The sequence below is a fragment of the Sander lucioperca genome, chromosome 16, assembly GCF_008315115.2.
Source record: "Sander lucioperca isolate FBNREF2018 chromosome 16, SLUC_FBN_1.2, whole genome shotgun sequence".
NCBI classification, from domain to species: Eukaryota; Metazoa; Chordata; class Actinopteri; order Perciformes; family Percidae; genus Sander; species Sander lucioperca.
The window spans coordinates 2,399,735-2,543,113 of NC_050188.1; the positions used below are offsets into that span (position 1 = coordinate 2,399,735).

The following is a 143,379-nucleotide window of genomic DNA, read 5'->3' on the forward strand; positions in this document are numbered from 1 at the left end:
TAATGCGCACTGACATGCCAGAACCAGATAATCTGTCTGCTGCTGTGAGCGTAGTGTTTGTAGATGGTGTTTCCCTGGCTGTCTGCCAGATTAATCCCCTTAATACCACACAGCATCCAATGTAGAAACCACAGAAACTTATCTGGACTCACATAGCTGCCTACACCTTGCCATATGAAACATGTTCATCATATTATAGAGAGAGGTAGAGAGAGAAATCAGGTGGCAGTGATTTTTCTGTGGGTATACAATTTGATTCCAGCATGTGCCTCGGCTCACACATGACATCCTCTTTCTGACACACTATCCTCAGTGGTCCATTCACTTTTTGAATCGCACATGACAACCTTGTCACCTGCATCGTGCGTGTGTGTGTGTGTGTGTGTGTGTGTGTGTGTGTGTGTGTGTGTGTGTGCGTGTGGGTCACTCACTTAGGTACAGTATAAGCTCATCTGGTCTGATCTGATTTCCTCCCAGCTGACTGATGTGAAACAGTAGCCCAGATGTTGCAGAGATTACAACTCCCTGCAGTGTTTGGAGGGAAGCTTCGAGACCGTTCAGGAAAATAATCACAATGGGAGAATTTGTCCTGCACACAGGCCCAATCTGCTCCTCCATAGCGATAATCCCTCTTTTTTTCTGTTTACACATCACAGATGACTGACATTGGCAGGAGGATGGTATATCACTTTACTGATAACACAACATAGGCACTAAAGTGACCTCTGCCTTCATCTCTGGCACTTTATACCCTATAGTATGTACATTATGCTGGTAGCTAGCAATTATGTGTTAGACTAAATTGAAGGGTCAAATTATGCTCAATTGAGGTCCGACAGTTTTGAGGGCAAAATTCACAAAAAGTAAGCAAAACATATTTTACGTACAAAAAAACGTTTTAAAATACGAGGCATTACCTTCCCTGTGTGTAGATGAAGTAAAGGTGCTGCACAGCAAACAGTCTAAGGAGATGAAAAACATTTTTTCACTGTAAGATTTTCTATTTTATTTTGAAGGGTTACTGGTGGGTTTAAAAAAAAAGAATGGTCAGAATTGAAGCAGCAGAGGAACATACATCCTGACTTTTAACCCCTGGTACAGGTCAAGTTTGGGAAAATGATGGATCCTACATTTCCCACAGGTCAATAGTGCCTCTTCTTATACCCTCGTGAATCTAAATTCCCAACAGCAGAGCCACATCCATCGGAGACATGCACTAGCCGCCAACTAAACCGTAATAGTTTCAGAGTATTCAAAACAATCAAACTGATCAAATATATGTTTATATATTTCAATATTATCTCCCAAAATGTTGTTTGTAAGCTGTCTCCACACTGCCAGGTATGTAATACTAAATCTTTTTTTCGTGCCACATTTTAAGATTCAGGATCAGTCCTACAAAACCTTATGTAATCGTTTCATTTCTTATATACTCAAATTCCTATAGATATTAACTCAGACATGACCTCAGTGTCCTCAATAGTCCCTATGCAGCAATGTAGTAAATGTTCATTTACTCTCCCAAAAAGACAGATATTTGTAGGCCTGTCACGATAACAAATTTTGCTGGACGATAAATTGTCCCAGAAATTATCGCGATAAACGATAATATTGTCGTTCTGAGACCATTTTCATCTAATATGATAATGACATAATAATGCAGGTACACCTTTTCAAAGATCAATAAACATTTACTTCTAAAGAATATTTAACACTGGAACTGGAAGACATTTTAAATATCCACAATAAATAAACAAAATCAAAAACAATAAATAAAATGGACTCTCAGTCTCCGTTAACAAAAATGCACTGGAATAAAAACCAAAAACAATCAAAAACAATAAATAAAATGGATTTTTTTCCCGGCCGCGATAATTTCCATTTAAAAATGATCAAGCTCATTTTTGTTTATCATGCGATTAATTGATTTATTGAATATTGCGACAGGCCTAGATATTTGTTAAAATAAATCACTCCGATTGGCTCATATTTATTAACTCTGGCAATATGGCTTCACAACAGATTTCATTTTAGTTTTCATTAAATACCTCACCCTACTGTCCCAAAACCTATGAGAGGTGGATTGGTAAAAGAAAATGAAGTTGCGCTTTCACAACTTTCACTCAACAAAAGTCAAGAAACAGACTCCTTTCACATCATTTTATTTTAATAGATCTCTATCATATACATACAGTACAATATGCTCAAGACAGATTTATGGCACATCCATTTTTGTTGTACATTTTGCAGTCGCTGGTATTGCTGTGAGGCTACAGTAAAGTGACCATTTGAATGTTACTCAGGTAGATACAGCAGGTGGGTTGACCTCAGTGAGTAAGAATAAGGTTGCTACAGCAAAACACATGCACTGTCAAGTTATATATTCCACTAGGGGTGGGTCACACATCCAGTTACACAGACCGATACTTGAAGGGGCAGTGGTATGTTCAATTGAAACCCCTTTGTTGTTTTTGTCCTGGAATACGCTACAACAGTGGCTATTGTGATCCTGGACAGCTACGGGATGTACATGGTTTCGGTTACACCTAGAAGTCAGTCTCTTTGAATTTAAAGAGCTGCCTTTACTTGTACAATAATTTAGTTTCATTTTAATGTTCTTATCCTGCCATCGAACACTTTCTAGCTCTGGGTTCAACCAAAAACCTTGAATATCCAGTAGGCGTGACGAATAATGGTGTGTAAGGATTTAGTATTCAGGGTTCTACTGCAATACAACTTTACTGTCAATACTACAGGTACAGAGTACTTTTAGGAGGTTATTCACATATGTACAAACTCTGCCATGTAACCGCGCAGAGACTTGACTAGTGAGTGTGCCTTTTCTTTCAGAGTCTGTGGAGACATGTTAGAGATAGAAAAATAAAACAGTGATAGACTACAAAATACTGTGTGCCACCATCATACTTATGTGCTGCTGTCCATTTTCACCCCGTTCTTTGTCCTTACTGGAATGAAAACACAGGCATTAACTCTTTCAGTCAGAATTTTAAAAAAAACAGTACAAATTTAAATCTTTAAAAATAATGGTATTAAAAAAAACAGCATCAAGTACAACAAAAGACGATATGTAACATGATACTAAAACTCATTAGCTTTCCCTTTTATCGGCTTATCAGAGTGATATAGGTGTGCCTGTGGATGTGCACAAAATGTGTACATACAGTGTATATAAGTGTCTAAGAGCTGGGATGTGAGCACCTCCTGTGTCCATTTCCATACTCAATGTCTCTTATTTAAACACACCAGCGGGTTAAAATGTTCCGTTAGTGTCCCGTTTAATCTGCTGAAAGTGCTTCACATACTTGGCATGGCACCCAGTCTCCCATGGAGACTTTTTGCGTCTGTAAATGTGCAAAGTAGGCATTTGGACTTTCTCCCAGTTATCCACCGTTAAGTGCTGAATAATAGGAAACGGCATTAAATGCAAAACATAATGTGAACTCATGAACCAGTGGTGACATGACTTAAAAACAAAAGCAAGATGATAAGGGATGTATTAGATGAGCACCGAGGAGTGTGGAGGGGCTCTAGATGACCTGGCAGCAGCTGTGTGGGGTGGGAGTACAGAGCAGACCCTCCTTGGGGCTCCGGTGGATGTTGACGGACAGAGTCTTGTCGCTCAGAGGCATCTGCAGAACGCGGTTCTTCATGTTCCTGTGGTTCTCCCTGGCCAGGTCCAGCTCTCCCAGCCTCAGCGTGGCCGTGCAGGGGCCCTCCAGCAGCGGGTCTGCCAGCGCGTCTCCCAGCGAGGGGTGGTGGTGGTACAGGTTCCCCCTGGGTGAGGGGCCACCCAGTAGCGAGACCTTATCCAGGCTGCCGGTGGAGCCGCCCATGCACATCCTCCACATGGGATGGTCCTGGGTGTCCCCCGCAACAACGGCACCGCTGCTGCCGCCGCCTCCCCCTCCTCCTCCACCCCCCGTCAGGTTGTGGAACTGAGAGCTCAGGCACAGGCTCATCAGCTTTAAGCTTTCCACCAGGCCGCTGGCAGCTTTGGCTGTGCCCTTGCCTTGGCACGAACCTGATCCAGGACTGGCACAGCTGGAGGGACTGCCCTGCCCTGACCCCCTTTTCTCTCCATCCTCTTTCCTCCCTTCTCTCTCATTCCCTTGTCCACCTACAGTTGCCGTATCTGAATTATGGTGACTTTCTGTCTCATCGTCACTAGTCTCTGAGCTGGGGGTGAAAGCGGCAACCGGTGCTGTTACACCAACAGTGCTAGGTGATGGTATGAGTGTTGGCGGTGATGGTATTCTAGAGTTCAGATTGAGGCTGAGGCTGGGTTTGGGTGGGCCGAATCCATGCAGCTCCCTCCTCTCCTCCTCTTCCTCATCCTCTTTATCCTCCTCGTGAATCTGATTAAGAACTGGAGCGCTCATACGGGACGTCAGCCGATTACCAGAAGAAGACGTAGATGATGAGGAAGAGGCTTTGCAACGAAGCACCACCTGAGCAGGTAGTGCAGAAGCGGATAAACCTGTGTCTTCCTCCCCCTCTTCTTCCTCATCCTCCTCCACACTGAAAAGACTGGGACTACGAGTTTTGCAAGGGCCCACTGAGGTCAGAGAGCCCAGCCTGTGGGGGTTGGAGTGGGGCTTTACCAGGGGCCTGAGCCCCCTCTCCTGGTTCTGTCGTGCAGACTGCTGCTGGCTGGATGCTGGGGTGTGGTGCTCCTGCCGCTGGCTGAGGTCCAGCAGAGCTGTTTTGGGCCTGGGGCCTTTATGGAGGCTCTCAGCACTGCGGGCAGGTGACTGTGGCCCCCCGGGGTGGGAGATAGTCGGTCCCCCCAAGCCATCACTGACATCCTGGTTAACATCCACTCTGGTGGGCCAGGACTGCCTGTGAAGGATTAAACACACAAAGAAAACAAGGTTTAGTGGGTTGAATAGAATTAACAATACTGGTATGTATGTATTTACATTATTTCTTGCAAAAGAAAACAAAAAAGAAAAAGTACAACAATTTGGGAAATATGCTTATTTGCTTTCTTTCCAAGAGTTATATTGAAACCACTCTTGTATCGTCAGGAGTGAGGCCGAGCCTAGCTTAGCATACAGACAGGGGACACCTGCTTCTGTACTAAATTAAAAACACAGCTACACCACTACAGCTCACCAATGAACACATTGTATTGGCAAAAAATATTTACAGCACGTAGTGTAACTCCACCAAATGGAACAAATTGTCAATTGTACATTTCTAATTTAAATATACTATATACATAATATATTAATATACTATACACATATTTAAGATCCATCCCACAATCAACTTCAGAATAATGAATGGCCATATTACACTGTTCCATAAAACGTGTTCCATTTTACATGAAATACATACTGTACATTCAGTTGTCTAAAAGCTGGAACCAATGAATTTGCATGATGCAAACACACGAGATAGGCAAAATAATAGCAACTGATTGGCTAATTATAGATCACATATGGGCAGTCTTGCTTGGTGTATGAGACATGAACCAAAAGAAAGGTAGCATGGTCAGTGTTGCAGACTACAGAGCAGAAAGTTAATATCCTATTATCATATTTTTAAATGTTGCCATTTAGTTTCTATGAATAGGTGCAAAACACTAACCAGATATCTAGCTGCTAATGCTAAAGAGCCAACACAACTAACCTGTTTTATAAATATTCTTGAATCTCTAACAATTTCTTTAAATTCCACTTTGCAAGGAAAATATCAGCTGTTTGTCCTTTACTTCAAGATATTTTTTGGCAGTACATCCCTGATAATGTTGCTGATATGCAACCGCTCTTCTATTATCAGTCATTCTCTGCTGAAAAAAACAGGCTCCTTCTCTCCATCTGCTGTCAAACTTGTCTTTTAGAAACTGACAGGACACGGCACTGCAGAGGCAGCACACTGTCCATCTTGAGGAATGTATGTGTGTGTGTGTGTGTGTGTGTGTGTGTGTGTGTGTACCTGAACTGGGCCTTGCTGGGGCTGGGTGATCGCGTCTGGCTGTGCTGCTCCTTCTCTTGCCTCTCCCTTAGCATCCTCTCAGCCAGCAGGTAGTATGTAGCTGTGATGTGGTTGTACTGATTTGACTCCAGAGCCCTGAGAAGATGGAGGGACAAATCAATTTGAATTACAAAACACACCCACATTTCAACAACGCAGATCAGCACCAAACCCAGCTGCATGTTCGTGTGTGTGTGTGTGTGTGTGTGTGTGTATATGAGATTGAGGGAAACATACTCTGTTATGGTGTCTCGGTCTGTGATGGCCCCCAGCACCATACGCTGGATGATGGAGCCGTGCTCCTCCTCCGACAGGCTGCGATGGGACACCAGAGGGGTGGACAGCTTGGTGGCTGGGGAGGGGTCGACACCTTGAAGCCATTCGTGGGCCCCTATCTCCTCTAGGGTCGCTCGTTTCTTGGGGTCCCGCTGCAGCATACGGGCTATAAGGCTGGAAGGAGGCACAGAGGGGATCAGTATCATGGAGGAACAACAGAAACATCTGGTCCCTACTCCAGCTGTGTTTGGATACACACCAATATTCCCATAGTATTTGGGATAATTATGTTTATGAGTTGGACCGTTTTAAATAAACACCAAGGTTAGCCAAACTTATCTGGAAGAGGAAATAAAGGTTAATGGTAAAATGATTACCCAAACTGTCCGCTGTAAACATCCATCACAGTTTACAGACCGACTTCTGTGGGAACTTTGACTCACTGTATTTGCCGTAGTAAGTTTAAGAATACAGTTTTCCTGTGAAATGTACAACATTTTGATATGCTCACTTTCGTTCCACCTCCAAATAAAATGGATTTGATAAACTGGCCCAACTGTTGGCTTGTTTACCACCTGTCCGATCATCTGAATGCTCATGTTTCTTGCCCCATTGTTGAAGACAATGTTATTATAACTGATAGAAATAGCGGCCGCAAAATTCCTTCGAAAAAGGATACAAGACCCAAGTTTCAACAAACCAGAAATGATTACAATGGACATGCTGTACCTACACAGCATGTACTGTATATGATTGGATGTTAATAAAGTTAGCTGGTAGCCACACAGCTGATAACTGAACCAGTGATTGTGACGCATGAAGGAAGCAGCTGATGCCAATCAAAAATCTATTAATGGTTATTCAGTGCCTTCTACCTCCAACAAAAGGGATACGATGCACTTTATTCAATAACATGCTCTTGGTGTAATTCACCAATAACTCCGCTGGCATGGCAAATGGTTAAATACAAAGATATTAGATATCAGTACAAAACATCACCTCTGCAGCTGATATCCTACAGCACTGTTATCAGTGTTTGCCTTTAAAACCCAGATCAGTCAAACCCTACCTGGGATAATCCTGTAAACAAGCTATCCACCTTTACTATTTGTTTTTGCAGTCCAGCAAGGAGTAGCGTAACTAACTTCACTGGCTGAATCACGCTCACCATATAGGATGAGGTGCTGTTTCTTGAAGACCACATGCATGAGCAACTTGTTTAAGTATCAAACAAACAAACACATGAATCAGGACGTGTGCCAATTGTGAAATAATATTTAAATAATTAATAAACTAATAAAGTAATGTCCAAAAACAATGTGGTTTCAAAGCTACAGCCATTGAAAATGTATTCAGCACCTATTTTGCCTTGCTCTGCTCTGACGTGTCGTTAAACCCTCACAACGTTAAAAATAGAGGGCCGATTTTAAAGGGTGCATTAGATACACTTAACGCAGCATCTCTGGTGGAGCAGACAGACTGCAGCGCCGAGTGAAAGCAGGACAACGAGGAGCAGCAGAAGCGAGGCCTCTCTTTTCGTTCACACATCTATAAACATGAAATATGCAGCGCCTGCAGAGTACTCCGTCCATCTGCGCGGGTATGTGCGCGTGCGTGTTACTCACTCTCGGCATGCATGGGAGATGTGTGGAGGCACTGTGTATTTGCAGTCCATGATCATGGTGAGCGTCTCGCTGTCGTTGGTCTCCTGGAAGGGGGGCTGACCGCAGACCAGCATGAAGAGGATCACCCCCAGACTCCAGATATCTGCAGAGACACAGAGAGAATGGTGTACGTTCATACCAATGACCCTTTTGTGCACATAATATGCAAACTAAGTGTGATTTTTTTTTTTTTTTTTTTTTTTTTAAAGTAGATGGCCTCAGAAACTAAAAAAGAATAAGGATGACAGACCAAAAAAACGTCCTTTCTGCTTAGTGACCTAGATATAAAATAACAAGATTTGCCCCCCCCATCTCAAATAAAGCATGAATCATATTCGATCAGAGCCATTTCCATAAATATGTACTGACTTAGGACACATCTGTCTAACCAAGGATGAGGCTCTGCACTGCTGCCAGTGTCATGCTCACACACACATGCATGCACCCCCGCACAAACGTGCAGTCCTGGGAAAATGGGTTAACGTGTTCATCCCTCAAAGCTTCAAACAAATGCTTATTTCATGGAACAGTTCTCTTGGTCCGATTATCCGTTTATTTGTTGAAAGGAGCAACTTTTGGCTCCGGGCGTTTGCTGGCGCTCTGGTCAGCGGGATGGTCCACTGACACACATTCTGCAGTGGTACACTGACTACGAGCAGAGAGACAGTGACATAAAAGCATTCAGTGTGCTGACCCCTTTTTTCACAAAGACTTTAAAAAAAAATGTTGCAGGATTGCAAGATTTTGGGCTTTAAAGCTACATTGTGTAAGAATTTCTCCCATCTAGCGGTGAAATTGTATATGACAACCAACTGAATATTACTTTCTAGCCCCCTCCCATTCCGAGCGAGTTTTAACTCCTACGGTGGCCGAACCCGAAATTAGCTCCAATATTAACTTTGGTCTTGTTGCTTTGCTTGTCGCGTTGTCGTTTTAATTTTCTTTTTCACTTCCCTGGCGAGTAATCTCCTCATGGCATTCGTCTCGGTGCCACTGAGTGTAAAAGGCGGAGGTATGTCCCTCTTTGGCTAATGTATTTTAAAGATGGAGGCGCTACATGGCTGCCATCATTCGAGCGAGTCGCTCGTATGTATTCTGAATGATTCTGAATGTCAGATTCTACGCTTACGAGAATACTTTGATTAGTTGGTGGAAGTAATTACACCAACCAAGGAGCACATATTTTTGAAAGAACAAAAGGGTTTTTGCTAAGAATCAACTCAAAAAATTACACAATGTAGGTTTAAGTGAAGTAATGCAGTCTGTAAGTAAAAAAAGTAGCAGTTAAAGCCTTTCTTCTTCTTTGCGAGCAGCATGAGTATCAGCAAACGTCAGTTGATTTACAGTATCTTTCTTCATTTTTAAAGCTGCATTTATTGATCTTTTTTTGGCCACTTTGGGGCAGCGGTACAAGCTGGAAACACAACACCGACATATGACCTTATAAACTAGACACATTCAGCAGACGAAGCAACAAAAGCATTAATTAGGAGATGTGATTCTGGCCAGCTAGTTGCTAATTTTGCTGCTGTCTGCCATTTGGTTCTGGGCAGTAAACGTATGGCGTATGGGTTTATCAAAATCTTAAAGCAGCCATATTATGCTCATTTTCAGGTTCATAATTGTATTTTAAGGTTGTACCAGAATAGGTTTACATGGTTTTATTTTCAAAAAACACCATATTTGTGTTGTACTGCACCGCTCTCTCTCACTGCTGCAGATCCTCTTTTCAGCTGGTCTCTGTTTTAGCTACAGAGTGAGACCTCTTTTCTTCTTCTTCTGTACTATCTTTGATTGCACTGCACATGCCCAGTAGCTCAGATGTAGATCATGTCAGCTAGCTAGCTCCATAGACAGTAAAAGAAAGGCTGTTTCTACAACTTTGGTCAGTTACAAGGCAGGATTAGCTGGGAGACTTCAAAATGAGGGCGCACATGTAAGTAGTTCTTTTGTAGATTATGGTGAACTTGTGTGTGTTGTAGCAGTGCTTTGCTATTGAGAACGAGGTAGCATGCTAGCGTTAGCATGCTAGCGTTAGCATGCTAGCGTTAGCCATAGCGTTAGCATGCCAACGCTACGAGCTAATGGTTGCGGTTAGCCTGCTCGTTTCGGCTTGTGACGTCATAAGCCGTGCCGATTTTGAACAGCTCACCCAGAGACTGAAGGCAGGACACATTCAGAAACCGTATCTCACTCTAAACAGCTTGGATGGATTTTTTTCAAAGTTTGTATGTGTGTGGAAGCACCAGAGACACAACATAACACCCCAAATCCCAGAAAAAGTGATTTTTTTCATAATATGGGCACTTTAACTACCAGCTGCCAACTGCAACAGTAAAGTTGCAGCCGTAAAACCAAAACAATGAGCTCAAAGATGCTACAATGCTTCGTAAAGGTGAGGTGAGCTGCAGAGTTGAGTGATAATTCTCTGTGGCGTTGTCACCATGAGCCACCACTTTAACATTACACATAATCATTTGACTATATAATATTAGTGATTGCAGTGATCACTATTCGATCAAACAAAATAACTGTGTGACTTTTTCCTCTTAAATACATTCTGTTGATGAAGCCTTCTGTGCCAAATATCAGTTCTTCATCTGACTATTAAAACCAGAAATGTGAAATACTTCACTTCCAGCGAAGCAGATAACTTATCGTATCTATTACTATCTTGAACAGACCCTGCAATTATGTAGAGTAGCTTGCATCAGTTTGATATATTATTATTATATTTGATATAAGACTTATTCTGCACAAAAAGAAGGTGGTAAACTGAGTAAACTAAGTGGGGTTATCCTCCCCAACATCCCCAGTGATACGTCTTCAAATCACTGCAGTTTGCCAGGATATGCTGGAGATTGCAATCTGGTAAATGTGCCCGTTTACTGTGGGTGGTGAGTATTTATTGCTCTGAGGCTGCGGAGGAGCGTCTCGTACTGCTGATGAAGGGAGCGAACGCTGCTGCAGTCCCCACCACCATCCCCCTAGCCAACGTATCCTAGCAACCGTGACCCCGCTCCCTCACTGCTTGCGTCAGCTGTCCACCAAACTTCCTTCCTCGATAACTTAACCAGATGGCTGACACATCTCTTGATGACGACACCTTTCGCGTCACTGCACGTTAGCATCACTGGAGCTAACGATGCCGGCTACTTATTGGCGACAGCAGGGAGTGTAAACATCCCTTTGTGCTGCCCCGTGTCGCATTTTAACACCTATGGTTTGCTTCCCTGAGATAACCAACAAGCACTTCCTTGTGTCTTAACCCCGAGGCTGAGGGGGGCAAGGTCAGCATCCTGTCCTGCTGATCTTTATGCTACAAGACTTTTTCTACAAAGTCCTCCCACTTGTGCATATTCATTTGGCACAGATATGCATGTGCCCAGGATATGTTCTTTGTAATTGCTATCAGGTAAGTTAATGTTTTTTGAAGTGCAGCTTGTGCTTCTTGAAGAGGAAGCAGAAATCTATATTTAGCCCACACACTGCATAACATCAGAGGGCAAAATGAGGCAGACATCTTTTCATTGCTCTTATTAGTGTTAAACCTGTGATTTCCTTCAAAAACATTTTTGCACAAGAATACATTTCACATATTCTATCCTCAAACTTCCTTTTATTCACACACTGTTTCACACTTTGGGAACTATGGCAAGTCTACCCAAGCATGTGAGAGAATGATTTGTTGGTAGAAGCACTTAAGAAAAAATGTTCTGCTTTTTTTTTTGCAGTTTGTGCCTGCTAATTGGCTCCATCTGTAGGACTGACTACTGGTGCAACCCCCCCCCCCCCCACCCCTTATCACTTTCCATCTTATATTATTTTCAGCACTTCCTTAAAAGAGCAACAAACTCCAAACAGGCTCGACCTGAGAGAGGGACGAGCGAGGACAGCCTCTTTATCTCTGCAACAAACCGGGCTGGCCGCCACCTGGCACGCCACCTGCAAAACTCAGCACCCTACCGGCTGTCGACAGGTACCTTGGCAGCGGTGTAAATCCAGGCCAGGTTACCTCAAAGCCCTGTAAGTCAGGACTTCTGGCCTCCATTCAGCCTGTTCCACATCAAACTGCACCGACGATAGAATCACGCAATATTACATCCCGGCTGGGTGGATAATCCCCGCAATCAAAACATCATCATCAACTCAGCTGAATGAACAAAAGCGCACAGGCAGTATGAACACTCCAGAGGACAGAACACACACTCAGTGGTGCAGTCTACATGATACGCAGGTACTTTATACGCCATATACCCACTAGGAAAGGTCAAGAATTTCCATATACCCCGTCTGTGTTGCGAGTCACCTAGGAACAACAACACAGTTGCTTGACGGTCATTCTCTGTGCAAACATGAAATTAAGTAATGTGAATCACTAAAGTAGATATGAAATGAAAGCCAACTCAAACTACACTCTCATTATTTTCTTAAGCCTGCCCCTGAAGCTACTGCAGCTTCGGGTGACACTGCAGCAGACCGTTACGTTACAGAAACTACAGAACATGAGCCAGATGAGGCTGATGCTTTATGCTGTAACGTTACAAAAAATGTATGGGGTTGTCGCTCTGGGACACGGGCGAGAATGAGGCTAGGAGAGGGGGAAAAAAATCACAGTATACTCACTACAAAATACTACACTACACCACTACAGAGACAGAGACAGACAGACAGACAGACAGACAGACAGACACACACACACAATCTGATATGCCATCTGAGTCTCAGACAGGCTTTTACAGGACGGTTGACCACACATATCCAGCTACTCGCACGATCATCCCAAAAAAAAACAACATTTAAATTACTACACTTTCAATATTTGGGAGCAGCTCATCTGCTTGGCCGCAAAAGAGACAGAGCGAAGGCAGACCGAAGAAAATAGCCACTGCGAAATCCACTCAGTCAGAAAAATTGAAAATGCTTCCGTCTTGCTCTGACGCAGTGGCCTCTGGGTAAACAGAAAGACTACTGATGCTTTTTCTCACCCTGTCTCTTTTGCTCTTGTTTCTCTCCGTCCTTTTTTTTTTTTTCCCCTCAACGCTTCTTTCACCCCTCTGAATCTGCACGCCTCTGTTTCATTTCTTTTCCATTACATTTTTGATTGAATATCTTAGCTGTGGCTCAGCAAGAATTGGTACCACTATCGATAGGAGAGGCGGAGGGGGTGGTGGTGGCAGCGGCGGTCGGGGTGAGGCTGCTTGACAGTGCTGAGGAAACCAATTTCAGCCTGATTTGATATCAGATTTTATTATACACAGACAATGAACGTCAACCGCAGACAAAAATAAACTGCAGGTGAAGGTCTGCAATTCTGTGGATAAAGTTGTAGTCTAATTTGCAAGCTGCCTGGTACACTAACAAGATCTGATCTTTGAGCAGATCTCGTCCTTCTATAAGCTGGCTGATAACGCTGCCTAAGTTGTCTGCAGGGCCCATCCAAAGTACTGTAGGCCATTTACAATATATTCAAGGTGTATTCATAGCTATCAGTAGGTCAAATCTGCACAGTGTGTGTGAATGTGAAAGCATCGGTTAACCAGGCTGATAGGCAGTGTGTACCATGTCCTGTTGCTGGCAACGCACGCTGGACTACGGACTGAGACAGTAAAAGCTGTAATAACTATCTAACTTTTGATAAATCAGCATAGATACAGTAGCTACGTAGAACTCACTATCTGCTAGCTCTTTAGACTCACCCACAGCAGGAGCGTCATACTCGTCCCCCAGCAGTATTTCAGGAGCAGAGTAGGCCAATGAGCCACAGGAGGTGTTCAGTGTTTTCCCGGGCTGAAACCGGTTGCTGAAGCCGAAGTCGGTGAGCTTGACGACCCCCTGCTTCTCGAAGAACACCACGTTCTCTGGCTTCAGGTCCCTGTGCACCACGTGCAGCCGGTGGCAGTAGGAGATGGCGTGGACAATTTGGGCAAAGTAACACTTGGCCACCTTGGAGAGGAGAGACAGGAATGGTAGCAAGCAATAGTAATGCATCTCGGCAATGCCTTTGTGGACTCTTTAAAGCAATAGTTTAACATTTTGTATTTGCTTTCTTGGTGAGAGATGAGAAGATAACTCTGTACATGAAAGCTATTTAAGCGTGCCTCCTTAAAAGGTGTAGTAGGTAAGACTTATAAAACTAACTTTCAGTCATATTTGCTGGAACTGACCCTATGTTCCAGTAGAACTACATGAAGCAGGTAATTAAAAAAAAAAAAAAATCCAGCTCCTCTGGCACCACATACAGCATGTAGTGCGATTTGCAAAAATCCACAGCTCCCTGTTCAGATGCACCAATCAGGGCCAGGGGGGGTGTCTAACTGCGTGTCAATCACTGCTTGTGCACAAGCATTCATTCTCCCTTGTGGGGGGAGGGGCTTAGGAGACCGTTTTGGGCTTTAGCAGAAAGGGGGGGAGGGACTGAGAAGTTGTCGATGTTCAAATTTTTTAGCTAAGTCCTGGATCTTCACAATCCTACCTACGGCACCTTTAAATGTTATCTTTGTTTAAGTTGGAGAAAAAAAAATGAAAGAATTTCCTATTTCTGAACTACTTCTCTGCAGTATAACATGCACAAATCTTAACTAGATCACTAAATCTTAACAACTCTTATTTCAACTTATTTTACCGCAAAACCAACTTCAACCTGCTGATTGACTACCGCATCAAAGCCACAGCTACCACTGCAGAGTTTGAGAACGCCTCATCCCTTTTTCCCTGCTGAACTTATACTGTTACAGCTTTCAATGTCACACAGTTGTCTCCTGGAGTGTGTAATTGATTAACTTGAAAGAATTGGTATGCGCAATGCATTGGTGAGCTTCTAACTACCTTTGAAGTGCCCTTCACTGCATTCCCACAAAATAGTCTCAACTAAAATGAAAAAGAGCTACATCTATTCATTCATCAATTCTGCCCCTAGAGACTTGAACTTCAGTTATTCTTATTCTTTCACAGGAGAATAAATATGGATATGATACTTTATTGATCTCCTTTCTCTTGCTTTATCTCGAGCAACCCCTGGAGATGGTAGCGAGTCCCCATGTCAGGTAGGACGAACTCACCTCTTCAGTGAGGCCTCCGTCGTGCTTCATGATGCAGTCGTACATGTCTCCTCCGTCTCCCAGCTCTAGGATGAGGTAGAGCTTGGTGGCCGTGTCGATGACCTCGTAGAGGCGCACCACGTTGGGGTGCTGCACCATCTTCATGCAGCGCACCTCCTGGAAAAGGTGGCCCCGCGCCACCGGGTCCAGCTTAGTCTTATCTATCACCTTCACTGCTACCTAGAGGAGCAACATAATGTCAAATACAGAATTGATGACATCCATCTGTCCCAATCTACAATTATCAGCAGCAGCTTTTGCATACTGTGGAGGTTGTCGACACTTTCCGACTGAATCAGTTAATTGCTGATGTGTAGAGCCGATACTAAAGATGTTGCAATGGTTATCAAACAGAAACATCACAAGTATTTAGTGTTTTGGTCTTCGTCAGGTGGGTAACGCCTCTAGGAACACTATTGAGACCTTCATGTGATGCTAAAACATTCACAAAAGCCAAGATCAACACAATAAGTTGGCAAATCTATCCACGCATCTCACGTATGAGACATTACTCAAATATCTACAAGTGTTACTCATCACCCTTCTTTGGTATGTCTGTCTCTAAGGGTGAGGCAAATCACTGGCACTTACGCTTTGCACTTGCATGTACAGAAATGGGCAAGCGTACCTTTTCCCCAGTGAACACGTGCCGGGCCAGTTTGACTACAGCAAAGTGTCCACGGCCCAGCGTCTTGTCCAGGTCATACAGCCCGGCGATCTTCCCATCGTGATGACGTTTGAGCCCCGCCATCGCTGCTGGTGGACGCGGACGGAGGAGCTGCCTTCTGGTCTCCGGTCAGTTCTCCATCTCCTCCTGCGTAGGTTGAAGTTAGGTGGAATTTGGTTGGGTGGATTTTACACCAGCTGCAGGTCTCTCGAGGTAGTTTCAGGGATTTGATGATAAGATCCCCTGCTGGGTGGGACCGGCAAATATTCACAGAGCTTTGTCCTGTTGCGCTGCCAGTGCTCACTTCAATCCCATCTTCTTTTGATCTTAGGGTGAAAATGGTTCAAGAGAGAGAGGGAATCAAAATTCACCCATTCATATTGACAATATAACCCTTCAATGAATCTCTACAATGAACGGAGTCACTGCTTTGGAGGAAATCCTGCGTCATGAACCTGTCTGATGAACTGGGATCCTCAAGGCCACATTCTCTGCATGTTAGTGTCTATTTAATAATTGGATGAGTTATAATAGTGGAATCAAAGAGGTCCCTATAATTCATTTGCAACCAAATCTACAAAACAAAATTAAACTAAGACTCTACAGCTATGCTGTCAGCGTGCTAACATGCTCACAATGACACATAACATTTGTTATAATTGTGAAATCAAAAAAAGTTTCCAATCTTCATTTACTACAAAACCAAAAAGCTAAATTAAAACTTAAACTAGTAGTCCCAGAAGTGTACCACCCAACACATGGCCTGCATCATCAAATATACTGATGACTCAATTTTCTATATGGATAACTGGGGACAATCACTGGCATTGGATAAGAGTCAAGTTTGACTCAGAGTCCTCTTGCATATATACAATTAACTCATGTGTTGACGAGACATTTCCTACTTTAATTAATCCACTAACCCTTACAAGGGGTCAGTAACACAGCTTTGATAAAGGGAAAATACAAGAAAAGGTAGGTTCAACTAACCAATAGTTGTATTATGATTAATTTGTTTTTATTATTTCATTAGTAAATTAAAAAAAGAGTAATAAACAAGTTCTTAAAACCCCAAGGTGACGCCTTTAAATGTTTTGTTTTGTTAGAGGAACAGTCCAAAACCCCAAAATATTCAATTAACAAAGAAATCAAACAGAGAAAAGCAGAACATCCTTACATTTGAGAAGCTGGAACCAGAAAATATTTATTTTTTCTTGATTAAATGACTCAAATAATTAATGTATTCATTAAAACTATTGCTGACTAATATTCCATTAATCTACTTATCAGTTATTGACTATTTATTGGACTATATTTAGAATTTCTTCATAATGAATGGGTCATTTGATATGTTCTGCCCCTCAAGGATGACAAAACGCTACTATTCTACACTAATTCACCTCACATAACGCCGCGCTCACATTTCTGACCCTCCGCTCTGTTCACCACAATACAGCGTGTTGCTTCACAGCCTTGATTATGAAACAACGCCTCCAGGGGAGGCACGGCATTCCTCCTCCAGGAATCTACCTGCGTGCCAAGAGCACAGAGACGGCAAAAAACACACAATGTACAGGCAAAGAAGAACATTCCTGGGTGGTGATCCTTGTCAAGGTGTGTCCCACTCACCTGGGTCCACAGAGATAACTGGCAATTAATCAGGCATAACTGTTGCCAGGGAACACGCCTATCAACATAACTAGAGTATACAGTAAGATGAAAAAATGAAAACGTCTCTAACCCACCGGCAATCTGTGGTTGCTTAAAGGAAACTTAGAAAGACTAAAACGCTCTTTGGGCTTTTTATGTGATCCTCAGTTTGAGGATTGTACCTGTGAGAAAAGAGTCAGTGAGTCATTGTTCTTATAATAGGAGGATGACATCTCTATCTGTCTCTACTCCGTGGACAGGGACAGGTTAGGTGAGATCAACGTGGGCTGCCGGGTGGTGGTGAGCTGTTATGTTGGCCTGGGTCAAACCAGGATCTGCTAGTCTAAATCCAGACCTCTTACCTCAAGAGTGTGTTTTTAATCACTTGATTGGTTTAAAGATGCACTTGATATCCGTGTAAACATACAGTACAGCAGTGTACCAGTCGTGTACGCCTTGTGGTCGGTTATGTAACTGTTCAAGATGCCAAAATCTATTGATTTACAAGGTAGTAGTGTGCATGTGTGCACCCAAACACACACACACATATGAGGTCAAGGACCTGTTATATAAGAGCTGCTCCACTCTCATTTCCCAGATTCAAGATATAAATTGGGGGTTATCAAGTCTCTGGTTAACTGGAATCAGTTTCCTGGTCCAAAATACAACCTTGATTAAGATATTAATGTGTCGAAGTTGTTAAAGTCTGTTTACAAGCAAAGATTTTGACACACTGCAGATGGTAAGCAATTCAAGATATAATACTGGTACAAAGATCTGGTAGATGTTAAGGACAATAATACAGTGGTACCTAACTGTTTTGGCAAAACACCACTAATACTAATTGTTACCAGTTCAACCGAAGACTTATAGATTTTCTTTTATATATAAGCCTTAAATTACAGAGTAAAAACTAAAGATTAGCTTAGAAAAAAGTTATCATTTTAAGTAGCAGAAATGTGTTTTTTTCCTGCTGTCCTATCCTAATAATCTCATGGCCCCTCAGAATGTACTTGCAAACCCTTGGTTGGGAACCACTTCTACTCATATACAATATGACAGAAATATACATCACTGGAGGGAATATTATAGGGACACCACAAGAGTGGTTGTGACATTAGGTGCTATATAAATATGGTTAAGTCCCTATAGAAATAATACAGGAACAATGTAGTGTTTTACTCTGTTGGACTTTCATTTTCACACACTGAATATAGGCAGCCTTTAAGAATGTCATATGCATAGAACATACCATTTATTTAGTACTGAAAAATACACTACATTATCTTGTCTGTATGGGGTTATTGTAGGACTATAATAAAGATACCTATGAGAGGTCACTGTAAACTACACAGTACCCCTTCAAGTCCCTATAGTTGGATATAATAGAATTATAGTAGCATCATATGTGTGATAAATATTTCACTAATGTCAACTAAGTGGAATATCAAAGGGTCGTTGTGTTCAAGCTGTGCTGACCATTCTACACAGATCAGTTATTATCACTGCATAGGTGCTACTGTCCATATGGGACCCTTCCAACCCCCCTCTACTGTCAACATGCCTGTTGGCAGCATCCACAATAACATAACAGCGCAGACCAGCCTGCGCCAATAGCACACATAAGAGAGCTGTGAAGACACGGACAGCATGCTAACACGCGCTTCGAAGGATGCGCATTAAAGAACAAAGTCCTCTAATATCCAACGGGGCCAAGCTAAACTTGACACATACTACTACAGGGGGCCCACACCATCAGTCTGCATGCGCTTCACCAGTACTACTTACCACTGAGGAATCTGAAGCAGCGCCAGCCGTCCTATCTGTTCTCTTTAAAACTGCGGATGTGTGCGGGGCGACGCGCGGTGAGCTGCGTGGTTTAACCGGGCTGAAATCCTCCGGCAGTTTAACACTCGGTACCGACTAACAGAAGACCGGCCAACAATTATTCCAGTGAATCCCTGTGTAAAGTCTGTCTCACTGTCTTCAACTCAACCTCTGTCTTTCTCTCCCCCTCTCTTCACTCGCTCTTAATTCAGCTGCGTCAAAAACACTGGTGACAGGATACTACAGGATGTTTGGCTTTCAAAATAAAAGCATGTCCTTTATTAGTTCTAGTTGAATAGTTAAGCTATGAAATACATCTTTTAGTAACGTTTTGAGATGTAAAAACGTGATTTTTAATTTGATAGGCATGTGACCTTTTGCTTTGGCTTTCAGCTTCTTTCCTCACTTATTCATACCTTTTGGGAGTTTTAAATAACTTCCTTAACAGAAAATGAACCACTAGGCAGTATGTTTAAATCATGTTGATCTTCAAATACAAAAGCTTTCAACAACAAATCACATTTGATTGGATAAATACACTGTCGAGTTTTATGCTAAATCACAACTTTCTTACAGGAAGAAAAAAGAGAGATATATGATATGAAATAAGAACAAAAAAGAACTAACGCAGGAACACAGAAGTCGAACTTGGAATATATTTAGCAATAAGTGAGAACTGCTAAGATAAAGATATAACTCTAAAACTGTGAATAACAGGCAATGTCCTCAAAGCCTAGGTATTGTTTTTTTTCAAAAATATTTGAAAACATTGACATCGGCTCCAATTTTTATGCTGCCCTACAGGACATAAAATAGGCACTCTTTATGTATTATGATTTTATTTTGAAGGACAATTGGCCTGTTTTCCGGTGTCATTACTACTGAATGACAGCTCACTCACTGCGCATCCGTAGCTACCATTCATCTCTGACGTCAGAACTACGCTCAGAGAAAAGCGTGTTTGACAGGCCTCATGATAATAACACAAAATGTACTTTATTTATCTTTACCTGAATCATGTTCACATAATTTAAGCAATTTAAACTCAACATAAACTGTGAAATAGATATTATGATATGGCTCAGTTAGGATACAGAAGAATAATATAGGTAATTATCAGCTGTTATCTTACCTATTGAGTCGGCCCTCCTCGGGCCTCCTTCAACACTCCCCCGCCACATGTCTTGGGCTGTCAGGGAGGAATCCAACGCTTGGTGTGTGGTGGTGGTGGTGGTGGTGAGAGGGAAGGTGTGTTGGCATTAACTCTGTTATGTGTCCCTGTTCTCTAATCTGAACTAGCTGGACAATGTTCCAGTGTGTTGTTATGTAATATTTGCAAGCTCCTCCTTGCAAGGATTTGAAGTAGAGCCTGTTTAGCTGGGGACAGGATCTCCTACCATGCTAATTCATCTCAGCCAGGACTGGGCTGCAGGCTGCATATGCTCTGTAATAAGATATTTTTTTAATGATCATATGTTACAAGCATAGACTGGTTACAAGTCAAAGCCATTGATGAGTGGTGAGCGACACCAATTCAATTAGAAAAGTATTCATTTTCAATTCATATTCAAGATTTGTTTCTTTTAAGTGAATAAAAAGATAGACAAAGGGGTCAAAATCCACCATTAGCTGTGACTGCCATCTAGTGGATGTTTGAGAAAAGGGTTCTAACATAACAACAATAGAATATGATTTTGTCCAACGTTTTGCTTTATATGAATTCCCCATCCTATTTCAAATCAAACGATTTACACTCATAATTCTACCAGGGCTGTACTGAAGCAATTCAGATCAAATTAAGTCCTAGGCCAAGACTAGATTAGGAAGAGCAAAGGTCCTAAACACGTCAGTATTTAGGTAAATACAGTTGTGTTCAAAATAATAGCAGTCCCACATCTCTAACCTCATAAATCAATTTTTTTTTGGTAAAAGTGATATTTCTACATGGCAAATAATTTACTAGTAAGTGTTGTAGAGTCATAGAAAACCAACAGACCCAACAGTCATGACATGCATGCTGCTCATTCTGTGTAATTGAATCTGTAATTGAAAGGGGCATGTTCAAAATAATAGCAGTGTTGTGTTCAATTAGTGAGGTGATTGATTCTGTGAAGAAACAGGTGTCAGTTATGGCCCATATTTAAGGAAGGAAGGAAGCAAATGTTGTGCATGCTGGTTATAGTGTATTTCACACTGAAATACTCAGCAAAATGGGTCGTTCCAGACATTGCTCTGAGGAACAGCGGACGTTGATTAAAAAGTTGATTGGAGAAGGGAAAACATATAAAGAAGTGCAGAAAATTATAGGCTGCTCAGCCCAAATGATTTCAAATGCCTTGAAATGGCATCCAAAGCCTGAACAATGTGGGAAAAAACAGTCAACTACCATTTGAATAGATCAAAGAATAGCGAAAATGGCAAAGGCTCAACCAATGATCAGCTCCAGGAAAATCACAGAAGACTTAAAGTTACCTGTGAGTACTGTTACGATCAGAAGAAGGCTATGTGAAGCAAAACTATCAGCTAGAAGCCCCCGCAAAGTCCCATTGCTGAAAAAAAGACACGTACTGAATAGGTCGAAATTTGCCAAAGGACACATTGACTGGCCAAAGGAGAAATGGGGCAACATTCTGTGGACAGATAAGAGCAAAATTGTTCTTTTGGGGTCTAGGGGCCGCAGACAGTTTGTCCGACGACCCCCATGCACTGAATTCAAGCCACAGTACACTGTGAAGACAGTAAAGCATGGTGGTGCAAAAATCATGTTATGGGGATGTTTCTCATACTGTGGTGTTGGGCCTATTTATCGCATACCAGGGATCATGGATCAGTTTCAATACATCAAAATACTTGAAGAGGTCATGTTGCCTTATGCTGAAGAGGAAATGCCTTTGAAATGGGTCTTTCAACAAGACAATGACCCAAAACACACCAGTAAGCGAGCAAAGATTGATGTTATGGAGTGGCCAGCCCAATCCCCAGACCTCAATCCCATAGAAAACTTGTGGGGTGACATCAAAAATGCTGTTTCTGAGGCAAAACCCAGTAATGCAGAGGAATTGTGGAATGTAGTTCAATGGTCCTGGGCTGGAATACCTGTTCACAGGTGCCAGAAGTTGGTCGACTCCATGCAACACAGATGTGAAGCAGTTTTCAGAAATAATGGTTATGCAACTAAATATTAGTGCAGTGATTCAAAGTAAAGCAAACCCTTGAGACATTTTTCAGTTTATACAGTAAATGTTTGAGTTTGTAAAGAAAAATGCAAATACTATTTTTTTGAACAGCCTAATATTTCTTTTTCTTCACTTTCTGTAAAGGTATAACACAAACTTGATCAATTTTGGTCATGTTTTGATTTGGAATTGAATGTGCAGTGTTCCCAATGCATTGATATTATGGAATAAAAAGCTATTTTGATTTTCGATTTTGAGCATTATTCACTTTTTTTAAACACTATTATTCTGAACACAACTGTATATTGCCTAAAGGTCAAATATCAAGTAGATCTTTCTACTTATTTTTAACCGAGTAAATCTGAACCAGTGATAAACAGGTCATCAGCTTAGAAACTCGTTTCTATTCCCTCAACAAAGCAAAAACAAATGGCAACACTAACACAGGGGAAAACTGTCCCAAACATTAAAATATGTAACAAAACCGATAGAATTTGGCAGTTCTGAATAAGAAAACCACACCTCTATAAAATCTCATACTATATAAATGTGTGAAAACATAGGGAAGTTGGGTGGGTTAAGATTATAACTCCTTTGCCCATTTCTAAACTACTGTTCCTGTTTTTAAGTGACTGAATGTCAAGTGGATGCTTTTATAACATCCTTTGGTTTCATGACTGCTGAACCGTGCAACTGAATCAGTGTTGTCTATATGAGAAGCATGCTACCTCATAAAAACATGTTTGAACAAGAACCTCTACAGATATGCACTACACTGCTGGACAAAACAAAGCTGACTACATTCAGTCTTCTGCAAACAAGTGGATACATCAATTCTTATACAAATTTTAAATAGGCAGAGGCCACTTCATGGGACCTTTTAGTTTGGCCTGAAATGGCTTGTACTATAGTGTTAACTGACACGGTGTGCTACAAAATACAGCCTCCCGTCAAGAAATCTTTAGTGCAAATTGCATCATGTGTTCAGCTCAAGAGTACATTCTCCAGCACCCTACACATTATGGTAAGTTGTATGTTTCCATAAAATGTAACACATTGGAAGTTGACATTTACCAGCTCATAGTTTACGCATAATAAAAAGGACACCAGAAGTGGAAACATCTCTAACTGAGCCCTTGCATGTTTTCCCGAGTGGGCAAAGAAGAGAAGACACGGATGAACAATTGAACAGGGGATTTATTTTGTGAGAACTGTTCACTTCTTTGCTGCCTCCTTCTGGAGCTTCTTCACCTCATGCTTGATGATCTTGTTCCTCTGCAGAGACAGAAATTATAAGTGCATTAATTAAAAATACTTGCTGTAGGATTGCTACATTTTAAACTAATTAAACCTTTAAACTGAAGTGGCATTATTATTGTTAAGGCACTGGCACAATTAAATCAAACTGACATTAATTTTAATTTAGTCAACCATTTGTGAAAAGACTGACACTGATTACATTTGACGGAGCTGTATCCAATGGCAGTACAAGGCCAGCCTCACACAGCAAGGTGGACAATAGTCAGGGTATATTTATAACCAAGGTATATATACTAAACCAACTATGCTCACCCATCTCATACAAGTGGAAACCTTATAATTAATAAAAATTATATGAACATCATCAATAAGGAATGAATGAATGAATGAATGAATGAATGAGGCATAGAAATGTACAAAGGACATGTGTGCTCAAAATCAAAATGTTTTCCCCTCATTTGTTTGTACTCAACATCCAGGATTAAACATATGTTGTTCTGCTGGCCTACTGGTCTTGCATGAATCAACCCTGTCTAAATGCAGTGATTTGACTGTTGCACTTACCATCCTCTTGGCCTTCATCACCTTGTAGCGGTCAAAGTCAGACATTTGGGCCCTCTGCAAAGATTACCAAGAAGAAAAGGTCAGGGATACAACCTTAGTTTCCTTAAGAATCGCCTTAGCACACCAGAATTCAGATTTAGGAAGGATGGACATGTTCATTGGTGGAGTGGAGTATGTGGGCTATCTCCTCAATACAAGTACTGCCCCATCAATAGAAACCGATTTATGAAATACAACCTTAATGTTCAGAAGAAAGGCAGACTGCATTTCACACAGGATGGGTCATATGTTTACACCATCAATTACTATCTAAACGATCACAAACAAGACAACATCCGGATCGGTCAGGCTCAACTCAGTCGTTAACAGTGATCTATCAAACATTCTTTATGGTAAATTGACGAATGAGCAGCATGTGCAGTATTGCATGTTGGTTGACGTGGCAATGAAATGAATCCATTAGGCACTAGCCACCACTGCACTGGTCAGGTTTTGGATTGTCCTAACCGGCACACCATCTAAACATCTTCGTATCCTGAATACCACCCAGCTGCTCAGACAACTCCCTCAGGTGAGATGGGAGCCCATGTCTTCATTTACCCATTAGCAACTACCTAGGCTATAAGAGTCATGGATGGTATGTAAATTAAACATTTCAAGTGTAAAGCAACTTAAAAAAAACTTTAAATGTATACCCATGTCTCCCAAGTAATAAACTGGCAAAATTATACCTACAGTTTACAAAGTTTAACTGCATTCACATCCAAATTAAAACAATAAAACCCAATATGGATAAAAAAAAAAACAACTATACTGCCACATTTTAGAAATGTTAACACCTCTTTAACACAATAATCTATGCTATAGAAGCCAAGCCAAGAAATCCGACAGCAGGACAATTAAACTGCTACTCCTGAGATTATGTGACCGTAATGTATATATTTATCAAACATTGTAAGATCTCCAGAAACTGAAATATAGCCTTTACCTTCTGTCTTGCCTCGATCTTCTTGGCCCAGCTGCTTTGTGCCCACTTCTGATTGACCTCGGCCTTTTCCCAGGCTCTCCTCACAAACTTCTGGCGGGCACTGTAAACCATTACATACAGTCAGTACTCATTCTAGAGGAATCATTAAATGTAACCATAAAGTATAAAAATAAAAAATAAAAAAAATAAATAAAAAATACACCAGAATCATGTTGATGTTGGCCTTATAAGGCCCTTCAAAGTTGGCCATGTGTAAGGTGATGTGATGACAGTTAACTGGACAGTTGTTAATACAAGACGTATTGAATTCCAGGTGGTCACACTGGATGCACTTACGTGCATATTTGCAGTACAGCGTGGACACAAATATGTACCTGACTACAATGATAGACCACCTTGTGAAATTTTGTGACTGTACTTTTAATTTTGGTAAGCTGGGTTGTCCGTATTAATGACAGAAAATATCAAAAAATATGTTTTTAAAACAGATTAACGTATGTAGCCTGGTAGAACTTGGTAAGTACACCATGGGTGGTTGTCTTTAAAAAAAGAAGAGACAAATCTTTACTGCAATATGCATCTGTTCCACTTTATAAAAGCACTAAATGTCTGAGTAAAACACAGACATATTTGCAATTAAACATCCTTAGGTATGTTCATTTGGACTTGAATCATGACTGCAATCAAATCTTCCACAGTCATTTTACTATAAAGAATCTGACCAGTGTTTCCATTTACCTGTGAGGGACTTTGATGACGTAGTCTGTAAGCTGCATGCACTTGAAGGGCATGGATTGCCTCTTCACGCCTGTGCAGGGACCATCAACAAGAGCCTAAAAAGCACAGAGCAAGTGAAACAATTTAGATCAACAAGGCGAAAGGTGAGGCCAAAACACTGATCAATCCACTTTCCTACAGAAAGCTCACCCTGTTTTGGTCGATGACATCTACGATGGCCACCAGCTTGCCAGCATGGGGTCCGAAAGAGATGTAGGCAACACGGCCGATCTCAACGAAGCGTTTAAACACCTGAGAAGACACCAGAGAGCTGCACATCAGAAAGGCCTAACGTTGAAAAGGAGGCTGTCTGTATTGTACGTGGACAGTTGGGTACAGTACAGTTTTAGCCAACTAAATATAAGCGTACACACAATAAACTATTTCTGCGACAACCCAACAGGTAAGTTTGGGGGCTGAGGAACTAACGTTAACTTTACCCGACTTAAAGCATTGCACTGTACAGCAGCAGCTGATAACATTCGACTAGCTAATGTTTCCGCTACGTGTGCCGTAGGACTATATTGAGCAGAATGTATAAAGCGTTTTTAAATTGAAAAACGCCGTAAGCGCAGGGTAAAAGCCTTTGTTCTGCGGACAAAACAAGTGAAATGTGTTCGCTTAACCGAGCAGTTCTCGGCCTTCTTAGCCTGATGGACCACGTTGTAGTGCGGGCAGTAGCCGACATCTTACAAAGCGTTAAAACTTAAAATAAACCTGCATGCCCATATCAAACACTTAACAAATATGCGTATGAGTGTGTTAGAAATACACATGACTCTTGTTGTTCCAGAACAATGACATATATAACAAGAAATTCGACATTGAAATGCTAAAACTCTCATGGCGAGCTCACCATGATGGCAGTCCGGGAGCAGAAAGGACGTTACAGCTTCCGCTTGGCGCACATACGGCTTCCGCTTATACAGTACGCATGCGCAGTCAGTCTTGGGTTTATATTGTTACATGGGCATCCTAATAAAGCTATTCATTGTTAAAATTATCTAATATCTCAAAGCGTTCGAGAAAGTAAGCTTAATATGACGCAAAACTGTAAAATATGCACTGGGCAGCCAGGTCAGAACGTCTGCGTCACATTATTTGTTGCCTTCACAGACACTATGCAATATCGATATTATTCTAGTAGAATCAACCCAACACATAAACAGCTTAAGTGGTGGTTGTAAACACAACAACAAGAAAGCCACGATTTACACAAAAGTGTTGTTTTGGAAATGGAGGGTGATATTTAGGCTTTGCATTTAAATTAGTGAAATGGGGGACGTACGACTTCTTTCTTTTGCTCCTCAATCTTTGCATGTTTATAATGCTGATTTTGTAAAAAAAACATACCGAAAATTATCGGTACGACAGAGCTCCTGTTTGTAATATACCCGGTACTGCCCATAGTTCCTGTCCAAGGGAATTTGAGGCCAACGTATTACTTGCGTTGCTATTATGTGTGCAACATTTGATGCGCACTTGAATGCAGCACATGACTAGGGAGTGAACGTTGCCGTTGTTGTCATATTTCCGTGAGGAGAGCAAAGGTTTCAGTCGACTTCCTAGCTAAGGTAACTAGCCTACTATTATTTTAGTTTGTTTGATGTGGATTGTTCTCACGCTTTCGATATATCTATTTCAGTGCTAAGTAGGCTATTGCGATTAAAACAGTTTGCAACAATAACGTTGATTATGGAAAACAACAAGGGCTAGTCTAATACTGTGTTGTGCCTTTTGCGTAGTTTACTAAACATTGTTTTCAAATTTAACATTCTAAAATGTGATTATTGTTATAGTTTCACGTTTGGGATGAAAGATAAAAGAAGAAATGCAAGGGCAATTATGTTTCTGCTGATTCCTTGTGACGCAGGCAGCATTATACGCACTGTGTATCTTAGCGTAGGCTATGTTTTATGATGATGATAATAAGGCTTATATAATAATAATAATGTTATGTTTGTATATCACGAAATATTCCTATTATTCCTATCATACCTATTTATACAACTTTTATTAAATTTGTGAAAACATAAACAATGGGATTATAGGCTACGGAAATCCAGAAATATATTATTTTACAAATATTCACACAAAAAAATGGCCTAATCATTTATTTGCGCAAATATTTTGCGTGTAAGTCCGTATATTTTGCAAATATTTTGCGTTTATAAATATATAAGTGTATATTATATACGGTTTTATATATATATATAAGTGTTTTGTCTTTTGTTAATAACATAAAAAGAGTCCAGAATCTGTGCTATTATTCCATTTTAGTATTAGTACATTCAGTTCTTGAGTAAGGGTTACTCAGGGATTTTTCTACCACTACTTTTAACAAAACTAATTTTGTTTTCTAGGTGACAGAGAGCCAGAATGGCGGATGTTTCAGTGATCCCCATGTAAGAACCAGTTTTCTGTTCTGGGAGGTTTAAAAGAGCAATGAATGACATAAGGGAGACAAGTACATCTTAATAATTGTATAGCCTTTGTTGGAAAAAAAAGTACAGACAGGAGGCAGGAAGGGGAGAGAATAATAGACATAATAGATAAGCTAACAAGATGGCCGATGGATTCAGTGAAGAGGAACATCCCTAAAAAAAAAAGAGAGAGTAAGAGAGACAGAGGCATACAAACGGAAAGTGTGGTGCTGTGATTTTCAGAAAGTCAAGGAGAATTCTTGTGATGTGAAATGTAATTTACTCTGGCAAAAAGTGCTGTACATTGACTGAGACCGACTCACTGGGAGGTTAATGTTAAGGTACAGGAGTGCTGAGTCACCATATGAATAAATAACAAACTTGGGGTGAAAAGATGAGTTTTAGATATAAAGTTTTTAACTGCGTCAGACTGTCTGATGTCAGCGGGGGGATTATCCTGAGCCAAGGCACCAGTTTGCTTTTTTTATATGTAGGCTATATTTTTTCCTATGGTCATCATCACTACAGTATATTCTTCCTAAAGTGCTTCAGTGAATACTGCTGTCAATATCAGCTCTTCTTTCAGCTCTGTTGTTGTAAACTCACTCGAGGTACAAACTGTGGGGTGATTGCGCTTTTTGGAACAGGTTTCCTGACATTCGCACTATTACAGACGTATCTTATTTTTTTAATCTAACCTCAAAACGTATTTATTTAGAATGGATTTAATACATAGTGGGTTAGGGTTAGGGTTAGTGCTGTGACATTTTCCTTCCTTCCTCCAGCTTTTATGTATTATTTTCAGATTTGATCTGTATGTTATGTTTTTATTCTTGGTCATTGATGTAAAGCACTTTGGATACCTGCTGGTTGCTGTAAAGGGCTATTAAAAATAAATGTTGATTGATTGACTTTTCTACCTTTTCAGGCCAGCAGACGATCTGCAGTTGTCTATGCTTGAGCGAATCAGCAGAGAAAGAGGTAGACTACACACATGACTGCCTCACACATCATAAAACTTTGCTGATAAATATTCTCCATTTTTAATCCTGTCTGGTATGTGTTGCAGGTGCAGACCCCCAAAAAATGGCGTCAGACTTTGTGTCCGAGAATAAACACAAGACGGTATCCTTAATCAATCCAAGTGGTGCCAAATTCATGATAGGAGACCTGGAAGACACCATGTACAGAGGGAAATATAACGAGGTGAACGGGTGGGGAAATTTCTACCTTCCTGAGAAAGTACGCATGCAGGTTATAGGTGTAGTGGAGGGAACCTCGTGCCCGTGTGACGAGCTCGTTCTGATGATCTGCTGCGAGGACGCACAAGTGTATGCCTACGATGGAGAGGAAGAGGAGCTGCATTTGGTGGCTTCAAGTCTGGAACAGCTACTTCACGTGGGAATAGAGTATCCAGCATCTAAGAGCTATTACAAAGGAGAGGCCTTCAAAGATGTGGTGAGCAGTTACAGTTAAGCTTGTGGGAACAAAGAAGGCTTTGTGATTGTTGACCCTGATGATTGATCACCTGTGAGCACTGATAACATGTTTGATATTGTCTGTTGTGTGTAGACCGAGGAGGACTGGGCAGAGGTGAGGAACAGCGATGTGGGGAGGAGGCTGGACGAAGAGCATCATAAACTGGTGATGTCAAAAAAGTCTGAACTCCTGAAGAATCTCAAATCCACCAAACACACCACAGGTTGGTCTCTTAGTCTTTGCTGCAGGGTAAAGATTAAGGTCACACCTTTAATTTCTTTGTCACACTCATTTATTTCTTTAGCAATCTAATATGCCATCTAATTTCTCTCCCCATCTCTCTCTCTCTCTCTTCGTCCCCTCTTAGGAGTCTACAGCTGATGCTTTTTGGTTTTTGTACTGTTTGCTGCCTCATATGTGCAAAAAAACCCACAAGTACATACATACACTATATAATTTGTTCTGTGGTTCTTTTAATAATAGCCTGATCTAGTGTATCTGTTTTAATCAAATAATGACTCAGTGGTATTCAGTCTAAGCACGATTGATGATGAATCATACAGACTGATGACCGGTTGAAGGTAAAAACCTGAATGAATTAGTGTTGAATGCAGTTTATTTAATGCACGCAATAAGGGGTCAAGGTCAAAGGTTTTCATTTTGAAAATGATGCGAGTTATGTTATGCTTTGGCCTTCACAGGCACCAGATCTCAATCCAATATTTACCATGCAATATTTAACAGATTGCTTGCGAGACAAATATTTGTTATTGTGATACATTCTCTTGTGTTACTAGGGGTGTAAGAAAAAAATCGATACACTTGAGTATCGCAATATTTTATTTAGCATACTATATTGATTTTCAAAAACGCAATATAGATTTATTTTTTTAGTTTATGTGCAAACATATTCATGTAAGACAGTGGTTCACGTTTATGTTGTGTTTAAACCCCCTACCGCTAGATGGCTATGCTGAGACGCACCACTAGAAGTACAGAGTACAGAGTTTGGTCTAGACCGACTCTATCTGTAAAGTGTCTCGAGATAACTCTTGTTATGATTTGATACTATAAATAAAATTGAATTGAATTGAATAGAGTCCTTGCCTAGCAGTGCCTGACTTTTTTTGCTAGAAGCTAACAATGTAGCTATGGCTGAACTTTAGCATATAAAAATTTGCTCACTAAGAACCACAATCCCAAACTGGCAGTTTGATTTTCTGTGTACTGAATTGTTTTACCTAAAGTAAACTTCTTTGACTTTTATGCACATCATGTCTTTTTTTAAATATTGGTTTTTCTAAATTATAATCCCAATATATCGCCTTACGCACAGTATCGAAATATATTGAATCATGACCCATGTATCGTGATACGTATCGTATCACCAGATTCTTGCCAATACACAGCCCTGTGTGTTACGTAGTGTTTTGTTATATTACTTTCGTTTGTTTGGCACAACCTTCAAGTCCCATCCTCCTCCACCTTTTGAGAACCTTTTGCTTATGTTAAAAATAAACACTGACTCTATTAATAATTGTTGATTTTCCCCGGTAGCATCAAAGGGCACATGACACTGACACGTCAGGTGCCAGGCGTTTAACCTCTTTGAAAAAAGAGAAAAGGCCCCCTTGTAGATCATGCAGGAATTAGTTTGGTTTGAAAACAAATGAACATCAGGAATTTCCCTATGGCAACTGTGCAGAAGCTGAAAGTGTGAGCAACTTGCTTACAAATGTTGAAGAAGTTCGAGAGCAAGCAGCCCCATCATCTGAGACGTGCACAGAGGAGAACAGACAGAAGGCTGCTGAGTGTGTCAGGAAAGAGCTTGAAGGTTTTGTGCGCACGGAGAGATTTAAATGGAAACGTCAATTCTACACCCCAAGGAATTTGATCTCAAAAAAGGGAAACAATTGAATATGAAATATTAATGAGTACAATAAAATGGGATAATAAACTTTCAAATCAAACTGACGTCACTGCAAACCTCTGGGATCGGAAATCCCTACTTTTGTGTGGCCGTGGAATTTATGTGATCAGAGCTGTCGATATATCATGCTTTAGCATTGCAAATTATTAATGCTCCAGCTACTACTGTAACAATAAAGATACCAATGCATTCATGGCAAAAATTGTAAACCACGTGTGTCAGCTGTTTGAACAAATAAAAGATGCTAAAGTCGATCAATCAATCAATTTTATTTGTCACATGAATAGGATATACTGTACAATATGATGTATTGATCATGTCATTCACAATAAAATTACAGTGATGTGACGTTACATTCATAATTTGCCAGTATATAGAGAGGGGATAATTAAATTAACCAGGAAGTATCTTAAACAGGAGAAGCCTGATGGAAAGGGTTCACCTTTAACAATAAGCTTCAGGACACCATCAAAAAAATATACTTCATACATTAATGACCACAGTACGAACAGTTTTTAAGTTTTAAGAACAAGGTATTGAGATGTAAGTGTGGACCAATCATGCAAGTTTTAAACCAATCTATCACCTTATCTAGTGATGTAGATCTGCGCCTATTTCTAACTTTTCGAGCTGCTTGAGGTTCATCGAAAAAGTACCCAAATCTCTTTCCCAAACACATTTAAGGGTTGCAGTAGTTTAATATCATATTTAATATATTTAGATACTCCATGTCCGTCACTAGCCTAATACTGGAGGCTTCATGTATTTAAAATGGTTCTCCATGTACTATGAAGGTGAGACATAGGGGAAACATGTTTAGATGACCTACAGGCAGTGTAACAGAGGGAGAGGAGCTGAGACTGACTGCTCTGTATTGTACGATGGAGTGAGAGAAAAAGTCATCATTACAATATTTGAACATTTTAGTTCAAAAATCCAGCCAGTTCTAGTTAAACCACCATTTTCTCATCACACTCTGAATTAAATCCGACTTTACTCAAATGAGTGTGCAGTGAGAAGAGATATATTACAAAAGAGAGAGTAACACAAAGGACAATAACTATAATAGGATAGGATAATAAGAGTTAAATATCATATCACAGCTCTAGTTTATGACACATGACTCTTTTCAAAAAGACTCTAAGAAAATGCTTTTCCTTTGTTGAAACTTGAAATGAATCTACAGTATATATTTTGTTCCACCTTTGCTTTCAACAATAAAAGTATGAATCGCTGAACTGCAAAATATGTTTATTCTCTTCAGGGAGGCTGAAATGAACACTGACAAACCACACGATGTGAGGACGTTGGTTTTAGACTGAATTGTGTGACCAACTTGAACGCTTGAAAGGAGTTCACGTGGAAAAGATGCATCAGGACACCACACATAATAGCAAAACTGGGACCAACAAAGCCTATTTTGGCACGTCTACATATTTAGTTTGTTTCCAAAACAGAAAAACATGTTTTCGAGAAAGGTCAAGCTGCCATACTGAGTTCCAATCAGTAAAGATGTACAGTAAAGCAGAACTCATAAGTTTCTTTCATAGTATCATGGTTGAGTTAGGTCTTACTGCATAGGCAGGGTGTTACATTTTTGCTTTCAGTTTAGTTCAGCAATAGTGGTCGCACTTAACACAAAAACATCCTGTCTCCCGCATAAGACAATCTTATCTAGCCGTCCGACATAATGTTCCTGTGGTTTTCTCTGGCACTCTCTCTACAGTTACATAATTACAATGGCTTCCGTCTCTGTCCAGTAACAAAGCAGTACTCTGATATTCCAGTAGAACAAACTGACCTTCAATCTCTCACTATTAGTGGATCGCTCTTTGGTTATACATTACATCATAGGAGTAACTAAGGAGTGGTAGTTTGAATCAGGGGGCAGGGCTTCATTTCATTCTTTCGGTTTTATTTTCTTGTGATCTACAATGGTGAGTAGCTGCTTTTAAGTGCTTTCCTTTGCCTATGTTTTATATAATTACGATTATATTCTACATTCATAACTTCATTGGTGTTGTCAGTGAAATGTGTAATTATTGTAATGTGTTGTGTTTTATTTCGGATGGCATCAGGCTGCTGCACAGCAGAGGTGAGTCAGCTGATTTACTCAACCACAGCTTGTTATTGCTGCTTTCTGCTTTTGAATCTCTAAAACTCTTGATGTTTATTATTTTAGAGAAGAATTTCTGGAGCAAGAGCCATTCAGAAGGAATGCTTTTCTGATCATCGATAAAATGGTGAAGCTGAATTCAGAACATGCTAACATAATGTTAGTGGATGAGGTACTGTATGTCTGATGGGGACTGTTATAACTTTTGAAATGTTCCAGTTTTGGACACAATGCATTGCACGGCCCTGTCATAGTGTGCTTGGTACACCTGATTCTTCGCAGTTACACATAACACAGAAAATAATATCTGTTTGAATGTATTTTTAATTTGTATTTTGACAGATTCTTCACAGCATCTTCTTTTTGGGAAAGATCAACAAGATACCATATTCCCCAGAAGATATTCTGAGTGGTGATGAAGACTTGCTTAATGCGTTGAAGGGCCGCTACCCTCAGCCTTTTAAACTCTATTCCTCTCAACTACCCAGGCGGAGTCCATTTTCATGTGTGCTAGACATGGTAAGATTGTAGTTTGGCAAAAGATAAGACAATTCATCTTGGTGTTGTTACTATTTATTGATAACCTTAAACATAATACCTAAAAAATAATAACATAACATTTGTGATTGCTTGCAGATTGTCGACCTGACAAGACAGACTCATCAAGGGAAAAGACAAGAACAAGAGATTGAAAAAGAAATAAAAGAAAAGCTGCGCCGGCTCATCAGGGAACTAGAGCTTGGTAAAAACGAGCCTCTGGTCTCCTCCACTATCTGTGTCTCTCACAGCCCCAAGACCCCAAATGCATTCAGGTACTACGGAGTCTCCATGTCCACTTCTGGCCGTAATCCCGGGAAAATCCTGATTGCTGCATCCTGTTTTAGCAGCTGGGACAGTTATGTAGCTGGTGCAGTGATGACCTATTATCCAAATAAGGTCAAGAGGGAATATTTTGATGGAACCATCATACTTCCAAAGCAGCATGTCAGGTGCCAGGCATTTAACCTCTTTGAAGAAAGAGACAAGCTCCCTTGCAGATCATGCGGGAATTTGTTTGGTTTGACAACAGATGAAAAAAAGGAATGGCCCTATGGTAACTGTGCAGAAGCTGAAAGTGTGAGCAACTTGCTTGCAAATGTGGTAGAAATTAGAGAGCAAGCCCGACCAAAAGCTGAGACATGCACAGAGGAGAACAGGAAGAGAGCTGAAGGGAGTGTCAGGAAAGAGCTTGAAGGTTTTGTGCGCACGGAGAGATTTAAATGGAGTGGTCAATTCTACACCCCACAAAGAGTTTGACCTTAAAAAGGGGAAACATTAACTGGTATTAAATATTAATAAGTACAATTCTCATGGTCCTTTATTATAAAGTGACTAGATCTCTTTTGATATGATTCTTTATCAGTAAAAACTTAAAAAAAGAAACTGACTTCACTGTTTACCTCTGGGAACTGAAATTACTTCTTATTTGGACATGTAAATCATGTGATCAGAGCTGTCGGATATCACGCTTTATCATGGCAAATTGTTAATGCTCCAGCTTCTACTGTAACAATAAAGATATCAGCGCATTCATGGCACGAATTGTAAACAAACTGTTTAAATAAACCATGCAGAAGATGCAAAGTTGCTAAATGTATCGTTAACAATAAAATGATGGTGATGAAAAATTAGGTTCATTCATTTGTTTTGATTTTTCCTGAAGCATTTTCCTGAAATTTCTCTTACAATCTCTTACAATGTTACTTTATATAAGGAGATGACCCCCATTGCAACCTCAGTTTGAATCCTGCAGCCTAGTTGCGAAGCTTGGTAACTTTGTATGCACAGTTACATTTGTAATTTATTTTCATGTGGTATAATGTGTGTTATTAGGTTTTGGAAGATGCTGCAAATAATGTAGGGACAGATGCACCTACAGTCAGACTCAGAACAAGAGGTCTTCTCTCCACTAGCTCCTCAACCACCATGTGTGCTGTAGGAGGGCAAAATATTAGAAACACCACTCAGTATATTGCAGACCGGTTCAATTCCCAATGCTAACTGTGACCTCAATAGACCTCTTTGTATCCTAGCGGCACAGGACTGGCCCACGGCAGTCAGTGTGGAGGCAGAAATGTAGAAATATTTGAGTAACGAACATCTACTCCATTGCCCAGAGATGATGAATCCTCCTTTGTTTTCATGGACCCACCTGGTGATTTCTCATGGAGTGAGCCATTGAAATGTTTGCAAGAGTCACCGCAGGAGTTTCAGTCTGACCTCAAGTAACACTTAGTGATATGACTGAATAATATTTTTAGAGAGGTCAAAGGTCACAAGCAGCACCGGGTCTGAAGTGCAGCATAGTTTCTAAAAAGAGAAAATGCAATTACAACAGCCAGCCTGAACAAAACTACCAACATCAAGATACATTCCCCCCCCCCCGAATGATGTCGAATAAATGATTTGTTCCTTCTGGACACAGCTCCTTCCGCACCCAATTAGCAACCTAAAAAGTGGAACATCTTTATTGTACTTATAAGACCTGCATCCATGAACACAGCACTCCTGCATTTCTCTGCTGTGAATATCCACCTCTGGTGGGAGAGAACATGGAGAAGCACTGCATTTTATTTTCTTAGTACCTGTAATTTAATCGAATCTAATGGAACAAGGAGTGTCTGGAACCAGGTACAACATAAGTCTACCGTGTGGGACTGAAAAAGATCAGACGTCTTCAGTGCACTGGTGCTTGTTTTATTTTGGTTTCAACGATAAAATGCTCGGGTGGTAAATGTTCAATCATGCTTTATCAGTGTACGTAATGTAAGTTCTAGTAACATGTTAAGGATGTATTAATGTCATATACAATTGTTCATTGTAGCCCCTTCAATGCTGCAAACACAAAAAATGTATAAATAGATATTCAAAATATTTAAATCAGAACATAATTCAAAAAATGACATAGGCAATAAAAAAGAACAAACTATAAAAATTGCACTAAAGGAAGAAATTAAAAGAAAAACTAAATTACATTTACAAGTAAAATATAGTTATGTATGCAGTATACAAATACAAAAATATATGCAATATGTGTATTATCAGTAAAAAGTGTTTGAAACTATATTGTAAATAGAAAACTTTTGTGAAAGTGGGAATAAGGGAAGTGCAAAAGTTAGTGGTATGTTAAAGGTGCAGTAGGTAAGCCTTATAAAACTAACTTTCTGTCATATTTGCTAAAACTGACCCTATGTTCCAGTAGAACTACATAAAGCAGGTCAGTTAACCACCTACAGCTTGTAGTGCGATTTGCAAAAATCCACAGCTCCCTGTTCAGATGCACCAATCAGGGCTAGGGGGGGTGTCTAATTGCGTGTCAATCACTGCTCATGCACACACATTTATTCTCCCTTGTAGGGGGAGGGGCTTAGGAGACTGTTTTGGGCTTTAGCAGAAAGGGAGGAGGGACTGAGAAGTTGTTGATGTTCAAATTTTTTGGCTAAGTCCTGGATCTTTACAATCCTACCTACAGCACCTTTAATGTGCAAACCAGCATAACAGAAAGTTCCATATGTAATTTATATTATGGTGTGTGAAGTTGCTCTGTAGTCTGGTGGCAGAGCAGCGGACATCAGACTAAAACTTTCAACCTTCTCACTGGTGGTATTTCACTCCCTCATCCTCCTCTTTCCATCCTCCTTCTTTGGGATGTACATGTACAGCACGTAAATGTGATGATGAAACAATAAGTATGACTAAAATTATTGCAGTCCAACACATCAGCCCAAACATAATTGATATAAATTGTGGGGAGAGGGGGAAGGAAGATACACCTCTCACTATTCCATCCATCTTTTTTCTTCTGCTTATCTAGGGCTTGGTCGCAGTGGCAGCCGACTAGGCAAGGTATTGCAGATGTGACCATAAAGTTTAATCATCCCCTCTAAAACAGTTCAAACTAAAAAAAAAAAACATGTGGTATCAGAAGAAATTAGTTTTAGCTTCAACTAGGAAGCAAGTATTTATTATTCTGTTCTGTCAATGGCTAATATCACTCTTTAACCACAGGGTGGCAGCATTGCTTTACTCTCAGTATAAATAAACAACTTCAACTCCATAATCCGTTTTTTTCTACAGGCTTGGCTTCTTTTAGTAGTCCACTCTATCAAAGAGTTGACATCACACAGTTAGCAGTTTTAATCAGTGCCTAAATGGACTATTATGGGTGTCAGTGCATGAGATATCCATAAAACATCCCTCAATGTGATCAAAACAATCTTTCCCTTCCCCAGCATGCATCTGCCCTCATGAAGTCTCTGAGAGAGAGAGAGAGAGAGAGAGAGAGAGAGAGAGAGAGAGGAGGGGGGGCTACTTCAGGTCACTGAAGACCTCACCTCACCTGCCCCCTTTTCCTGTCAGAAGATCACCAAGGATGATATTCTCAAAAATAATTGTTTTTTTTCTCAGAAGCCCTGAACCTTTTTGACCAGCTTTACTGTCTTTCAGAGGCTGTAGCGGGCTCCATTTTAAAGCTAAATATATTCAATGTTAAAGATTATGGTAAATATATTGGTAACATATTAAACTAAAATACCTAAGAATCCAGTAGTACCAACCATAAAACTGCCAGTACAGAGTTCCTGTTTGTAATTTCCCCGTTCATGCATGAAACAAGTAGTATAAAGGATCTTAAACGCATCATGCAACAACCTCTGGTCCGCAGCGTGTGGGGGATGGTCTGGCAAAGCGAGACTATTTGCAACATGTGACGACGAGAGCACTGGAAGGCAGCACAAAAACAGGGATTGGCGACTCGCGAGCGCATGCGCGTTAGTCGCAATACAACCAAACTGTAAATGCGAACGCCATCTTTTCATTGAAGACATGATTGAAGGCAGAAAAAGCTCCACTCTAACTCTTCAGCTGAGGTAACTAAGGTTTTCTCATTTGAGTTCATGTCATAAGGCGTTTTCTCACATAGGACTAGCTAGGCTACTAAAACTAGCTATGTATCTCAGTAGCTTAATTTAGCTCTCTGTTAAACAATTCAGTAACTAACATTAACGGTAAAAATGGACAACAAGGCTGTTTTGTGCCTCTTACTAAACATTGTTTTCAGATTTAACATTCCGAAGTGTCATTAGTTTTCACCATTTGAGATGATTAGCACACTAAAAACACAGGCTGTCGCCCGTAGCTTCCGCCTCTATCTTTAGAGGAAATGAAAGGGCGAATGTCTTTCTGCTGATCTTTGTGACGCACTTTACTTAGCTATATTATGCGTTAATTTGTATTTTATTTTATTTATTTATTTATTATTTGAAAACTTGACAAATATGTTATACAGTGTTTGAACAATTCGACATCGTACTTACAAAACATATCAAAAACGATATTAATGTCCATCCAAAGAACATTAAAACCTTACTTAATGATAAAATAAATAAATAAACTCACTTCAGGTACATTAGGCACTTCAGGCCTAACGTTAATTACGCACGGAAAGCCGAAATACTTAGTCAATTTTTTTTAACGATTACGGATTTATACAACTTCTGTTCTATTTGGGAAAACATAAAAGTGTGCATCTCCAGTAAATGTAGCATTCTTAAAATATGGCCTAATAAGTGCGCACAACTATTTTGTATGCACACTATTTTTAAATAAATAAAGTAATACATCATTCAGGACTTTGGGGATTTTATAGCAAATCGGCAGTTGCCACGAAAGTGAATGTAGGCTGGAGTGTTGCATTTGAATAATTATCAAATTTTCATAAACAAAAGTTCCATGTTTAATACAACTTCTACTACAAACTCGATTAACATTGAAATTAAGGCATTCGAAAAGTACTTTTAATGAAAGCATTTGAAAATTATCTTTTTAAATTAGATTTTGTTGATCAAATTATGATGGCCTACAATCATAAAGAAACCATTATTAATGTGTAAGGTGATTATCATCACTTTAAAAAGTGCTTTTAAAATTATACTTTTTGTTAACTGTCTCACAGCTCAGTTGTCTTTTTAAAGTTTGCAGTTTTTGTGTCTTTAACTATTGAATTACATTTTTTTCTGTTTTAGACATCAAAAGAGACTAAAAATGGCAGAAGATCCAATCTACGGAAAAGTAAGTAACACCTGTTGGTCAGCTTTTATTTTATTTTCAGTGGCATGAGCTAAATAAAAATTCTAAATTCATTAATTTCTTTTTCAGTTAAATACTAAATAATGAAACAGAATATTTAATTGTCTCATTTGTTGACCATGTTAACATTTAATTCTTCAGAATTTTTCAAGATTATTTTTTGGGCATTTTTAGGCCTTTTATTGACAAGACAGCTGAAGAAATGAAAGGGGAGAGAGAGGGGGGAATGACACGCAGCAAAGGGCCGCAGGTCGGAGTCGAACCTGGGCTCGCTGCGTCAAGGAGTAAACCTCTATATATGGGCGCCCGCTCTACCAACTGAGCTATCTGGGCACCCAAATGGAAGTACAGTTTAAACATTCTGACACATAGTAGAGACGGACAAAGATGGAAAAGGGTATGACATGCAGTAAAGATCCCTATATGGGACCTATAAAGGGCTTTGTTGCCCACATTTAAACCATAGACCAACAGCAGCACACCCCTGTAATACACTTTTCTTCTTTTTTTTTAATTGTACTTAAATGTATTTAACCAATTGACTGTTATTGACACTAGTATATTGCCTAGCCAAAATTGCCCAGCTTCTGTGACAATATTATTCCATTGTAGTATCAGTACATTCAGTGCTTGAGTAAAGGTTTTGAGTATTTTACTGCCACTACTTTTAACCATTCACACTTTGTTTTCTTGGTGACAGAGATGCAGAACGGATGACGGTCCAGTGAAAGACAGCCAGTAAGAACCAGTTTTTTATTTCTGTTCACTGAGGTTTAAATGAGCAATAACCTACAACAAGAAAGATGAGGTGCATTTAGTAACTATTTTGAATACATGAAAGGAGTTTAAATTTAAAGCAATTAAGATATGCTTTTAACGTTACAATGAATAGCTAAATGTATACAAAGAAACTCTAAACAATCGCAGGGCTGCTCAGTTATGGAGCCGATGGTTGGCATGGATATGCAGGGGCGCACGGTTGTGGAGATGATGTTGGTGATAAACGGGACTGTTAAAAGGCTGCTTGTCTCCCTGTTCACTAGCCTCTGTTCCCAAAAGTAAAAATGTTTTGTGTCTGCTTAATCTTTAATTTCAGTATAATGTTTATTTGATACTCATTTGATGTCATTTGACATAGGCCTGTTTAGGAAAGTTTGTCGTTCATAGTATTTTTGCTATGGTTCTCCCTGTTATGTAAGGGGGAAATGCTAATTTATGGTCCTGCGGAGGCTCCACACAGAGCTTTCGCCGTAGCCTACTTGAGTGGCCTGAAATGTATACTTGTGCATTAGTGTTTGTCGACCTCTTTAAGAGAATAGCATGAATAGCATGATGTTACAGCGCAGACCTTACTACTTGCCCAGGGAGTTAACATCGGTCTTTATAACAGCTGTTTATGTACCACCTCACTCCATTAGCCAGCAGCTGGTGGCACAACCAGACAGTATTGGTATAGCAGCAGGGGACTTCAATCATGGCAACTTGAAGTCAGTTCTGCCAAGATTCCACAGATATGTAAACTTCCAGACAAGAGAAAAGAACACTTTAGATCAGGTCTACAAAGCCAGCACTCTGCCACATATGGGACTCTCAGATCACCTGTCTCTGTCCCTGATCCCTGCATCCAAACCACTCAGCTGTAAACAGAGACCATCCATGACGTATGGACTGAAGAAGCCACTGCAGCCCTGCAGGACTGCTTCGGAGACACAGACTGGCAAGTTTTTGCTGCAGGGGCAGACCTGGAGGGACAAACACCAGCTGTTCATATATATAAACTTTTGCGCTGAGTGTTTCGGAGGAAAAAACTGTTAAAGTGTTTCCTAACCAAAAACCATGGTTCAACAGCAAGGTGAGGACCGTGCTGAGAACAAGAGACACTTCGTTGAAGTCTGGGGACCTGCAGGCCTACAGAGAGAGAGAGCCTGAGGAGGGGCATCAGTGAGGCCAAACGCAGGTACGGGCAGCGCATAGAGCAATAACTCCAGATGCATGTGGCTGGGGATAAAGACTCCCACTGGCCGTGAGGACAGCCGCAAACCCCGCCGACAGCACACTGCCAGGCAGTTTTATATTTTTATATATTTAACAATTTTTTACTATTTCAATTTTCAAAATCATATTAAGAGCTGGTAAACTGTGTTTCGTTGTTGTGAAACAATGACAATGAAGATATATTCTATTCCATTCACTGCGGGAGGCGATCGGATGAGGACCGTACCGGTGAGAGTTGTTGCTGATCGAGGAAATGCGCTGCCGGACAAATGCCCGTGATAACTCCTGCTTCATTGGATGGGGAAAGGGAAAGCACACAAAGAACACTTGCTGTCCCAAAATGCTTAAGAACAAGCCAAAAGAATTTGACAGCTAATGGGGCAGATTCCACCAAACAGGAGCAAGGATCTGGGCAGCACTCTCAAATGACTATCTCCTGAAGAATAGTGAGTAAACATAAACGTCACCAAATCAGCCATAGTTAAGTGTGTGGGGGCAGTCTACAGTTTTTGACCGTGAGTCAGTTTAGAGTTAGTGTGTTTTATTATGAGAGATGTACTTTACTTTTGTTATAATGTAAAAATTAACAGATTGACATATTTAACTTTAAGTTTTGGCTTTTGGACAATTATTTAGGGACAACAAAGGATCCCAAGAGCCTTTGAAGCACGCCATCTACACTGGAGCCACATGTACTTTAATGACCAAGGCAAAGGTTTGTCAGCAGTGGGCATCTTAATGTTTCAAGTTTACTTCCTAAACAGGATGAAATAAAAACACTGCTAGTGGATTCAAATATACACTTTTTGTGCCTCCAGTGAAACTGCTCCATTGCAGGATAATTTAATTGGTGTTGCTGGGTACAAATGCTATGGAAAAGACAGAAAAAGGGAGGAGGGGTCTTAATTTACATTAAAAAATTCCATTAAATGTACAGAAATTGTGTTGGAAAGAGGACAGACTACCTTCCACACAGGAGAGAGAAGTCATTCAAGGTTGAACTACATGTTTCCTCGGAATGGTGTGCAACAGGCTTTGAGTTATGATTTCTCTTGTTTGGTGGGTGTGTCCCTAGTTTAAAGGCAGACGCACAACAGGGTGTTCAACGCACCCGTTTCCATTTAAAAAAACAAACAAAAGAACATGTTTCTACATTTTTGCGGGACTGAACGTGGCTCAGTTCACAACATATGATGTAAGAACATGTGACCGTCTCCTGGAGAATGAAGACCTGAATCAGAGATGTGTGGAGTACAGACAGGAGCCAGGAACCAAACCAACACACGGCCCTTGGGGAAAGGAGAGGAAATAAAGAAAGTGATAAGATCCCAAGATGGGTGACGGTTTAGTGCAGAACATTGGTACTGAAAAAGAGAAATTAGGAGAGACCGTGGCATACCGTTTTTAGGTTCACAACGGGAAATAAGGGACTGAAGCACACTGATTGGCTAGCAGCCTTTAATTGCGCAAACGTTTATCTTTTCTATCTTTCAGGTCGGCGGGTCAGATGCTTAATCGACTTAATTTCCTGCAGTGCAACGGCAAAACAGGTAAGATAATAATATTATTATATTATTCCTAAGAGACATTGTTGTGCAGTAGTTGCAGTACAAAGTAAAAATGTGCCAATTTATAGAGAAGACTACACACATCTTTGCCTTGAATCATAAAACTTTGCTGTAAGTATTTTCCATATTCAAACAAACTTCTCTTGTCCGGCATATGCTGTAGGTGCAGAGTACCTGACATGGGTATCAGGCCTTGTGTCCAAGAATAGACACAACATGGTACCCTTAAAGAATCCAGCTGGCGCCACATGGACGATAGGAAACCTGGAGGACACCATTTACTCAGGGGAAGATGACGAGGTGAATGGGTGGAGCAAATCCTACCTTCCTAAGCCAGTACACATGCAGGTTATAGGTATAGTGGAGGGAACTTCGTGCCCGTGTGAGCAGCTGGTTTTGATGACCTGTGAGGACAGACAGGTGTATGCCTACGATGGAGAAGGGGTGGAGCTGCATTTGGTGGCTTCAAATCTGGATCAGCTACGTCACGCGGGAATAGAATATCCAGCATCCAAGACCTATTACGATGGGGAGGCCTTCAAAAATATGGTGAGCAGTTAGTTACGCTTGTGGGGACAAAGAAGGCTATGTGGTTGTTGACCCTGATGATTGATCACCTGTGAGCACTGATAACATGTTTGATAATGTCTGTTGTGTGTAGACCGAGGAGGACTGGGCAGAGGTGAGGAAGAGCGCTGTGTGGAAGAAGCTGGACGAACAGCATCATCAACTGGTGATGTCAAAAAAGTCCAGATTGCTGGACAATCTCAAATTCCCCATCCCCATCATGTAGTGTATCTTTCAGTGGTGGTGTATATTGCAGTGGTAATCTTCAATAAGATATGCTTGAAAATGGAGTAAAACCTGCCAACTTGGAAAGTTTGGAAAGCGTGTACATGCACGTTTGTGGCTGCAGTCAAAAACATTTCAAATTTGAACTCTCTTTGCAAGTTTGTACATTCAGTCCCAGGTGTTAGTTCACTTTTTAAAGATGTGTTGGAATACAACATTGTGGTAAGGGTTTGCTCAAAGAGCTTCATAAAGAAGATGGTAGATCTGAAAAAGTGAGGGGACGGGACATCCTAATTGAAGTTGGTCTGGCACGGTGTGGTTTTTCCGAGTGGTCATCTGTAATGCTGGGCCCAAAACAGCACCGAGATCCAACAGGACAGCTCCAGGAAGTCGGAACGGGCTCTGAGGATACTTGTGCTCACTTGCCCTTAAGCAAGGCACAGAACCCATTACTGCTTGGGGTGCTGTGCACACAAACATTGTGTATGTATAAATAAACAATTGTTTCTACCCTGGTTGTTTTTTCTACATTTTTTATTTTAACCAAGAGGATTTAATTTATGTGTTTTTGATTCATTAACTAATGACTCAGCAGTTCAGAAAACAGCCCAAGTTTGTATACCTCTTGATTTTTTTTTTTCACATTACATTAACAGATCATGAGATCATTGCCGCGGTTATGTAAGATACTCTCCTCATTTGAAGTTAATTAAATGATGTATCTAAACCCCTGTATTGTGTAAACCAGTGGTTCCCCTAGATTGATCCACATTAGGTCACATAACCTGATTTGATAATGTTTCACTTCCATCCATCCTCCATCTGAAAAGATTTTAGTTGTTAAAACTGATTAAGACCAGAATTCTATAGTTGTCAACTACAGTTGTGGAAATAACCGGGGAGGAAGTGACACCTACAAACGCATGATCAGAATAGGCATTCTTATGACTCTTACTCACATTTGGCTCACTTTGTGTGTGTGTGTGTGTGTGTGTGTTCTCATTTATGAATCAGAAGCCTTGAAAACCACACAGTATTCTTTGGAAAAGCTTACACAGCTTTTATCATACACCTTGCTGAGTTACTATATGAACCTGAATTATAATCATTACATTTGACCCATAGTTAAATTAGGTTTTCCATTTCTGCTTTCATTTAAGTTCAGAAACGTTAAAGCTATGTAAGCACCACACCCGAGTGTACATCCTGTGTGCACATCCTGTCACTTGCGCGAGAGGAAAGTCTATTGCTAATAAAGTGTTGCTACAGCTTTGTTGTTCCATTGCTTAAACATTTCACATTTTCTGCTTTCAGCACAAATGTTCCAAAGTAGATGATGTGCTCGTGCTAATTAATTAATCCTAAACCTGAACTAAATTATAACTCTTTTGAAAGCCTTGTTCTTAATCTTCAACATCCAACATGGAAAACAGTACAGCCAATTATATTTGTTGTGGTCTACTGAGCACCAGGTCCATATTCAGAATTTTTATTGGAATTCTCAGAGTTTTTATCATGTGTAGTCCTTAAATCAGACAAAGTACTTATTGTAGGTGATTTTAATATCCATGTGGACGTTGACAGCAATAGCCTTAGTACTGCTTTCAACTCACTACTAGATTCAATTGGTTTCAGTCAGAGTGTGAGAACCTGTTGAGTGTGCATGAGGCCACGCACTGTTTTAACCACACCCTCGACCTTGTGCTAGAATATGGCATCAAAATTGAAAATGTAATAGTATTCCCGCAAAATCCTTTATTATCAGACCACTTCTTAATAACTTTTGAATTCTTAATACCCAATTATACGAAATTAGATAAAAGCTTCTACACTAGATGCCTATCTGACAGTGCTATAGCTAAATTTAAGGAAGATATTCCAACAGCACTAAACTCATTACCGTGCTTTAATAAAACAGAGGACCTTTATGTAAACTTTAGTCCTTCTCAAATTGATAATTGTGTAGATGGTGCTACGGCCTGCCTACGGACGACTTTAGACTCTGTTGCTCCCCTTAAAAAGAAGACGATGAAGCAAAGGAAACTAGCACCTTGGTATAACTCCCAAACTCGTAAATTAAAGCAAATCTCGCGAAAAATTGAAAGTAAATGGCGTTCCACCAAACTGGAAGAATCTCGTTTAGATTGGCAAGACAGTCTGAAAACCTATAGGAACAACACTATTCAACACTGATAGAAGAAAATAAGAACAACCCAAGGTTTCTTTTCAGCACTGTAGCCAGGCTGACAGATAGCCACAGCTCTACTGAGCCATCTATTCCGATAGCTCTGAGTAGTGATGACTTCATGAGCTTCTTCAATGATAAAATTAAAACAATTAGAGATACTATTCATCACCTCTTGCCCCCAACCTCTAACGGTTCACCTTTAAACACAGGACTGCTAGAAAGAACGACTAGACCTGACGTATACTTAAACTGTTTTTATCCTATAGACCTTCAACAACTAATGTTAAAGGTCTCTTCAGCTAAGTCATCTACCTGTCTCTTAGACCCCATCCCAACAAGGCTACTTAAAGAAGCGTTACCCGTGGTTAACACTTCATTACTAGATATGATCAATATGTCTCTATTAACAGGTTATGTACCGCAGTCATTTTAAGTAGCTATGATAAAACCTCTACTGAAAAAACCCACCCTCGATCCTGAGGTCTTAGCCAACTATAGACCTATATCTAACCTTCCCTTTCTCTCCAAGATCCTTCAGAAGGTAGTCGCCAATCAGTTATGCGATTTTCTACATAGCAATTGTTTATTTGAGGACTTTCAGTCAGGATTTAGAAAGCATCATAGCACAGAGACGGCACTGGTGAAAATTACTAACGACCTTCTAACTGCTGCTGACAAAGGACTTGTCTCCGCACTTGTTTTACTAAATCCTAGTGCTGCATTCGACACTATTTACCATACCATCCTGTTACAGAGATTGGAACATTTAGTTGGCATTAAAGGAATTGCACTAAGCTGGTTTAAGTCTTATTTCTCTGACCGATCTCAATTTGTTAATGTTAACGATAAATCCTCGAGGTACGCTAAAGTTAGCCATGGCGTTCCACAAGGCTCAGTGCTTAGACCAATTCTGTTCTCCTTATATATGCTTCCTCTAGGCAATATCATTAGGAATCACTCAATTAACTTTCACTGTTATGCGGATGACACCCAATTATACTTATCAATCAAGCCAGACGAAACCAGTCAGTTAGCTAAACTTCAAGTATGCATTAAAGATATAAAATCCTGGATGACTTACAATTTTCTGATGTTAAACTCAAACAAAACTGAAGTTATTGTGCTAGGCCCTAAACACCTCCGAACCTCATTAACCGAAGATATAATTACTCTGGATGGTATTGCCCTGGCCTCCAGCACTACTGTCAGAAATCTAGGAGTTATTTTTGATCAGGATATATCCTTTAGTGCCCACTTAAAACAAACCTCTAGAACAGCCTTTTTTCACCTTCGTAACATTGCCAAAATTAAGAACATCCTGTCTCAAAACGATGCAGAAAAACTAGTCCATGCATTCGTTACTTCCAGGCTGGACTACTGTAATTCCCTACTATCAGGATGCCCAAATAAAACCCTGAAGACTCTCCAGCTGATCCAGAATGCTGCAGCGCGTGTTCTGACAAAAACTAAGAAAAGAGATCATATTTCTCCCGTATTAGCATCTCTGCATTGGCTTCCTGTAAAATCCAGGATTGAATTTAAAATCCTCCTCCTGTCCTACAAAGCTCTAAATGGTCAAGCACCATCATATCTATTAGAGCTCTTAGTACCTTATTGTCCCACTAGAGCACTACGCTCCCAGAATGCAGAGCTACTAGTGGTTCCTAGAGTCTCTAAAAGTAGAATGGGAGCCAGAGCCTTCAGCTATCAGGCTCCTCTCCTGTGGAACCAGCTCCCAGTCTGGGTTCGGGCGGCAGACACCATCACCACATTTAAGAATAAACTGAAAACCATCCTCTTTGATAAAGCTTATAGTTAGGGAGTGAGGAGTTGCAGTGAACGCCTAACCCGGCCCACCTGCTTCTCTTCATAGTCGTCAGATTAATAATATAACAAAAGTAGAGGGAGGCAGGCCAGTACAGCCAGATCCGGCAGAGGAGAGTTCCAAGCCCGAACAGGCTCCTCTCCTTAAACTGCCTGTCTCTCTTAGTTATGCTCTTAGTTATGCTGTTATAAGTTTTAGACTGCCGGGGGACTTCCTTCCTTCCTTCCTTCCTTTGACTGCTCTCTCCTCTCCTCTCTTTCCTTTGACTGCTCTCTCCTCTCACTTTCCATTTGGGTGCATCCCATCCCACGGGATGCTTGTTACTAACCTGGCTCTGAGGAGTTTATTCCCCAGAGTCCTTGTGTTTTGATTTTTTCTCACCCAGCTTATTTCCTTGGAGTATGTTGGCACCAAGATCTTGGTTGCAACTGTCGCCGTGGTTCTGCTGCACTCCCTACCCAGCTCTGCAGTGCCCTGCAATGTCACGCTGCATCCTGCTGAACCCTGCAGCTTCCTGCTACGTCCATCCATGCTCTGCTGTGCTGCGCTACATCCTGTAACGCCCTGCAGCGCCCTGATATGACATGAACTACTACGACTATCATTTGAAGTCACTATTCCATTATCTTTAAAGTGACTATTATTGCCACTGTTCATCACACCCCCAACCGGCACCGTCAGACACCGCCTACCAAGAGCCTGGGTCTGTCCGAGGTTTCTTCCTAATAGGGAGTTTTTCCTCGCCACTGTCGCTCTGCTTGCTTTTGGGGAATTATTAGAATTGTTGGGGCTTTGTAAATTATAGAGTGTGGTCTAGACCTACTCTATCTGTAAAGTGTCTCAAGATAACTCTTGTTATGATTTGATACTATAAATAAAATTGAATTGAATTGAATAGTGCTCCTTGACCTTGGAATTCTACAAGTTGCTATTTCCCCCCCCATCCTTCACCCTCATACAGCTTTGTAGAAACTTAATAAGGATGCTGCCCTCCCAAACGTCTTTGTGCATTTCTCTGTTGTGAAAGTTTTCTTTTGCAGCAGGAGTGGATTTAGAAAGTTAAAGAGTTAAACAAATAAAGACAGTTGAGAATTAAACCAAGTTTGTTTTTTGTCATTTATATTTGCAAATATAGGAGTAAACAATTTCACAAAAGGCACGATAGCTCCTGTGTGGAAAAGTCTCTACCTCGAATGAGAAAAAGCACACAGCTTATATGCTGCTTCAGTGAGATAGAAAGACATGCCCCTGTCTAAACATGACTCGGCATTCCTGACAATAAAAAAACACAGCAGACAATCTAAAACACAGAGACATCCTGGAGCTTAATCCCCTTTACGACACTTTCACCCCGAGGTTTATATCCCGTTTATCTCAACTCACCTGGGAGGACAGAAAATGTCAAAAGAGATAGTTTAGGGTGACCCTGTACCTTATCTGTTTCCCAGACTGTGTGGCTCCCACTTATTGAGAATCAGAATCAACATGTGAGAATGAGATAAACTCACTTTCAGCATTGTGAGAGAAACTAAAACAGAAATAAGACAAGAATATAAAGAATTATGCTTAAATGTAATTTTGCCATCACATCTCTTAGACCCTCCTGATGAACTGAACCTTCTTTGCGCAAAGAATAAATACTTGAAACTCTTTGTTGACTGAAGCTTTATTTCAGATTTCACCCTATGAATTAGAATTTCCACCACATGATGTAAACAGGTTTTAATACAACTTTAGAGTTCAGCATCTGACATTTGTGCCTGTGCCCTTCATGTGTTTGTACTGGCACTCCTATACAGGTACTATACAGACTTTTCTGTACCATGACATTCTACTAGAACAATAGATGTAATAGATGCCGTGTAGTATTCATATCTTCGTATAACTATCATGCCAATCACATTGTGGAAGTTTCTAAGGTGTGGTAGTTGTGGTGAATCAGGGGGCAGGGCTTCATTTCCTTCTTTCTGTTTCATTTACTTGTGATCTACAATGGTAGGTGACTACTTTTAGGTGCTTTTCTTTGCCTATGCTTGATATCATTACGATTACATTTTGACATAACATTTATTTGTGTTATCAGAGAAATGTGTAATTGTTGTAATGTGTTGTCTTTTTTTCCTGATGGCTTCAGGCTGCTGCACAGCAGAGGTACGTCTGCTGATTTACCTAACCACAACTTGTTACTGGCACTCTGCCTTTTAATTCCCTAAAAACAATCATTTATCATGAATTCATGCATGATTACATGATTACGTAATTCAGTTTCTTTGACCTGTCGCTTTAACTACAGATTTACCTATGAAGAAGATATGAACAGCATTAATAAATCAGAAATGATGATGATTGAAAAACCTTAATTACCTTATTGATGCATTAATTAATGTAATTGCATTAAGTCATGCATGAGATAGTATTAATCCTTGTACATGCTTTTCCGTACATGAAGTCATGCATTAATTCATGATAATACATGTACCATTATTATAAAGTGTTACCAAACAATTCATGTTTATTATTTTAGGGAAGAACCTCCGATAAAGGAAGACCCTTTCAGAAGCAATGCTTTCACGCTTATCGAGGAAATGTTGGACCTGAGTTACCCCCCTTCAAAATATACTGCAGGGTTAATGGATGAGGTATGTCTGATGAGAACTGTTATAAACTTTTAAAATGTTCTGTTTTGGGACACAATGCATGGCCCTGGCATAGAGTGTTTTGGTTTCTCAAAAGTTTGAATGTGTTTTGACTTTACAGTTTCTTCACAGCATCTTCTTTTTGGGAAAGATCAACAAGCCACCATTTTCCCCAGAAGATATTCTGAGTGATGACGAGATGCTTAATGCGTTGAAGGGCCGCTACCCTCAGCCTTTTGAACTCTATTCCTCTCAACTACCCAGGCGGAGTCCATTTTCATGTGTGCTAGACATGGTAAGATTATAGTTTGTCAACAGATAACACAATTCATCTTTGTAAAGTTATATTGATACTTTACCTAAACATCCTTAAATACGTTTGTGATTAATGTACATTAACAAACACAAAGCTTGACTCAGTAAATTATTTGATGCATCTGTGGGAATAACAGCAGCTTGATAATATTTGTGATTGTTTGCAGATTGTCCACCGGACAAGATCGAGAGATCAACAAGGGAAAATACAAGAAGAAGAGATTGAAACAGAAATAATAAAGAGGCTGCAAGATCTCATCTGTCCACTGAAGGAGGGTAAAAGAAAGAATAAAAAAAAGCCTCTGGTCCCATCCTCCATCTGTGTCTCTCACAGCATCAAGACCCCAAATGCAGTCAGGTACTACGGAGTCTCCATGTCCACTATTGGCCCTAATCCTGGGAAAATCCTGATTGCTGCATCCTGTTTAAGCAGCTGGGACAGTTCTGTAGCTGGTGCAGTGATGACCTATTATCCAAATAAGGTCAAGAGGGAATATTTTGATGGAACCATCATACTTCCAGAGCAGCATGTCAGGTGCCAGGCATTTAACCTCTTTGAAAAAAGAGAAAAACCCCCTTGTAGATCATGTGGGAATTTGTTTGGTTTGACAACAAAGGAAAATATTGAATGGCCCTATGGCAACTGTGCAGAAGCTGAAAGTGTGAGCAACTTGCTTAGAAATGTTGAAGAAGTTAGAAAGCAAGCAGCCCCATCATCTGAGACGTGCACAGAGGAGAAAAGGCAGAAGGCTGCAGAGTGTGTCAGGAAAGAGCTTGAAGGTTTTGTGCGCACGGAGAGATTTAAATGGAAAGGTCAATTCTACACCCCACAAGGAATTTCATCTTAAAAAGGGGAAACAATTGAATGAATTGAAGGGAACACTGGGTTAGGGTTAGGGTTAGGTTTGATTGATTAAAGTTGATCAATCAATCAATTTTGTTTGTCACATGAATCGGAGATACAATATGATGTATTGATCATGTCATTCACAATAAAATTACAGTGATGTAAAGTCATGTTCATAATTTGTTTTGATTTTTTTCTCCTGCAACCTTTGCCAGTACATAGAGAGGGAATCATTAATTTGGGGGGGACATGTTTAGATGACCTACAGGCAGTGTAACAGAGGGAGAGGAGCTGAGACTGACTGCTCTGTATTGTACGATGGTGTGAGAGAAAAGGTCATCATTACAATATTTGAACATTTTAGTTCAAAAATCCAGCCAGTTCTAGCTAAACCACCATTTTCTCATCACACTCTGAATTAAATCAGACTTTAATCAAATGAGTGTGCAGTGAGAAGTGATATATTACAAAAGAGAGAGTAACACAAAGGAAAATCACAAGAGTGGTAAACATCATATTACAGCACTAGTCTATTTATGCTAATACAGATGTGTGGGAGCTGTGAATGAATTGTGTGTATCAGAGTAGATGCAATGAATGAGACAATTATAAAAAAATGTAATGTAGCTGTGGGAGGAACCGCTGGGGTCGGGTGCGCTGCCACATGGGTGGCAGTGAAGGTCAGGGGCCTCGACGGACCAGACCCGGGCAGCAGACGCTGGCTCTGGGGACGTGGAACGCCACCTCTCTGTGGGGGAAGGAGCCGGAACTTGTGTGGGAGGTGGAGCGCTACCAGTTGGATCTGGTGGGGCTTACCTCTACGCACAGTCTCGGTTCTGGAACCATACTCCTGGATAGGGGTTGGACTCTTTTCTTCTCCGGAGTTGCCCAGGGTGTGAGGCGCCGGGCGGGTGTGGGGATACTCACAAGCCCCCGGCTGAGCGCCGCTACGTTGGAGTTTACCCCGGTGGACGAGAGGGTCGCCTCCCTACGCCTGCGGGTTGTGGGGGGGAAAACTCTGACTGTTGTTTGTGCGTATGCACCAAACAAGAGCTCGGAGTATTCAGCCTTCTTGGAGACCTTGAATGGAGTCCTGTATGGGGCTCCAGTGGGGGACTCCATAGTTCTGCTGGGGGACTTCAACGCGCACGTGGGAAATGATGGAGACACATGGAGAGGCGTGATTGGGAGGAACGGCCTCCCTGATCTAAACCAGAGTGGTTGTTTGTTGTTGTACTTCTGTGCTAGTCATGGTTTGTCTATAACGAACACCATGTTCGAACATAGCACCCTAGGCCAAAGGTCAATGATCGATTTTATAATCGTTTCATCTGATCTGAGGCCGTATGTTTTGGACACTCGGGTGAAGAGAGGGGCAGAGCTGTCAACTGATCACCATCTGGTGGTGAGTTGGGTCAGAGGGTGTGGGAAGACTCTGGACAGACCTGGTAAGCCCAAACGGGTAGTGCGGGTAAATTGGGAACGTCTGGAGGAGGCCCCTGTCCGACAGACTTTCAACTCACACCTCCGGCGTAGCTTTTCGTGCATCCCTGTGGAGGCTGGGGGCATTGAACCCGAGTGGACAATGTTCAAAGTTTCCATTGCTGAAGCTGCGGCGGGGAGCTGTGGTCTTAGGGTCTTAGGTGCCTCAAGGGGCGGTAACCCACGAACACCGTGGTGGACACCGGTGGTCAGGGAAGCCGTCCGACTGAAGAAGGAGTCTTTCCGGGATATGTTATCCCAGAGGACTCCGGAGGCAGTTGCAAGGTACCGAAGGGCCCGAAGGGCTGCAGCCTCTGCCGTGAAAGAGCAACGCAACGGGTGTGGGAGAAGTTCGGAGAAGACATGGAGGACTTTCGGTCGGCACCAAGTTGCTTCTGGAAAACCGTTCGCCACCTCAGGAGGGGGAAGCGGGGAACCATCCAAGCTGTGTACAGTAAGGATGGGACGCTGTTGACCTCAACTGAGGAGGTAATAGGGCGGTGGAAGGAGCACTTTGAGGAACTCCTAAATCCGACTAATACGCCCTCTATGGTAGAGGCAGAGCTGGAGGATGATGGGGGATTGTCGTCAATTTCCCTGGTGGAAGTTGCTGAGGTAGTTAAACAACTCCACAGTGGCAAAGCCCCAGGGATTGATGAGATCCGTCCAGAAATGCTTAAAGCTCTGGGTGTGGAGGGGTTGTCTTGGTTGACACGCCTCTTCAACATTGCGTGGAAGTCGGGGACGGTGCCTAAGGAGTGGCAGACCGGGGTGGTGGTTCCCCTTTTCAAAAAGGGGGACCAGAGGGTGTGTGCCAATTACAGGGGTATCACACTTCTCAGCCTCCCCGGTAAAGTCTACTCCAAGGTGCTGATTGCGGATTCCGTCCTGGTCGTGGAACAACGGACCAGATCTTTACTCTCGCAAGGATCCTGGAGGGAGCCTGGGAGTATGCCCAACCGGTCTACATGTGCTTTGTGGATCTGGAGAAGGCGTATGACCGGGTCCCCCGGGAGATACTGTGGGAGGTGCTGCGGGAGTATGGGGTGAGGGGGTCCCTTCTCAGGGCCATCCAATCTCTGTACGACCAAAGCGAAAGCTGTGTCCGGGTTCTCGGCAGTAAGTCGGACTCGTTTCAGGTGAGAGTTGGCCTCCGCCAGGGCTGCACTTTGTCACCAATCCTGTTTGTAGTATTTATGGACAGGATATCGAGGCGTAGTCGGGGTGGAGAGGGGTTGCAGTTTGGTGAGCTGGGGATCTCATCGCTGCTTTTTGCGGATGATGTGGTCCTGATGGCATCGTCGGCCTGTGACCTTCAGCACTCACTGGATCGGTTCGCAGCCGAGTGTGAAGCGGCTGGGATGAGGATCAGCACCTCTAAATCTGAGGCCATGGTTCTCAGCAGGAAACCGATGGAGTGCCTTCTCCAGGTAGGGAATGAGTCCTTACCCCAAGTGAAGGAGTTCAAGTACCTTGGGGTATTGTTCGCGAGTGAGGGGACAATGGAGAGGGAGATTGGTCGGAGAATCGGCGCAGCGGGTGCGGTATTACACTCAATTTATCGCACCGTTGTGACGAAAAGAGAGCTGAGCCAGAAGGCAAAGCTCTCAATCTACCGGTCAGTTTTCGTTCCTACCCTCACCTATGGTCATGAAGGCTGGGTCATGACCGAAAGAACGAGATCCAGGGTACAAGCGGCCGAAATGGGTTTCCTCAGGAGGGTGGCTGGCGTCTCCCTTAGAGATAGGGTGAGAAGCTCAGTCATCCGTGAGGAGCTCGGAGTAGAGCCGCTGCTCCTTCGCGTCGAAAGGAGCCAGTTGAGGTGGTTCGGGCATCTGGTAAGGATGCCCCCTGGGCGCCTCCCTAGGGAGGTGTTCCAGGCACGTCCAGCTGAGAGGAGGCCTCGGGGAAGACCCAGGACTAGGTGGAGGGATTATATCTCCAACCTGGCCTGGGAACGCCTCGGGATCCCCCAGTCGGAGCTGGTTAATGTGGCTCGGGAAAGGGAAGTTTGGGGTCCCCTGCTGGAGCTGCTACCCCCGCGACCCGTTACCGGATAAGCGGAAGAAGATGGATGGATGGATGTAATGTAGCAAACAGCGTGTGGCAGTTATTGTTTTCATCTTACATCATACAATATGCTTAACTGCAACTTTGGAAAGCTACGGCTTATTTAACTTAAAAAAAAAATATGCATTAAAATGTGTTTCTTAAGATTTAACACTTTTTTTTGTTTTTGTGGAGCTGTTTCATCACCACCCATAATGTATTACATTCATAAAAAAAATTCAGATGGGAGCTGTTCCTCTTTTTCCTTTGTGCATGGCATTGTGGGCGAAAAGTGTGCATCAATATTTTTGGCCAACCTGTTGCACACTCCTTTCACACAACTCACAGCAAGAGCCTGCTCAGACATGCTAACAATATCTCTTCTGACTCCTCGCATGTTTTAAACGGAGAATCCCTCCTAATTCCAACAGTCCATTTAGAATCCCTCCATTTAAAGAGAGAAATCTTTTATACATCAGTCCATCCTGTTGCTAAGCCCAAATCAGCATGCTAAGCTAACTGAACTCTGAATCCAGGGGATATAGTGTGATAATTGTCATGACTGTTTGATGTGTTTTTGTACTTCTATGGAATGGAATGTCTAAGGATTCAAAATGAATTTCATTGTAAACTTACGATAAAGTTATATCTTATCATATCGTATCAACAGCACACACAACAAGTTACCATTTTTAGTGTGCATGGTGTCTGGTCTGAGTTAGTCTTGCATAGCCAGACCTTCCTCCACAGCGCTGCGAAGGAGGGTCTGGCTTATCCACACAGCATTCTGGGATGGGAGAAAAACGTGCTCTGGTTTATTGGCATGTCTTTAAACCAATCACAGTCGTCTTGGGTGGCGCTAAGCGCCAGGCAGAGCCACGGTGCCGCTGCAAAATAGCCTCGGGAAGGAACTTGTTTTGGTGGAACGTGTACGTTCAAAAGTTGTTTTAGTCGTGCAACAGAAAACTCAGATTGGACAGATAGTCTAGCTAGCTGTCTGGATTTACCCTGCAGAGATCTGAGGAGCAGTTAAACGTTGTGGATATAGACCATAGACTAGGTTTAAGTAAACCCTATTTTGTCACTTTTCCAGTGTAAACAAACTGTATGTAAATAGTTTATTTTAATACATTATTTTCACTTTTGCTTCGAACCATGTGTTCTTCCCCCTTTGTCTGGACCTTGAACCAGCTCATCAGGGTTGAGTTTGTTGTGCCAAATACTGCATTTAGCAATGTACTTGCTGCTGTTCAGTGGCATCATTTGTGTAGCTACACACTAAATCATACAGCTACACTGTCATTTCCACAAGAGAACGATCAATCTGTAACCATACAGCTTTTATATTCAGAGAGCCACACTGGTTGACTCAGCAGTTAAGCATCTCATATTTCCTTTGTCCATTGTCTGGACTTGTTTAGCATTGGCATACCTGAAATAATTGCTTTCAAGACAAAGCTGTGCACCTCACCCTATGCCCAAGAACAAATTACAACGTTGCCTAAGAACAAAACAAGATAAAATGGTAAACACCTACAGTTAATGGGTTAACCTGTTAAGATTGATTCAAATAAAGTGCATATAGAATAGTCAAACGTCAAAAGCCCTGTAATCATAAAGTAACACTTCCAGTGTATATATACTGCATGGTGCAGCATAGAGAAACATATTGTAAGTTATCTATACTCAATTAGTAAACAAAATCACACTTAAAATAATATATGTAATAATATGTACTTTGTTGATCCTCAGTGGGCAAATCAGGTATTGCAGCAGCACAAAGAGAAATAAGTATAGATAAATAATTTTGCCATCACATCTCTTAGATCATCTCTTTAGAGTTCAGCATCTGACATTTGTGCCTGTGCCCTTCATGTGTTTGTACTGGCACTCCTATACAGGTACTATACAGACTTTTCTGTACCATGACATTCTACTAGAACAATAGATGTAATAGATGCCGTGTAGTATTCATATCTTCGTATAACTATCATGCCAATCACATTACGGAAGTTTCTAAGGTGTGGTAGTTGTGGTGAATCAGGGGGCAGGGCTTCATTTCCTTCTTTCTGTTTCATTTACTTGTGATCTACAATGGTAAGTGACTACTTTTAGGTGCTTTTCTTTGCCTATGCTTGATATCATTACGATTACATTTTGACATAACATTTATTTGTGTTATCAGAGAAATGTGTAATTGTTGTAATGTGTTGTCTTTTTTTCCTGATGGCTTCAGGCTGCTGCACAGCAGAGGTACGTCTGCTGATTTACCTAACCACAACTTGTTACTGGCACTCTGCCTTTTAATTCCCTAAAAACAATCATTTATCATGAATTCATGCATGATTACATGCATGAAAAAGCATGAACCAATCAATCAATCAATAATTGTTGACTAAACATTACTTCTTCATGACTCCATCATGTTTGTGTCCCTTCAAATAAAGTGCTGACCTGGTCCATCTTTAACCTTGATAAATAAGATATGATTAATGTACAGCCACAAACATGAAGTAATGAAGAAGTAATGTTACTTATTTAATCATGATTACAACACTATAATTCAGTTTCTTCTGAAGAAGATATGAACAGCATTAATAAATCAGAAATGATGATGATTGAAAAACCTTAATTACCTTATTGATGCATTAATTAATGTAATTGCATTAAGTCATGCATGAGATAGTATTAATCCTTGTACATGCTTTTCCGTACATGAAGTCATGCATTAATTCATGATAATACATGTACCATTATTATAAAGTGTTACCAAACAATTCATGTTTATTATTTTAGGGAAGAACCTCCGATAAAGGAAGACCCTTTCAGAAGCAATGCTTTCACGCTTATCGAGGAAATGTTGGACCTGAGTTACCCCCCTTCAAAATATACTGCAGGGTTAATGGATGAGGTATGTCTGATGAGAACTGTTATAAACTTTTAAAATGTTCTGTTTTGGGACACAATGCATGGCCCTGGCATAGAGTGTTTTGGTTTCTCAAAACAGAAAATAATACCTGTTTGAATGTGTTTTCACTTTACAGATTCTTCACAGCATCTTCTTTTTGGGAAAGATCAACAAGCCACCATTTTCCCCAGAAGATATTCTGAGTGATGACGAGATGCTTAATGCGTTGAAGGGCCGCTACCCTCAGCCTTTTGAACTCTATTCCTCTCAACTACCCAGGCGGAGTCCATTTTCATGTGTGCTAGACATGGTAAGATTATAGTTTGTCAAACGATAACACAATTCTTCTTTTTCAGTTGTATAGTATTGATACTTCACCTAAACGTCCTCAAATACTACAGCTTGTGATAAACGTACATTCACAAACACAAAGCTTGACTCAGTAATTGATTGGATGCGTCTGTGGAAATAACAGCAGCTTGATAATATTTTTGGTTGCTTGCAGATTGTCCACCTGACTAGAGAAACTCGTCAAGGGGAAAGACAAGAAGAAGAGATTGAAAGAGAAATAATAAAGTGGCTGCAAGATCTCATCCGTCCACTGAAGGAGAGTAAAAAAAGAAATAAAAAAAAGCCTCTGGTCTCCTCCACTATCTGTGTCTCTCACAGCACCGAGACCCAAAATGCAGTCAGGTACTACGGAGTCTCCATGTCCACTATTGGCCCTAATCCTGGGAAAATCCTGATTGCTGCATCCTGTTTTAGCAGCTGGGACAGTTCTGTAGCTGGTGCAGTGATGACCTATTATCCAAATAAGGTCAAGAGGGAATATTTTGATGGAACCATCATACTTCCAGAGCATGTCAGGTGCCAGGCATTTAACCTCTTTGAAAATAGAGTAATGCCCCCTTGTAGATCATGCAGGAATTTGTTTGGTTTGACAACAAATGAAAATAATGAATGGCCCTATGGCAACTGTGCAGAAGCTGAAAGTGTGAGCAACTTGCTTAGACATGTTGAAGAAGTTAGAGAGCAAGCAGCCCCATCATCTGAGACGTGCACAGAGGAGAACAGACAGAAGGCTGCTGAGTGTGTCAGGAAAGAGCTTGAAGGTTTTGTGCGCACGGAGAGATTTAAATGGAAAGGTCAATTCTACACCCCAAGGAATTTGATCTTAAAAAGGGGAAACAATTGAATGAATTGAAGCGATTGCTGGTTTAGGGTTAGGTTTGATCAATTAAGGTTTGATTGATTAAAGTTGATCAATCAATCAATTTTGTTTGTCACATGAATAGGAGATACAATATGATGTATTGATCATGTCATTCACAATAAAATTACAGTGATGTAAAGTCATGTTCATAATCATGTTTTGAATTTTTTTCTCCTGCAACCTTTGCCAGTACATAGAGAGGGGATAATTCAAATCAACATGATTGGGTGAAACATGTTTAGATGACCTACAGGCAGTGTAACAGAGGGAGAGGAGCTGAGACTGACTGCTCTGTATTGTACGATGGGGTGAGAGAAAAAGTCATCATTACAATATTTGAACACTTTAGTTCAAAAATCCAGCCAGTTCTAGCTAAACCACCATTTTCTCATCACACTCTGAATGAAATCAGACTTTAATCAAATGAGTGTGCAGTGAGAAGTGATATATTACAAAAGAGAGAGTAACACAAAGGAAAATCACATGAGTGGTAAATATATTACAGCACTAGTCTATTTATGCTAATACAGATGTGTGGGAGCTGTGAAGGAATTGTGTGTATCAAAGTAGATGCAATGAATGAGACAATTATAAAAAAATGTAACGTAGCATCTTGTGTGTGTGTGTGTGTGTGTGTGTGTGTGTGTGTGTGTGTGTGTGTGTGTGTCAAAATGAAGGTGGCCGTGGAACGACCTGCCCGAGGGGATAAGGCTCGAAATAACTCGCTTTAAATCGCTTCTTAAAACCCATTTTATAGTAATAAAATAACTATATGCTTATTTTGTCTTCTTGTTTTTATGAACCCAATTTTGTCTTGCTATTGTTTGGCCCCACTGTTTAGCTCTCTGTTGTTTTACTGACCTCTGGATATCCTGCTTTCGCCTTGCTTTGTCTTTCAAAGCACTTTGTAAACTCTGATTTTAAAGGTGCTATAAATAAAGTTATTATGTTACTATTAGTATCATCATAAATACTGTACTTAATGTTAACAGGAAATCTTACAATATGTACAGTATAACTGTAGCTTTGGAAAGCTACTGCTTATTTAACTTCACAAAATACGCATCAAAATGTGTTTCTTTTTTTAACACTTTTTTTGTTTTTGTGGAGCTGTTTCATCACCACCCATAATGTATTATGTTTATAAAAAAATTCAGCTGGGAGCTGTTCCTCATTTTCCTTTGTGCATTGCACTGTGGGAGAATAGTGTGCATCAATATTTTTGGCCAACCTGTTGCACACTACTTTCATGCAACTCACAGCAAGAGCCTGCTCAGACATGCTAACAATATCTCTTCTGACTCCTCGCATGTTTTAAACGGAGAATCCCTCCTAATTCCAACAGCCGATTTAGAATCCCTCCATTTAAAGAGAGAAATCTTTTATACATCAGTCCATCCTGTTGCTAAGCCCAAATCAGCATGCTAAGCTAACTGAACTCTGAATCCAGGGGATATAGTGTGATAATTGTCATGACTGTTTGATGTGTTTTTGTACTTCTATGGAATGGAATGTCTAAGGATTCAAAATGAATTTCATTGTAAACTTACGATAAAGTTATATCTTATCATATCGTATCAACAGCACACACAACAAGTTACCATTTTTAGTGTGCATGGTGTCTGGTCTGAGTTAGTCTTGCATAGCCAGACCTTCCTCCACAGCGCTGCGAAGGAGGGTCTGGCTTATCCACACAGCATTCTGGGATGGGAGAAAAACGTGCTCTGGTTTATTGGCATGTCTTCAAACCAATCACAATCATCTTGGGTGGCGCTAAGCGCCAGGCAGAGCCACGGTGCCGCTGCAAAATAGCCTCGGGAAGGAACTTGTTTTGGTGGAACGTGTACGTTCAAAAGTTGTTTTAGTCGTGCAACAGAAAACTCAGATTGGACAGATAGTCTAGCTAGCTGTCTGGATTTACCCTGCAGAGATCTGAGGAGCAGTTAAACGTCATGGATATAGACCATAGACTAGGTTTAAGTAAACCCTATTTTGTCACTTTTCCAGTGTAAACAAACTGTATGTAAATAGTTTATTTTAATACATTATTTTCACTTTTGCTTCGAACCATGTGTTCTTCCCCCTTTGTCTGGACCTTGAACCAGCTCATCAGGGTTGAGTTTGTTGTGCCAAATACTGCATTTAGCAACGTACTTGCTGCTGTTCAGTGGCATCATTTGTGTAGCTACACACTAAATCATACAGCTACACTGTCATTTCCACAAGAGAACGATCAATCTGTAACCATACAGCTTTTATATTCAGAGAGCCACACCGGTTGACTCAGCAGTTAAGCATCTCACATTTCCTTTGTCCATTGTCTGGACTTATTTAGCATTGGCACACCTGAAATAATTGCTTTCAAGACAAAGCTGTGCACCTCACCCTATGCCCAAGAACAAATTACAACGTTGCCTAAGAACAAAACAAGATAAAATGGTAAACACCTACAGTTAATGGGTTAACCTGAGAGCAACAGATCTAAGTTTGATTCAAATAAAGTGCATATAGCATAGTCAAACGTCAAAAGCCCTGTAATCATAAAGTAACACTTCCAGTGTATATATACTGCATGGTGCAGCATAGAGAAACATATTGTAAGTTATCTATACTCAATTAGTAAACAAAATCACACTTAAAATAATATATGTAATAATATGTACTTTGTTGATCTTCAGTGGGCAAATCAGGTATTGTGGCAGCACAAAGAGAAATAAGTACAGATAAATAGAGAAGTACAAATAAAAATGGAAATAAGATGTATATTCAGCTAGTATAGTTGCCAAAGTAATAAGAAAGAAATGAACTATAAAAGAGCAACTTAAGACAAAGTTAAAGTGACACAGTATGATAGATCGATAAATAAATAAATAGTATAACAGCGTACACCAGAGTAGTATATAAGTATAAGGTATAAGATATAGTATAAGGTGCAATGTACTAGTAGTAGTAGTAGTAGTAATAGCAATAGTAATAGTATTAATATAATACTATAATAATACAATATATAATATAGTATCCAGTGAGTATGAAGAAAAAATCCAAGGCACTTATTTTCAGAAAAAGGGGAAATGCTTTTAATACTTTGTACATCTGGCACATTCTAACTAGAATAAGGTTTAAAAACACCACTTAGGGTGCCTGGGTAGATCACCTGGTAGTGAGTGCGCCCATATACACAGACTCAATCCTTGCCGCAGCGGCCGTGTGTTCAGTTCCAACCTGTGGCCCTTTTCTGTATGTCATTCCCCCTCTCTCTCCTCTTTTGTGTCTAAGCTGTCCTATCGAATAAAGGCCTATAAATGCCAAAAAATAATCTTAAAAATAAATAAAAGTAAATAAACTTCAACACGTTTCAGTGTTCAGCATTTATATTGTATACTGTACATATATATATATATATATATATATATATATATATATATATATATATATATATATATATATATATATATATATATATATATATATTGTATATAGATAATATAGTACAGTACAGCAGTATAAAATAGAATTTTAAATGCAATATGGTATACTGTATATCATGTACTGGTATATAATATAATACAATGTAGCATATAGTATTAATATTGATATTAATAATAATAAAGTATAGTATAGTATGAAATAAATAGTATATACAGTCCAACAGAGAGTTAGTGGGAGATGGAGAGTGATGAGAGTCCTGACTGTAGCAGATATAAGAATTCAAAAAACATGGTGTTGAATGTGAGGTGTGAGCTGGAGCAAAGTATCTTCATTAGCACAATGTGACCAAATATGTCCAGAGACAGCAAAATGACTTCAAGCTTTTCATGCACATGAAATATAGTCATAATAAACTTCACACTTCTCCTTTATAACATAACCTTAACATTAAACATGACCCGAAGATTAACACTGAAACTCAGTGTGTCAGGTGATTTCATATTGTCTTTTTCCTCCTGACGGGCTGTCTCAATGGCAGAGAAGCACCGCTAGATGGCAGCACAACCATGTTCTTTTAAAATCTGCTTTGCGCTCATAATAAAATCATCATTTCACTATATCTTATAGATTAGATTTTATTTTAAATGTTTAATATAACAGTAGAATACAGAGACTTGAAGCCAGTAGCAGAATAATCACATTTTCTCTGGTACAGACTTTACTGTAATTTGTAAATGGAGTAAGCTATGACTACACTGTCCTGGCTGTTTTGTTTTGATCCTCCGTCTTCTTCTATCACCTTCACCTCTAACATGCCAGACTGCTGCTTTCAAACCAAACAATGACAGGAAGCATGCTATGGTCCGCATAGTCATTTCCCATCTTTTAAAGGAAAGACAGGGATCAAAGTGCAACGGGAAGAACAAATAATTCACATTCACCTGTCATCAGGTATTACCTTAGGCCTATTCAGTACAAGGATAATTACACTTCAAATTAATTCATTCACCCAAAGCACTGCTGCAGTGCAAACAAAATAAAATACTGTTGCAGATGTATACAGATTGTTTTGATTGTAATCAGGGAAATCCAACTCTGGACACATTCGTATTTTATTGACTTGCCTTATTTATGCCAAATATCGTCAAACTAATTTGATATTACTTGTTATTACTTGTGTGTTCATTTTTGCCATTTCTGAATCAGAAGTCTTGAGAACCAAACAAAATGTCATTCTTCAGGAAATGTTTGATGAGTGATGGGGAATTTGGGTTTTATTTCCAACTGCTACGTCACAGATGCTTTGTCTGGCTTTTCCTGTGGCCCTCTCTCCAATAACATGTTTGTTTTCAGATCTATATTTGTGTTGCCAACTGCTACCGGTGAGGGAAATCCTGTATGACCTCTCAGACGGTTCTGATGAAAACACTGGCACTTGGTGACGTCCAAGAGACGGAATGTTAATTTTTCTTTAAACCTTACATAATTCACTGCTCTAATCTTTGTTTGAACAGGCAATCCTCTGAGCTAACCTGGAACCGAATGCCTTGGTAGGACTCTCAAATGTTCTTCACTATGAGAGCGCCCACATTGAGCATGCACACAGACGATGAATGCTGCATCACACTTGCGTGCACACACACATAAACACACACAGATGGCTGCAGTTAGACTGTAATATTTTCACTGAAGTTGCCCTTGGTGTTTCATGTCAGGAAAATCTGAGTCATGTTTGTTTGACAGATCATCTCTGATGATCTACGTTTTGTTGAACCACCCTACAATGCATTAAAGCATGTTTTTAAGTAAAACAGATGCTCAGATAGTTAACACACATCGTCATCACTCCACTATAAGAGGTTGCACTTGCAGTATGATTAACTGTCCAGTACCCACTCATTCTCAAACAAACAAACAAACAAACAAACGATTTTCTCTTGAGTTCGGTTATTTATTTACCCAGCACAACATCTGTGGTTGCTATTTTAGCATGCCTACACGTGCACACCCTTTAAATGTACCATCACAACACACAGTAGCCTAACTGATCCATGGAAGTTTTGGTGTTTGGCTGGAAAGGCTCACTTGAAGATATACACATGCTAACAAGATAAGCAGCGACAAAGTACCTTTATTAGCGGCCATATTTGCAACTTTTACTGTAGCACAAAGAATGACAGGTCTTTATTATATCGGGACCACAAGCGTAAGGAAACAGGAACATTTACCCAGTAGCCAGCTGCTCTTTTTTCTATTAGCTAGTTGGTTTTCTCTGGTTTATCTGTGAGCGAGCAGCGCTGCTAGCATTAGACATAGCACCAGAAGAACAGTCAGAGATCACATTGAATGCAGTCTGTATCCACCACGGGTAGATGCTAGATCGGATCGGCTAGACGTGTCAACGTCAAAGGATGTGCCTTGTGGCTGCCTCTGATTGGCTTACCTAACCCTAACCAATCCGCACTCCTCAAGCCTAAACCTAACTACGTCGATCATTCTAGCAGATCCGAATTAGGATTTACCATATCCACGACCTTCCACTTCCGGAATTGCTCCATTGCCGCCGGAAATTCCACTGTATGTCCTTTCTAGCCGGATGTCCGTCACTTTCTGCTTTCTTTGTGTTGGAATTTTAATTTCCGGTGGATTTATGAGGACTATGGTTAACTGCTCCTCAGATCTCTGCAGGGTAAATCCAGACAGCTAGCTAGACTATCTGTCCGATCTGAGTTTTCTGTTGCACGACTAAAACAACTTTTGAACGTACACGTTCCACCAAATCAAGTTCCTTTCCGAGGCTGCAGCAGAACCGGGGCTCCGTGCGACGCTTGACACCGCCCAAGATGATTTTGATTGTTTTAAAGACATGCTAATAAACCAGAGCACGTTTCTCTCCCATCACGGAATGCTTTGTGGACTAGCCAGACCCTCTTCCGCTGCCGTGGAAGGCCTGGTAATGTAAGACTACATTGAATGTCATAGGTAAAGAAAACACATAACTGAGCTTTTGTTAGGCAATTCTGTAATGTTATACTGGGAATGTACATAGGCATGGCCAATAAAGAAGATCCAGATCATGTTAAAAAATGTTGCAAACAGTAGCTACAGCTAGCAAAGCCAATATTGTTTTGCTGCACGCTTCCCAACCACACAAAGAATAACACTTTAGATATTGAGGAGAGGGGTATCGATCTTCTCATCTAACTCTTGGCATGAAAGCATATAAGTGCATTTCCCAAAATTAATATATTTTGTTGTTTATTCATCTTATAAGAGTTATGCATATATTACAAACCGTAAGCACTGTGGGCTTGTTTCTGAGATGTTTTTAAAATCAAATAAAGCCTAACTTTAAAAGGATTTGTGTAGACCTGCTGAAAAAGGAAGCCATTGCATCAGATCCTGTCCACTCAGAAATGTACTGTATGTGGGTGGGTGCAGACTCAATAGTCTGCTACTTTTTACTTTTACTTTTGTAGCTCTAATGCTAAGCTCTTCCTGGTATGTACCAATCCCTCTGATCAGTCTGACCCAATCACCAGTATGTTTGTTTGAGTGTTAACAGTGTAGAGGACAACCTGAGGACTGTGTTTTGTGTGTGTGACAAAAATAGCAGCAAAGTAAGTTATTTTGTTGTTGGGACACGCTGAAACAGGCCAGTGCTCAGTACACATATCCAGCGTGGTTAACAATAGCTTTTGTGAATGAATAGTTGTGTATGTGTTGTTGCGTCTGTCTGCAACCACTGATCCAGACTGCCAGGCAGTCCAAGGCTAGGCAGCAGCACAGCAGGGGGTTTGAGGGATTTGGATGAGGCCGCTGCCTTTCTACCATCACTTCCCATCATGCCGTTAAGTATGGCCACTTTTGAATGTGTGACTCAGCAATCCCTTGGTGGACGTTTTCATGTCGCTGCTCTGTAACAAAGAAGAAAGTAACACAATGTTCCCATGGTGTGTGTGTGTGTGTGTGTGTGTGTGTGTGTGTGTGTGTGTGTGTGTGTGTGTGTGTGTGTGTGTGAGAGAGAGAAAGAGAGAGGGAGAGGGAGAGAGAGAAAGAGAAGACGCCAGGCTTTCCCCACCAATCAGAGTCCAGCTGTTGCTTTTACAGTCTAATGAAGACTGAGTTTGTCTTTGGTATTTAACTGTGATCTTTTTTTTCTGCACTCATGCATTTTTATTTATACAACCACATGCATGCCATTCTCACGCTCATTCACTTTGACATCACAGAGACGCTGATGGAGTACTGTTTTTTTTCAGCCTTCCCTTTTAGGGCTAACTCCATTCTTGATAAACACAAATAAAAAGAACAATGTGAGACCAGAGTGTGTTGTAACACAAAGTGGGAGGATGTATTCTTCGTTGGCCCATAAAACCTGACATGAAATCATTTATAAAGTGTTGCTGCTGGAAAATACAGTGAACTAACCAGCTTCAGTGCATGTCTTATATAACAGGCCATATACAGAGCAAGTGGGCCCCAGCCCTTGTGAAGCTGTCATCTGCTGGAGTAGTAAAACAATGGGAGTGAAGGGTGAGAGATAACAGTGCACTACCCCTGCTGTGATAATAACACTGTGCGATGGCTATATTTAGGGGCTCACTTTGACAAAATTGCTTCGTGTGTATATGTGTGTGTGTGTACGTGGCAGTGTACACTGGGCTGCCCAGAGCTATGTAGCGCCACAAAAGCTCATAATTTAACTTTGCCAGTAAATCACTTTCAAATGCACTAATGTAATGTGGGTCATTTTATTTCACAGCAAGGAATTAATTTGTGTGTTTGCCCCTTTTAAAACCATCCTCATTTACTATATAATATGATGTTTACTAGGAGTTCTCCTCGTAACAATTCATGTCAAATAAAGGGTGGGTACTCTGATTCGAGGTTTGGTTGTGTTCACTTTCAGGCACACATACATACACTCACAGTTATAAATTTGACCTTTTCCTGAAGGGACATTGTGGCCTTTCCCCTGCATTCTCAGGCCAAAACACACCACTCATTAAACCAGCACCAGAGCTTGCACCATGACCTTACCTCCAATAAAAACAGCTCAGGCCTGGACAGCAGAATAATGACTTTTCACAATATATTTTTACTCAAGTTTGAGGCCAGCTGATGCATTTACAGGATGTGCAATAAGGCTCCCCTGCTGCCCTCTCGCCTCCTGTGCTCTCAAGTAACCCACACTACTGTTGGCTATGTTTACACACAGACCTATCTCCACAGTGCTGTCTCAGACTAACCTGAGAATTAGATTTTTCTTTTATTTCATTAGATCTATGATGGGTACATAGCTACGTAGAGCAAGGACAGTTTATACCATGATGGAGATTTTAAGCCCACAATAACAGATTTTTTTATTTGGCCATTTGAGGCAGCAGAATTGGCAACATTATTTGCTTGATTGACATCTCCGTCAATCTCCTGGAAGCTTTGTTCCACCTAATAAGGTGGGACAACTTACACCTTTATTAGTGGCTGTGCCTAATATCACCACACATTGTGGCAATTTTTGATGGCAGTAATTCACACGTAATTCTGCGCGGTTTTCTTTACCCTTGCGGTATTTGTTTCTTTTCTGTAGCATATTTTTATTTTCCAATATTATTACCTCACCAGGTAAGTGGTGTGCATTCTTGTTGAGGTTAAGTTAAGTCACACTCACTCATTTTTAATATAAGACACCAGACTACCTAAAGGATTACTGACTTGCTGGTTAACTATTTCAAACCATTTCTGATGATTTTTATCCCAACATTTGAGTATCACAGCTAAAATAGGAAAACTACGAGGTCTAGCAAGTACTGACTTGTTTCCTTGCCATTGATTGGGACAGTGTGTTCCCTACTCTGTTTCTGTTGGCTGGCAGCCAGGGTTTTTTGAAGCCATCATGAAGAGATAAGCCAATCCCAATGGCCAGGTTAACCTCAGGGTTATCAACGCTACTGTTTACCTAACCTGTTCACCACAGATACTCAACACTTGTGGATGTGAGTGCACGTTAGCAGCCCCAGCTTGCATTGTAAGCTGTGGATAGTACCATGTTTTATTGTTATTATATGAAACAAACCATCACAGGAGCAGAGGTATATTGTCCTAAGCTATTAGAAACTTATTTATCTAGACCTACACACACACAGACACACACAGTCTTTTTTTGCACACTCTTTCCCCTCCTCCCTCTCTTTTTGTCTTCCGATTCTGGACAGATGTGTCAGGGTTTGGGCGAATGCCAGTTCCAGAGATACTAGAAGTTCAGACACGGCCCTGCAGAACAGACACTCTCACACAACACACACACACACACACACACACACACACACACACACACACACACACACACACACACGCGCACACACACTCACATACACACACACACACACACACACACACACACACACACACACACACACACACACACACACACACACACACACACACCTCTTCCTGTTGGATTTTGTTCCCAGTGTTATGAGAAAAATGAGGCTTGACTTTTAAAAGGGAATGTTCTGTTCAGGGTTTGGTATTGGTCATCCAGTCACAGTCGACCGGTCCAAACTCACAGTCTTACATGTTACATCATGCGCTCCATGTTTCACCTTTTCCTGCCACCTAAGACGGAAAGTCCCGCTGGGCACGGACAAAGTAATAATCTGGACCTCTCTGAAATTACTCTGTTGCAATCAAACTGTTCGGCTGCATTGCGAAGGTTGCAACTGGAGTTGTATTACTTCTATGTGCAGTATGAGATGATGGATGCAGCAAAAATAATTAAATATGAAAAGAATTGTTTATTTGTCATGTCTGCTGAGTCCTGTGCACTAGATGTCACTGTTTTACATAGAGACACCCTTGCTGTGCATTACCCATAGGCATTATCCCACTAACTGTGTTTGTTTTATAGTCCTGAAGCTCACAGCAACACCACAGCTCTTTCAGCATAAACACAGTTGGCTCACGCAATACATGAAGAGTAACATGTACACTTACTTTTGGCAACATGTTGCATATAGATTGCTAACTGACATAAAAAGCTGTAACATCTAATCTAGTACAAAATGATAAGTTGTCTCTGATTTAAAGTGGTCGTCGAGAGTTAAATGGCATCTTGGTTTTACAGTTGATCTTCGAGCTGCAACCCTCACTCCTGCTTGGCTGGCGTTCAGCTGCGAGGTTCCAAGTTGCTGGCTGACGCATGTGCAGCGCACTCACCGTCACCCGAGTTTAAATGATTAACCTTTCCAATCGACTTTTCCATCTGAAGCAGTTAGAACATCAGATATGTGTTTAGTTTATCTCTCATTCCTCTTCTTTACGCTGCCAGAGTTGCTTGAGTTTCTCTGTATTGTTTAATGGAGGCTGAGCTCAGCCTTGACCTAAACAAATGTGGTTTAGAATCTGGGAGTGTTGCTATTAATATCCAGTCAGTCTTTTGGCAGCAGATAGCTGATACTTAAAGAGGGAGACAGGACATGATGGGAGGGAACTGCCGGCCTGCCTGGTGCACAGGGGAAAATCTGTTAATCTACAGAATGTTTCACAGCCAACATCTTAATATACCACAAATCTGCAATTACGCAGCAGCATTTCCAGTAGTATTATGTGTTTTTTTTAGCCACAGTTGGAGTTGATAAGCCTTGACTAGAGTGCAGTGTCTTCTTGGTGCTCTAGGTCGGCAGTTTAAAGTGATAAATGATTATGCAGTCTTATGTAACCTCTGAAAAATTGTTGAATTTGATCCATTGTCAGTGCTTATTTAGCAGCATTTATGTAATCCAGACTATTGAGATATGATTGTTGTCTAGGTTGTAATCCAGATAGATGTCCATTGTCTAAGAATGTGCGCCCTTAATGACAAGATAAAAGATTAATATAGAAAAAAGTTTTTTTTAATCACACCTAAAATCTCATCTACATTCCTCACAAAGTGTTGGTTTGTTGTATTTTACTCAACAAGACAGATTTTTCACTCAGCTTCACTCTCCCTGTTCATTGGCCCTGCTCATAATGAAAATCCCTGGTGGCAGGACTGACTCCGTTTCTGAGGCGCAGTGCTAACATTCCAAGTGATTTAGCCAAGGCAAAATTAAATTCCTCAAATGATTATTGCTCCAAGTCTTTTTTTTGCTCTGGTGCTCTCATAAAAGAAAAGACTTGCAGGTGCAGGAAGAACATTTCTCTATCATGCTATTGAAAGGGGAGTTGTGTTCCCTGCTTTCTCAGTACTTTCTACAGTATTCCTGTAGCCTACAGAGCCTGAGCCAAATGGAAGGGTGGCGTTCCACCGCACATCGTTCCAACCCAAACATCTGCCTGGCAACGGCTGAGGCCTTCTCTCTGAGACAAAACACAGGCCTGCTCTGTGCGTTACCATTAAAAATGATTTCTCTGTTTGATCGGGAATAGCTGCTGCACACTGCTTCCGGCAGGGAGATATTAGGCTGAAAATACGTGGGTTTCAAAGTGGTTAAAGTAGGAGCTTCTGTGTCCTCAACCACAGGTTTCTCAACATTTTGAAGACTCAAGTAATGATTCTGTTTACTTTGGACTTGACAGAATTAATAAAGACTTGAAACTTGGCTTCGACCTTTGATACCAGTGGCTTGTGATTTCACTTGGACTTTGGGCTTATTAATAATGACTTGATAGATACCCTCCAATATTTTATATTAACAATGGATCAGATGACTATGTGTAATGTTAAAGTCTTGGTTAAGCAAAATCAATGATTTCTTTCTAAACACATTATACATGTTAGAAAATACTTTTTGAAAACATGTGAAAAGACTGAAAACTGTGTAGTACTGAATTGTGTAGTTAGACCGTTTGAAACTGCTTTTCACCATTGCTGTGTCCAGGTTTTTTGGGCACACTGAAATCATAGCTTGATGACAACGCACAGGAGTCCTCTTTAACATAACCCCTCCCCTACTATTACATTACATTACATGTCATTTAGCTGATGCTTTTATCCAAAGCGACTTCCAATTAAGTGCTTTCAACCCTGAAGTTGCAAACTCCAGATAACAAGTAGTAAGTGCAAGTACATTAGCTTTATATAAGCAAAACTACAAAGAGCCATATGAAAGTACAGCTTCAAGAAATATATATATATATATATATGTTGTTTTTTGTTTTCTTTTGTTTATCTGAGGTGTAGTCGGAGTGTTTTTAGCCTTCGGCAGAAGATGCGTAGGCTTTCTGCCATCCTGATGTCAATAGGGAGCTCATTCCACCATTTAGGTGCCAGGACAGCAAACAGTCGGGATTTCGTTGAATGATTAGTTGTCCCTCGCTGTGAGGGGGCAGCAAGCAGGTTGGCTGATGCAGAGCGGAGTGGGGGTATAGGGTTTGACCATGTCCTGGATGTATGCTGGGGCTGATCCGTTCGTGGCCCTGTATGCAAGTACTAGTGTCTTGAAGCGGATGCGGGCAGCAATTGGTAACCAGTGAAGAGAATGGAGGAGCGGTGTAGTGTGAGAGAACTTGGGGAGGTTGAAGACAAGTCAAGCTGCTGCGTTCTGAATGAGCTGCAGGGGCCGGATGGCACATGCAGGCAGGCCAATCAGGAGAGAGTTGCAGTAGTCTAGACATGAGATGACTAGAGCCTGAACCAGAACCTGAGCCGCCTTCTACGTTAGAAGGGGACGTATCCTTCTGATGTTATGCAGCATGTATCTACAGGATTGGGCGGTTGCAGCAATGTTGGCAGTGAAGGAGAGTTGGTCGTTAAGTGTCACACCCAGGTTTCTAGCAGTCTGGGTGGGGACTACCACAGAGTTGTCAATTGTTATAGTCAAGTCTTGGGTAGGAGAGCCCTTCCCTGTAAGGAAAAGGAGCTCAGTCTTGTCAAGGTTGAGTTTCAGATAGTGTGTGGACATCCAAGAAGAAATGTCAGTCAGACAGGCTGAGATACGTGCTGCTACTTGTGTTTCAGACTAGAGCCCTGCGCGGGACTGTTTTCTTCATCCCACTCCCGCCCGCTCCCGGCAAATTTCTGACCATTACCGCCCGCACCCACAACGTGTGTGTTACACTCCCGCCCGCTCCCGCAATGTGTACGTCCACTCCCGCCCGCACCCGCAAAACTCTGAGAATTTATACCTGCACAATAATAGAGATGCATTGATGTTATGTCTTCTCCCGTCCCGCATGAGAAAACACGTCATTTTATAGGTTAATAGGGAGAAGATGAAGGCAAAGAAGGCAGGTGCTTGCTGCTGTTAGACGGGGAGGAAGGAGCAGAAGGAGAGGGAGAGAGGGGGAGGAAGGAGCCGAGGATGAGGGTGGACGGAGCCTTGGCTCAGAGCTCCCCCGTCCTGGGAGGCTCAGACACGCTGGTGTCTACTCATAGATGGCCTATACAGTATATACTTAGTCAGTATATATGTATATCTATGGTTTCTGCTGGCGTGGGGGGGGTTCCAGGCTACATCCCGATCCCGCAGTGTTTTTTTTAGCCGCCTGCTCCCACCTGCAGCAAAGTTAAAACCGCCCGCTCCCGCGAGATTTGCGTTGGGTCCTGCGGGACCTGGCAGGACCCAATCCCAATGCAGCCCTCTATTTCAGACTCCGGAAAGGAGAGAATTAGTTGGGTGTCATCTGCGTAGCTGTGATAAGAAAAGCCGTGCGAGTGAATGAGTTGGTGTACAGAGAGAAGAGGAGGGGACCCAGGACTGATCCCTGAGGAACCCCAGTTTTGAGTGGACAAGGTTCTGAGGTAGATCCTCTCCAAGTTACCCGGTAGGTTCGGTCTGTCAGGTAAGATGTGAGCAAAGAGAGCGCAGAGCCTGAGACACCCAGATCCTGGAGTGTCGAAATGAGGATCTGGTGGTTCACTGTGTCAAAGGCAGCAGAAAGGTCCAGAAGCATGACGACGGAAGAGAGAGAGGTTGCTCTAGTGATGTGAAGCTGCTCATTGACAGCAAGGAGGGCAGTTTCTGTTGAGTAGCCAGCCTTCAAGCCAGACTGGTGGGGATAAAGAAGGTTGTTCTGGTGGGGATAGGTAGAGAGTTGATTATAAATGGCATGCTCAAGAAAGTTTTGGATAGAAATGGAAGAAGGGAGACGGGTCTGTAGTTATTTACCTCAGACGAGTCGAGTGTTGGTTTTTTGAGTAGTGGGGTCACTTTTGCCTCTTTGAGGGTGTCGGGGAAACAGCCAGTTGACAAGGAGATGTTGATGAGAAGGGTGAGAAAAGGAAGGTCAGGAGCAATAGACTGGAGAAGGTGAGAAGGGATAGGATCAAAGGGGCAGGTGGTTGGGCAGGCGGAGGTAATCAAAGTAAGAATTTGATTTGGAGATAGAGGCGTGAAAGAGGAAAGAGTACTGGATTTCAGGAAGTGTGGTGGAGAATGAAGAGCGTATGTCATCTATCTTTTTTACAAAGAAGTTGACAAAGTGGGTTGGTAGGAGGGAGGAGGTGGACTAAGGGAATCTAGGAGGTTAGAGAAGATGGAGAAGAGTTTTTTGGGGTTGAAGAAAGAGGATTCAATTTTGGTTTGATAAAAAGAGCTTTTTGTTGCAGAAATAGAGGCAGCGAAGGAGGAAAGAAGAGACTGATAGGTAAGCAGATCATCTGGGTGTTTAGATTTCCGCCATTTCCTTTCCGCTGCCCGTATAGTTGATCTTTCAGCACGGACTGTGTCAGATAACCACGGAGCTGGGGAGGACTTGCGAGCCTGCCGTGAAGTAAGAGGGCAGAGAGAGTCAAGAGAGGATAGAGTAGAGAGGAGAGTGTCTGTGGCAGCATTGGGAGGCATGAGTAAGAAAGAGTCAGATGGAGGGAGGGTTGATAAAGTACATAACGCCAGAGAAGAAGGAGAGAGTGAACGAATGTTACGGCGGACAGGTATAGTGTCTCTTGAGATGGGGTTGTGAGCTTGGGAGAGTGGGAGAGAGTAAGAGATGAAGAAATGGTCTGAGGTATGGAGTGGAGTAACAGTGAGGTTGGATATAGAGCAGTTTCTGGTGAATATGAGCTCTAAGTACCCAGAAGTACCAGCGGAGGGCCAGTTTCAGGGATGTTTGAAAGAAGGACATCCAGCTCCTCCAAAAACTCTCCCAGAGGGTGGGCGGTAGATAACAACAACGAGGAGACTTGGCATTGTCAATCTGTGTGGTAGTTCCCTTAGCCGCGCTAGCAGGCCCGACCGGGATCCTTGCTTCTGCTTTCTCTCCGCCTTCGTTGCCTCCCGCTCCCGAAAACAATCTAGTGAACGCCCGGTGGTCTGGCTATGTCCTCCAGAGGACAGGTCATGCCTTCGTGACAAAAACTTGAAGTTTATTCCCCCTCAAAAATAGGTAATTCAATTCAATTCAATTCAATTCAATTCAATTCAATTCAATTCAATTTTATTTATAGTATCAAATCATAACAAGAGTTATCTCGAGACACTTTACAGATAGAGTAGGTCTAGACCACACTCTATAAAGCCCCAACAATTCCAATAGTTCCCCCAAGAGCAAGCATTAGCAGTGGCTATTGCGACAGTGGCGAGGAAAAACTCCCTTTTAGGAAGAAACCTCGGCAGACCCAGACTCTTGGTGGGCGGTGTCTGACGGTTGGGGTTTATGACGGTACAGGATGTAGCGTGGCACAGCAGAGCATGGGTGGACGCGGTGGACGCAGCAGGACGTAGTCGGGCATTGCAGGGAATCGCAGAGCGTAGCAGGGTGTAGCAGGTCCATAGCCACAGCTGCACCCAAGACCCAGGTCTTGGTGTCGCCCTAATCCGAGGCGATGTTCTGGGTGAAGAAGAAACATAAGGACTCCGGGGAGTAAACTCCCCAGAGCTAGGTGAGTAACAAGCACTTCTGAGACATGATGTGCATAAAAGGAAACAAAAGAAAAGAGCGTGTCATAAGAAGGAACTTCCTCGGCAGTCTAGAATTATAACAGCATAACTAGGAGAGGCACTATATTATTGATTATACGATAGGTAAATCTGATGACTGTAAAGAGAAGCAGAGAAAAGCAGGGGTGCTGTGTCTGCAGCTATACACCCTGCCCCGCCGGTCTAGGCGTTCACTGCAACTCCTCACTCCCTAACTATAAGCTTTATCAAAGAGGAGAGTTTTCAGTTTAGTCTTAAATGTAGCGACGGTGTCTGCCCCCCGAACCCAGATTGGGAGCTGGTTCCACAGGAGAGGAGCCTGATAGCTGAAGGCTCTGCCTCCCATTCTACTTTTAGAGACTCTAGGAACCACAAGTAACTCTGCATTCTGGGAGCGTAGTGCTCTAGTGGGACAATAAGGTACTAAGAGGTCCTCAAGATATGAAGGTGCTTGACCATTTAGAGCTTTATAGGTCAGAAGAAGGATTTTAAATTCAATCCTGGATTTTACAGGAAGCCAATGGAGAGAAGCTAATACAGGAGAAATATATTATTCTTAGTTCTTGTCAGAACACGCGCTGCAGCATTCTGGATCAGCTGGAGAGTCCTAACGGACTTATTTGAGCATCCTGATAATAAGGAATTACAGTAGTCCAGCCTGGAAGTAACGAATGCATGGACTAGTTTTTCTGCATCGTTTTGAGACAGGATGTTCCTAATTTTAGCAATGTTACGAAGGTGAAAAAAGGCTGTTCTAGAGGTGTGTTTTAGATGGGCGTTAAAGGATAGATCCTGATCAAAAATAACTCCTAGATTTCTGACAGTAGTACTTGGGGCCAGGGCAATGCCATCCAGAGTAATTATATCTTCGGCTAATGAGGTTCGTAGGGGTTTGGAGCCCAGGACAATAACTTCGGTTTTGTTTGAGTTTAACATCAGGAAATTGTAGGCCATCCATGATTTTATATCTTTAATGCAAGCTTGAAGTTTAGCTAGCTGGCTGGTTTCGTCTGGCTTGATTGACAGATATAATTGGGTGTCATCCGCATAACAGTGAAAGTTAATTGAGTGTTTCCTAATAATATTGCCTAGAGGAAGCATATATAAGGAGAATAGAATTGGTCCAAGCACTGAGCCTTGAGGAACGCCATGGTTAATTTTAGCGTAATTGGAGGGTTTATTGTTAACATTAACAAATTGCGATCGATCAGAGAAGTAGGACTTAAACCAGTTTAGTGCGATTCCTTTAATGCCAACTAAATGTTCCAGTCTCTGTAAGAGGATGGTATGGTCAATAGTATCGAATGCAGCACTAAGATCTAATAAGACAAGTACGGAGACAAGTCCTTTGTCTGATGCAGTTAGAAGATCGTTAGTGATTTTCACCAGTGCCGTCTCTGTGCTATGATGCTTTCTAAATCCTGACTGAAAGTCCTCAAATAAGCTATTGCTATGTAGAAAATCACATAACTGGTTAGCGACTACTTTCTCAAGGATCTTGGAGAGAAAGGGAAGGTTAGATATAGGTCTATAGTTGGCTAAGACCTCAGGATCGAGGGTGGGTTTTTTCAGTAGAGGTTTTATCACAGCTACTTTAAATGACTGCGGTACATAACCTGTCAATAAAGACATATTTATCATATCTAGCAATGAAGTGTTAACCACGGGTAACGCTTCTTTAAGTAGCTTCGTTGGGATGGGGTCCAAGAGACAGGTAGATGGCTTAGCTGAAGAGACCTTTAGCATTAATTGTTGAGGGTTTATAGGATAAAAGCAATCTAAGTATATGTCAGGTCTAGTCGTTCTTTCTAGCAGTCTGTCAGTTAAAGGTGACCCATTAGAGGTTGGGGGAAAGAGGTGATGAATAGTATCTCTAATTGTTATAATTTTATCGTTAAAGAAACTCATGAAGTCATCACTACTCAGAGCTATAGGAATAGATGGCTCAGTAGAGCTGTGGCTATCTGTCAGCCTGGCTACAGTGCTGAAAAGAAACCTTGGGTTGTTCTTATTTTCTTCTATTAGTGATGAATAGTAGTCTGATCTGGCCTTTCTTAGGGTCTTCCTATAGGTTTTCAGACTGTCTTGCCAGTCTAAACGAGATTCTTCCAGTTTGGTGGAACGCCATTTACTTTCAAGTTTGCGCGAGATTTGCTTTAATTTACGAGTTTGGGAGTTATACCAAGGTGCTAGTTTCCTTTGCTTCATCGTCTTCTTTTTAAGGGGAGCAACAGAGTCTAAAGTAGTCCGTAGGCAGGCCGTAGCATCGTCTACGAAATGATCAATTTGAGAGGGACTAAAGTTTACATAAAGATCCTCTGTTATATTACGGCACGTTAATGAGTTTAGTGCTGTTGGAATATCTTCCTTAAATTTAGCTATAGCACTGTCAGATAGGCTTCTAGCGTAGAAGCTTTTATCTAATTTCGTATAATCGGGTAGTAAGAATTCGAAAGTTATTAAGAAGTGGTCTGATAATAAAGGATTTTGCGGGAATACTATTACGTCTTCAATTTTGATGCCATATGCCAGCACAAGGTCGAGGGTGTGGTTAAAACAGTGCGTGGCCTCGTGCACACTCTGACTGAAACCAATAGAATCTAGTAGTGAGTTGAAAGCAGTACTAAGGCTATTGCTGTCAACGTCCACATGGATATTAAAATCACCTACAATAAGTACTTTGTCTGATTTTAGGACTACACATGATAAAAACTCTGAGAATTCCGATAAAAATTCACAATATGGACCTGGTGCTCGGTAGACAACAACAAATATAATAGGCTGTACTGTTTTCCATGTTGGATGCTGAAGGTTAAGAACGAGATTTTCAAAAGAGTTATAATTTAGTTTAGGTTTAGGATTAATTAACAGGTTAGAGTCAAATATGGCTGCAACTCCCCCTCCTCGGCCTGAGCCTCTAGGAATTTGAGTATTAATATGAGTGGGAGGAGTGGCTTCATTTAGACTGACATAATCTTCATGGCCCAGCCAGGTTTCAGTTAGACAGAATAGATCAATTTGATTATCGGATATCAATTCGTTTACTAGTATTGCTTTAGAAGACAGAGATCTGATATTTAGTAGACCGCATCTAATTTTCCTATCCTGTTCTATCATTGCAGTGGTAGTTGTAATTCCAATTAGGTTGTTAAGTATTGCCCCTTTTTTGGTTACCTGTGGCTGACGTGAACTGGATGCTAAATTGACTATGTTTGCAGTCAACTCCTTATTACTTAGGGGATTCAACACTTTGTATGGTCTATTGTTGATTATAACTGGAATAGTACTAGTATTACATTTTACCCTGCAGAAAACATTTTCAGATTCATTCACTTGTAAAGTGCCATTAGGATCAATACCTGGGGGGCATGAATCTGTGATATTTTCAACAGAATGTCAATACTTAACTTTCAGTGTGGTCGTTATGTTGTCAGATAGCAGCCTGGCTCCATGTCGGTTTGGGTGGAGACCATCATGTTTCAGCAGGCTGGGCCTCTCCCAGAACAAGTTGAAGTTGTCGACATAGGGAATGCCCAGGGAAGCGCAGTGGGGTTTCAGCCAGGTGTGGAGCCCGAACAGTCTGGACCATCTTTCAGCACCCTTTCTGTAGGTAGGTAGAGGCCCAGAAATGACGATCCGTTTTCCTGTGCCCATCAGGGTGGTGATGAAATAATTGAGCACTGTAGTGGTTATGACCATATCAGTGACTATGTAACCACATGGAAACGAGCCAAATAATGTCTGTGGCTTGCACAGTGATAGCATTAGAGAAGGCTAGCTGTAGTCTTGCGCTGAAGTCCCGGTGTAGCAGGAAAAGGTAAACAGTGTGCAGATCGCTCCGAGAAGCAAGCCTCCTACTCACCAATACCAGATCGATCACACACAAAATGGATGAGCTACAAATACACACGGAACTGCTGCGTGATGATTTTCACAGAAGCCTGGCTGAACACACTTATCACGGACGGCAGCTAGCAGCTAGCAGCTAGCAGCTGGGCGAGCTACCTACCGGCAGGATCGAGACAGGGTAGGTGAATTTAAACAATGTCTTAGTTGAAAACACATATTGTTGTCACTAAGGGCCCTGTTCATGTTGCACAGACATTTTAATTGCATTTTGTGTCTGTTAAGAGGCACAAAGGCACTCTAAAACTTGCCCCGACAACTGCCGTTTTAGCTTAGTGGAAGCTCGTAGAGGTAGCTGCAGCAACTCCAGTTTGCTAGGACCGATTCAGGTCGGGTTTTTTTCAATCGAAAGTACTCGCATATTTATAGCGATCAAGATTAACGTAAAATTGGCCGGAATTCTTCTTTAATTCTCACTTAGCCTCCCACGAAGACTCCTGCGTAGACTCCTTTGTCTTTGTCCTCTGAGTCTTCGTCTGATGAAGCTGCCGCAAATGCCAATATTAAATACAAGGACGTGATTGAAGAAGTAGAAGAAGCAGCAGAACCCACAGTAAAAGCAGCAACGATAAGAGGCAAGCAACAAAAGAGGCAAAACCAAGTAGCAAACAGCAAAAGGCAGCAGAATGAACAAAATCAGCAGAACAAACGCAGTCAATGTAACCTTAAGGCAGCAGATCCAATGACAGCGGGCAGAGAAGCCTTATAAAGTAAGTACTTATCTTAATATCTAGCTGTCTAGTAGTAAGTCTCCTCAGAAGTCAAATGCACTCTACTATAAAAATGATGTTACTACCATAGAACGTAAAAATAGTGGACGCAGTATCCGTGACATCACCACTTGGTTTTTGTACTGCTGTTTTGAAATCTTTTGGCGATACACAAGCCCCCAGGAAGAGCGCTGAGTCTAAAAGCCACCATGGGCTTAGCGGATAACGGTGGTACTGCACCCCATGGCCCAGAAAGACTTTTCACATAGACTTTGCATGGCGAAAGAAACGTCTATATTTCAGCGGATAATTTGTTTCTGGGTATATCAACTTACCAGCCCGAACACTGAAAGGGTCCTTGTTTAAAACGTTACGTTTTTAACATTTTTAACATTCACTAGAAGCGAATCCAGAATTATTAAATTTGGCATGATGAACGCGCATAGTGGACGCGAAGAGCCGCGGGACTGCGCCCGCCTGCTCACATGACTGTTCTCCCTAGCTCATGTAGCTAGCTGTAATAATGGATATAGCTAATGGTTGTAATTCACCATGTGTTCTATGAATACGTCCATGGTATTATCTTATGAAGTCATGATACATCCGAGGGATGTATGCTGTAAAGCTTGTAACGTGGATGAGGGATGAAGCCATGGATGAGCTCTGTTCACGAAACTGCAGGCTAACAGCTAGCTAGCGCTAGTTAGTAGCTAGCTAGCTAGCTAGTAGCACACTAAAGACATCTATCAATTATTTAGCTAAGCATGTAAACGATGAGGAACAACGAAAACACAATGTTTAACACGTTAGTGAATATTTTAGACAAACGGCGAGTTCATGAGTTCGTCACTTGTAAGAGACAAGAGAGAAGCTCATGAACGCGCATGTTGCTACCGGTTGCTACGACAACACAAACAAATTGCTGCTAGTGCGCATGCCATCGTGAGCCAACCAGCGTTATGGGCCAACAATGCGGAAGAGCCGAGCTCCATGTTTGCTCTATGCGCTTTTGAGCACTCTCATTGGAACATACGGGGCTTCCCGCCGAAAACTGTATCCAGTTCTCTTAATACATCTATGGCGATACAGGCGTCGCCATCTTGGTTTTTTGCAACCGGATGTGACCATTTTTGGCGAGAGGGTGGAGCATGAGAGGATGACGTGGCCAAGCCAATGTTGTATATTGTTGCAATGGTGCAGCACTAAGCTAAACACTAAGCTAAACCAGGTGCGCGGGAACCTATTTTTGACCAGGGGTTCTATATAACAAAATAATGGATGTCTGATGATTTCTCCCCCCAGGAAATGTTTCGGATTTTGACAGCTAAATACGTCATTTTAACGTAGTGTATGGGTGAGAGTGAGAAGTTTTAGAAAAGTCCTGGGCAGCCACAAATTCCACTGTTCCACAATTATGCGACAGCACTCACCACTCCGACTCCACTGTGCGTACCCTAACATCACAGAAGCGCACTTGACATCATTAGTTAAATTACTTTTCTGATCGTCAAAACCACACTAGAGATGTTTGGCTTGAAAATATATGCTAATAATCAGGCTGCAATGACCTCGCCAACAATTTCCTAACTTGTGCCTTCTCCACAGCAAATGTGTCCTAAAACAAAACATATGCAATGAAAACAATTGTACTTACAGGCATTGCCCTCACAGGGAACGGAATTATCTTTAAAGCAACTTATTCTTTTTGCAGAATAACCAAAGTTTCAGGAGACACTGAACCAGCGTATAAAGCGTAGTTCTTTGAACAGGAAGTAAGCTGAACATATTCCCGTATTTCAGGTTAATTACCAATTGTGCCCAGTAGATGGCACTCTAACACAACAAATGACACAAGAAACGGCTTATCATTCATTCTCATCTCAGCTGAAAAGACCGTTGAAAAGTTTCTGTCCCGAACCTCCTTCCAGGATAACTGAAGTTGCTTGGCTGACAGGGCTTTTCGAATCCTTCTGTAAAGTTATCGTTAGATGCTATGATGGTGCTGCTAACGTTAGCCAAGTTGCTTGCTAACGTTATTTCAGACTTAGGCTCTTGAGCTGCCCCAACAGAGTTTTCCTCGGCGGTGGACGAGGAAAAATCAACTGTAACACCTACAGATGAAATCTTTTTTAAGCTGCATTACTATGCCAGAAGAAAAAATCTTGTATGCTTTTCTTGACATATTCTTCTCTACAACTAACGTTCCAGTCAACTAGCCTCACCCTGCTCGCTTCTCAGCGAGTCACATCATTTGACTCACTTTCACTGTGACCTCTATAGCAGCTATAACAGTTAATTTTTAGTAGGCTATATTCAAACCTATCCATAACCCTTTTTTGCTATTTGCCTCATTATTTTATATACAAAAATAAATACATAAATAATGTCAGACAGCGAATTAGTAAAAATAAAAAATATAACATCCAGCTCCTGCCAGCAGGCTGTGCTGCAGCACCCTCAGCAGCCCCCTTCCTGCGCCTTTGAGCTAAACCCTAAAGAGGGAAAGTTTCCGTCAACCATAGTGACGTGAGTCATCCAGTGGAGATTTACCGGTGTGTAAAGGTCATAAATCAAGAGAGAAGTAGGGTCATTTTCCCATAGACATAGAAAAAATAGACTTCATTTTGCAACCTGTCCTTTCCACCCGACTGAACACACTCTATTGGCTAAGAATTACGGCAACAATCGCTAAATCGCAAACTCACAGTCCTTTTACAGCCCCCCTCTCTTGGCTTAAAATAACTCACCATTGTCGGCTACGGCCGCTGAACAGGCTACACGTTGTAAACAGTGGCCTGCTTGCCTGGTCCTCCAGTAACGTTAGCAGGGTTAGCATGGCGGCGTTAGCCAGGGCCAGTCAGGATCACTTTACTGGCTGTGTCTCAATTTGTTTTTGCGAGTAACCAACTTGGGTACTGTAGCTATATAATTCAATGTGAGTACATGAATGTTGAAATTACATAAAATGCCCGTCCTTGGTAGCCGTGATAAAATAGCCTGAAGCTAATGCTTAGCTACTTGTTCAGGAGGAAATTAGCCAGCGTCCTTTTGGGCTCTAAGCTGTCTCCATCTTTCAAATACATCTCCAATATTTACCAGGGGTTTGTTACGTCTCTGGTCACGCAACTGTTAAAAACATGCCATTTTTTAGGTCGGGTAGAATGTATCTCCGTTGGTCCCGTTTGTTTGTTTGCTGCTTTCATGGCTGTACTAACGCTATGCTGTACTAACATAACAGCTGTAACGTGCTAGGTTTATGTTTTTACAGGTATATCTGGCAACCTGGCCTGGCTGTCAAACTGGGCAGTTGATAACAACACACAGGCCAAAACACAAACTTCTGTCACAGAATAGAAATTTCAAAAGGAGAAAATACTGCCATTAGCATTGTTGTCAGAAAAGACAGTATTTGAACTTATCATGTTTCCGTAATATCTGATGACGCATTGGGGTCATTTTTGGATTTACTGTATTACAGTAAATATATTACATATTGGACCTTTAATCATGCGGCTCTTATAGACATTTCAAATGTTAGCGGATCGAATGGATCAAGTTCTGATAATGAAATTAGTCATTTTGTGGGGGGTTGTGATGGTCAAAAAATATATCTAATGATTTACAGACATCTTTTTCACCATGTAAATCTATGGGGAAAATATTTTTTGGGCCAGAGGTCGTCACGTGACGTTGCAATTCTACCGTTTGGCCACTACGTTCACTTTGCTTCAAAGCCTAGCACACTTCCTGGGGCCCTGCTCAGGGTGCGTACTGTTTTACCATAGACTGTGTGCTACTGGGTTAGCTGCTAACGAAAGTCTGTTGCTGCGGAGTGGCACTCGTTCTTCGGCTAGGAGGTGTGCTGTGCTATATACTGTAGGCTCGGTGGCACTGATGCACCAGGCAGCCAGAATGACAAGAATGTTCTGTTGTTAGTGGAAAAGCTCCTGTTATGTGGATTAATCTACAGCTTCGACTTTGATCTCCTGATTCACTCTAAGCGACTTTGGAGGGCCAGAGTTGGGGCCAGTGTACATTTTACACACACACACACACACACACACACACACACACACACACACACACACACACACACACACACACACACACTGCACATGCTGCAAATAATCGCCATCGTGAGTCGCATTTACCCAATTTGAAGTAATGTCCTCTTAAAAGATAAAAGAGAACCTGTTAAGGATTTTTTTGCAGTGCACAAATTGAACGTAGATTTACTGTAAATAAAGCAATTAAAATGTACTTGTCTGTATTGGTATGTGTGTAGGGGGCTTATGGCGACCAAAAGAACCAAAATCTCATACTGTAAATTCCGACACAGTGTTCCAAGCTCTTAATAAGATTTAAGTTTGTAATAGATGCTTGATTATATCCCAATTCCATGTGGAGGCAAAAGACCAGAAAAAAATATTTTGTTACTAATTTAGATTTAATGATTATCAAGGGATTAGTGACGTTTGAAAATATAAGAACAACCTTTGTTGCCAGGTTAAAACAAAAAGTAAAATCCAGTGGACCCCTGTCCAGATATGTTTTGGGAAGCAATGAAGTGAAAATCATAATCTTATATTGTAGACTAATTTAGACATTTTAACATAAAGTGAAGCTGTTAATTCCAGTAGCAGAGATAAATGATCAAGTAAACAGTTAAAAAAATATATTGCATAGATGTTTTAGCATATGACTTGAAATTGTATAAATTAAGCAGAAGTACTAGCCCAACTGGGGTTAAATTAGTCTATATCCACGACGTTCCACTTCCGGGATTGCTCCGTTGCCAAAGGAAATTCTGCCAGATTTCACTCTTTTCGGCGGGATGTCCGTTTCCTTCTACTTTCTTTGTGTTGGAATTTTAAACTCCAGTGGATTTATGAGGACTATGGTTAACTGCTCCTCAGATCTCTGCAGGGTAAATCCAGACAGCTAGCTAGACTATCTGTCCAATCTGAGTTTTCTGTTGCATGTCTAAAACAAGTTTTGAACGTACACATGTTCCACCAAAACAAGTTCCTCAGTTCCAGTGGCTCTGTCCAGTGCTTAGCGCCGCCCAAGACGATTGAGATTGGTTTAAAGAAATAGCAGTAAACCAGAGCACGTTTTTGTCCCATCCCGGAATGTTCTGTGGAATAGCCAGGCCCTCCTTTGCAGTGCTGTGGAGGAAGGTCTGGCAAAGTGAGAGGGTTAAATACATAGAATGGTAGATGACACAATTAATTCATCATCAAGACGAAAGGTGTGTTCAGACAAAATATGAGGCAAATTTTAGACCCGGCACAATTGCATGTCAAGTAAATGCAAAGACGCAAATAAATGCAAATGCTGTGAAGTGAGGCAAATAGGTACCTGCAGGAGTTGGAAATGTATTAACTTGAGAAAATTTGTGGAAAAAGGAGATAAACTAGAGGAAAATAACAGAAAGAACTTGAGAAATGCTGACTTTGCTAGCTATCTTAATGTTACAGCTAATGTACAGTCATTTGCTGTTTGGGGCAAATAACTGTCCAGCTTGTGAATGTTGTATTTCAAAAAATTGCTTGGCTTTCCGTCTAAACACACCGAGTTATCCATGCTAGCGGCTCTGTAAGGCTGTATTTAGTATTTTCAGTATTCTCACAATGACAATGTTAACATGCTGATGTTTAGCAGTATTGTATACCATCTTAACCATGCTAGTTAACGTGTTAGTATGCTAACATTTGCTTATAAGCATAAACCACAAAGCACAACTGAGGCTGAGGGAAATTGCAGGTATGTGGTCCTAGACCAAAGTATTGAAAACTATTTTTTTTACATACCCTGGTGGTCTAGCAAACATGAACAACAAAGTTCCCAGTTTGCATTTAGACGTTCACATTTGATGCATGCCATTCCCTGTCTTTCTCTCTCCTCATTTCCTGTCATCGCCCTACTCTAATTATATAATAAAGGCATACAATTAATAGTTGTGAGACATTTCACTCATAACAACAAATGGCAACCTCATGGTGGCGCTACAGGAAAAGTCAGAGGATCACTAAAGTAATTAGGATTTATCCTTTGGAGACCATAAATGTCTGTACAACATTTCACGACAATCTGTGCAGTAGTTGTGGAGATGTTTGAGTCTGGTTTAAAGTAGTAGACCGACAGACCACATTGCCATCGCGAGAGCCATGCCACTAGCATTGCTAAAAAAGAACTAATCATCCCTACTCCATTTACTTCATGCAGGTCTTTGCTCTATCAGCCACTTCTTTCACCTCTCTGCATGTATGATATTGTGTTTGGAGAAGTAGCAGCATTCCAGCTCGGAGGTGAACATCACTTAAAAACAGTAGGTTGTCAACAACAGCTCACAGACCACCCAACTACAGACTCCTTGTGCACACAGACACACCCCCAAACACAAACGCACACAATGAATCACCTACAAAACATGCGGTGAGCACACGTTGTACCCTGGAAGAGATGACACACACACACACACACACACACACACATATACACACACACACACACACACACACACACACACACAATGTCAGAATGACCCAGTTCCATGTGGCTGGACTGGAGTTTTATTTACTCTGCGGAGCTCTCAGAGGTTTCAAAACGGTCACAACACACTGAGTTTGTGACCCAACCATTTACGCCATTTAAATTGTCTCACACATCAAAACGCACACTCAGACAGGGCAGTACTTTGATGTGACTCTTTAGCCTGTTATGCATCCCATGTGAGCATACTGTACACTGTATGTACAACTGGAGGCAATTTAGCTCATGGTGGTGGTGGCGTGAGTAGTGGTGTGTTGTGTATGTAAGTCTGAGTTGACCTCCAAGACCTTGAGAGACTCAGATTCCACCACATCTGGGATGCCTAACTATTTCCCAAAAAAGGGTCAATGGTATTTTTTATGTAACAACCACGCTTCTCTTGTGTTTTCAAAACACTGTGCGTGTCCATGTGTTTGTGCGTCTGACCCATTTCAGGGAGAAGCATCAAGCTGTTTCTGTTGTCCATTGCGTAACTCTATTACACATAACCTATGAACGCAAACAAACAGAGCAGTAGGACTCACCAGTCATCGGATCAAGCCAGGCCTTAGCCTTTAAAGTTTGTTGGCCTTTCTAGAAGGCACTGTGCTTTGAAGTAGTGGATGTTCTCATCTCTTAAAAGCTTGTGCTTTGGTTTCTACCAGCACACTGGGTTTTTATGTTGGAATTCATGAGCAGTATCCCAAGCTGAACATTAAAACAGACCTCAAATATTCCTAAAATCTTCTCTAACGTTTGTTGTCAACATTTTGTCTTTTTTACAAGTTAGAAAATCTGCCAGTTGGAGCCAAATAATTGAAATTGCTTCAAAACCAACACCCCTGTTTAAAACATGGTCGAATGAAGGGACAGTACGGCATTATTTCATGATACTGACACTTTTATTGCAACATTTATTGAAACAGGTGACGCTGCAGTGAAAACAAAATGTCAAAGCCTTCCTGGCAGAAATATACATATACATGTCCTTTAGATAACCAGTTTCCCTAAAGTAAATAATTAAAGATGAAAATTGTTGCAATCTGCAATTTGTTACTAAGTCATATTCAAGATGATCCAGTTGACTGCTTCTCCGCCTCAAAAAAGTTGCAGTGTGTGTGTGTGTGTGTGTGTGTGTGTGTGTGTGTGTGTCAGCAGTTTAATGTTACTGTTAAGAAGGGGTGAACAGGTACAGAATTTTGTCCATGATTGGATGAGAAGTCCAGTAGAGGTTGCTCTGTTATGGTTCAACCAGTGTAAAAAAAGTGCTCTTTATTTATCTGAATGAAGGAAGTGTAAAATACATTCCCTTCCTGCTGCAAATATGTCTCATGTCTTCATACAGGGTTCAATCTATGTGACATTTAAAGCAAAACCCACCCAAAATGTATCTTTTGACTATCAAACACTTTCCCCATGTATACTTGAAAGATAGATGTACAATAAAGGCATTTATTTTTTTATTTTTAGCAGCTATCATCAACTTGAATTTACTATAGTTAAAATCAGTTGTTTCACTGTGTGGGGAAAAGTATCAAGACGTCCATAGAAAACTCTTAAAGCATTCCTGCAGCATAATTTACTTCTCCACTGTCAGTCTGTATGCTCAGCTTGTTCCAAACACTCCAAATGTAGCCAACATTGGGCTAAACACACAAGTTTTATGTCATGCTCTTGCCCTCCTTCAAGCTCAGCTGGACGCAGGGTATTCAGTGATGTAGAAATACAATAAAGACATCTTGTAAATAAAATGTCACAGTTCGTCGTAGGTTTGTCGTAGTACCACTTAGTTTCGTATGAAGCTGCTCAGTGAACAACATATCTTGTCTCACACAACATATGTCACATTGCTTGCAGCTCGGCTTGCTCGCTAGCAAGCTATTTTAGCTAGCTTAGCTATGTTTCACAACACATCTTACGTTATCTTAATTGATGTGTTTTATCCAGCGTGTTTTTATCAGCCGGGAAGCGAAACGAGCAAGACCCTTTTCTTGTGTGAGTAACATTATGTCCCGCTATGAATCACACAGGCATCGTAGCTTCAGCTGGACGTCGCTTATGCGACTTTGGGGCGAGTAGTCTTTCTGATTACACATTATTACAGTCCTATACTTATGACAAACTGAGACCTAATTGACTTAAAAAAATAACTTTTAAATTGATGAACATATGTGTAATTCATGGCTCAATTCAAATGGGATCAAATAATCATGTGTCTCTCGCCATTAACTACCATACATATTCTTTCCCGAACTAAAGTCCCATAGCGGAATGGAAGGGGAGGGGCTTTGCCTCTACACAGTCTATGATTAGAACCCAAAAATCTAATGTATCAAAACGCCCATAGAAACACATTGAATTATTCTGCACCATAATCCTCTTCTGTGCTATCCATCCATATGTTCAATATGCAAACAATCATTGTCTAGCTAAAGTACAGTATGGTGCAATTCACTGCACTGAGGTGCAAAGGTCTTGGAGATCTTGAAGCTTTGTTTTTAATCTTCTCATCGCTGATTCCTTTTAGACTTCACTGTTGCCTACTGGGTTTGGGTTGCTGATAGCCTTAATAGCTTTCATTCGCTGCTTTGAGTGCAGATACTCTCTGCTCCAGCTGCTCTAAACACCAGGCTACTGCAAGTGCAATCTAACCAACGCACATTGATTTAAATGTTCAATCTGATATGTAATTGCAGTCAGTACTTTAATGAGTACATATGCTATAAAAGTGATACAAAGAAGTTCTGCCAAGTTATGTAAGTGAGTATAAACACTCCCATGTGATGGTTAGGGGGTTTGATAATCCAAATGTTTTTCTAGTGTACCTCGTGGTGTTGGTTTAGTAAACAAAGGCCTACGTGGAGCACTGATTCTGGAAATAGCCTGTACCTTTGAACTACTTACAGAGCAGAACTTTTTCCTGAGAATCTGACGAAGCCTCACGTACTATGGCTTTGAGGTATAGTGCCCAGGGGCACCACATTGTCTTAATACGGGCCTGCATGTGGCCTTGGGCTCACTTATGTGCAGGCTCATGTTAGATTTGGCAGGCTTACACATGTGTATAAGCTGACTGTCAGAGGCAGGGGGATGTCTGCAGAAGCAAGAGCAAAGCAGTTACTATGATACTGCTCCCTCTGGGCTATTGCTGGGTTGTCTGATTGGCAGATAAGGTGCCACCTTAGGTGGACAATAAACATCTAACCTTGATATAAGTGAATATTGTGAAGTTATATGAATAGCTAGGTTCAAATAAAGTATCCTCTCCTTCCTGGATCCACTTCTCCAAGCCTCCTCCTTATCTGCTGTCAACCCCAACATGTGTCCATATACTGCAGGTCAGAAAGCAAATAAGGTGAAGGGTTAAGTTAACCTGTGAGTGAGTGAAACCTGAGTTTGTGAATGGCCACTGGATGATGGATAGGTGAAAGCAGAGGAGGTGTCAAGGATTATCTAACACGGTACAAACAATGTTTAGCCTGTAAAAAAAAGGTCAACTGCATCAGAGACAGCATTTTTACATAGCATTGGTGGGAGCTCTGAAATTGTAGCTACCACTGCTAAAGCTTTTTTCACGTTCAGTTGTTTAGGGTATGGGATAATGTTCAGAATCATATTCAAATTCAAACTTAAAAGCTTTACGTTAGAACAAATACCCGAAAATTAACTTAATTTCTCCAGTATTCTTTTATAGGGGGTTATAAGCAGGGTCATAGCCACCACTGACACACTAATTAATAATACTAAGAGTCACAGCCATGCTAGCAGCTCTGTGAAGCTGTATTTAGACACAGCGGGGCTTTGAGCTAAAAGCTAACGTCAGAATGCTAACTTGTTCACAGTGACAATGCTAACAAGCTGATTTACCATGCGGGTAATGTTTATCATGGTCAGTCACCATCTTAATGCTAACACAAATTTTAGCAAATGTTAGCTTACTAATTAGCACTTAACAAGTAGCTGCTGGAATGTCATTAGCTTTGAATGTATTTTAAAGGGGTGATGCAAAACCGATTTTACCTTGTCATAGTTGAATAACGACAGTTTGGTGGGTAAATAGGACATACATAGAACCTCAAAATCCCATTGACACCTCTTTCCTCTGCAAATCTCACAATTTGAAACAGGCAATTTCTAGTTGACGTCAACTATGTGGCTGTACCTTATTTGGCTCTGGTCTCTATCTTTGTCACGCCCCAACATTTACATAGGCTACACCTAAATCTTCTGAATAGGTCGCGCAGATCTCAGAAATTGTATATATTGTTCATCTGCTATTTTATCACTAAATTCACTTCTGAGACTTTTTTATGTGAGAAATCAACTATGTGGAGGTCAAATATGGGCCGTTTTACGAAAATTGATGGCTAATTGCAAATTTTGTCCGACTGTGTGTCGGAATTCAGTGGCCGGTGCTGCCTGGGTTGCTACCTCGCCGCTCGGCCTGTCCTCCTTCACAGACCCAGGCCCGCTGTGAGCTAGATGGAGCTCCATCACGGTCGGCAGCCTGTGGTGCTCCATACCCGCGCAAAGTCACCATTTCTGGGTTACTGGACTACCAAACGCCGCTGCCCTGACAGAGCTGCAGGGCCTGCAGTAGCTGCTCTCCCTCCCCTCTTCCTGCTAAATGGCCGGTGTGTGTGAGCGAGACCACAGGTTCCAGTTAATCTTATAATGGATATGTGTGTTGAGTTATTTAAACAAATGATCGGGGAAATAAACGCCTCTTGTCTGCGAGTGAGCTGGATGGAGCTCTATCAATGAGAGCTAGCTTGCCTCCTCCTAACGAGACCTCTGAAATTCACAAAAATGCATTAAATTGAAATCGGATAAAAGTGTTAGCTAAGCTTTGTAAGACCTTAGGGTAGCTGTGATACACATTCCGTGACGAAATTCAAAGTGTAAATATACTATAGTTATGCCGAAAGTGTAGCGGCGATCTTTTCCCATAGGATTGAATGGGACACATAGTCTAACTAGCAGCTCCTCCTAAAGAGACCCCTCAAATTCACAAAAATGCCTTAAATTGAAATTCGGACAAAAGTGTTAGCTTTGTAAGACCTTTGTTAGCTTTGTCACAGCATGTATAGCTGTGCTATACATGCTGTGACAAATTTCAAACTGTAAATATACAATAGTTATGCTGGCAGCCGGCCAGCTCTGCGAAGCCCCAAGCCCCGGTAGTCCAGTAACCCAGAAATGGTGACTTTCACTGGGTATGGAGCCCAGCAGGCTGCCGCTTTCCCGTCAGACTGTGTGGAGCTCCTGAACTTACCAAATTTACAATTAGCCGTCAATTTTCGTAAAACGGCCCATATTTGAGCTTTATATAGTTGATTTCTCGCATAAAAAAGTCTCAGAAGTAAATTTAATAACGAAATAGCAGACAAACAATGTATAACATTGCAGTGTCTGAAATATGAGACCTGCTGTCTCGTCTCCAATGTATGTGTATGTGGTTCGCTCAACCAATCAGTGTGCAGCTCATCTAAATATTCATGAGCATACCATATTTGGAAGAAAAGCTCTTGTTCCAAATAGGGCGATATTCACAGTGTAGTTAAGGGCCCATAGAATAGCAATCGGGCCATTTTCAGCCCAACCGATGTTACATACCCTCTTAGGAGACCTTAAGGAACAGTGTGAAATACCCTATATAATCATTATATCACCCCTTTAACATAAACCAAAGTATTGGACACATTTTGATGGAATTTTGACCAGATGATGGCTCTATGTGAAAAGTCAGGGGATCACCAAAGTCATTACAATTCATATTGTGGGGGACATGAAGATGCTACCAAATGCCCTGGCAATTTATTAAGTAGTTGTCGTTGCCGAGACTTGGACTAATTCCTCCGGTTCCCAAGCCAAGTCCCTACGGACTGACTGAGCTACTGCTGCCCCCAGTATTTATAATATCCTGGCTACAGCCCTGCTTAAAAGGTGTTTGTGATCCCCAGAAGTGAGGTTAAGGTGTTCTTTTGTAGTCTGTTACATGTGTAATTTGACAAATTCCAAATGTACTTAATGTGTGTTTATGGTGCTCAGTAATAGGGTGAGAGTGATTTTCCTTTTTTACCTCTATGGTTTCAGGCCACATGCAATATTCTGTTGCGACCTTCTGTTTGTTTATAGTAGCCTACTCACTACTGTACTCAAGATCACATTGCACCATACATTCTGTTTATGGTAGGCTACTCAGTAGTAGTGACATAGTGAGATTAACTCCTGCTGTAATATGCCTGTAGGAACTTTAGAGTTTGGCTGTCTTGTTACTCTGCCGCTGTATATGAGTGATGAGATATTTGACATAAAGAACTAAATGCGCTGCAGGCTACAGCAGGTACATACTGTAAAAACCTGCAGTAGTGACACCAGATGGATGGATCACTCTATAATCAACTGTGCCTGTGTCAAGGCCCCCTCTACTTGAAGGGTTAAAGTCAGGTCTTGAACACACTGCAAAAAATGTCAACCTTCACAGTTAATTTGAGTCTTAAAAACGTGGAAATTCTTTTAAAATAAGATGACCGCTTCGTCAGTGAAAGCTCTGGGGATACATTCGTATCCTCGTAATTGTTTGGTTAAACGTGGGATTTGTATATTGAACAACAGCTTGTAAAACAAATGTTTACTTTTTGCAGTGTGCTGCTGTGAACAGCGCGGGGCGAAGAGAGGAGGTTTCCTTTAGAGAGAGAGAGAGAGAGAGAGAGAGAGAGAGAGAGAGAGAGAGAGAGAGAACGCGTGTGTGGAGAGCGAGCGAGTAGCGTCAGCTGGTCGAAAAGTGCTGGTTGAGAACAGTGCATGTGTGCGTGTGTTGGGGTGTGTGCAAGTTTGCGTTCATGTGTGTACGTGCGCAAGGAAAGCACCTCGGGGAGAAAAGGGTGCAGACGACAGAACAGCCGAGAGAGAGCATAGAGGGAACGAGTTTTTAGGGAGGGAATCAGTTTGTGTGTGGAGATCCAGACGAAGACAGTCGAAGCGCGCCGAGTGCTGCTCCGCCGTGCGTCCCGGACACGATTCTTGAGCTGCGTGCTGCCCTTTGATTACCGTAAGCACTTAGGTTATTTGTTTGTAGTGTGGAAGGCATATGGTTTAACTCAGTGTCAGACACTCTTCAGCTTAATGCTCATGCACATGGATGCAGAGGAGGTGAGACGCCTTTCAACTTACTTTACCAACGTTTTTGTTGGCAGAGATAAGACTTTACTGACATTTTCAGCTGTGGCATGAGATACAAAGTCACTGTAGATATCTTAAAGTCTGTCAGGTAGGTAATATAGCCCATGAAGAAATTGGCATATAAAGGATGCAGAGCATCTGAGAAGATGTTGTTGACTTAATGAGTTATTTTCTAACACTACAACTAGGCTACTCCTCAACACACCAGTGGGTCTACATGTGTGGCATTATTAAGTTGCTCCGTTCTCCATTTAATTCTCTCCGTAGATCTCCTCGTATGACCAGTAAAGCTGAATTACTCCCTTTCTCTACAGGAGGAACCACAAATGTCAGCAAATGTCAAGCGCTTTGGCTTTGCTTTCAGGCTTATTAGTCAAACATACGATCAGCCCCGCTTGCCCTTTTGGCCAGCAGTTTGATAGGTGTGACCACACGCATAAGCCTATGTAAGAACGTGTGAGATATAAAACCGGTCGCAGTGGGGGGGAAGTGGAATTATCAGCAGCTGAAAGGCTGTGTTTTCAATGTGTGTGCAACTGTGCACACACATTTAGACACATATTCTCAGTCAACAGAGCAATCTAAAGATAGCAAAGCCCCCGTGGAAACAGTAATTAGTGGGGTGAAAAGAGAGAGAGAAGCGGGGAGGAGGAGGAGGAAGAGACATTGTTTGAACCATCTGATATCTGTTATATAATGACCTGTACAATGGAGACATGCTGGGTGAGAAAGTGAAGAGAAACCAGCAGAGTCAAGGAGTGATTTGAGCTATTTAGTGAGAGAGATGCAGAGTTAAGTGTGTGTGTGTGTGTGTGTGTCTGTGTGTGTGTGTGTATTCAGTTTGCCGAACCTTTGTTGGAAGCAGTATCGGTTGCAGCACCTTCCTGAAATTTGTGTGTGGGCTGCAGAAAAATTGATCTTTAACAAGGCATTTCTTCTTTTTGTGGATCATTTGTATTTTTCTTGAATTGAGAGAATGAGCTGGACTTCTCTAAATGTTATTGCAGCTTTCCATGAAATTGGGTGGGCAGATATGTATGAGTTCTTAAAGGGAGCAGTCGACTAGATTTTGATGGGGATCTGGGATTTCCACCAACAGGCGAGGATAGGATTTTCCAGCCAAAACAATAAAGAAAGAAATCTGATTCAAAAATGACATGATGCGGGGCCAAGGTACCCATTTATCCTCATATTCCTCACAAATGTTGGTTTTGGGTGTTGCTGCAAGTTAGCTATTTGTTTTTTTGTTAACACTTTTGAAGATAACTTGCATCAATGTCCCTCTATATAACAATGCAGCAAAATAAATTGATTTGCATGGTCATCCAAGCAACACAAGACTCAATGCAGAAGAGTTTGAAATGGAAATTTGTTGCAGTGTGTATCCTCTTTCCAAACACACACATATGCAAAACTTCCCCCTTGTTCACTCACAGCAGATAATGCTGCACAATGCAGTGGAAAAGCCGACTCCTATTTCAGGTTCCTTCAGAAAGGCTCTCCCCCTCTTCCCCCCTTTTTGCCGTCCCCTTCAGTCTGCAGGTGGTGAGTGGTCATGTGTTGCTAGCTTGGAGAGGGTTTCTTATTTAGTCTTAAGCCCCAGGCTTTGTTTGGGAAGTGACTTGTGTGTGTGTGTGTGTGTCGTACACAATGGCTGTGTTTACATTGGATTTGGTGTGAACATGTTCATCCATGCACGCACATTCATTCGCACATGCAGGCTTTGTTTTCTCTTTAGCAGAGAGAGGGGTGTAGTTTTTTTTGTCTCTTGTCTTTAGGCATACCAAATAGATACCATTTTTGACAAAGTTGTTGCATGGTGTTTAGCACGGATCACAACACTCACTTGGGATGGTTTGTTAATTTTGCAAATTTACTTTTTCGTGAGTTGCCTCATTACTTTTCTCTTTTTTCAATCATTTTTTAATCAGTCAGTTTAGTGATAGGTGCTTTCTTTTCTATGTACAGTATATTTCATACGTTGTGTATCCTGTGCTGTGTTCTTCCTTCATGAGCAGGGTGCTGGTAAGACCAGAGGGTGTCATTCCCTACAGAGGGAACACTGAAGGAACACCATGGCCTTAGCGGGATGCCCTGACTACTTCTTGCGTCCCTCAAACTACCAGGTAAATATTTTGCGTGTTGTATGTATGAGTGCTTGTCAGTGTTGGATGAGAACATCTTAATCAAGAACATGTTACAGCAATTGTACACACTACAGTTTGGTTCATGAGACAGAAAAGCTCATGTAGGGCTATAGACCCTTCTACTTTGGATATTTTGACTTGTCATACCAGAAAAAGCAGAGAAAAACTAACTTTAACGATGGCCCCATTTCTTTTGGCTTTGCCAATTGTGAGCCAGCATACACAATACCATTGCTCCCATTATTAATGTAATTAGTTGCACCTGTGGTTGACAAGTCCAAATGTCTTTGAGTCATATTCCACCTCATCGATAGTCAAAGCAAAATGCCTTGATTATAGAGGTCGTCAATGTATCCACGATGGACAAACAAGAACAATGGAAAAGTAATAGTATTGTAATCAGTGATGGCAGGAAGTCACGCAAACCTTAACTGCTTTGATAATAGAATCATTGTTAGTATGTTTTGTACTAAAGTTAACTAACTTAAAGGGATAATTTATGTGTGAGGCTTAATACAGTGCCTTGGATGACCAGGTAGAAAAATGGAGTAATACTACATGATTTATGTGAAAAACAATAGTTTGTTTATAATATCGTTCTGACCTTTTATTTCAATAAAATTCAACTTGGATCCTTTTTTTAAGAACTTTCTTATATTCTCCAGTTTGACAGTCAGTTATAACGGAAAAAGAACATAAATAAACTACTTTCACGTAGATTTTCTTTAGGGCTTTATTACGTGGTATCGGTTCGGTGCATTAACTCCAGTACTTCCCGATACTGATACCAGCGTTTTAGGCAGTATCGGAGGCGATACCGATACTGGTATCGGTATCGGAACATCTCTAGTTGTTAGTAGATAGTGCTGTCTGTGTGCATGCTAATGCTAAAGCTTACGCTGTCTTTGCCAAGTAATTAATTAAATGTGATTAAGATTGATATCTTGGCTCAAATGTTGGTACATTTATTCTACAGCATTTTTATATTGTCCATAAACAAACTGTATTGAGTCAAATTGACACCTGTGAACTCGGCTGTGGGGCAAAGTTTGCTATTTTCCTGCATAATTTGAAAGCTACGTAAGTTAGCTGTTAGCTAACTGCTCGTGTATTTGCTGCGTTGAACTTCGTTCTTGCATTGTCGCCTTTTTCTCTCATTTCAGAAATGAAGTTGGTGAGTAAAATGTTATCATAATGAATAATAATTATGTAAATATCTACAAAAGTAAGATCCACTTTAAAAATAGAAGTAAGCACTAGAATCTGAAAACACCTTTATTGGCATATCACCTCTTTAAAGTTGTTACGGTGTATGTTTCAGCAAACAGATGGCTGTTCATGTAGTTAGCAGACACTGAGCTAAATTAGCATTTATTTTGAATGTTTTTTTGGATTGTTGTTTGGCCACCAGGGGAGCGTAAGTCCAATATTCTATCTCCTTTAGCTCTGTCTCCTAAGACAAAATATGTGTTTTTGTAGCTGCTAAATGCTCCTCTGTGTTTACAAGCTAGTTGCTAACTTTTCACTGTTCATGTTACACATATTATTTCATTAATATAAAATACTGATTATTGCAGCTTTAAATTTGGAATTATCTTTTTATCTTTAGGTTAGAAAAGGGTTCAGGATTGGGTTATGAGTTAGGAAAATACTGTAGTTAGGGGAACGTCCTAACATGTATAGTTGTACAAACCTCTATGTGTATATCAACATTTGTACAGTGGCTCTGTGAGTCTACTTGCTTCACAGTAAATGACTCCTAGCCTAGTTGGGTGAAATATGGCATATCTGCAGCACAACAGACCCACTTCCACTGTCCAACTTTTGCAGAATGAGCCCTTTGTTTCTTAGCTCGGATTTTCTCCTCTCCAACCCTCCAGTAACCTAAAGAATTTGGCTAAAGAGCATCGTGAAGGTCTATAAATAGAGCACTAAACAAACAACAATAACAAGCAGTGGGCTTTGTTGTGTGACAGGCCTGAAAGCATGGGATTGATGGCATGACGTCTTACTGGGACGGATGTCACGATAGAGGTGACGTAGCCTCAGCTGCTTTATTCCTCTTAGTGGAGGTACATAAATGCACCTCCCTGCTAACCCAAACCGTGGGACCGCTGAGCCCCTGTTGAGCTGACATGAAGTTCTATTGGGTCACGTTAGCTTCCAGGAAAGGGTTTTGCACCAGTAAGACTGCAGTGAATAGTGAATTGAATCCCCCATAGAAAACAACATTCCTCCTCTCTGCATCTAGAAAAAAAAACAGTTTGATAGTTAGAGGGAGAGAAGTGGGTTACAACATTGCTCTGTGTGTGTTTTTATGTAAAGCTTGCCCGTTGACGTGACACAGCATGGCACACGCACATATGCCCCATGGAGTCTCTCTGCAGGCACTCACTGTAGGTTTAATGTGTATAGATAAGGAGCAAATGAGCCCTCTTTTCTACATACTTACATAACGGCAGGCATGTTTGGGAATCTGGGCTTCGTTCCAGGCCTGTCTCCAAAGTGTATGCGTCTGTCTATCTTAGTGAGAACTTTGGATCAATGCCAGAGATGACTCCGAGGAAGCAGTTCTCTTTTTTTCCCTCCCATCTCCTTATATATGAGTGTGTATTTGTTCATGTGCATACACATGAACTGCAGAGCACTAAGAAACCACAGTGCACACACTCGAAGCTCAGCTGAGTTATGACTTTAACCAGTCGGAAGAGCAGAAAGAATAAAGCGTTCAACAGATCCTCCCCCGAACGTCACTATTTATGCAAACAGTCCCGAACGTGTCTGTTCTGTCTGAGAACATGGATTACAGTTTATTCCTATCTTTATGTTTTGAGAGCTCAGATGTTAGCAGCTGTACACAGTGGTCACCGCGGCAATGGGCACGCTCAGTCTCGCACTTGTGCTTTCGAGGAAGCGTAGCAATTGATTCTCTGAAAGTATGTTGAAATGCCTAGATGTTAATGCTGGGGGCTATAGAGTGACAGTGGAGTGACAGCGGAGACGTTTGTAGAAGTTCTACGGACTCCAAGAACCATAACATTGGTTGAAATAAATGTGTCTTGAAGATGAGAAATAACTCAAATCCAAGAAAACCACAGGAAATGACTCTTTAATTTCAGTAGGACAGAGAATCAAAGCAAGCAGTCCTCCAGAAGAAAGGAACAAGCGGGAGGAGACAACATTGTTCAAAGCCAGCAACCTTGAACAAGATTTCTTCACACAACCTCTGACAACCGTTTGACACTGTTCATTGACCTGTTAAAGTGCTCCTATTGTGCTTTTTGGCTTTTTCCCTTTCCTTTATTGCATTCTATATAGAGTTTGTGTACATGTTATAGGTTTACAAAGTGAAAAAGCCCAAAGTCCACCCCAAAGGCACTTACCATCTTCCAGAGAAAAGACAGCTCTATTGTAGTCCAGCCTTTACTTCCGTGACATAATGCTGAATTATAATGCTCACCTAGCTGCTAGCGTGGCACGCCCTCATACTCTGCTTCTGACTGGGTAGTAGTCCTCACCTAGGTACTGCGCGTGTGCAACTCCCAACAAAGATGGAACTCTGTAGCTAAAACAGAGAACTCAACACACAGGGTGAAAAGAGGAGCTGCAGCAATGTGCAGTACAACAAAAATATGGTGTTTTATGAAAATTAAACCATGTAAACCTATTCTGATATAACCTCTAAATACAATTATAAACCTGAAAATTAGCATAATATGAGCACTTTAAGTTTTTTTTTTAAAGAAATCTCCTTTGGAAGGAACTCAACATGGTTTTTAGCACAAACTGTAGTCAATCCACCAGCATATTGCATCCGCAAAGTATGTTTAATAAAGTGATTTCTGTAAATCTTGCCAAAGATACAAAAACAACCAATTAGTCCTCCAAGAAAACCAGTAGTGCTGGGTTTGGGTTTTGTCAACTAGCTATAATTTTACGTTGGTCAAATGGTCCACAACTTTATTCCACATTGAAATATCTTAAACAGTAGATGGATTGCCATACAATTTTTGTTTAAGATATTCTTGTCGCTCAGGATGAATCCTACTAATTTTGGTCAGCTCGTAACTTTTCATCTAGCGCCATCATCAGGTCAATATGTCCAATACTTTGATGGCTAGATACCTGCAAAACTAATGACATTCCCATCAGCCTCAGTTGTAGTTTGTGTTTAGCACAAATTAGCAAAGGTTAGCATGCTAAACTAAGATATTGAACATGGTACACAAACATCAGCATGTTAGCATTGTCCTTGTGAATATGTTTGCATGCTGACGTCAGCATTTAGCTCAAAAGCACTTCTGTGCCCAAGTGCAGCCTCACAGATTTGCTAGCAAGGCAGCAGACTCAAACTTGTTCACCTTTTAACAACAGGCACTTTATTGCACACCATAGAAGCCACATCAACATGGTCTGCACACTATCTATTCAGATCAGCTAAAATAGTTTATAGTTAATTTCATATATTTAAAAACGGCTTACTCTTTGATAAGGAGAACAAAAATTGCCCCTAGTTTTTTAATTTGTTTTGGATAATTTTATCATGTTACTGCCTAATGGAGATACAACTACATACAAATAATAGCTAACTGAGATAAGATCCATATCAATGCAAATCAAACCAGCTATTAGGCTAACTGAACTAAAACCATGCCAATCTCTAGGTATGGTGAAGGGTATGTGATGATGTGGGGCTATTTTAATTCCAAAGGCCAAGGGAACTTTATCAGGATGCATAGTATCCTGGATCCATTAAATAACTGGCCTTTAAAAATAAACATCTGCCTTCCTCTATGTGAATTTAACATAGGGGTATGTATAATTATGGCCCCTGTATTTTAAGGAAGAACATTTATTTATTTACGATACATTATTCATTCACAAAAAAATTGGTGTCCTTAAAAGGTTGGATTTTTCCTCATTTTTTTAATTAAGGCATTAAGATCAATTTCCAAAAGATGATTTTTTTATTCCTCTTTTTATTCAACTTTAGCATGGGTATGAATACTTATGAGCAGCACTATATATATATTTTGTCTCAGTATATATATATATATATTTTGTCTCAGTAGATCCTGTCTGGTCACATTGAAAGATGAAAAACAAGATTTGATGAATGAGGGCTGTTGTGAAACTTAAAACACAAGATTCGATGACTGACTCACAAACCTTAAGTGTTCATGTACTGTACTACTTACACCCTTAAGATTAGTAATATCAAGAATGTTGTTTGTAACTATTGGAAAAACAATCCACATCTTTAAAGTTACTTTGTCAGTTCGGGACCTAGTTGACCATTGAGTTAGCATCAGTACACTATCTCTTCAGACTAAAGTCAGAGAAAGTGTATTACTGGGAGTTCACAATGTGTTTATGGGGAATGTAGCTGTAAAGCTGACTCTTACTGCACGAGTGCTGCTGAGGAGGTGGGGGGGGGGGATTTTCCTTGGGTTTACTTGTAGCTATATATTAACACCGCTGCTAGTGATATCTGTTACTAGATCTAGGACACTGTCCTGCCCCCAACTCCATGCACTGGACACAAGTACACTCTTATGGCCAGGAAAAGGTAATCCCAAACCAGTGCTAATAGTGCTGAAAGAAGAATTACGGACACACAGATCGTATGGCTGTAATGTTTACCAACAACAAAATTTCTCTCTTAAACTCTTGATTTGTCCTTAAGTTTCCTAACATTTAAAAAACAATGACATACATATTCTCTATGTGCCACTCCCAACTCTTCATTGTAGCTATATGATTCTTACACCTTCATTTATTTATTTAGTTAAGATGATGTACATTTAGCAGAAGTGTGTCTTTGCATCATTGTATCCACATTTCCCCATAATACAGCCTGACATATCTTGTATCTTAGAGGAATAGTAAAACACTTTGGCAAATAGAATTTCGCTTAAGAGTTAGATGACAAGATCTATTACACTCTCTCATCTGCCGTATTAGGCTACAACCAGCAGCTGGTTAGCTTAGCTTCACACAAAGACTGGAAACCGCCTGTCTGGCTCTTTCCAAAGGTAACAAAATCCCACTACCAACAGCTTTCTAAGATCTTTTAACTCGTTATATCTCATTTGTTTTATCTGTACAAAAACTGAAATGTAAAAACGTCAATTCACAGTTTTATGGGGCTTTATGTGCCACTATTTCCTATATCCTAGCTTCATTTAGTTACTGCTTTTAGCCAAGAAATAATCTGGCACATAATTTACAGACGTAACAAATAGTAAGTTATCTCTATCATCTAAATTAGTGAGCTTTAAAGGTGCTGGTTGCCACACTTTCTACCTTTTGAACATTGTCAGACTAGCTATTTCTCCATTTCCAGTCTGTGTGCTAAGCTAAGCTAAGCTAAGCTAACTAGCTTTTTTTTTCAATTTACATGGTTTGTCCATGCAACATCAGCTTGTAAAGATGGACCTATCTAGGATCCAGCAGAGTTTAAGAGGTAAATGCGAGGTTATCTCATCTGGAGTAATGCTCATTGTTGTTTGCATGTTGGCTTGTTTCTTACTTTATGAACTCCAGGCAATGTCTGAGAAATCTGGTTCTAAAATAGTCCGGGGTTTTCCCTTTCACACATGTAGGACTCAACAAGAGATTGTCTGTGTCAGACACATTCTCACTTACTGGAAAAACGTTTGGTTTGGTTTAGACCTGGCTTGGCGCTGGGTAGAGTGTGCAGCTGACAGGACATGATGCAGATTACACCATGCTTTCATAATTTGGGTCATAAACAACCAAGTCTCTTGTTGTTCCTTGAATTTGTCTGACAATGTCGGCATTGGCTCTTACCAACAGAAGTTCCTGAATGTCGTCGTCTCTTCAGTTGACATTTTCTTCTTCTTCAACCTGATGTTTGATTTCTTCTGGTTCTGCATGAGCCGCATGAAACGCTATCAACATGCCCATTATTTTGCTGTGAACTCTCACATATTGGACATAATCAGAGATAACAGAGTTTGTGCTATTTTGCTGGCAGGGTAAATACCATTTATTGTCTAGTCCAACTGATTCGGACATTTGTGTTCTCACATACAGCTCCGCCAGGTAATGTCCAGATAATTTTAGGTTTGCAGTGCATGTATGAAAAGGGCTTGTCTTTCATATGATGAGTAAGATATCAGAGGGAGTTTAGTGAGCAAGTTGTTGTAGCTCTAGCTGAAGCCTGCAGACTTTGTTTTGTCAGCACACAGGCCCTGTAGCCAAGTTGCCTTCCTTGGAAAGCTTTTGGCTTCTCAGAGCTATAAATCTTACTCTGGGCATTTATGGATGTTTCTGAAGCACTGAGGGGAGCTGCGAGTGTGTGTGCGTGCATGAATGCACAACTGGACCCCTGGCCACGAGCAGTTCCTGGAAGCAATGCTTTCCTCGTTCTGTTTTTTCCTGGAAAAGGGAAGATTGACAATTTGTTTGGCCTTCTTCCCTCCATTTCTGCTCTGCAGCTATCCTGCATTGAGGCTGCTTCAAATTAGACAATATGTGAGGAGCTTGGCAGTGTGTGCGTGCATCTCCAGACGTGTGAACTTATATGTGTGAGCTGGTATGTTTTCTGGTATCTATTTTTTTTCTGATACGCACAAATCAGTATCTAATGTGAGTTTCCATTTGTGAGTTTAAGACTAGTATGTGTGCAAGTGTGCACGTGTCCGAGAGAGAGGGGGGGGGGGGGGGGGGTCATAAAGTCACAGTGCCACAGGGTCAAAGTGTCACAGGTGTCTGAACTTAAGGCTTGATGTTCCTAGAAAGCAGAGGCATGAACCCACCCTTTGTCTGACCCTTTGAAAATAACATGTTGTCTTACCCTTCACTGAAATATTCGACATGTCAAACCCACTGCATGGTTTGTACCGCAATAAAATCTTTATTTTTTCTCCCTTTTTTGACAGGAGAGCATGGACCGCACTTCCTCTCGCAGGCCTGAGGAGCTGATTGTTCCAGGCTTTCAGCGCTCAGCCAATCAAAATGTGCCACATCACCATGGTAACTCTCCTCTCCTCATCCAACCTATGTTAAATCTATACAGGGATGAAAATCAGAAACTATGAAATATTGTCATATTCCCCATTCTCTATATCTACTCGTAATGTTGTAAAAGATGGATGACACAGTTACTTCCATATTTCCCTTTTTCATACTTTTCTTCATGGGATCTCTCCAGAGCCGAAACACATTTGCGGTTCCACTGAACGTTCTTCCTGTGTTCCTATAAATCCCCCATCTTATTCACTATCGCCAACTCCATCTAGGACATTGTCTCCCTTCATCACTGCAGGCTCTGCTCTCCAGATGGAGAGGTTATAGACAAGTGTTAAAGTGCCTCCCCCACTTTTTTTAGCACTGCTCAGCACTTTTCTACAACCCCCCCTCCACACACACACACACACACACACACACACACACACACACACACACACACACACGCGCACGCATTAGCCTGCTCCTAAAATATTCCTAGAAATCCCTTCAGCCATTGTGGAAAATCTTGGGAATCCTTTTTGGAAAGCGGCCAACTTGTGGAGATAATGTAAATTATCTCTCCCCAACCTTTTTTCTTATCCTTCACTTGGCTTGGTGGTTAAGTGGATTGTCTGCTCTGTGAGAGTATTAACTAAGACTTCACATGAACAGGGGCGAGTGGATGGTGTGTATATATAGGCCTATAGGTCACCCAGTGCAGGGCAGAGGGGAGTTTATGGTACGTAGGCCATATGTCTGTGGGGCAGGGTGTGGATATAGTAGAAGGTATGCTGGTTCATACTCACTGTGGTTACATTACAGGCTGTGACACCACAGACGACCCCAGAGTGATAAGAGGGGTCTTTCTCTTCCTTTTTAACAACTGGAAAAACTTTTGCACTAATATTACTCCTGCTTTCCTTACCTACACATAAAAAATATAGATTGCAGCAATTAACTTAAAGGTGTTATTTACGACATTCAGAGTCTGGGCTGGGTTTGCTTCTGCTACGACTCCATCCAGCCACCATGGGTAATAATGGCCGTTTGAACACCGCTCTCCCATGCACTCCCGGCCTGGGCCAGAGCGGCGGAGATTAGCTAGCCAGTGGGACCCGAACACGAAGAGAGGGAGGGGGGGGCAACAGTTTCAAGGGGAGGGACTTGCATACACTAACATGCACGTGCACCCAGCCCACCTACCAAAACAAAGAACAGAGAAGTTCAGATTAACACACATAGAGTGAGTGTGACTTCATTCTCTTCTCCAGATGCTATTACTCCACTATATCGTTATGCAGCAGATATTTGTTTGCTGCTATATTAATGTTCTAAATGTCATTTATAGCATTTTTAAAGTAAAGGACACACAGAATTTACTATGTCCTTTTCTGCAAAAGAAAGTGTACTGTAGGTTTGTGTACAGTGATCCGAATTTTCAGCTACAGTATGTGGCTCACATGCATCAGCATCACTGAATAGCAGCAGTTAGTTCTTCCATATTGCACTGTTTGCATGCAAGAGAAGGATTATAATAGTTGTTTAGGGAAACAAGCACTCCTTTTACAGATTAGTTAATGTTCAAAGAGCAGACGCCAGTAAAATAAGATGAAGATTGGTTCTGAATAAATAAATAAATAGATGAGATGTTTAACTGATCTGAATTTCCTATGCTAAAGACCATCATATAGTTATATAAGCCTTAATCTGTCAAATGTCTATTGTTTTTAAGGAGACTCATTCAGTTTTTAGTGTAGCCATCAATCATTGAGTTTCCCTGATAATGTTTTGGTAGAAAAAAAACCTGATTGATAGCTGTAGTAAAAAAGCCAGAGTCAAAGACACCCAGCTGCTGTTTTATTCTGACTTTGTACTCCAGAGAAAGATCACATCAACCTCACTGATGGACGTGCTGTATATATTTAGATCATGCCAGGCTCAGGTTACACGCCCTTCATTTATGCTGGGCCTGTCTTTTATGATGATCTGACGACATGTGTCATACATACCATGGCATTGACTGCATGTAAGCCAGCCAATATACTGTACCAGATTTAATGTTTTTTTAATTTAATTTATTGTTATGAAGCCTCTTATTTGTTTTGTGTGCTTTTCCTCCAGACTTGCCCTGCTTCACTTCAATAGAGTTAATCCATTGAGCTTTATAAATACAGACCTATGCTAGTTAGTTAAAGTTAAAAGTTCAGAAACTTGCATCTCAGTAATGATTAAGAGAGGAAAGCATTTTATCCACCCGCACTTACACATCCTGTTTGATGAGTGTGCTCAGACGTCACTAGTTTCACTTTTTTTTTTTTTTTCAACAAGTGTGTTTATTAATTTTCAGAAAATAATCACACTACAACAAATAATACAGGTGCAAATCAGAACTGTCACAGTAAGGCTCATCTTCAATAAAATAAACATAAACATGACAGGGCTGTAACATGCGATATTTGACACAGTAAGTCAGCATAAGTCGTCCTTAAGAATCACCGGTGGTCCAAATGTTAACTTATCCCAATGTTATCCCGAAGAGAAAAGCACATCAAATAAAATTAAGCAAAGACAAACAGACGCATACTAAATACATAGCAATACTCATTTGTTGATGGTTGACACACCGAAAGCATGCCTCCAATGCTTTCCTCCCCTCTAAGAACACCATAAAGGATCTCCACATATTGTCAAAGACGAGATATTTACCCTTTAACGTAAAAGTGAGTTTTTCCAGTGCAAGACAGTCTGACAGTCCTGCAAGCCAGACATTAACACTTGGTTTGATAGTGGATTTCCAAGATTTGGCTATGGTATATTTAGCTTGTAAGATGCAGAAAGTAATCATAGATTTATTTGCCTTGCTGAGATTATGATTTACGGGAAAAATGCCAAAGATACACAGTTTGGCGTCTAATAATAGCTTTATACCTGTTACATGTAAAATCATATCCATTACTTCCCTCCAGAAAGCCTGGATTTGTGGGCAGTCCCATAGGCAGTGATATAATGTGCCCTTTCTTCCACATTTGTAGCACGTGTCTGGATTATTGGGGCTGAATTTATTTAGCTGAGTTGGTGTTACATATGTTCTCATTATCCACTTATACTGAAGTAATTTAAAATGGGTATTTATTGTTTGTATTTGAGATTTTAAGCAAATCTTCATTCCTCAATTGAGATTGCAGAGTTTAAATCCTCACACCATGCCAATCTCTTACTCTCTGAGGAAACCTTTGATCCATCCATGATTATTGCATAAAAACTTGACGTCAATCCCCTCTTAGGGTGTTGATTTGTTGCTATTTCTTCTATACAGCTAAGAGTAGGTAGAAATAAAGATTTCTGTATCTTAAATATATAACTTCTTATCTGCAGGTATTTAAAAAAAGTTTGTGGTTGGATGTCATACTTTTGCCTCAAATCTTCAAATGACATGAGAATGTTATTGTTAAATAAATCAGCAATTTTACTTAGGCCTTTGTTTACCCAAATTTTGAAGCCCATACCATGTTTGCCAGGTGTAAAAGCACTGTTACCCCAGATTGGTGTAAATTGAGATAACACAGGTAACTCACCAGTATGTTTATGAACCTCATACCATACCATAATCGAGTTTTTAACAAAGGGATTATGTGTTAATGTCTTTAATCCTTTTAAGTTAGCTGAATATAAATATGAATTGAGTGGTAGAGGGGATGTCATGCTTCTTTCCAAACTCATCCAGGAACGTGGCGTTTCTTGTGAGAACCAACAAGAGGTAGTAGTAAGTTGGGCAGCCCAATAATACCATTGGAGGTTTGGGAGTTTCTCGCCTCCTCTATCATAGGGGAGATAAAGCAAAGATAAGCGAAGTCTAGCCCGTCTGTTGTTCCAAATGAAATTACAGAACATGCTTTTCATCTTTGAAAAAAAATGAGTAGGAGGACCAAGAGGAATGGAATGAAAGAGGTAGAGAAATTTCGGAAGAACATTCATTTTAAGTATATTGCTACGCCCTTTCATGGAAATTGGTAACATGGACCATTTATTAATAGACTCTATTACTGGAGTATAATTTGCCTCTACTGAATCGTCAATTTTAGGGGTAATTCTAATACCAAGATAAGTGAAGCTATCTCTAACTATTTTGAATGGTGTTTGAACTGGGGGATTTACTCTTTCAGAATGCTTAAGGAAAAGAATAGCAGATTTGCCTTCATTAATTTTGTAACCGGAAAGCTTACTAAAAGAAGTAATGGTATTAAACAAGTGATGTAGTGACTGTTCTAAGTGGGATAAAAAAATCACAATATCATCCGCAAATAAGCCTATTTTGTTGTCAATCTCATTTATTTTAATGCCGGTAATATTCTGATTACTCCTAATGGCAATAGCCAAGGGCTCAATTGCCATCACAAACAGAAGAGGTGAAAGGGGACAACCTTGGCGTGTGCCTCTCGAAAGTTCGAAAGGATATAATATCGTTAGTTAATACTGATGCGACTGAGTTATTATACAAAACTTTAATCCAATTAGAAAAAGAATTACCAAAGCCAACTCAACTCGATCAAACGCTTTCTCTGCGTCCAACGAGAGCTACTAGTTTCACTTTCACTTTATTATCCATAGGAAAAAACGGGCTTCCTACAATGCAAAATGTGACTACACTGACAACAAAAAATACAAAGTGATTTCGGTACAGAATTAAATGATTTGTTGACTCCTTCTGCAAAAGTACCAAGTGCATGTTTATGATAAATATAACTGGAGTATATATTTTTTTATTGCAAATAAAGGAATTGAATTGCACTTTGCCCTTTAAAAACCTGAACACCCAGCTCTCTTCTCTGACCTCGAGACTGCCGTCAGAGATCGATGATTGCGGGTTGAAGTGGCCAGGGACAAAAAGCGCTCATTCAGTGTATTCTGGGATATTACAGGAATGAATTGGCCACACTTGTATGGTAGGTTTTGTTTGTCAGAAGCTAACCAGAGTGCTGCTGCAGTTCATCTACGTACATTCAAAGTCACAGTTAGTAGAAGAGAAGGAGGAGGCATTTTCATGCTATATGTTCTCTGGCTTCACCGACTGAAGCCAGTAGTGCAGTGTGGGCCAAGCCAGCAACGGGAGGAGGGAGAGGAATGCCAATGAAATCATCATTATCCTCTTAAAGCTGCACTAGGCTACATTTTTATGTAAAACTCCTGCCGGCTTATCAGCCTTAATCGCAAAGTAGTGCTTCAACAGGGAAGAGAAAAAAAAACATTCCTATTGCCAAAATTAAGATGGAGGATAAGATTTCTGGATATTGAAGTTCTGAAGAGTTACATTTATCGCTCCACCTGCAGCCTTTAATGTGTAATAGGCCTTTTTCACAGAAGCTATTTTGACATGTTACAGTAAGAAAAGCACGTGTAAATAATAAAAATCGTGTCATCCCCTCTCTTTCTCATCCCCTTTCTTGTCTATCCACTGTCACTATTGAATAAAGGGAAAACCCCCAAAAAATAATCTTTAAAAAAAAAGAATGATGGCTGAATTTCATTGAGCTGTCTCCTTTCCTGGTATTATTCATATGGACTCACTCACATGCTTTTCCTACTGTGACAAGTAAAAATGTGAAAAAGGCCTACAGCATATTGCAGCTTTACATGTGCTCTCTTGTTTTTTTTCTGTGTGTGTGTCCCCTCCCCAACCCATGTCCCACTCATGAACCCCAGCATCACATGCCCTTCTGTCCCAGAATGTCTTTTCTGTGTGTGTATGTGTGTCATGCATACCTCTTTGTGATCTGAGATCAGCTTTGGTGTGTGTGTGTGTGTGTGTGTGTGTGTGTGTGTGTGTGTGTGTGTGTGTGTGTGTGTGTGTATATGTGTGTGTGTATACATGCAGTACAATGTGTACTTTTTTGTTTAATTCTGTATAATTACATGCACATGCTCAACAACACTGCATAGAGTACATGGTGTCCAAGCCTCTGTGTGTGTGTGTGTGTGTGTGTGTGTGTGTGTGTGTGTGTGTGTCTGCCTGCGTGTTTTGGTGCCCTACTTTGTCCTGATCGTGAACGTTCCCCGAGTGCTGTAATTTCTTCTGACAGGAATGTCAGGAATTCTGTGTGTGGTGTTGGGGTGGGACACACATAGGACCAAAGGGCTTTGGACACACACATGTACACACACACACATACAGAAGCACATACCACACTTGTAGGGACATTTAACAGACATACTAAGTCTTGCACTCATCTGCCCTTGACCTAAAACTGGCTTTATGAGAGATATTTCAATCCCGCTAGTACACTTTTCCCCACTAGCTGGCAGTGCACATTAACTTGTAAGAAGTGTATGTTTAGAAAATGCAGTCTGCAAGTTCAACTCCATTTGTTTCTGAAGGGCAATTGATTTTGCAGTATTAAGTATTAATCCTGGACTGACTTCAGTTAATTAATAACAGGTCAGGTTAAAAGATAAGCAATGACTGGCAACTGCCTTGTTGACTGTCCTGCAAGAGCAGCTCTAGAGACCCTTTCACCCTGGTTTGGTTTAGTGTGGGTTCAGTCTGTGGGTGACTGTTGGTTCCAACTTACAGTGCTTGATGAACAACTCAGCCCCTTGAATGACAGGTTTCACATAATCTGACCAATGGGAAGCTAGCGAGTTAGTCTAATACACAGCCATTGGAAGAAATCCAAGCCAAAATGAAATCCAACACGAGGAGTAGTGATACTTCATAACAAGGCTGTGTGTTCTCTCTGCTCTTGTGCTCGATGGTTCTGGACCACAATGTGCTTCTGACAATATTTAGACTGTTGACTGTGTTAAATAACAACTAATTAAAGGTCAGAATGATGTGGCATTGTCTCAGTATGCACAGTAGGAGTTTCACCCTAACAGGATCCTCCTGAGGCGAGTGGATCTGCTGTCGTGCAACTTTTGCTGTCACTCACTCACTTTCTTCTTCCACCCTTCTCCACCTCTCCCATCCCACTGTCCGCCCGCTTCTACAGACGACGATGTGGATCTGGAGCAGCTAGTGAATGACATGAACTCCTCCATGGAGAGTGTGTACTCTACGCAGGCAGACACGGCGCTAATCCTAAACAATGGCCATGTGCATGCTCCACACCACCACCACCACATGCACCATGCCTACGCGGGACAGGGCCAGTCCCACCGTCGTCACACCCCGCCCTTGCTCCCTTCCTCCCCCTCCAGGGAGAAGCTGCGGCACTCTCAGCCCATGCACATCCAGGCCGTCAGGTAGATACACATTACCTGTCCCCTGCATCCATTTCACTCTCTAATGTTAAGATAAAGACAGCTGGCAAAACTGAAAATATGTATAAAAAACAAAATAGGAAGACACTCTATTTACATATCTTTTTACAATGGAAACACTCCTGTTTGTCTTTTGAACTGTGTGCTTTTGTTGTTTTGTAGAAAAGGTAAATGAAGACAATAAGACACTCTTTGAAAATCACATTAATTAGAAAAGTGTTATTAATAAGCTTCTAAAGCATTTTGACATTAGTTTTGTTTTTGATTGTGATTTTAAAGGCCACAAACACTTTGCTATTTTATACCAAACTCTCAAAATATCTTGTTGATCAAAGGTCAAAGATAACTTTTAAGCATACATATATATTTAAATATATATATATACTATATCGCCTGGTGGTAAGTGTCTTTTTTCCAAAGGCCCAGCTGGGGCCAGTCACAGACTGATGGTAGCATTAATGTAAAGACTATTATTGTCTTTGATGGATGGCATGGCGAAATTGAGAATTAAAAAAAGCTAAAAGGCAGATTCCATTGGGGCCCTACATTAAGTCACTGCTAAAAGCTAACTTGAGATTTGAAAATATGACTACTTCTAAGTTTCCAACCGAGCAGTCCCACTGTAACTGTAGTTTAAAGAACGTCTTAAAAATACATTTTTAAAAAATTTCCAGAGACTTAGACCTGGTAGGGGGCAACTTAGGCCCGGTGGGCCACCGGGCTTGCAATACACTGGGGGAAACCCTGCGGCATCATCATGTGTGTGCAGTATTGTCAGTGTTGCGATGACTAGCCAGCCATGACATTAGTGTATGTGTCTCCCTCTGCAGGTGCCTGCAGGAAGCACATCGGCTGCGTCCAGCCTCCCTGCCTGCCATCCCCAACCCTTTCCCTGAGCTCTGCAGCCCAGCAGGCTCCCCCGTGCTCAGCCCCTTACAGACCTCCGACAACCACGTAAGCACACCCATACCGCATCACTGGCACTAATACACACTCGCTGAAATTATACAACTGACTGGAGGAGGCAGGTATGCTAGTGTTGGAAGCTTCATGACTGAGTGGCTACCTTTCAGTGCTGGGACAGGGAAAAACTAACCACACCAACTTTTCTGAAATGGTTACTGGTCAGTATCACAATAGTTGTGATATATTTTGGACTCCTCGTTGTATTTGATGTCCTTTACTTGACCACTATCACGTGTGTGTGTGTGTGTGTGTGTGTGTGTGTGTGTGTGTGTGTGTGTAACCCGCTGACTGGCCTGTTATGTTCAGCTCAGAACAGCATGTGTTGACTTTGGCTGCGGACAGTCTTTCCTTCTATTACACAGCTCACCCTGGGTTATCTGACTGTACTGTATGTGTGTGTTCTTGTGGATGCATCATTATCAATCACATACACACACACACACACACACACACACACAGAGTGACAGACATGTTTTGCTGTGGACGGAGGTGAGCAATGTCTCCAGGATGCTGCAGACAGAGCGCAGACTTCCGTAGCGGAGCTGGGAATACGGCTGGGAACGTCTGCAGGTCGGATCTCTCTAAACCTTCTGAACCTGTCTGCCGGCTCTGGCAAGACAGGCGCCCATTTCCGGTTCACACGCTTTAACCTTGGCTCTTAACGTCACTGTGTGTGTGTGTGTGTGTGTGTGTGTGTGTGTGTGTGTGTGTGTGTGTGTGTGTGTGTGTGTGTGTGTGTGTGTGTGTCATAACCTTGCCCTTCCTTCCCCCGGTAGAGCCTCCTGTCCCAGGAATGTTCCATCCCTCTCAAAGATGTTTTCAGGATGCCCACCCTGAACAATAAGAGTTATTTTAGATGCTCACCCTTTCTTGCTCACTTAAACATATAATTACACGCACAAGTGGCAATATTCAGTTCACACGCACACAAAAACATGTGATAGCATTATTTTTGCATTTTGTTGATCTCATCTCACAAGGTCTGGAGAGAGAACAAGTTTTCAGTTTGTACAAAGAATCTTTTGTGTGTGTTTGAGTCTGTGAGAGCTGACCAGATGTTGCATCATGTCTCTTTCCCAGAACATCTACATTTTATCCAGTTTAGTTCATTTATCTATTGTCTTATGTATCGTATTGCTATAGAGAGGAAAATGCATTTGTATTTTGCTATAAATAGTATATTTACATTTAGATATTTCTTAAAACTGCTTTGCATATGCTTTGTATCTGACATAGATGACACATTTCTGCTATAATGTCTCAAACTGATTATGGCTCAGAGGTAGGCAGCATTTTACTTCTTCTTTACTGCATTTTTCGTAGCATTTCACCAGGTTGGATTAGGCAGGAAATTCTTCAAGATTGCTTATTGGCACAAAAACAGGAAGATGGTAGTATTTTCCAGCACGAACAGCGATAAAGTTCATGGAAAAATCACTTCCAACATTCCATCATGTTTATCATTGTCAGCAAAAGAGAAACAACAAGCAATGGAGGTGGCTGGAAGACTGATAAATGTGTGGCTGGAGGTGATGGGGATCATGGGAAATGAAAGCCACAAGTGTAAAGAAAAATCTCCAGTGTAATTTGATTAGTTCATTAACCAAAGTGATATGACAGTGATACATTAATGCTTAAAAGGCTACATGGAGCAACTTTGATTGCATTGTTCGAGGGATGGCACTGTCGGTTCAGACTAAAATCAGCAGCTATTGGACTGCTATTACAGTGGCAGACAATCAATGACCGCCTGATATTGGCCGATGGCCTAGTGTGTCAGGGCCTTAAGCCTTACATAGCTGTTAGCATGACTGTAGACTTTTAGTCTCGTTTAACAATGTTATGACTAAACCAGCCCCAGTATTAAATGGCCTCCTTTGGTGGATGCATGTGGAACCATCGTGTACTTTAATTCTTTCTAATGCCATGACTAGTCTTCTGCTGATTGAATGAAACCTTCACTGATCAAATCACTTAAGTTCAGCAAGACCAGCGTCACACTGGCCACGACTTTAGCTCCAGACGTCAGTGCCTGTGTTGGCATGCTATGTTGTGTAATGCTATGTGTAAGCTAACAGAAAGGCTATAGGCTAGTTTTGTCCAAGCTTTGAGGATGGCTGACACAACAGTCTGTTTGTCTACAGACATAGTTGCATCGTATTTGCATTGGCATGGTTTTATCATAGGATCTCTCCCTCCAGCTGTAGAGTTGAACATTCTTCACTAAGCTTCAGTCTTTCTCTAAGGGAGCTTATATTATGAGCCAGTAAAACTGTATACGGTATGTGCGTGACATGACAGGTTTGTGGCCTGCGTTGTCTCTGATAACATAAATGGATTTGTCCTCAGGGTATCATGAACAGATAACATGATGCTGTGTCTCCATCAGATTTTAGAAACTAGTTTAGGGGATCTTATTTAACTCTTTGCATGGGGTTTAGTTGCTGCTACTGCCAAAGACTGTTCAGTAGTCTGACTTAATGCTGAACTCTGATAGCAGCCGTTTCCCACGCAAGTTGTGGCAGTCTTACACCATACATTTCAGTAATGTTACCCCGGCTTTGACAAGAATTTGGTCAGGTCATGTCTTTCATCACTGGGCGAATGGGTTTGCTTTGGCATCATGACTGCGGCAGTAACGCAACTCCTGCCTTTATTTGTGGCCAGAGACACAACATTACAAACAACTGCAGGGAGGCCCAGTGGTTAAAGAGACACTCTCTCAAGCAAAGACCTCTGTTTCAAGTCCCCTGTGTTGGCAAGCATCCAACCTGCTGAAGTAGCTTTAAGCAACAGCAACACTGACACTGAACCCCTTAACTGCTCTTTAAATGACCCTGACCTCTGACCTCCCTGTGGAACAAGGGTTTTAATGAAAAAAAAGGATGTGAAAGAGTGTTATTCAGTGCATGATCTCATTATTAAAATATTTGGTGCTTGTGAAATTTAACAAACATTTACACTCTGATCATTTGGGTGTTTTTCTTTTTTAGCAATGCCAGCACATCTAGGGATGGCAATGTTGGTCGGTTTGGTCGGTCCACCACTTTGTCCTGACTGCAATACCTCAACAACTATTAGATGAACTGCCGTGAAATTTTGCAAAGACATTATCCTAATGCCTTTAGTGATCTCCTGACTTTTCCTCTAGCACCGCTAGATCAAAAGCTATCGGATGGGTTGCCATAAAATTTGTCACGGACGTTAATGCCACATTTTGGAGATCCCCAGACTTTCCCTCTAGCGACAAAATCAGAAGAATTTTTTTTTATTTGTCTTTGATATCTAATACATGTCTGGAGCTAATGTTGTGATGGACTTGTCACACCTTTTCCCCTCCATCCTCCTTGCTTGAAATTGGTGGATGCTTTTTGAGATAATTCAGCATTGTTGATGTTGAGCCGTTGTGTGACCACTCTGAACCTTACGCTAAACAACATTGTCCCTCACATTTTTACAATGTTTGCCTTCTGGTTGTCTTTTAATAGCCGGTCTGTGCTTAGTGATTTGATAATACTGTATTTTACTATATGCATTATTCTTATTCTAATTTGCTTGAAAAGAGTTTTAATAGCTGATAAGACAGTTACTTATTTATTTATTTTTAAATCTATGGCTACAGTATATATGCTGTAGCAGTGTCACAAAAACTAAATTAAGGCTCTTGAGTCAGAGTCACACACTCTCCGAGTTTAAGACTCATACCTCCCTCTCTGTCTGTGGTCAGCTGATGAACTTCTGCACGCAAAGGTCTGCTGACCCACTGCAATCAGATCAGGTGCATGTGTGTGTAATGAAGATTTACAGGACATTTTGAGTTTCTGCCAAGCAGTAAATGTTTTCAAAGCCGTGGCAATGTAATGACGCAACTTTGTAATTTATCAGGGAACATACTCTTCTTTGCTTTGCTGCTTTTATTTTACGCTTCACACACTTGCACACGGGCACGCACTCACGCACGCACGCACACACACACACACACTTGAATGTGCTGTCGGAGGATTACATGTGGAATGTCAAACTAGAACTTGATGAAACATTCAGTTCTTCCTGTAGAAACTATAGAAAATGCAACTAGATAATGATGAGAACTGATTGTTTAAGGCACCTCAGAACCTCGGTTGTTAGTGTACAATATCTAGATGAACTTTGAGGGGAGCCAGGAATTCTGATTGTCTGCATCTGATTGCAACACTGATTAAACCATTATTAAAATTAGGCTTTTGGACAAAAGATAAAATGTAAATTCCTGAAGAGGGAGTTTTATTGGGATTTTATCATATGATATCAATGTTATTGTACATGACCAAACTATGCAGCAGGCATTCATTCTGTGGATGCAGAGCTTTGTGTTTCCTTCTCAGACCACACAAATTGGATTAAAGATGATGGGTGGATGGGATCTTTGCATGGAAAAATAAATCACTGTGTAAACATTTCTGCCAAATCTAAAGTTTTATTTCTATATGCCAAGTTCTGTTTTATTGGATAAATTGCACCAACGCCCACATGACTTTATTTAGTAAAAACTTTGGGTGATACTTACACAAGAAGGGATTCCCAGGACTAAGTATTAGACGTCGGAGGCTTTCTGTCTGAGAGAGAGAGAGAGAGAGAGAGAGAGAGAGAGAGAGATGGTGTCATGCCAGTGTTGGGTCATGGGGGGGGTGGGGAGGTGAGCCACTCACTGAGGCTTTGTGGTGGCGCTCCAGTGAGGTGAAATTGAGTTTGGCCTGTCTGCAGAGCTAATCAGCTCTGTCTGGCCTGAAACCCGACCACTCACAGACATGAAAGACAACTGATGCTGTATTAGACCAGGGTGGGAAGTCACCACCAACCAGCCTTCAAATGCTGACATTGGTGATGGGTGTGTTAGTCTACAATGGAAGCCTCCAACAGTGGTTTGTAGTTGCTGCTATAATAATTTCTACTATTGCAGGACAATCTAAGAATTGGCTGTTAAATGAATATCTATAGCCATTTAGTAAAAATGTTACGCCATTTACAGTAGAATAATTGGCAGGTAATATATACATCTTCAGAAAAAATAACTTACAGATTTGTCTGGAAGTAATACTAAACTAACCGATTGAGGCAGCGGTAGGACAGCAACTCACGTGTTCTGCGAGGTAAAATTACTAGTTTTGTCAAAGGAGTCTGGTGGCTTTCAAGAGATCATAGATAACGTTTTCAGTTCCCCCTGTGTAAACTTAAACAGAGCTGTCTGACAGCAAGGTAAAGCGGTGAAACATTCTAAATATAGTGATCTACTGTAGGTAATACACTGACTATGGATAAGTACCTCATACAACCCCACTTCAAAAATATCCAAACTATCCCTTTAACTATTCTGAAACATTACTTTTCTCATGTTTAAGCCATTTTGTAGTTAATGTTTCACTGTGTTTGATGGCATTTTCGTGTTACATCTTACAACTTCTATGAAGCCTCAGATAACTGACAGCTACCCTAAAACTTAAACTTGTAAAAAAAAAATCAGGTCCTTAAGTGTTAGTGCGTTCCATTTACGTCAGAAGTTGGAGGGCTGAGCTGGGAATGACGTCACACCCGAGTTGATGGTGTTCCATTAAAACAAGTCGAATTTCACCGTGGGGTTTGCTCTATCCAATGTTAGCGATACCATTTATAACAATGCATTAGGCTGTTTTTTTGTCTATACAAACAGCGTAACATGTCCACAGATAGAAGTTGGACAGTACTGTATTTAATGATAGACAAATAAGACAGAAGTGCTAATAAACTGTATATTACCACAGCTTTCACTGCTGTTGGTGCACGGAGCAGCGGCTTGCTCGGGGTTCTGTAAGGTTCTCCGACTTCCAAACTCTGAAATCTGACTTCAGGGGGACATGTTTCCGACTTAGAACTCAAAAAATTCCGACTTCCAATTACAAATGGAACACACCATGTGACCCAGGCGTTCTCTTCCACTTTTTTTTATTACCTTTTTTTTGCCATCTAGCTTTTTGCTTTTTTCTGAAAGCACATGTGAATGAGGGATGGTTCGCATCAGCTTGTGAAGAGATGAGTGTCAGTAATCAATATTTTTCATGTGTTTTGTAAAGAACAAGGCACTACTAAGCACTATCTACAATTTCAATTCATTGATGGGAATATCTGACTTGTAGTAGCTTTTTAAGGTCTCTTGTAAAGAGGTTCACATACTCTTTCCTATTTGGATTTTTAACATTGGAATATTTAATAAATATGCCAATTCACAAAGTATTTGAGTGTTATTAGTTTATGATAGAGTATTATTTCTATTATAGTGACTTTGATCAAGATTAGACCACATTTAATGGATACATTGTGCATAAATGTAGTTAATTGCAAAGGTTTTACTTTCTTTTTCTTGGCAATCTACATTCATAATGTACATGACATCATTTTTTTCTCCAGTTTTTATCAAATCATTTTTCATCACACACTATATTTCTTTGTATGCTTTACTATGTTTTCAATACTCCAAGTAGTAATTACTTGCCGTTAATTTTTCTGTAGTGCAGCAAATAAATTGCCATTTACAATTTTCCACATTATTGCTTTTTTTGCATCTAAGTTTTTATCATTTTTCTTCCAGGTTTGTTTTCCTGCTGTCAAACCACGTCAACCTCTAAATCCAGTCATTACATTACATTCATTTGTAAGTTTTATATTATCTTTTGCCACAATGGTTTGTAAATAATAAAACATTCCAGAATGCATTAAAAAGATAGTGGCCATCACTACCCCTGCACCCCCCTATCTATGAATGAATTAAGATTGTTTTTTACAATCAGTGGGTCGTATTACCGTGGAACAGATCTGCTCTGGCTTAAGACAACCAGTTTACTGCCTGTGTTAGCTTATGTGAGTGTGTGCATTTGGTGTGTGTGTGTGTGTGTGTGTGTGTGTGTGTGTGTGTGTGTTTACCTACAGCTTGATAGGTTTAGGGGCCCATAAACCTCTCGGTCAAGTGGGCCTGACCCTGGCGCAGATTATTGTGTTTGACCTCTGACCCCGTACACACTGTGCTTGTGTGTATGTGTTTGTTTATAGGCATGCAGGTGTCTGTCCATGACCCTTCAATCCAATATGCTATGGTTTGTGTGTGTGTTGCTATAAGCAGCATAGGAGACCAATAACCCTGTACGTTTCCACCCCTCACCCACCTCTCGTGGAGAGAAAAAGAGTGAAGTGGGGGAAGGGAAATCGGGGGGTCTTTAACTTGTTAGAAAGTTAAAGAACAAGTAAACGAACAAATGGAAACAGAAATAGAAAAATTAGAAAGAAAGGGGAGATTAAACCGAAGGAAAGTGAGCTTGTTATCTCCCTTTCTTTTACATGTAAGAGCCCAGAGTTATACCGCTCCCCAGATGGCTGCAAAGCTGCAGCATGAGACTGGAGGAAAAAGCCGAGCAGTGAAATTAAAAAAAACTGCCGGAGCTGGTTGTCATAGTTTACATTTTATCTTCCTCTTTTAAGTGTGTGTCTGTGTCTGTGTCTGTGTGTGTGTGTGTGTGTGTGTGTGTGTGTGTGTGTGTGTGTGTGTGTGTGTACGGCTCATAGTTCTCATGCACACTGTATTAGGGGCCAGCTGGGTTGGCCTGCACTCTACACATGCGCCTTATTATGACTCAGTATTGCATTACTGACATTCCTCCATAGCTCTTTTCTTTTTCTCTATTTCTTTCTTTCTCTCTCTCTCTCTCTCTCTCTTGGCAGGGCAGATTTGCTGAGCAACCACCTCTTCCCCCCAACCCCATCCCTACCCCTCCCTTGACCCCCCTCAGCAAAGCCCAAACGCCCGACACGTGATCCCTACAGCTTCATATCGAATCACCCCACCGTTTTTTTTTCAATTGCCTTCTTTGCAAACCTCGAAGCCGTGAGTGTGCGTTACACATGTTGCTCTGGTCCTAACACTCTCTCATAGTATTTCACATACTGCTGAAGAAGAGGATAGGAGGGAGGGGGTAGAAATTAAAACCGTCAGGCAGCTCAAAGCAAATGTCAGTGGATGCATAAGAATAAGGGATGTGTGTGTATGTTTTCAGTGATTGGCTTAGTAGTTTGAGCTGGTTTCCCTCTATCCGTGTGTGTGTGTGTGTGTGTGTGTGTGTGTGTGTGTGCGTGCGTGTGTGTGGAGTTATGGGCGTGTTTTAGAGAGAAAGACTATTACTTTTGGTGCGGCGCTATCGGTAAAAGGAGCTGATGGTGATCTTTTTTGGGAGGGATGAGAGGATTTGAACGTAGCCCTGAAGATAAGAGTGTAGAGTACGTGACAGGTAGCAGCTCACCTTTTAAAAATCCCACACTGGGTTAATCCAGTGTGAGGAGGAGGGGGAGGAGGAGGAAGGGGAGGAGGAGGAGGGAGGAGAAGAGCGGCGGCTCATACCACTCTTTGCAGCTCAGCCTTTATGCTGCCCAGCACGAGAAGAAGGAGCAGGCTGTCTCTCTTTTGCTCTGTCTCTCTTTCACTCTCGTCCTTCCTCTGTCACTTCCTCCCTCTCCCCCCTCTTCCCTCTTACCTCTCATTCTCCTTGCCAATCTGTCCCTCCCTCCCTCTCTTCCTGACTTCCTTCCCTCCCTCTCCTCCCCTCCTCCTCCTCCCACCCTTCCTCTCTCTCCCTCTCTCCCTCTGTCTCTCTGTGTCACTGGAAGGCGTCTCAGTGTGAAAATGCCATCCTGCTCTCCAGACTGTTGCCTATTTCAGGCTGTGGAGGTAAGAGACTTGTATGCGCGTTCCTTTCTTTTCCGGATGTCTGTCGGGAGCTGCGTGGGTGTACGTGTGTTTGCGGTTATCACTTTGCAGCGATGAGGACCTTTGCATTTTCCCACCGTCACTGTTTCTAAAACTTTTTTCAAGCAAAACTCATGCGTCATGAAATCACTTTTTTCGTACGGGGGCGTGAGGGAAGAGAGGAGGTCTTCTGGCTTTGCAGGGGCAGAGAGCGCTGTGACGTTGTTTCTGGTTGCATTTGGAGTCTCTATTTGCAACACTGTGCTGGGTTTTTTGTGTCATTTCTAGGCCGCCGTTGCTGTCGGTTTTTGGTGTTTTGTTTGTTTCTACTTTGTGGTGCCAATGTTCGACTTAATTTTCCATACCCTACTTCCAGACCTTACCCATCACCCTATTTGTGTCTTGTCTCATGTAATTTTCAACAGTTGTTCCCCGGTGGTTTTGTGTGACGTGCAGGGCAGCAGAATCCCTGCCGTGGACAGAAGATGTTAAGTATGTGGGTGTGTAAGGAGACACACACATACACGCGCGCACACACACACAATTTCCTTCTGATATATGGAAGATAATCTGAATCGTCTGTGTGGTTTTCAGGCACTTTCCAATGTTAATTTGCTCATATTTATGTGTTGCGCTGCATGTGGTAGCGAGCTCTCTGTGGCGTGGGTGAATCTGCTCATAATACAGTGGTGTGAAGCAGCTGGTCTGTGGTTATCTGTGCAGCAACACACTCAGAGAAGACAAAATTACACCCGGTTTAAATTTCACTTTGGGCACTTGGCTGATATGGTTCAAAATGGCGCAACAATGGGAGGTACTCGTGCTTTGAACTGTACCCGCTTGCTGCTCCCAGCGATGAAATTTTTAAGGACAAAATGCAAGATGTGTAAATACATCGTTTTATTTTACTGTCCAAGTGTGAATATTTGTTTTTTCTCCTTTTCCGATTGCAGATATTCTTGCATGTGACAGAAAACATGTTATTGTGGTTTGTGCGCGAGCAGGTTTACATGCATATCGGTGGATGTGAGTGAGTTTGGTTTAGCCGTGGAAAAAGAGTTGAACTGAGAGCACAGTGCTGGCCAACCTTTCCTGGACGTCATCCTTCTGCCTTTTTTTTAAGCGGTTCTCATGTTGGAGTGATAAAATCATATGAACAGGACTTTTTAAGAGTGGACTTGACAAAGCACCTGGGTATGGAGGTAAATGTAACCTCTAATCTGAAACATTCTCCCTTTTCTCTTGCGGATTCAAATACCCGAAAGTGGCTCAGGACACATCACGCCCTGTGACTCTTATTAGACTTTCTCCAGCCTGTCAAAACATGACCTTCACTGCTCTTGTATCCACATTCCCATTATTATTCCCATGTGTTTCCAGATAGTGAAGGTGTGGAGTGAGGATGGGGCCGGTAAAGTTTTGGAGATCCCAGCAGACATGACGGCCAGAGATGTGTGTCAGCTCCTGGTCTATAAGAGCCACTGTCTGGATGACAACGCCTGGAGTCTGGTGGAGCACCACCCCGTCCTTGGCCTCGGTAAGAATGTGTGTGTATGTATACTGTATATGGTGAGTGTGTGTGTGCACACAGGCATGGATTTGGCAGACTCTTGTGTCTATATTCATGCTCCTTTTGGCAAAAATGAACATCAATCTACTTTTGATACTACTTTGTGCCTCTCTGTATCTGGGTTGGTTATGTGCAGTAGTGTAGCAGTTTATGATAGGGTGATACAACAGCAGTCAGGCGACCCACCACTAATATGAGTCAAAATTTGTTACATTATCAATTATATTTTCCAAAAAGAGCCAACATTTTTGCTCTTTTTTCTGTAAAAGGCTATGTCGTTCAGTAGACAACTGTGATGCATACCAGGAAATATGTTATGTTTAAACCAGCCTTGAGAAAGTGTATAAAAGAAGGGTACAATTAATTATGGAGCATTTACCTTCCACTACATCCGTGTGTGTGTGTGGTTGGGAATACTCTCTTGTGTGTATGTTCACTTGAGCATGGCACCAGTGCTTGTATGCCTTCTATACGGCTCAGGGAGGGAGGTGTGTTGGTTGTAGGATTAAGCATTTTCCATGTTCCGCTTACATGCCTGTTCCCTCCCAATAATTAGCTCAGGGGAAGAGAAAAAACGAAAACATAAGACTCATGCTTTGCTTCTTCACTTTTGCAGTGTCTGCGTTTGAAGCTTTATTTATGTTTTCATTTTTTTTCTCCTGGGTCTGTCTTTGTCCTTGGTGAGAATTTCCTACTCTCGAGTCGTATTTTTAAAGTCAAAGGATTGCTTTGTGCTTTGCTGCTTGATCTGCGTTTCTGAAAAAGGTGCACTGGAGAGATGGAATGTGAGGTGAGGAGAGGGAGGAAGGGAAAAAGAGTGAGAGAGAGACGAAGAGAGAGAGAGCAAAAGAGAGAAAGAGAGGGAGAGATTAAGGGGGGGAGGGAGAGGCCTGGACTAAAGCGTCATACCCCAGCTGGAAGGAACCAATTGCGTTTCTCTGTCGGACGAGCCCCTACCCTTCCCAGCCAATGAATCTTTCCTTAACCCTCCACAAAAAAAATCCCCTGCTTGCAGCCAGCGTACACACACACACACACACACACACACACACACACACACACACACACTCAAAAAGAACTCAGACATTTACACCCTAAACTGTAGCCAGAATATTTTTTCAGCAAGAAAAATGTGTGTGTGTGTGTGTGTGTGTGTGTGTGTGTGTGTATTTTTTGTCTTAATTAAACAAGACTTTGTGAGTTAATCTGGAAGGCAGATTTAGTGCTAAATCCCGGTTGCTATCATATTGCGTGTGTGTGTGTGTGTGTGTGTGTGTGTCCATGCAGAACTGGACCATCCTGTCGCTATTTGTAAGCGGCCTCACTCTGAGATCATATACAATCAACTTCAAGAAAGAGGGCTGAACACACACACACACACACACACACACACACACACACACACACACAGTGCGTTTCACTATCTTTGTGGGGACCCGTCATTGACATAATGCATTCCCTATCCCCTTACCCTAACCTTAACCATCACAACTAAATGCCTAACCTTAACCCTTACCCTAACCCTAACCATAACCTAATTCTAACCCTAATCCTAAAACCAAGTCTTAACCCTCAAACAGCCCTTTAAAGTTGTGGGGTCCAACATTTTGGCCCCACAAAGCTGTCCTGACCCCACAAGTATACTGTATTCACGGTTTTTGGACCCCACGAATATAGTTACACATTCACACACACACACACACACACACACACACACACACACATACACATACACACACACACACACACACACACACACACACACACACACACACACACACACACACACACACACACACACACACACACAGAAAGAAAATAATTGTGCCTCTGTGGTGCACAGTGAGCAGGTTAGGCCTGTGTGAGCTCTTAATGTGTGGTTGTGTGTTTGTCTGTGGCTTGTACTTTGCTTATGGCTTCGCTGCTCTCAGCAATCAGCCTAAATACATGACATCATCTTCCTGCAATGCCCTCACCACCACCTCCTCCTCCTCCTTCTCCTCCCCCCTCTCCATGTCATATCACTTCTCCACCTTCACCTCCTCCCTCCCTGCCTCACAGTGCTTTTTCTTTTCACAGTCCCTCCTCATTTAACCTCTTATTCCCTTGCTCGTCTCTTAGTAACAGGCCATGTATTTGTATTGCTGTGTCATTGTATACAATAACAGTAGAACTGGTGATATGTTTGTGCTTAGTGTCAGTTATCACACAAGATGCAGTGTATAAGGCAAGTACTGCTAACTATAACTTTTACTATGAAATTACATCATGGAGATTTATGTGAGAAAAGGTGGTGCACTCTATTTTCACTGCTTAAAAGACTCATTCTTTCCAATTTATACCAATTGACAAGGACATCTCAGAATATACTTTCAATGTTAAAAAGAGAAGAGAAAAATGAAGGAAGGGAGAGGAAATGCATGCAGAAGAGCTGCTTGTTATGCTGCAGATCATACTTAAAAAAAAAAGAGAGAATGATAAAGAGTGGAACTCTAATTAGTGTCAATTATATTGTTAAAATGCCTTTTTGATTGAATAAATGATTTTTAACATATGAGTAAGCCCTAAAGCAGTTTACACTGATTTTAAGATGTCTGTGTTTGCCTCCAGTTACATCCTTGAGGAAAACATAACCCCGTTGAGGACTAACACTGTCCGTCTGTGTCCTCATACAGAAAGATGTCTGGAGGACCACGAGCTGGTGGTTCAGGTTCAAGCCTCCATGAGCAGCGACAGTAAATTCCTCTTCAGAAAGAACTATGCCAAATATGAATTCTTCAGGAACCCCCTGGTGAGTCTCTTGCATCCCTAAAAAGTCATTTCTGTGACTGATTCGGTTTAGCACGCATTCCCACACACCCACACACACAGCTGGGGTCCAGCCGATTTTTCAGCCTTGATATTTTGGGGTTGGAGCTGCTGATATTTAAAACCTTTAAATTTGGTTGTTTTAAGCCAAAAAAAAAAATCCTAGTGTCTCCAACGAAATATTTTTCAAGGTGGGCTGATAAACACTCTGTAGCACAGAAATATAATTTCCCCCTCAAAATGTTCATTGATAGTCACAACAATATGACGAGTCTACAGCAATACTAGCAGCTCTTTTAGGCTCTTTTTGGTACAAACGGTCCTTCCAGCTAAATGCTAATGTCATCATGCCAACATGCTCATGAACAACACTAAATGTCACTGCTAACATGCTGATGTTTAGCAGGGATAATGTTCACCATCTTAGTTCAGTGACTTAGCATGCTAACATGAGCTAAATAGCACTAAACACAAAATATAATATAATATATATATAAAATATGTCATTGGTTTGGCAAGTAAGTGGTAATAAACCAATGACTTAGTTATGACACTGCTACTGATATATAGTCACCATGTTGTATTTTTGTTGTAGGGACAGATCATGTCAAAAATATTTAAATCTTGTTTTTGACTTTTTATTTAACAGTAAATTATTATCCAACTGCAAAGCCCAAACAGCCACTATTCTTTCATATATATGTGTATGTATATGTGTATGTATATGTGTATATATATATGTGTGACACAAGGATAGACGAAACTAGTCAGAGAAGACCCACTGGAAGCGACCAAATCACGTAACATTGCCTCCGCCACTGCTCTCTCGTCATGGTGGGCTTGTCAATGCTCTCAAGCTAGCGAGTAGCTTGGTCTTTAGCAACTGTTGTGTAAATAAGCAATCTGCACTCCCACAATTTACGTGACATCGTGCCAAGCAGCACTTTGTTTTATTTGATATCCTTTGGATGCTGATAGCTGATGTTTAGCAGGCATGAGCTTTACCATGTTCAAAATCTGTTTGGTGTGTTAGCATGCTAACATTTGGTAATTAGCACAAAACACAAAGTACAGCTGAGGCTGATGGGAATGTTATCAGTTATGCAAGTATTTGGTTATAACTAAAGTATTGGATAAATATATAAAATATATCTAAAAATATTCAATGTTTATCATGCCTATTGCATCAAGCTCCATAGCCTACTGTAGTTACAGTATGTACACGGATCAATTCTACAATTTATTTAAAAAAATGTATACCTTGTCACGTCTGACAAATAATTTGTCATAGTTAATAAAAGCCCCTTATTGTCCCATAACAGCCTTTACACAATGCTCTCTTTGTGTCGTCTCTGAGTACATAACTGTTTGGTGGGTTAGCGAAGTCAGGGAAAAAAGAAAACTACCAGCCTAGCTTATTGTGTCCTCGCTTATAGCCTAGTACTGCAAAAGTTATTTATGACAATTCCAGCTCTGAAACAAAAATTAAGATGCTGGTCCAGCCTTGGCAATTCAACGATCAAACCGCATGGAGAGAGTGAGAGTTAACACCAAAACAAAAAATAGCTGATTTCTTAAGCAAAATGCCAATCCTCATTCCCCCAATATTACTGCAGAGGCAGCAATATTCTGATAGGTCGACAATTAATTTAACCCTTCACATTCCAACACAAACTGAATAGGCAGATTTAAAGGGTGTATTTTCTGAAAAACGTTTCGTTTAGATGTTGATTGTCAAATTATGAATTGATTAAAAAAAATACAACTGATGACTTTTTAAATATTTTTTAGAATATCTTAGGCCCTCTCTGAGGGCCCTGAGGGTTCCCCACTGGTTTACCCATTTCTGTCTTCTTCCTGGTGATGTCGAAGCTGAATGCTCATTCTACTTTTGCACTCTTTTGAATTTGTTTGGATAAGATTGCGAAAATATAAAATGTGAAGTTGTTCTTCATTTTAAGGACACAGACCTGCCTCTGTAATAGCCAGCGAGTCAGCGTTAGCCAGTTTGCGTGGCATCTTTAGCTGATGTGGACTCAGCATGGGGCTCTACTGTTGCATGCTCTGGCCGTGTATACGGTGACATTATTGCCATGGTGATTTAGGTGTGTGTCAGAGCCAGCAGGTGACCTCAGCTCTGTGGTAATGAGCACAGTAAAACATCAGAGTGCTGGCTGCGGCCTGTCAATCACGCTAAGAGTAGCGCTGCTGGCTAAAGGGGATTACATCAGCGGGTGAGATCATACTGCATCTACTCCCAGGTTGGAGTGCCCTCTCTCTCTCTCTCTCTCTCTCTCTCTCTCTCTCTCTCTCTCTCTCTCTCTCTCACACACACACACACTCAGCTACCTCTCTCGCCCCACCACTTTGTCTCTGAGTCTGTGCTCATCTCACACACACACACACAGAAAGAGAGGCGTATGCTGCATAAAGAAACACTACCCCACTCTGAGCTTGCATATGCAGTAAGTGGTTTCTAGTGCCTCTCTCTCTCTCTCTCTCTCTCTCTCTCTCTCTCTCTCTCTCTCTCTCTCTTCCCTCTCACTCATTGTCAGTCTCTCTGTGTGTTTTTCCATCCAGAACTTTTTTCCAGAGCAGATGGTGGCTTGGTGTCAGGAGTCTGAAGGCTCAATCTCTCCGTCACAGCTCTTACAGGTGAGGTGATGACTCAGTGAAGGGACACATTCATCTTGAATAGCACACATGTAATGACTTGATTCATTACCTAACCCTTAACTAAATTAATCCTAAATCTAATTATATTCCTAAACCTCCTTCCTAACTTTTAAGTAGCCACCCCGAAAAAGCGAAAGCAGGAAAATGCTCTCCCTAAAGAGGTTTTTTTTTCTTTTATCTTTGTTAGGACATCTGGTCGTCCAAAAATATGCATGCATGCACACACACAGTTCCTGAAATCTGCTAATTACATTCACCCACTGCCAGATTTTTGGGCGCATATACAAAAACCTGCCATATTATTCCACTGCGATCTCTAAACACAATGCTTTTTTTAAATGGTTTAAATGGTTTACAACATCTAGTTTTGAGGATGAAACACAATAGATGCTGTTTGTGTGTTTTTGCAGAACTTTCTGAACTCCAGCAGCTGTCCAGAGATCCAGGGCTATCTGTATGTGAAAGAGCCTGGGCGCAGGTCCTGGAAGAAACTCTACATGTTCCTGCGACGCTCCGGGCTCTACTACTCTACTAAAGGAACATCCAAGGTGATTCATTTCTGCTGTGTTGATTCTAAAACTGGTAGGAAGAAGATCAAATTGTTGATGATTGTGTAACCTTTCTTCTTTTTTTGTAAATTTTCATGTTTATCATTCTTGTTTGTGGTTGCAACATTACAGTTTTGATGTAGCCTCTAAGAAAACCTCAGCTTCTTGTTTTTTTATTGAACAAAACTTAAATCAAAAAAAGGGAGAAAAAAACCCAACTCAAATCTTAATTTAGCATTTTGCTAAAGCAAAATAAACCAAAACAAATGTTATAGTTTAAAGCAGTCTATAATGTTTTTCTCTATGTTGTTGCTGACATCCCTTTCCCTTTGTCTCCTCACAACTGAACAGGAGCCCCGACACCTGCAGCTACTGTCAGATCTGGAGGACAGTAACATCTTCACCATCATCACGGGAAGAAAGCTCCACAACGCTCCCGCAGACTACCAGTTCTGCATCAAGGTAACACACAAGAAAACACTGCAAACTGAGCAACTGAATTAATCTATCGCTAGAAATTCATGAATAACTAAATAATTCTACCAGGTTGGATGGGATCATTTTACTTTTTCTAGCACAAATTAGTAGTAATTAGTTTTCTATTTTTAGTGTGTAGTAATTTCCTCAAACCCCAGAAAAAGAAACTGTACCATAAAGCCACCCTATCAGAGGTAGATGAGGAGTGTGGCAGTGTGTCAGAGGACACAATGGTGAAAACCACCCAGTGGGGGTTCAAACACACACTAAGCACTGTGTGTCACACTCCAGGAGTAATCTGTGGTGGGTCACCTGCTGATCTGGGATAAGCCCAATGGGACAAACCAGGATGGTACAGGGAGTCTGCCGCGCCTTGCCGCCCCCTCACCTCTCTCTCTCTCGCTCTCTCTCTCTCTCTCTCACTCACTCACTCACTCACTCACTCACTCACTCTGTCTCTCTCTCTCTCTCTCTCTCACTCACTCACTCACTCACTCACACACACACACACACACACACACACACACACACACATAGCATGTCAGATGCTGTCAGCGGGGGGTGACAATGCAGGATTGGGTAAGGGATTTTACTTGGCAGCTGGGGGTGGCTGGATTGTTGCTATGGTGACATGAATTAATTTATCAGTAGGGTTTGCATCTAAGGAGCAGTCTGTCTAACGTCCTTGTTACCGATGGAGGGGGAAAGGAAAGAGTCGTTGCTGTGATACTGGCATAGTCCTTACTTGTAGGACTTTGATATATTGTTTTTTGCATAAATTAAATTCTAGAGGGCACAATAAAATGTAATTAATTGCCTGTTAGATGTGTCATCTGGTACCTGGAAAAGAAATGGCAAGCTGGTATTCAAAGACAAATAATGTCCTTGTCTGACTTTAGAAAACAGCTGTTAATATGAAGATGTGAGGGTTTTTTGGCCCAACTGATGTGTTCGGAGAATGTTGCCCCAACAAAGTTTAGACATTTTCTTTTTATTGTTATGAGGGCATCTAGACATTTTTATTTTTCAGTGTTGTTTTATGTACAGCTAGATTCTGAATTGAAGAGATTCCATTATTTGCCTCATAGCAAAGAATGGTAAAGCTTGAAAACAGACTCTTTTCACATTTTATGCCAGAGGAGTAAAGGAGGAAATTATTACAGTGACAGTTTGTTCTTTTTACAGCTTTCTTAGAAATAATGTAAGTGTACCGCACTTGTCAACACTGTATAGACTTTGGTGAGTATCACTGACTGGAAAAGGGAATGGTTTATAGGGTGTTATCGTATTAAAGTGGTCACTGTCAGCATGCCATTGGCCCTTTTGAAGTGAGGCTATCTAACATCTTTTAAAGTAGAAATAACACATTCGTCCTTTTATAAATTAAAAGCTGAATTGATAAGCAGTAAAATGCACCCTTGTTCAATTTAATACCCTCAGAGGTTTAGCAACTATAGCCTCACTTGGACTGGTATGACCAGTAGCTTATGGCGGTTAATGTTAGCTATCATTAAAAGTTAGCAACCTTGAGAGTGAGTATGCTAACTGTGTGACTGTCCCCTAGTTGTGTTACTGTTATACTCTATTACAGTGCTACTGTTTTATCTTTTAACATTATTCCATACATGTTACTTGTGGCAATAGTGGCCATTGTTTTTGTCAACCGCTGTATTGTATATGTAATGCATTTGATTGCATCATTGCAATCACTGAAGTACAAACCTGTGTTACAGAACCATTACAGTTTTCACACTGTTGCTTGGTATTGTAGTCTTGCCCTGCCATGTTACAGATTTGATGGTCTCTGTAGTCTGAAAACTGAAATGCCAGAATCCACAATAGAGGCCTTTCATGTTCATGATGAATATCTCATTCATTTAATGTCCCACTGTGTCTGTTTGGTTTACAGCCCAGCAAAGTGAGGAGCGACTGTAAGGAGCTTAAGATGCTGTGTGCTGAGGACGAACAGAGCAGGACCTGCTGGATGACTGCCTTCAGACTGCTTAAAGTACTTTCTTTACTTTCATATGTTCTTATTGTAGTTAAATCCAAGTATGTGAGTTCACAGAGGGTTGACAGATACTGCTAATTGGAACCCAAACCTAATAGTTACTTAGTAAATTCCCTTTTCTTGAAGTGTTAAAGGTCCCATATCGTGCTTATTGTTCAGGCTTATTTTACTTGTTTTTTAAGTTTCTACTAGAACATGTTAACATGCTTTAATGTTCCAAAAACATTATTTTTCTCATACTGTCTGTCTGAATATACCTGTATGTACCATCTGTGTGAAACACTCCGTTTAAGTGCCTGTCTCTTTAAGCTCCCCTCCAGAAAAAGTCCAATTTGCTGCGTTTCTGGGTCTTTCACAAATCTGCGTTCTCGGCGTATCTGCATAGTTTTGCAGCCGGGAAATGACTGTAATGGCACTTTCTACCTATATATAGTAGAGTTGTAACATCACAACCGTACAGTCCTGATGGTTCGTTTCAAGACACCGTTTCTGAATACGGCTGTATGCATTTCTCTGTGGATTGAGCATTTTAATACTTTCACAGTATTAATGCACCTCAACCTGGGACCTTTAACAAAAATTGATTAATCTCTTGGAAACATCAGTTGATGTCGTCTCTTTTCTTGTGTCTTCACAGTATGGAATAGTACTGTATCAGAGCTACAACGTTCCCCAGCAGAGGAAGTCTAACCTCTCCCCTTTCTCAGCGCCTGTGGTGAGTATCTGCTCTATGACATCACCTTCTTACAACCCGCTCTAATGCCCCCACTCAGCCAAGACCAATCCAGATTGATCCATTAATTAGCTGATGGTGAATTGGAAATAACTTTGTGGCCACCTTGTGCCTATGTCTTCTTAAGAGGAAACGCCATTGGCTGGATCACGTTTCCATGTTGCATTAGAAGGACTTCTTAAATGCTGAAATGCTTTTCAATCCAAACAATTATTGCCGCTGTTGACCTTTTTGTTAATGAGGTGACAAGAGTGCTCTGTAGTGGAAGGCTTATGTTCCAGATTCAGGTCAGACTGTTCATTCAAACAAACGGCTATAACTAAAGTACATCCGACACATAACATGTTATCCCAGAGTGATTTGAAAGTGTGAACGTTTACATAATACTCAGACTCACGTGCAGTGTTAAGATATTGCACACACAGCAAACAGAAACCTGTACTAATCACATCAAAGCAGGATGTGTTTTATGTTTGTCTTGTGTTATGTCTTTTAACGTCTTGTTGGAAATAAGTGTTTTCCCTGTCTCTTGGACCCTTTTTGATGTTAGCAATCCATAAATACAACATATTATCATAAAGAGTGAAGTTAAATAAGTTTGTACTGGAACATTATTATTTGTAACTTGTATATCGTGCAAATCATGAAATACCATAGTAATTAATTAGAAGGAAATCTTAATAATTTGAGCAGGAGAGCCAGAGAGCCAGGGGAGGCTTGTGCTTTTCCTCAGAGGGTCTGTGTGCAGACAGGATTTGTCATGCCCCAGTGAGTGTGTCTGGCTTGTTTGACCTCTGACCCTTGTCTACGCCGTGCCCCACCCATCCCCACCCCTACACCATGCTCCTTGTGTACCCCCTCCCCCGCACTGCCCACCTACTCCCCCCAACCCTGCCACGTCTCCTAACAGCGGAGTGTATCTGAGAATTCCCTAGTCGCCATGGACTTCTCCGGGCGGACTGGTCGCGTCATCGACAACCCTGTCGAGGCCCAGAGTGCTGCCCTGGAGGAGGGACAGACCTGGAGGGTAAGAAGGGGGATGGAGCTTGGGAAGTAAAAGAAACATGAATAGATTCAAGCTCCAGTTACGTTTGATGTGATTAACACAAAAAAAATGCCATTTTTTTTATCATTAACTTTCCCTTGGTTTAGTTTGTATTGGACCCTGATCTCTATCATACTGTATGTTATGTCACAATTCATTCAAGAGCACTACTTTTTTCTTTCACATAAATCTTTTTAACCATTATCGTTATGCAAAAGCCTTTTTCCATTTTGAACAAATTTATCTTTCCCCTGCATTGCTTTTCTTAGTAAATTCAAGTGTGCAGCAGCTCCACTTATCTGTTTCTAAGATCACAGCTCTGATGAGGCTAAAGCAAAAAGCAGCTGCTCACTCCATTTTTTTTTTTGGGTTGTGGACAACTGATTGCATTACAATGTTTGTTTACTATACTAAAAAGGATCACACTTAAACAGACACACACAGAAAAATCTAATTCTTTGTGTTTTGGTTCAAATGACTGTTTCAGCACATTTCAGTATGCCATAAAGGTATCAGTCCAAGTCAAAGGGAATATGGTGTTATCTTATGGTAAATGTTGCACATGTGCCCTTTCTTCCACTTAGAAACGGAGCCAGCGCATGAATGTCCTGGGCAGTCCCAGCCCCCTGCACCCATCCTCTCTGAGCACAGGTACTCTCACTTCAGGCCCATGAACAAATACATCATTAATCACCTTATACAGACAGCCTTGATGTGATTTGTTTAATTTTGCTAGTAGATACACTGATGTAAACTGATTATGAATATATGAATACAAGAAAGATGTCTGTCTTTCAGTGATCCACAGGACACAGGTATGGTTTCATGGTCGCATCATGAGAGAGGAAGCCCACAAAATGATCATTCAACAAGGCCAAGTAGACGGGTAAGAACAGCTATAGGAGTGTGAAAAGGTTCGGAGACTCGTTTAGGGATTTTGGTTTGATGTGATGTCATATCGGGGTAAATGTTGCTCATGTAAAATGCAGTAGAAAGCTTTGGGAAAATGTCTAAGAAATTTGAAAAATCAAGACATCACTGCTGCCAAGAAAAGCTTAGATCTCTAAAAATGTTGGTGTGTAAAAACAGCTTTTTGGCATGACAGTCACGCATTTTAGCCTTTACCCAGTGGATTAAGATAAGGTTGTCAAAGAGTCACAGCTCCCTTAACTCATGCAGCAGCATGTCATCAAGCATTTAAATTGTGATAGGATAAAACCCAAGTATATGTTACGGTAGTGATGTATATATATTTCATGAAGCAGTTTGATCATTTCCCTCTAACGTTCTGTGTGTCAGGTTATTCCTGTTGCGGGACAGTCAGAGTAATCCCAAGGCATTCGTGCTCACCTTGTGCCACCACCAGAAGATCAAGCACTTCCAGATCCTACCGGTCAGTCACATTACACAACACAGTCACATTACGCTGCAGGGCGTATGTAATGCTTACTTGTAAAATCCACTGAATCAAGGCCCAGTGAGGCAGATCACTGCTTTACTCTCTTAGAAAAGTACACAACTCAAAATTGTGCTGACAAATAGATTTTTTTAGGATAGTAAAATTAGTAATGATTTCATGTTGTAGCTTGAATGCCTGCTGTCGCAGCTGGTTGGCATCACCAGTAAAGAAACATACCTGTCCCTGCAAATTTCAAGCAGGTCCAACTTTTTCTAAATGCTCTGAGATTCAGCTTAATCTCCTAGTATAAAAAAGACAACGACTTGTCTGCTCGGCCTGCTACACACATTTTCCAAAGCATACCAAGCCTTTTTAAGATTTTAAAAGAAGTTTTTCCTTCCTCCCAGGCAGCCATCTGTTTGATTTTATTTTGTTACAGTACAGAGGTCAACTTGAAATGGCTTAAAGGGCTAGTTCAACAGAGGCTTTCACTTATTTGCCACTAGAGGTGAGGTATTTAGCCATGCAGAAAGTTTTGACTTGATAGTGCTGCTAGATGAAAAGTCAGAGGATCACCAAAGTCAGTAGGATTTATTCTCTCCGTGATCATGAATGTGTGTACAAAATGTCATGGCAATCCATCCAGTAGTTGTTAAGATATTACAGTCTGGACCAAAGTGGTGGACCGACTGACAGACCGTCACTCAGTACAAGATGAAAAGGCCTGTTGACATGAATATTTCCATATATTTGCTCTGCTCTCAGATGTCTGATGATGTGATATATAGCTCATGGTGATAAAAGTACACGCCTTATTGTCATGTGATGGTTAACTGTCCTCTCTCCTCCCTCTGGCTCTGGTCTAAAGTGTGAGGAGGACGGTCAGGTGTTGTTCAGCCTCGACGACGGCGCCACCAAGTTCACAGATTTGATCCACCTGGTGGAGTTTTACCAGCTCAACAGAGGAGTGCTCCCCAGCAAGCTCAAACACCCCTGCACCGCCGTGGCCTTGTGACACTCCCCCATTACCTCCACCCCCTTTTTTTGCACACCTCTCACCCTGAGATCCCACCCCCATCTGCCCCTCCCTCACCAACACAATGAGGTTGAGGAGAAAGAGAAAAGTAAGTCAAGTTTTGGGGATGTGAACAACTCGGCCGGCATTGGAGTTTTAATTTCCCCAATGTGCCAGGGCTTTTCTCCGCCTTACCGCTGTTTGGATGTCTGAATGGGAACCGTTCAGACAGCTAAAGCGTCGGAGATTGTGGACCTAGCAGTCACCCAACTCCTGCGATGTTGTCATGGAGACTGGATTGTTTTGTCATCGCCGTTATTGACCCTGAAGAGAGACCATAATGTTGTGAAAACACAAGACAGCTAAGGTCTGTTCAGCAGGAGGGGATCCCTCCCTCAGAGTCCCTCACCCTTCATCCCCCTTGACCTCCCTCATCCTCCAGGCCTGATAAGCTGTGGTGCCTGCCCCACCCTCGCCCCTTCGCTACAGAGGTGGGCGGGGAGCGCCACCCTCTGACTTCCTCATCAATCATCAGGGATGGACGGGAACCTCTCTGGGTCTTATCAAACTCGATCCAGGAGTTTTCTCAACCTGTGCAGTCCAGTCTGGATAAGCTGACACCCTGCCCCCCTCCAACCCGACACCCGAGTGGACTTGATGTGGCCTCTCTGCTGTGTCCTGTCCCACAACCCCTTTTGGTGCAACCCCGATCCCGCCTCTCCTCCTCCACAGAAGCTCAGAGAAATGTCGGGAGAGAAGTAGCTAAAGGCAAGATAAGCAAAGCAGTGGCGAGGGTTTGCTGAAAGGACAGAGGAATGTTTATCAGGAAGGCTGTAACAAGCCTCTCTTGTAGAGTTGATTACTTGATGTCATTTTAATGCTTTTTTATTACTGTTGATTCAATGCAGAACTAGTTTTGCACTCCCGGACGGACAGGCGACAGTTGTTTTCTGTAGCTAAATGAAGCTGCCTGCTCTCCGTCCCCCCCCCCCGCCCCTCCCCTTCTGAAAAGCATGCATGTGAATTTCCACCAGTTCTGATTGGATTACAGTGGCATGGGAGCAAAGAGAGTTAGGGCTGATTATGCAGTGCCTTTCAGGAAGGTTTGGGGACATGTTTGACCAATGTGTGGCTTGTACCAACATGACCGTGCTGTGGTAAAATGAGTAAAAGAATGTGCTTCTCAAGACCATGAGGAAGAGGAGGAAGACTGTTAAATAGACTCCTGAAAAGTGTGTCCACCCCCAAGCTTCAGCCATTTATTTTTTATTTTTTAAATTGAAAGGGTTAAATCTGTCGGTGAATTTGTCTTTGAATGTCATTCTTTTCCCAAGTCTGTTCCTAACTCACTGCTTGCACATTTTAATTATTGATTTGATATTGATGGGTTGGAGCTGTCATGTTCGGATTCTGACCACTGTTCCCTCACTCCAGAAAAGCAACAAAAGCACTCCATAATTGTTTTTGTTTTGTTTTTGTTTGTTTTAATATGGAATTGATCAAATGACTTGAAATGTGAACTTGATTGTGCGTCAACACACAGTGGAATGAGATTCACTCGCCTTAAGTGAAAATTGTGAGCCTTGTGTATAAAATCAAAGCTATATTATAATGCACATACAGTACCATATTTCAGATTTCAAGAAGATGGAGTAACATAAAGAGTCTTGAAGATTATGGTAAATGGATAGTTCAACACTTCCTTTTCACTTTCTTGCTGAGAGTTAGAAGGGAAGATAGATACCACTCTCATGTCTGTACGCTGAATATGAAGCTACAGCCAACAGCTGGTTAGCTTAGCTTAGTATAAAGACTGGAAACAAGGCGAAACAGCTAGCCTGGCTCTGTCCATAGGTAACCAAATCTACCTACCAGCACCTCTAAAGGTCACATATTAACATGTAATATCTTGTTGAAAACGACAATTTGTGGTTTTACCAGGGGTTATGTGCTGGACTATTTTTTGGCCGGGCACAGTGACTTACTAAGCTGAAAAGCTGTTAGTTGTACAGTTGCTTCATATTTACAGTGCAGACCACAATGGAAATAAGTCTTTGACTTTATTATGTTACAGTATCCTTGACATTCTTTAGATATGTGTGACCTGGGGTCCTTTCTCTCATTGTGTCAAATGAACTAAACTTAACTAAAGACATGACAGTGATATCAATCTACCAAAATGTCAAACTATTTCTCAAAAGTAAAAATCCATTTGAACACGATTCAGAAAACAGGTACTGAGGATGCAACCTCACATTTCTGGGTCTATTTTCTTGTTGGGTGCTGTACTTATCTTATTTCTGGGTAAAATGTAACATCACTTCCAGATATTTCCAGCAGCTGCATGGGGGTTTCTAGCATCAGGTTATGGTGTCAGTCCCTCACAATCAATAAACAGCCACAAATGTCTTCAACAGCCAATTTGCAACAACCATACAAGGATACATTTATAATAATAGAAGTAAAGGAAGCCATTTCCACACCAGCAGTAGCGTCAGTAGACCAGAATGCCTTGTAGCCATCAGGTGTGTTGTCAGTAAGGGGCAGTAAAGTGTTAATTATTTTAGAGCTGAAATGATTCATTCAGTAGTCAACAGAAAATGAAATCGCAACAATTTCAATAATCTTTTTTTAAACAAAAATGAAAAAAATGTGACGGTTTTGGCCTTTTCCTTGTCTTGCATTAGAGTAAACTGAATGTCTTTGGGTTTTGGACTGTTGGTCGGACAAAAAAGCAATTTGAAGGCATCCCATCAAACAATTAATTGATTAATTAAGAAAATCGACAAATTAACCATAAAAATATGTAGAACATAATATGGCTAGCTAGCTAAATATTTGGGGCTATAGGCCAATATTTCATGGAAAACAGCATGGCTATTTCTGGTGGTTGTAGGAAAGCATTCTGAGAGATTAAGTGAAAAGGAGACAAGACAGGTATACTAGGAAATGTTAGTCCATTAACAAAAGTAGACTTTGACGCTTAATCACTAAACAAATCTAATTTAAAGCCATTATGTGTAGGATTTGAAAATGTCCGACTTTGGCGCCCCCTGGTGGTAACATAAAAAAAACCAGTTATTTCCACCTGCTATATTGACATAAAAATGCCACACATAGTGGTTTTAACATATCACTGAGTGTATTTTCTTTCTGTAAATTTGTCCCTGCCCTATGGCCATCCAAAAGACAAGAAAGGACCATATTTATAGGAATAGGAACAGGAGAGGAGGCTAAAGAAGTCCTTTTGTCTTTTCCTGCCCTCCTCCTGCTGTGTGACCTGCGAATGAAAATCCTGCATGCATGTGACATAACACCTGCTTAGCCTAACCTGCACCTCCTCTCCATCCTGTACCAGACTCGCAATGAACAGGGTTAGCACGAGGCCACCAGACTCCCTGCCAGGCTTACTAAACTCTCTCCAAGTACTGTTGTTGACTCACAAGCCACTTCCACCACCAGTTGACCAATCACGTGACTTGACGGATTCACCAGCTAGGCGCTCCACCAATCAGGCCTTTCTAGTCAGCCAGGGCATACTCTCTCCAGGGATTGGATAATGCTTGAACCCCCTGCCCCCCTTTCCCACCTGTGTCCAGCCTGTAAGCTATGACCCTGTGTGTGTGTGTGTGTGTGTGTGTGTGTGTGTGTGTGTGTGTGTGTGTGTGTGTGTGTGTGTGTGTGTGTGTGTGTGTGTGTGTGGCCAGACTGTTATATTCACTATTCAGGATTGCGAAGTCTGCTGCTTATCATAACTTGCCTTTTAGAGACAGTAAGTGCTTGTCGGTTGGGTAAAGTCAAGCTAAGCCGTGGATTTAGAGGAGACAGGAGTTTGGCTGGAGCCATTTCAGCATTCAGAAGTCTTCAGTTGAGGTTCTTTCCTATCTGTCAGAGAGGGGGGCGAAGCCAAATCGCTAGGGGTCAGCAGGGACAAACCACCGTCCTCTCCTCCCCCTCCCATTTTTTTATCACTGTGCTATAATGCAATCCTATACACAAGCCCAAGTATATGAATATACCAGTATACAGTATAATTTGTTTTCTAAGTATGTGAAGCTATGGAAGACGTAGATCTAACACTGTACCTAGGTCACAGATCACTATGTATTGGGCGTTATGCTTTTGCTCATAACTGTAAAATGAAGAATTATTATTTAGTCCTTTTTTCCATTTTTTTTTATTGTGTGAATATTGACATTGTGTATTTTCTTTGGTTTGCCACAAAATGACCTTCTATTTATTTATATATATATATATATATATATATATATATATAAATAAATAAAAGGAATATACCACAGTATATACAGTATTAAATTAAGCTGTTTTTTTGGTTTTTTTAGAGATCAAACTGGATTTTTGGTGTGTCAAATTTCTGAACATCAGTTGTGTGTATAAGCTGACAGCCTGACAGTCTTCAACTCTGCCAGCATCCAATTCTAATGTAATTTTGTTTTAAAACCACATCTTTTTAATATCCCCTGTCTGTTAAGTCTGATTCCACTCATTCACTTTGAGTTTCAAGAAAACCCTCCAGTACGCACGCATGCACACACACACACACACACACACACACACACACACACACACACACACACACACACACACACACACACACACACACACACACACACACACACACACACACACACACACACACACACACACACACCAGTGGTTATTCAAGTAGAGCACACACTCCAACACTTAACTCTTGGGGATATTCTTGCAGCTTTTGCACACCTTTCATCACAAGTAGTGCAATTATATGCTGTAGCTCAAGAGGGTTGTCACTTCATTATGTCCAGTTAATCTGGTTTTAAGGTGCATAACAAAGGTTTTTAAATCTTTTTCTTAACCAAGCCTATTCTTGCAGAAGGTGCCTCTTGTTTGTGAACAGTATCAGGTCCTTAGTTACCATCCGTCCACTCACTGCATTCATTTACAGTTAGCTGTAACTGTGAAACCTACTCAAAATTAATCCTAATATCAGGTTAACATCGCGTAGTCTCATCGACAATGTTGACTCACAGTGTAGGTGCAGGTGAAACTGACTCTGTGTTGGTTGTGTTTTATTTTTGGGTTGAAGTCATCATAAGCTGAAGTCAAATAGACATTTCAGGGAAAGACAAAAAAGAGAGCAAATGAACCGTAATATTTTTTTCAGATAACCCCACTTTGCTTTGCTTCATTCTGTCTGTATGGCTCCTGGATCTACATTGTATCCTGTTCAGGTATTTTTGTACAAATAAGGGACTGATATATTCTCTGTTTATTGGAAATTAGAATAAAAGACAACATTGCTATAAACCAAAAATGGCTGGCCTGGTGCTGTGTTATTCCCCCCCTCCCACAAACTTGAAAAATGAGTTTGAGCATCTTCCTGCTCGAAAGGGTGTGGTGGTGTACTGTCACTTGTTTTATAATATTTTGACTGTCACAAACTTATTCTAACCCAACTCCATTATATTGTTGACTGGCCACGAATGAAGTGAGACCTGTTAGCTCATTGACTTTTATGCTTTAATGAACAATACATTCACAAACAACAAGGCAGTATAACCATTGCATTACAGACCCTTGACATCTAAGTAGCAAAACAAAAAGAATACATACGAGTAATATAGTGGTAGCATTTCCACTTCGAAATGCTACTCCTTCACATACTTTCAACTAGTCATTGTCATTCAAACTTTAAATTATTCACAAAACCTTCAGCTATTAGAAAATTATTCAGATTTTTGATATCTTTTACAGTTTTTGTGTTATCACTTTTTAAGTTTAGTGCTTCTTTCAGGCTTTTTCTTGTGTTTATAATGGGGGTGTATTACGTGACTTAGACTTTTTTGCATGTTCTTCCAGACTTTCTTTGACATACTATACAATTACTTTTTTAATCACTTTTTTTCGACATACTATACTATAAATGTTTTCAAAACATCATTATTGTTGACATGGTGGCTCTGTGGTTAGTACAGCTCCTTGGACCTTTTTGTGTGGAGTTTGCATGTTCTTCCAGACTTTCTTTGACATACTATACTATGACTTTTTTTAATCACTTTTCAACATACTCTATGACTTTTTTCGACATACTATATTTTGTCTTTTTTAACCCTTTTTTCGACATACTATACTATGACCTTTTTCGACATACTATACCATGGCTTTTTTAATCACTTTTTTCGACATACTATACTATAAGATATTTCAAAATATCATTATTGGTGGCTCTGCGGTTAGCACAGCTCAAATAGCACCAGCAAATAGGCACTGCAGGCTCTGACCCTTGATGCTTTCTTTGACATACTATACTATGGCTTTTTCATTCCTTTTTTTGAACAAACTATACTGACTTTTTTCGACATGCTATACTATGACTTTTTTATCCCCTTTTTTCCGACATACTGATATATTTATCACTTTTTTGACATGCTATGATGACTTTTTTCGACATACTATACTATGACTATTTTCCACTTTTCTCAACATACTATTACTTTTTTTCCACATACTATACTATGACCTTTTTCGACATGCTATACTATGAATATTTTTCACTTTTTTCAACATACTATACTATGAATGTTTTCAAAACATGATTATTGTTGTCATGGTGGCTCTGTGGTTAGCACAGCTCCAAATAACACCAGCAAATAGGCACTGCAGACTCTGACCCCTGGTTCAAGTCTTTTGGCTTCTGGATTTTTTCTGTAGTAAGCTGAGACATGTGGCTATGGCCTTGTGTTGTCTGTATCTCACCAGATGTGTTTACAGCAGTGTATTCTAATCATTTTACAGATGTATGACTTGGATGGAAATAAAAAACCTCCATTCTAGCCTCTGTAACTCTGTGTCAGTAAGGCCTAGAATCACCCTGGCACTTCTAAGAAAACCTTGAGAATGTTAACTTTCCAATGATATCAGGCACACCCCAGAGTGTCAAAGTATATGGGAGCTGTACCACTTTTCATTTGGGTATGACATTTAGACCAAAAAGCATGGATTTCAAGCGTTTCTTCAGCCACTTCTGTCTACAACATTGGAGAACCCTTTTGCAATTATGTAAACACATAATGTGATCTGAAAACTGCTGCCCTGATTAAAAAAACAATGCAACTGATCTCAGCTGGTATTCTGTCTGTAATGGAGTGGAATGGAAATTTCTAAGTGACCCCAAACTACTCTCCGGGCTGCCTTTAGCAGGTAACGTTAGCTTAGCTAGCTGGCTTTTTAGACAATGTACCATGGATGTGTTAAGCAATGTACTATTAAAAGTTACCGCGACAACAATGGCTTCTCTTTAAAGTGGTATGGAAAGTTTTCTTGGATGGAGTACAGTGTACGATAAGGACGAGCTTTTCTGCAGCATGTGCATGTGCAGACATTTCCCCAGCGGAGCTGACAGCCCATCAGCGAGAGAGGAGTGTGTTTGAGTGCTGGCCCTCACAGAGGTAGGCTGACATTAAGTAAAACGTGTTTGCTTCTTGTGTTATTATTTAAGTAAGTAACCTTCCTATTTAGTAAGAAATCGTGAACACTGATGATGGCTTCTAGCTG

At 41.1% G+C, this 143,379-nt stretch overlaps 7 protein-coding genes and 2 long non-coding RNA genes across 25 annotated transcripts in view; 6 read left to right on the forward strand and 3 right to left on the reverse strand.

Moving 5' to 3' along the window:
- Window positions 1–2,146: 2,146 nt before the first annotated feature.
- Window positions 2,147–20,604, reverse strand: LOC116041277 (SNF-related serine/threonine-protein kinase-like). Of its 2 annotated transcripts, none has more exons than XM_035993271.1 (8): window positions 20,317–20,604; window positions 15,669–16,033; window positions 15,002–15,220; window positions 13,640–13,886; window positions 7,902–8,043; window positions 6,238–6,450; window positions 5,962–6,096; window positions 2,147–4,860 (listed from the first exon to the last, which is right to left on the reverse strand). In XM_035993271.1, the coding sequence occupies exons 2-8, from the start codon at window positions 15,789–15,791 to the stop codon at window positions 3,549–3,551; spliced, it is 2,391 nt and encodes a 796-aa protein (XP_035849164.1). In that variant the 5' UTR covers window positions 15,792–16,033; window positions 20,317–20,604; the 3' UTR covers window positions 2,147–3,548. The 2 variants fall into 2 exon arrangements, with proteins under 2 accessions (XP_035849164.1, XP_031143029.2); XM_031287169.2 differs by lacking the exon at window positions 20,317–20,604 and adding an exon at window positions 19,146–19,422.
- On the reverse strand, window positions 9,214–12,552 carry LOC116041285. Its single transcript, XR_004102892.2, has 2 exons — window positions 10,248–12,552; window positions 9,214–9,523 (listed from the first exon to the last, which is right to left on the reverse strand). It is a non-coding gene; the product is annotated as an uncharacterized LOC116041285 (long non-coding RNA).
- On the forward strand, window positions 16,937–32,673 carry LOC118493459. Its single transcript, XR_004895424.1, has 3 exons — window positions 16,937–16,947; window positions 22,929–22,932; window positions 32,587–32,673. It is a non-coding gene; the product is annotated as an uncharacterized LOC118493459 (long non-coding RNA).
- On the reverse strand, window positions 23,540–27,065 carry rpl14 (ribosomal protein L14). Its single transcript, XM_031287179.2, has 6 exons — window positions 26,806–27,065; window positions 26,100–26,201; window positions 25,911–26,005; window positions 25,173–25,272; window positions 24,185–24,238; window positions 23,540–23,635 (listed from the first exon to the last, which is right to left on the reverse strand). Exons 1-6 carry the CDS (start codon window positions 26,806–26,808, stop codon window positions 23,576–23,578), a joined length of 414 nt encoding a protein of 137 aa, XP_031143039.1. The 5' UTR covers window positions 26,809–27,065; the 3' UTR covers window positions 23,540–23,575.
- LOC116041282 lies at window positions 27,412–30,424 on the forward strand. 5 transcript variants are annotated; one of them, XM_035993276.1, is made up of 7 exons: window positions 27,412–27,523; window positions 28,313–28,354; window positions 29,301–29,353; window positions 29,442–29,830; window positions 29,945–30,074; window positions 30,219–30,276; window positions 30,324–30,424. In XM_035993276.1, exons 2-6 carry the CDS (start codon window positions 28,329–28,331, stop codon window positions 30,230–30,232), a joined length of 612 nt encoding a protein of 203 aa, XP_035849169.1. In that variant the 5' UTR covers window positions 27,412–27,523; window positions 28,313–28,328; the 3' UTR covers window positions 30,233–30,276; window positions 30,324–30,424. The 5 variants fall into 5 exon arrangements, with proteins under 5 accessions (XP_035849169.1, XP_031143036.1, XP_031143035.1 ...); XM_031287176.1 differs by having other exon boundaries at window positions 30,219–30,243; window positions 30,298–30,424; XM_031287175.1 differs by having other exon boundaries at window positions 30,219–30,424.
- Window positions 32,674–32,878: 205 nt separating the features above from the next.
- Window positions 32,879–52,237, forward strand: LOC116041279. Of its 4 annotated transcripts, XM_035993273.1 has the most exons (6): window positions 32,879–33,718; window positions 33,860–33,876; window positions 33,964–34,069; window positions 34,240–34,416; window positions 34,534–35,075; window positions 52,067–52,237. In XM_035993273.1, the coding sequence occupies exons 1-6, from the start codon at window positions 33,716–33,718 to the stop codon at window positions 52,188–52,190; spliced, it is 969 nt and encodes a 322-aa protein (XP_035849166.1). In that variant the 5' UTR covers window positions 32,879–33,715; the 3' UTR covers window positions 52,191–52,237. The 4 variants fall into 4 exon arrangements, with proteins under 4 accessions (XP_035849166.1, XP_035849167.1, XP_035849168.1 ...); XM_035993274.1 differs by lacking the exon at window positions 52,067–52,237 and having other exon boundaries at window positions 32,880–33,718; window positions 34,534–35,567; XM_031287171.2 differs by lacking the exons at window positions 32,879–33,718; window positions 33,860–33,876; window positions 33,964–34,069; window positions 34,240–34,416; window positions 34,534–35,075 and adding exons at window positions 50,328–50,386; window positions 50,526–50,542; window positions 50,916–51,030; window positions 51,149–51,322 and having other exon boundaries at window positions 51,510–52,237.
- On the forward strand, window positions 38,640–44,755 carry LOC116041280. 2 transcript variants are annotated; one of them, XM_031287172.2, is made up of 6 exons: window positions 38,640–38,804; window positions 39,960–40,005; window positions 40,724–40,761; window positions 43,513–43,568; window positions 43,750–44,135; window positions 44,248–44,755. In XM_031287172.2, exons 1-6 carry the CDS (start codon window positions 38,761–38,763, stop codon window positions 44,377–44,379), a joined length of 702 nt encoding a protein of 233 aa, XP_031143032.1. In that variant the 5' UTR covers window positions 38,640–38,760; the 3' UTR covers window positions 44,380–44,755. The 2 variants fall into 2 exon arrangements, with proteins under 2 accessions (XP_031143032.1, XP_031143033.1); XM_031287173.2 differs by having other exon boundaries at window positions 38,687–38,804; window positions 39,970–40,005.
- A 5,411-nt stretch (window positions 52,238–57,648) lies between the features above and the next one.
- On the forward strand, window positions 57,649–59,993 carry LOC116041278. Of its 2 annotated transcripts, none has more exons than XM_031287170.2 (5): window positions 57,649–57,817; window positions 57,957–57,973; window positions 58,517–58,631; window positions 58,765–58,938; window positions 59,134–59,993. In XM_031287170.2, exons 1-5 carry the CDS (start codon window positions 57,815–57,817, stop codon window positions 59,821–59,823), a joined length of 999 nt encoding a protein of 332 aa, XP_031143030.1. In that variant the 5' UTR covers window positions 57,649–57,814; the 3' UTR covers window positions 59,824–59,993. The 2 variants fall into 2 exon arrangements, with proteins under 2 accessions (XP_031143030.1, XP_035849165.1); XM_035993272.1 differs by having other exon boundaries at window positions 57,957–57,965; window positions 58,512–58,631.
- Window positions 59,994–94,022: 34,029 nt separating this feature from the next.
- LOC116041221 (growth factor receptor-bound protein 10-like) overlaps window positions 94,023–143,379 on the forward strand; it is a 90,529-nt gene continuing 41,172 nt past the window's right edge. The window contains exons 1-18 of one of the 7 annotated variants that reach the window (XM_035993085.1): window positions 94,024–94,319; window positions 95,887–95,995; window positions 96,469–96,576; window positions 104,505–104,598; window positions 111,561–111,813; window positions 112,662–112,785; window positions 122,921–123,077; window positions 125,786–125,901; window positions 128,499–128,573; window positions 129,005–129,142; window positions 129,494–129,604; window positions 131,529–131,627; window positions 132,268–132,345; window positions 133,274–133,390; window positions 133,993–134,059; window positions 134,207–134,294; window positions 134,708–134,801; window positions 135,676–141,139. In XM_035993085.1, the coding sequence (XP_035848978.1) occupies window positions 96,526–96,576; window positions 104,505–104,598; window positions 111,561–111,813; window positions 112,662–112,785; window positions 122,921–123,077; window positions 125,786–125,901; window positions 128,499–128,573; window positions 129,005–129,142; window positions 129,494–129,604; window positions 131,529–131,627; window positions 132,268–132,345; window positions 133,274–133,390; window positions 133,993–134,059; window positions 134,207–134,294; window positions 134,708–134,801; window positions 135,676–135,822 (1,809 nt within the window). In that variant the 5' untranslated portion in view covers window positions 94,024–94,319; window positions 95,887–95,995; window positions 96,469–96,525 and the 3' untranslated portion in view covers window positions 135,823–141,139. The other 6 variants (XM_031287100.2, XM_031287099.2, XR_004102872.2 and 3 more) reach the window with 6 other exon arrangements.

Excerpts from the sequence above, each read along its gene's own strand:
- LOC116041277 (XM_035993271.1), bottom strand. The coding sequence starts at position 15,791 with ATGGCGGGGCTCAAACGTCATCACGATGGGAAGATCGCCGGGCTGTAT. Across the intron at positions 8,044-13,639 it reads GTATGACGCTCCTGCTGTGG|ATATCTGGAGTCTGGGGGTG; the intron begins GTGAGTCTAAAG and ends GTGTCTCTGCAG. Across the intron at positions 6,451-7,901 it reads ATCTCCCATGCATGCCGAGA|CCTTATAGCCCGTATGCTGC; the intron begins GTGAGTAACACG and ends GCCTCCTTCCAG.
- rpl14 (XM_031287179.2), bottom strand. Across the intron at positions 26,006-26,099 it reads ATGTCATCGACCAAAACAGG|GCTCTTGTTGATGGTCCCTG; the intron begins GTGAGCTTTCTG and ends TGTGCTTTTTAG. Across the intron at positions 23,636-24,184 it reads TGATGAAGGCCAAGAGGATG|AGGAACAAGATCATCAAGCA; the intron begins GTAAGTGCAACA and ends CTGTCTCTGCAG.
- LOC116041282 (XM_031287175.1), top strand. The coding sequence starts at position 28,329 with ATGGCGGATGTTTCAGTGATCCCCAT. Across the intron at positions 29,354-29,441 it reads GCGAATCAGCAGAGAAAGAG|GTGCAGACCCCCAAAAAATG; the intron begins GTAGACTACACA and ends TATGTGTTGCAG. Across the intron at positions 29,831-29,944 it reads GAGAGGCCTTCAAAGATGTG|ACCGAGGAGGACTGGGCAGA; the intron begins GTGAGCAGTTAC and ends TGTTGTGTGTAG.
- LOC116041280 (XM_031287172.2), top strand. The coding sequence starts at position 38,761 with ATGATTGAAGGCAGAAAAAGCTCCACTCTAACTCTTCAGCTGAG. Across the intron at positions 40,006-40,723 it reads AAGATCCAATCTACGGAAAA|AGATGCAGAACGGATGACGG; the intron begins GTAAGTAACACC and ends TCTTGGTGACAG. Across the intron at positions 40,762-43,512 it reads GGTCCAGTGAAAGACAGCCA|GTCGGCGGGTCAGATGCTTA; the intron begins GTAAGAACCAGT and ends TCTATCTTTCAG.
- LOC116041279 (XM_031287171.2), top strand. Across the intron at positions 51,031-51,148 it reads CTGCAGGGTTAATGGATGAG|TTTCTTCACAGCATCTTCTT; the intron begins GTATGTCTGATG and ends TTGACTTTACAG. Across the intron at positions 51,323-51,509 it reads TTTCATGTGTGCTAGACATG|ATTGTCCACCGGACAAGATC; the intron begins GTAAGATTATAG and ends GATTGTTTGCAG.
- LOC116041278 (XM_031287170.2), top strand. Across the intron at positions 58,632-58,764 it reads CTGCAGGGTTAATGGATGAG|ATTCTTCACAGCATCTTCTT; the intron begins GTATGTCTGATG and ends TTCACTTTACAG. Across the intron at positions 58,939-59,133 it reads TTTCATGTGTGCTAGACATG|ATTGTCCACCTGACTAGAGA; the intron begins GTAAGATTATAG and ends GGTTGCTTGCAG.